Source organism: Muntiacus reevesi, chromosome 8, assembly GCF_963930625.1.
Source record: "Muntiacus reevesi chromosome 8, mMunRee1.1, whole genome shotgun sequence".
NCBI lineage: Eukaryota > Metazoa > Chordata > Mammalia > Artiodactyla > Cervidae > Muntiacus > Muntiacus reevesi.
Window position 1 is genome coordinate 71,777,502 of NC_089256.1, and position 144,179 is coordinate 71,921,680.

The following is a 144,179-nucleotide window of genomic DNA, read 5'->3' on the forward strand; positions in this document are numbered from 1 at the left end:
TCTTGATAGCAGTTTGAGTTTCAGATATGTTTGTTAAACTCAATATATACTTTAGATTTGTTCATTTGTACTGATGTCTGTAGTTCATTTAAAAAAAAATTTTGCTTATTTATTTGACTGCAGCATGTTTTAGTTGTGGCACATGGGATCTTTATTGTAGCTTGGGCTCTCAAGTGACTGTGAGGGCCCAGTTGCCCAAAGGCAGGTGGGATCCTAGTTCCCTGACCAGGGATCAAACCCATGTCCTCTGCATTGGAAGATGGATTCTTAACGTCTGCACCACCAGAGTACCAGAGTACTCTGCACTCTGCACTACCAGGGTAGTCCTGTAATTTACGTTAAAATATGTAAACAAAAAAACAGATGAACTAATGTGTATACACAGATATATATAGATATATGATAAAACCAGAAATAGTAAAACATTAATGGTATCATCTAGATGGTCTGAAAATAGGTGTTCACTGTAAAATTATTTTCACTTTGTGGTATGAAAATTTTCACAATAAAATTTTAAGGAAAAGATTCAATAAAAATATTTAAAATAAGGGGATTTCAATGAAATATGAATGCAGATTAGATATTTGATAATGTTAGGGAATTATTTTTGTGTGTGTGATAATGGTATTATGGTTAGTCTTTAAAAATATCTTATCTTTTAAAGAGGCATTCCAAAATAAGAAAATCAGATTTTTTAGATCCTTGCAAGTTTTTCTTTGTTTGTTCCCCAAATTTATACTGTTTTATCCATGTAAATTGCCCTTATGAATTTACCAGTTCTCTTTTTTCCTATGGTTGTGATATATAAGTTCTGGAGCAGAAACAGAACAAAAGAATGACTCAGTGCAGGAATTCACAATTTATGGGATATGAACTCAAAGGCTCTGGGACTCAAGAAGTTTTAAACAGACAATGACTGAGCTACTTAAATTCTAGCAAGCATTGGGGATTAAGTAGTGTGTAAGATGCTAAAGACCAGAGAGCCACTCACAGGAAAAGAAATTCCATATTTTGGACAACAAAGGTGAATCACAGGAGACCTAAAATTCAGACATTTAGGTAATTCCGGAAGTTCTTAACCTTTGCCCTAGAGTGAAGAAACTAATTCATGAAGTAGTCTGTGAGTTTTTTTTCAAGATTTGTATAAAATGATGTCAGTGCTTAGAGTAATAACACATAGAAAGCGATCAATGTTAAACATTGCTATTACTGTGTTTTTGACAATTTTTTAGGTACTTATTATACACTGGACACTGTGCCAGGCACTGAGGATAAAACTGTCAAACAACTTGGTGGTGTGGCCTTTGCCACCATTGAGCTCAGAGTTTAGTGAGCTCTGTTTTGACAACCTCCATTTCATCACAGTGCTTTCCTTTTCTTACAGCCGGAGCTCACGAGGCAAAATTGCATGCTCACCATCCATAATAGGTAATTTTACATTAATATGTATAAAATAAAAAATGTTTTCCTAATGCATACTAGCATGAAAGTTGTGATGCTTGATATAGTCACAGACGTTAAAAAAAAACCCAAAAACTAATGCTTTGTCTCTCATTATTTTATCTAATCTTTCACACACAATTGAACTTATTTTATAGAGGCTATTTAAATATTAGGCTATTTTCTCCTTCATTAAGCATAATTTCCTTTAATTTTTTATTAACATTTTGCAGACTTCTCTTTTTGAAGATTTAAATGGAGCTATTATGTATAATATCATAGACTTAAAATGTTTATCAATATTTTCAAATTACATTGTTTCATTTTCCTAATTAGAATCTTTTCTTTGTTTTCTTTTTTTGCATGAATGTGACTGACCACAGAATTGGTATGTATTAAATCACTGCTCTTGGGAACACCAACGTGAAATTAAAAGCCAATATTTTATCATATAGTAAATATTTTTAGACAGCACTCTTATACTGTTTGATTTTTTTTAATTGTAAACCTGGATTACTTTTATAATTTAAAACTTGGGAAAACAAAACAGTCCTAATTGTGCCATTTTCCTTACCAAACCTTTGACTTCCTGCTCCCAAAAGTACCAATCTTGGCACTTTCCCATGAATATCCAAGGTCTTTTACCAACTCTCTCCCAAGTAACAAGTACAAATATCTTCTCATGCTTTAAAAATAAGGAACATAAGTTAAAAGACCCATTTCCTGGAGACTCTTGGAATACCTTAAGGTAGAAACCACATTTTACATATTTATGAATTTAAGTTTTAATAATATTTAATTAGATATTAACTCATTTATCCATAAACTTTACAAGTAATAATATAAATCTCAAAACAGAAATAGATGAATTTTCAGTCTATTGGTCTACTACATTATCTTGTTAGAACTGTAATGAATATATTTACTATCTTACTATCTTAGTTTTCTAAAGAAAAACCAAATATATGTTTGATTATCATAAGATTATTATAAGGAAAAGAATTTCTAGTAAAGCAGACTTTGTAACTGTCTTAAGCAAGGTCTGACTTGATTTCCAGACTGTACTTTAGAATTCCTCATGACAGAAAAAAGTTTTCTTATTGTGGCACAGTTCCTTTTCTTGAACCAGGAGAAGTTGATTTAAGCATAGGCTTTGTTTCCTAGACCATAGGAATAAAGGACTAGGTTCTAGTTTATCATCTTTGACTTACATCACATTACTTACATCACATTTACCTCTGCCTGTTTCATTTGGTGGTCCTTTTCGGTATCTCCTCTCAAAATATGGACACACTCTGTCAGGAACCAGTAATCCCACAGTGGTCTTCCTTTTCCGTAGGTCCTAAATATTAATAGCTCAGGCTGCGTCAGAGTACACTGGGCTCCACTATATTTGCAAAGGATGTGAATCCGCTTCACAATCCTGGGTTCAAAAAAAAGTCATTTTCTTCGTTGCTCTTAATTAGGGATGCCTGCCTAAGCTTTCTACTCAACAGAATTGGTGGGAAGTTTAGCTGATTATATAGGAGAATTCATGTAAGGCAGACAGGCTCCACCTCTCTCTAGGATCATAAACAATCTGGGTCATCATATACAACATCAGAAAATTTGGGGGAAAGGATTTGGGTCTTCAGTCCAAATCCTTTGATCACCTCTGAGATGTTAATTATTGATGCCTGCATAAATTTACAGGCAGTCACCTCTACTCTTCACGTTGTTGTTTAATTGCTAAAACATCCCACTCTTTGCAACGCAATGGATTTTAGCCTGCCAGGCTCCCCTGTTCATAGGATTTTCCAGGCAAGAATACTGGAGTGGGTTGCCATTTCCTCCTTTAGGGGATCTTCCCCACCCAGGGATATATCCTGCATCTCTTGAGTCTCCTGCATTGGCAGGTGGATTCTTTACCACTGAGCCACCAGGGAAGTACAGCTACTCTTTTAATACCATGCTTGAAAAAGAGTATCATCTAGTCCCCAAATCAAGACACAGTTTCAATCCCCAATCCTCTCCAAGCTGCTCCTATTCAGCAGTCGAGCCATTTTTTCAGTCTCCTGGGGAGCTGCATGGGTCTGAGATCTTCCTCACTCTCAGGACTGCCTCCATCATATTTAGGGAAAAATGCCCCCAAAGCTAGACTTGAATCCATCTTCAACTCAGGGAACTGATCTCTATCTTCTCCTTCTTCCTTCCAATCTTCTGAAACACAAAATGGCCTTCTTCTTTAAGGGCAATGGTGGGAGTGCTGATGAAATCTTCAACATCATGGAGCTTTTTACAGAAAGGAACTCTCACTCCTATAGGTACTTTGTTCAATGCTAACTTACTGCACTAATTATTTAAACATGAATTATTATGAGATACTAAATCAAAACAAATTAAATTTAAACATTGATTATTTATTTAAACATTGAAGCATATAATTGAACTTTCATATTTATTAGTTAAAAATCATGTCTGGTATATCAGTTCAGTTCAGTTCAGATGCTCAGTCGTGTTCGACTCTTTGCGACCCCATGAACCACAGCACGCCAGTTCTCCCTGTCCATCACCAACTGCTGGAGTCTACCCAAACCCATGTCCATTGAGTCAGTAATGCCATCCAACCATCTCATTCTCTGTCATCCCCTTCTCCTCCTGCCCTCAATCTTTCCCAGCATCAGGGTCTTTTCAAATGAGTCAGTTCTTCACATCAGGTGGCCAAAGTACTGGAGTTTCAGCTTCAACATCAGTCCTTCCAATGAACACCCAGGATTGATCTCCTTTAGGATGGACTGGTTGAATCTCCTTGCAGTCCAAGTGACTCTCAAGAGTCTTCTTCAACACCACAGTTCAAAATCATCAGTTCTTCAGCACTGAGTGTTCTTTATAGTCCAACTCTCACATCCATACTTGACTGCTGGAAAAACCATAACCTTGACTAGATGGACTTTTGTTGACAAAGTAATGTGTCTGCTTTTTGATATACTATCTAGGTTGGTCATAGCTTTTCTTCCAAGGAGCAAGTGTCTTATAATTTCATGGCTGCAATCACGATCTGCAGTGATTTTGGAGCCCCCCCAAAATAAAGGCAGCCACTGTTTTCCCCACTATTTGCCATGAAGTGATGGGACTGGATGCCATGATCTTAGTTTTCTGAATGTTGAACTTTAAGCCAACTTTTTCACTCTCCTCTTTCACTTTCATCAAGAGGCTCTTTAGTTCTTCTTTACTTCCTGCCATAAGGGTGGTGTCATCTGCATATCTGAGGTTATTGATATTTCTCCCCACAATCTTGATTCCAGCTTGCCCTTCATCCAGCCCAGCGTTTCTCAAGATGTACTCTGCATATAAGTTAAATAAGCAGGGTGACAATATACAGCCTTGACGTACTGCTTTTGTTGTTCCATGTCCAATTCTAACTGTTGCTTCCTGACCTGCATACAGGTTTCTCGTCTGGTATTCCCATCTCTTTCAGAATTTTCCACAGTTTATTGTGATCCACACAGTCAAAGGCTTTAACATAGTCTATAAAGCAGAAATGGATGTTTTTCTGGAACTCTCTTGCTTTTTCGATGATCCAGGTGATGTTGGCTATTTGATCTCTGGTTCCTCTGCCTTTTCTAAAACCAGCTTGAACATCTGGAAGTTCACGGTTCACATATTGCTGAAGCCTGGCTTGGAGAATTTTAAGCATTACTTTACTAGCGTGTGGGATAAGTGCAATTGTTCAGTAGTTTGAGCATTCTTTGGGATTCCCTTTCTTTGGGATTGGAATGAAAACTGACCTTTTCCAGTCCTGTGGCCACTGCTGAGTTTTCCAAATTTGCTGACATATTGAGTGCAGCACTTTCACAGCATCATCTTTTAGGATTTGAAATAGCTCAACTGGAATTTCGTCACCTCCACTAGCTTTGTTTGTAGTGATGCTTCCTAAGGCCCACTTGACCTCACATTCCAGATATCAGACCTTTTTAAATATTATATATACATTTATCATACTAAAAAACAGATTATATTGATTATGAAACTTATTACTACTTTTATATTTCAAGCAACCAAAAAGTACTAATACTCTGGATTTAGATTTATGTTTTTCATTATTTCTATATGATTCTTACTATTTCTCATTACTCTTAAGAGGTTACCTTCCTAGAACTGCAGAAATATTAATTACCTTGAGGATTGTAGTGCCAAATTAAAGAGCAAAAAACATCAATGCAGAGTAGCCAAGGTTATAGTTTCTCAACGGTCAGTATATTCAGCCTAGTTTCAAATCTCAGTTGCTGATCTCCAGGTTGTACTTCCTTTTCAAAATTATGTTTGTAGCAAAGTCTCTAATGGAAAATTTAGGATATGCTATTTTGGGCAGAAACAAAGTCAGAGTTGATAAGAACTGAAGGGGATAAATGTTGTACTATTAAAGCTAGCGAACGCCTTAACATCAGTCTCTGCTCACTTCATTTTTCAAATGAAGAAAAAGAGAAAAGATGCTTGTGGAAGAAGACAATTAAGACAGCCAGGAATCATGATTCTGTGGTCTCCAACAGGATGATGGCAGTAAAAGAGAAGGCAGATGTCAGAGGTAAGGTAAACAAAGCTGAAGACTTAACTGCTAACTGATTAAGTTGAAATGCAAGTTTTTGTAATTGGTATCTTGCTATGGGGAGTTGATTTTATTACAAAGGTGTAGTATATTCACAACAAAGGCCTTGTTTCTCAAAGCAATAAAATCAGTAGAGCCACTGAATGGAGTGATTGCTGTGGAACAGGGCTTTCTTATATCCCCAACAGGATTGGTTATTAAATTGTTTTTTGCCTCATACTATGCAATAATTTTAGGGGCTTCAAAACAGTGCTACCTAAAGCATGATCTGTATATTAGAACCAGTCAATAAACTGTTATCAATTCACAGTGAGATAAATACAGAAATTGTATTTTACAGAAAGTATAAACTTTAACACCAGTTTAGCATTGCTGTGACGTTCAAGAGCATGAGCAGAGTCACCTAACAAAATATTGGTCTGAGAGGATTGGGAAAGACCCTGGTCCTTCACAGACAGTTTGAAAAACTCTGTTTTCAAAGACATGAGAAGATATTCAAGTACATGAAATTACAAACGCAGGTGACAAAAATTTAATATTGTACAAGACTATTTTTATAAATATATTCATTTATCCATAGTAAAGATAGAAATATATTAACTAAAAGAGATTAAATAATGTACATAAAATAGTTAGAACATGGCCTGGTACATAAAAATACTCCACAGCTGTTTCTGATGCCGCTGCTGATGCTGCTGGGACCTCTCTGCAGTTGCCAGTCCTGTTCCTGCTGTTCTATAACCACAGGGATTTTAATTCTATCCCGTAGCTCTGCTGCCGCCACCATGTGATTAGGGTTCCCTCACCGCTCGTGCAGACTCTACCCCAGGGTCTCTGCCTCATCACTATGCTGCTCTAAACATGTTCACCATTAATCACAGATTCTTCCCTTGGCAGCTCAGTCTCTTGACTCCTTTTCTTAGTCTCAACTTTTCTTAGTTTCAACAGGAATTAACAGGATGTTAAGCCTAACAAGAATCTAAAACTACCTTAGGCTGTTTAAAAATCAAAATGCATAGTGTTGCTTGTGAAAGTCAACTTACATCTTTCTTGCAGTTCTTGATTTAAAAAAGAACACAAGTTTATTTAGAGGGGTATAGCTGAAAGAACATAAGAGATCACCTAATGAAGGTTAAGGAGTAAAACTTGGTAAATATGTATCAAAGTCTATAATACAGTTCTGCTATTGCCTAACCATGTAACTTTGAGCAATTTACTTAACCTCTCTTATCTTCTTTCTTAGCCTGAGGTAGTAACTTTGCTTATCACCCCTTCAGCAGTGACTAGCAAAGTATGTGCTCAAAAAAATAATAGCTATTGTTATTAACACAACCCTCCATTTACAGAGGGGGAAAACTAGATCAAAGAAGCCTGAGATCACATGATTGGTTAATAATTAACTAGAACTAGATGTCAATGTTCTTCCTCATACCCTCACTGCCTTTTATAACTCTATTCTGAAATTCTGTAAATTCTCAGAGATCCCTCAGTATTGTGTTTATTTGTGTCTTGGAAAAAATGGACAAATATATATGTATATCAGGTTCAGCATATGTTTTTATTATGTGCATTCATTAATTGAATTCTGGAAATGCGGTGGTATAGACCTGTAGATGGGCTTCCCTGGTGGCTCAGCAGTAAAGAATCTGCCTGCAATGCAGGAGTCACAGGAGACACAAATTCGATCTCTGGGTGGGGAAGATCCTCTAGAGGGGGACATGACAACTCACTCCAGTATTTTTGCCTGGAAAAACCCATGGACAGAGGAGCCTGGTGGGCTACAGTCCATAGGGTTGCAAAGAGTCGGACAGGACTGAAGCGACTTAGCATACACATAGCACAGACCTGTATATGGATAGAAAGGAGGAAAAGGAATAAATGCAACTAAGTTGTATTTCCTCTATTTCCTATGTATGTGCTACCACTGGCTAGTGTCTGCCTTCAGGAATTCTCACATATTAATGAGCTATGTTCAGAAAATAATAAAAATCATCATCATTGTGAATTTATGCTATAAATGGTTATATATGGGCTTCCTTTCTCTTCTAAACAATGGAACCAACTCAGCCTAGCTAGTTTTAACAGAGAAGGGCCAGTCATTCTCAGAGGTTAAAGCTTCTTGGTGCATACGTGCTAAGTCCCTTCAGTTGTGTTTACTCTTGGTGACCCCAGGGACTGTAGCCCACCAGGCTCCTCTAGCCATGAAATTTTCCAGGCAAGAATACTGGAGTGGGTTGCCATTTCCTCCTCCAGGGGATCTTCCCAACCCAGGGATTGAACCCGCAGCTCCCGCACCTCCCGCATTGCAGGTGGATTCTTTACTACTGAATCACCAGGGAAGCCCAAAGCTTCTTGGAGCTGTAACCAAAGCCATGAGACTGTCCACAGTGCCTCTGGGAACAATGAGCACAGATACTATCACCAACCTTCACCTCTGACACCACTGAGTGCTCTGTGCCTCAGCCAGACTCTTCATAATGTTCTTATGAGTCAAAGGCATTCCATGAGTTCCACTGACGGCAGAACCTAGGACATATGCTGGTTGTCTGAGATGATAGAGAGATTGGAGAGGTAACAAGCATAGTTTCTAGCTTGCAGACCTGGGATTCACAGTGTGGGAAATTGTGAACATTTAGAATGTTCAAAAGATTCCAAGAGGCCACAGACTTACAAGGTGCCCACTATGGTTCTCATGCAAGTTTTCTTTGGAATAATGTCCCATTCACATGCCCCCAAACATATTCAATATAAGGTATATGAAGGGTCAGATGATTCCCTCTTTAACATGGAATAAAATGAGTATTTTCAAGGAGATAAGTAATTAAAATTTTTTCTTTTTGTTCTCTTTCCCTCCAACACTTCCTCTTTATCCCTTACTTTCCATCCTACTCTTCCTCCTTTTCCCTCATCCTTTTTTTTTTGTATCTGTGATTTCTCTACAGGGGTTTCCTAGGTGACTCAGTGGTAAAGAATCTGCCTGCCAATGCAGGAGATACAGGAGATGTGGGTTCAATCTCTGGGTCAGGAAGATCCCCTGGAATAAGAAGTGGCAACGTGCTCCAGTATTCTTGCCTGGAAAATTCCATGGACAGAGGAGCCTGGTGGACTATAGTCTATGGGGTTGCAAAGAATTGGACATGACTGAGCAACTGAGCGTGCATGCACACATACATGATTTCTCTAAATATTTTTCAATAATCTGTATAAGTGATAACCGCATTAAATTTTAAGAGAGTATTGAGTGAATTATCAAGCTTTTTCATACTGTTAATGTTTTAGGTATTCATATCTTAGACATTTCATAAAATCTCTCTTCTGAGATCCACATCTATATGTTGAACAACCTACCAGAATCTCACTTTGGAAGTCTCACAATTACTCAATCTTTAGTAATCCCCAAACTGAACTCAATATTACACAGACCTCCTTCTGCTATATGTTCTGAGTGAATGTGCCATCTACCCAACTGCCCATGACTTAACACTCTGGAGTCATCTTTCACTCCTCCCTTTTGCAAAGTTGGAAAAGTCCAGCAGTCCCGTGTATTATGCCCCTCTAAAATCCATCCAGTTATTCCCACCCCTCCTGCTACTATCTTATTCAGGTCTCAGCTCTTTTCACACAGACCTTGGAAGTAATACTTCCAGGCTAACATCCTGACTTTCATCTTACCCTAACCACTACAGGCATATGTTATCAGAATGATCTTTTTTTTTTTTTAATGTTGATCTGATAATGTTAACTACCTTCCTTTCAGTTCAGTTCAGTCGCTCAGCCGTGTCCAACTCTTTGTGACCCCATGGACTGCAGAACACCAGGCTTCCCTGTCCACCATCACCAACTCCCAGAGTTTACTCAAACTCATGTCCATTGAGTTGGTGATGCCATCCAACCATCTCATCCTTTGTCGTCCCCTTCTCCTCCTGCCCTCAATCTTTCCCAGCATCAGAGTCTTTTGCAAGGAGTCAGTTCTTCGTATCAGTTGGCCAAAGTATTGGAGCTTCAGCTTCAGTATCAGTCCTTCCAGTGAATATCAGGACTGATTTCCTTTAGAATGGACTGGTTGGATCTCCTTGCAATCAAAGGGACTCTCAAGAGTCTTCTCCAACACCACAGTTCAAAAGCATCAATTCTTTGGTGCTCAACTTTCTTTATAGTCCAACTCTCACACCCATACATGATTACTGGAAAAATCATAACTTTGACTTAGACGAACCTTTGTTGGGAAAGGAATGTCTCTGCTTTTTTTTTTTTTTTTTTTTTAATATTATTTTATTAGTTGGAGGCCAATCACTTTACAACATTTCAGTGGGTTTTGTCATACATTGACATGAATCAGCCATATAGTTACACGTATTCCCCATCCCGATCCCCCCTCCCACCTCCCTCCCCACCCGACTCCTCAGGGTCCTCCCAGTGCACCAGGCCCGAGCACTTGACTCATGTAGCTTTTTAATATGCTCTCTAGGTTGGTCATAACTTTTCTTCCAAGGAACAAGCGTCTTCTAATTTCATGGCTGCTGTCAACATCTACAGTGATTTTGGAGCCCCCCAAAATAAAGTCTGTCACTGTTTCCATTGTTTCCCCATCTATTTGCCATGAAGTGACGGGACCAGATGCCATTATCTTAGTTTTCTGAATGCTGAGTTTTAAGACAGCTTTTTTCACTCTCCTTCTTCACTTTCGCCAAGAGGCTCTTTAGTTCTTCTTCACTTTCTGCCATAAGGGTGGTGTCATATCTGGTGGTGCATATGTGAGGTTACTGATATTTCTCCCAGCAATCTTGATTCCAGCTTGTGCTTCTTCCAGCCCTGCGTTTCTCATGAGGTACTCTGCATATAAGTTAAATAAGCAAGGTGACAGTATACAGGCTTGACATACTCCTTTCCTGATTTGGAACCAGTCTGTTGTTCCATGTCCAGTTCTAACTGCTGCTTCCTGACCTGCATACAGATTTCTCAGGAGGCAGGTCAGGTGGTCTGGTATGCCCATCTCTTTCAGAATTTTCCACAGTTTATTGTGATCCACACAGTCAAAGGCTTTGGCATAGTCAATAAAGCAACAGTAGATGTTTTTCTGGAATTTCCTTGCTTTTTCAATGATCCAACAGATGGTGGCAATTTGATTTCTGGTTCCTCTGCCTTTTCTAAAACCAGCTTAAACATCTGGAAGTTCACAGTTCATGTATTGTTGAAGCCTGGCTTGGAGAATTTTGAGCATTACTTTGCTAGCATGTGAGATGAGTGCAATTGTGTGGTAGTTTGAGCATTCTTTGGCATTGCCTTTCTTTGGGATTGGAATGAAAACTGACCTTTTCCAGTCCTGTGGCCACTGCTGATTTTTCCAAATTTGCTGGCATATTGAGTGTAGACTTACATTAGCCTACCTTCCACTAGGCTATTTCAAACAACTTCCTTAGCCTTCAGGTTAGTATAAAGCCTAAGCTACACCTTGACAATCAAAGTCCTTTATGATGTATTTACTGTTCCTTTTTCTTGCCATGGGGTAGGACTTGCCCTGAGTTGTATATTGGAGCCTAGGGGTCCGACTGGGGAAGGATAGTCTACCAGGGCCAGGATAGGAAGGCATATATGCACATTTTGGACCAAGGATACCTTTGAAGCACGTCAAGTTACATTTCCCAGATTTATGAAGGTCTGCATTTAGAAAGTGAGCAATGAATATTTGTTTAGTATTTGAGACCATACAAGATTGAGCAGTTTTACTCATAAGATTAAGTCTAATCAGCAGGGATTATGGTTAGTCTTAAGAGAGATAAGAGTTTTCTTATTAGATTGATTAATCCTGAAAGGAAGTTGTCAAATCTCTAGAAGTATTTAAAATCAAAATCTTATTTTGAGTAATTAGACATTAGTCTAATACCAGGAGGCATGCATTGTAGGAAATAATTTTTTAACAAAGTGTTTTATTAATGAAGTAATGGATTTAATATATACAAAAATATTATATCATAAGAAACCATGGTCCACTAAAGAGATAAGAATACAAGCTTAATGTTTTATGGAGAACACCCCCCCTCCCCTGCCAAGTCCTACTGGAGCAAGTCTGTATTCATGTACTAACCTCATTTGGAAATAATACAAAGTTCATTTTTGAGGTGGTTTGTGGGTGTGAGTTCAAAGCCAAATGGCCCTCTGCAGCAACCCTTCCCTCCAATCTCTGGTTATGACTTCTATTTTAAAAGAATACTCTTTGTTCAAAAAATCAGTACAAATTAACCATGCTAAAATAAATAAAGAGCAACAGTTTCAGGCAATGCCTCTTTGGAGGGGCTTAACTTGCTGCAGAAAGCGGAGGCAAAGTGATAGCTCCTTCCTCTGCCCCTGAGTGCTGGGCTGCAAAAAGGGCCAGGATCAGGCAAGAGAAACAAAGATTTCAGAGCCAAGCTCCAGCAGAAACTTACTTAAGAGTTTGTGGCAGTACTCAATATGGGTGTCTACAGGGCATTTGCTGTTCACTGGGGTAGGGTTATATTACCTTAGCACTGAGGTCACTGTCAAAAAACAGCTTTGCCCACAGTGCCAATCAAATGGTCATTCTTACTGACCTAAAACAAATAGATTCCCAGTTATGTCTCCAGCTGGGCTTCCCTTGTGGCTCAACTGGTAAAGAATCCACCTGCAATGTGGGAGACCTGTGTTTGATCCCTTGGTTGGGAAGATCCCCTGGAGAAGGGAAAGGCTACCCACTCCAGTATTCTGGCCTGTAGAATTCCATGGGTGGTATAGTCAGTCCATGGGGTTGCAAAGATTCAGACACGACTGAGAGACTTTCACTTCACCTCTTTCTCCAGCAGAAAAGAAGTCAGTCTATTTAGAATCGGCAGAGAATTGCACTTTGGTTTCTACAAGCACAATGAGACACAAGCAAGTCCTTGCAGGGCAAGGGAAGAATTCTTTGACAAAAGCGTGAAGAAAGTTGGGAGGGCTATAGTAAACAAAGAGTTTATAGCTTTTCATTGGCTGAATCCTTGACAGGAAAGTATTCTTCCTTCTGTCATTTCTTCTAACATTGCAGGGTGTGAGAGCAACTCACAACTGGCTTCCCAACTCAATTTTTTAAGGTTTCTATTTATTAATTTTTTTAGTTGTAATATTTGTTATCATTGGGTCAGTATCTTCTAATTTATATCACTCTTTACAATTACAACATACCTTTTTTTTTTTTTTTTCCCATACCACATGGCATGTGGGATCTTAGTTCCCCAACAAAATATCAAACTTGCACCCCCTCCATTGGCAGCACAGAGTCTTATAACCACTGGATCACCAGGGAAGTCCCTACAGGATACTTTCATTTGCATTCTCTCAGATTGTTCTCTCAACCATGCTGTGATGTGGGCATTATTATACTCCCCTGTGTTGAATGAGGAGACTGAGGCTTACAGAGATTATCTCACAGCCAAGTTATTGACATAGCTGTGAATTGAATTAAGAGTCCATGTTCTTTTTTTTTTTTTTTTTTTGGCTGTGCCACACGACTTGTGAGATGTTAGTTCCCCAATAAGGGATTGAGTTTCCACCTTCTGCAATGAAAGTGCCAAGTCTGAACCACTGGAAGAGTCCAGGTTCTTAACTGCTCCACTGCAACCACCTCAGTGAGAGCCTCCCCGTTGCCAAAGCTGGTGCCAACTAGACCCTATTTGTTGAAATAGTCTGGTTTAGTGACTCAGCAGTCAGTGTGAAACAAACATGACTGTGCAGTCGGACCAGGTTCAAATCCCAGCTCAGTCATGTATTAGCTGAGTGACCCTGGGCAAGTGACCACTTCATTCTCAGCCCGATTCCTATTGTGAAACTGAGGCCGCTGAAAGCATACCTCAGGGAACTGTCATGGGTGATGGATGGGAGTGTGGGCAGGGAAGGATGGGCAGAATCTGCTACTATTTCTGACTTTATTGTGTCTGTGGCTATGTTGTATGTTGAGTGTCACAGATATGATCTGGTCCCTGACATCGAAGAGCAGAGGGCCATATTAAGGTGGAAATGAGTCAGAGAATTCAGAATAGGAATTAATTCTATCAAAGAAGGCTTCGCATGGAAGAGAGTATGTAAATAAGGCTTTGAGAGAGATGAGATCACTGAGTGGGTGCCCTCACATCTGCACAGAATATCTGGTTGACAAGGAATTTCATATGTGTTATCTTATTCTCCACAATAATGCTGGGCTAAGATGGGACTTTAGCAGTTTACACCTTTGCAACTGGGGAACCTGAAACAGACCATATTCAGTCAAGGTCACAAGTCAGCAGGGAGCTTCCTGTCTTCTGACTCTAGGCTAGTGCCCAGTACCTCCATTCCTTTCGGAATAAAATGATGCCAGAGTATCTGATTGTCTTGGGACAGCTTGACAGAGCTTGTATGCCCCCTCTGGTCTCTGGTTGAAGAGACAAGAGTCATTCACATCTTCCTGGACTCCCACAGGGGACAGGCCCCACTTACTTCAGAAGGGGAAGATTTGTGCAGATTCTCCTTCCATTTCCCACAGTCCACTGCTGCAGTGTAAGTGAAAGGAGTGGTAATAGAGGTAGGTGCTTGTAATGCCCACCTCTCTCCCCTCCATGAGGCCCAGGCTAAACAAGCTCAGGGGCCCAGCATCCCTGCAGGAAGGAGAGGCACATTTGGTCTCTAACCCCAAAGAGGCGGAGTTTGGACTCCTTCCTATCCCCGCTAATGATAAATGTGTCTAGTTAAAAATCTGCTACCCTGACTTGTCAGCTGTGGAACAGGCCTGGGCTGGGTGGACTTAGAAAGTCATACATGGACTTGGAAAGAATGGAAAGAATAACATTTTAAAACAACAAAAGTAAAAGTTAGCGTAAAAGATAATTTAAAAACTAGAGAGATGCAGTTATTAAGTAGGTGATCAAAGAATTTCTAAAATTAATGAGACCTTCATTTACTAGAAATAAGCCAATTATACAATAAAAAGCTCATTATATGTATGTTTTTCAGAATAGCTAGGGAAGGAAGTCTCTTCTTCTTTACTAGGAGTAGAAAGAACACAACTTCCTTTGTTGGATGCTGAGATCTTTACTACCGATTATAGACTTGATCTTGCAATTCTATGTTCATTAAAGCTCTATAAAGTAACATGTAATGAGTTAGTTATGAGTATTGTAAAAGCTGAATGATTCATTTTTACCTAAGGAAAGGAAAAATAACTTTAGGCCAATAAGTCTAGAAGAGCTTTATTATGGTTCATGTTTTTTTCCAATGATAAAGTTTCTTGCCAAATAAACATTTCTGTAATTTATGATCACCTATTGAACTGACACTGTATTTTAATGATTCTTTAATTTTTCCCACATAGATTACTTTTTCTGTGTGATAATTATTGTATTTTTCTTTAAAAAGTACATTTTAGAACCGTAAAGTACCTTTTGACATATAATTAGCCTGTATTTGCATACTCATATGACTTGTAGCTCTAGGAGCTAGAAGAAATCTTAGAAATACTAGATCCAGACTATTATTGTATGGATAAAGAAGCTGACTCAAGAATGATAAGTCATTTTCTCTAGTTCATATAGATAACCTGTGATAGAGTCAAGTCACTAACTTCCAGCCAGTGTTCTATTAGGATAGGCTATTTGAGCAAATAAATTATGAAGGATTGTTTTATAAGTATAATTTTAAAATCGGATAAACACAGGTAAATAGATGCAACTTTGAATGAAAGTCCACGCATATGTGGTATAAGATGGCACATGTTTTTTTAGAATGTTTAGTGACTTTTTGTTTCTAAGTTATTTTTAACACATTATAGAGTCATGAATGAAGAAAATAAAAAATTTCAAAGTTAAAAGGAAAGTAAAATTATTCAAAGTTCTGTTATACAAACACAAATATATTTGAGGTATGGGTATATTTCTCTCCAGTTATTGTATTTGTGTTGTTTTAAACATAATTGTTGCCATAATATTAATATGTATTCATTCACTTACAACTAAGGAGTTTTTTTGTGTGTGTGGTAGTACCCTGTTTTTATTTATTTTTATTTATTTATTTATTTTTGGTTGTATTGGGTCTTTGTTGCTGCTTGCAAGCTTTCTCTAGTTGTCCAGAGTGGGGGGTACTATCTGGTTATCACATGCAGGCTTCTCACTGTGGTAACTTCTCTTGTTATGGCTTGTGGACTCTAGAGCACAGGCTTGGGAGCTGTGGCCCACAGGTTTAGTTACTCCATGGCATGTGGGATCTTCTTGGACCTGGGGTCAAACCCATGTCCCCTGCATTTGCAGGCAGATTCTTAACCACTGGACTACCTGGTAACTCCTGGTACCCTATTTTTAAAATTATTTTAAGAACAAGGTATTCTGTTTGCATTTAAATATAATATTTACTTATTTTAATATGTAGATGAAACTTATTTATATACAAATATATTTCTATAAGAAACCATTTACATTGTTTCCAAGGTGTTTAAAAAAAATTAAATAACTAATCTTTACCAAAGAATGTTTTCTACATAAAGATTCATATTGTAGTATCATTTATAAAATAAAATTGGATACTGTTTATTTGTCTACCTTTCTTAACATTTGTATGATCTATTCTAACTTTATAATTTTTTGGAGGAAAAATAGGACCCTGATAATTATTTTACATTCCCTGACTCTTGGAAGGTTAAACATTTTTTTATATGTCTCTTATGTTTCTTTACTAGCTGTGTTTTTCTACTACATGAATATAAACATTGTTCAAATGTATTTATCTTTATCAGTGGAGTTTTATATTGATAAAAATTTTAAAATAACAGAAATTTTAAGTGTTTAAACAAATGCATCAGAAGTCTACCATATTTTTCCTATGTGTAACAAATTATTATTGAGTTACAAACTATAGAAGAAAAAAATCCTAAAACAGAATTGACATGATAAAATGCTGCAATAGTTGAATCACTTATCAGGAGTCTTGAAATTGTAACTTGCTGAATTAATTGTAAAACTCCCCTTTTAATGACACACATGCACAAGCAAAAATTAAAATCTGACACTTTTAAACAACCTTTCCCCTTACCTTTTAATTCTTGGTTTCAGGAGTTGTTTGTTTGTTTAAGGACAGAGGCAGTGATGTTAATATGATAGTGCCATAGACATCCCTCAGTTTTGTCTTCCCCCCCCACTTAAACAACAAAAAAGTCAGCATACATCCATGGATAGAAGTGCCTTTTAGGGAGCTGTGGATTCTAGCATCATATATCAAGGGACCCAGGAGGAGTCTTATCCTAAGTCAGGTAACAGGCAGACAAACCTTGATTCTAACTGTGGTCCTTGCAGTGACCCATAAACCATTTTCAGCCTTTCTCGATCAAGGTCTGGTAGCCCTTAGAGAACACTGACTTAGACAATCACTCACAAAACAAAGAGCCTTTGTGGAAGTCCATGTTTGTAGAGGAGAAATGCCCATACTCCATTGGAGCCAAAAAAATAAATAAATAAAAGATGCATTGAAGAGAGCATTTTGTAAAGACTACAGGAAATGATTGCTGCTTCAGATGTGAAGACAGCAACACAAAAACTCAAAAGAACATGATGAATCAAGGACACATGACACTACCAATGATCTTCTGGTACTGAACACAAAGACATGGAGATCTCTGGCTTAACGGATAAAGAATACAAAATAACTGTTTTAAGGAAACTCAATGAGCTACAAGAAAACACAGAGGCAATTCAGCAAAATCCGGAAACATGAACAAAATGAATTTAACAAAGAGACAGAAATTGTAAGAAAGAACCAACAGAAGTTCTAGAGATGAAGAATAAAATGGATGAAATTAAATGTGCAATAGAGAACATAAGAGCAGGCTTGGCCAAACAGAAAAATCAATGATATTGAAGACAAGAACTCTGAAATCATCCAGTCAGGAGAGATAAAAAAGAAAGGAAAAGAAGAAAGAAAGCCTATGTGAGTTATAGGATACTATCAAAAGGATCAATTTGTGATCAGGAGAAGAAGAGAAGGTGAAAGGGGTAGAAAACTTATTTAGAGAAGTAATGGCTGAGAACTTCCCACATTTGAGGAGAGAATTGGGCATCCAACCACTTCCCTGGTAGCCCAGTGGTGAGCCTGGTAGGCTACAGTCATGGGATCGCCAGAAGTAGGGTACAACCAAGTATGCACACATGGAAGCATGACTAAGGATGCACGCATGGAAACAATGTTATGGGGCTTCCTTGCTGTCTCAGATGGTTAAAAAAAAAAACTGCCTGCAATGCAGGAGACCGGGGTTTGATCTCTGGGTCAGGAGAATCCCCTGGAGAAGGCAATGGCTACCCACTCCAGTATTCTTGCCTGAAGAATTCCTTAGGCAGAGGAGCCTGGCAGGCTACAGTCCATCAGGTCACAAAGAGTCAGACATGACTGAGAGACTAACACTCACTTTTTTCTTGGATATCCAAGTTCATGAAGCTCACAGGTCACTACACAAAGTCAAAGAAACCCTCTCCAAATATCGTATGCTGTCCCTTATATGTGGGATCTATCTAAAGGGAAATGAAACAAATGAACTTACAAAACAGAGAGAGACTCACAGACTTAGAGAAGGAACTTATGGTTGCCAGGGGGAAGGCTGGGGGAAGGGATAGTTAGGGACTTTTGAGTTGGACATGTACACACTGCTATATTTAAAATGGGTAACTAACAAGGACCTCTTGTATAGCATGTGGAACTCTGCTCAATGTTATGTGGCAGCCTGGGTGGGAGGGGAGAATGGATACATGTATATGAATGTATATACATATACATACATGTATATGTATGGCTGAATTCCTTCACTGTTCACTTAAAATATCACAACATTGTTAACTGGCTATACCCCAATACAAAATAAAAGGTTGAAAAAAAAAAAAAGAAACCCTCTCCAAGACACATTAGAATAAAAATGTCAAAAATCAAACACAAAGAAAATCTTAAAAGCAGAGAGGAAAAAGGAGAACTCTCAAAAGGCTATTAGAAGACTTTTCAGCAGAAAACTTACTAGCCAGAAGAGAGTAAAATGCTATATTCAAAGTGCAGAAAGAAAAAAAAAAACCTGCAGCCAAGAGTACCTTACCTGGCAAAGTTGTCCTTAAGAAAGGAAGGAGAGATGAATACTTTCCTAGACAAACAAGGGAATTTATCACTACTAGACCTTACTTACAAGAAATGCTGAAAGGAGGTCTTCATGCTGAAAGGATGATAATTAGTAACATGAAAACATATGATCATATATTTACAACACATTGTTAAAGTAAATATGTAGTCAAATTCAGAATACTCTAATAATGTAACATGGTAGAGTGTTAAATACTTCACTCTATATAAAGTGTAAAAGACAATTCTTAAATAAATACACAATATTAAAAAAGATAAACTGTAACATCAAAAACATAAAAGGAGAGTAAAGAATAGAGTTTTGTATGCAATCAAAGTTAAGCTGTTACCAGCATAAGATAGACTGTAACATTTATATTTTATGTAAGCTTCATGGTAACCATTCAGCAGAAACCTAAAGTGGATTCACAAAAGATAAGAAGAAGACAATCAAAGCATACCAATACAGAAAACCATTCATTTACAAAGGAAGGCAGCAAGAGCAGAAGAAAGGAACATAGCAACTACAAAACAACCAGGAAACAATTGATAAGATGACATACATAAGTTCTTACCTATTAATGATCTCTTCTTCACACTGTCAGCCTTTCAGATCTAAATATTATTATTATTATTATGTTTATTTTTTGCTGTGCTGTGCTATATGCTGGATCTTAGTTCCCTGGCTAGGGATCAACCCTCTGCCGGACTGCCAGGGAAGTCCCTCAGATCTAAATATTAGACTTTACCAGCTATAAACATCTACTGAACTTCAGCTATGTGCTTAGAACTGAGAAGAGACCTGGATATAGGGCTTAGAGCAAGCACTGGAGTAGCTAATAACTTTAATTTGTGGTTCAAATTTTTAAACAGAATACTTCTTTGTAATATGCTAGTGACCTAACAAAAGTAAATGCCAATGGAACTAATCAATGGTTTATTTTTCTAAGATGAGTATTTAAAAACTAAGAAGCAGTAGGGAAACCTAACTGAATACATAACTCACTTGATTTATTTTTAACATATTTAGTTGCTAAAATTAAAATGTCATCTTGACTATTTTACCCAAGAACTTAGCCCAGTAGACATTTTTGCAAGTGAAGAAAAGAATGAAAGTGTTAGTCACTCAGTTGTGTCCAACTCTTTCAGACTCCATTGACTATCGCCTGCCAGACTCCTCTGTCCATGTGATTTTCTGGGCAAGAATACTGGAGTAGGTTGCCAGTTCCATCTCCATATTCTTTATTTATTTAAATTTATTTATGGCTGAACTGGATCTTCCTTGTATCACATGGGTTTTCTCTAGTTGCAGTGAGCAGGCTTCTCCTTGCTGTGGCTTCTCTTGTTGTGGAGCACAGGCTCTAGGCCAGCAGGCTCAGTATTTGTAGCACGTGGGCTTAGCTGCCCTACGGCATGTAAGATCTTAGTTCCTGGACCAGAGATTGAACCCATGTCCTCTGCATTGGCAGGCTTATTCTTAACCACTGGACCACCAGGAAGTCCCTAAATCACTTATTCTTGAGAAGTATACACTGATTATCCTGTCATTGATTTACATAAATGCAACTAAATCAGTGAAATGAATTCTGATTGTAAATCGCTGACTCTGGTTCTACCAGTAGTTCAGTTAAGAACAGGTTTGTTAAAAAAAAAAAAAAAGAACAGATTTGTTTACATCATTCACAAATCAACAGAAATTGGTGCTGGAAAGTGTCATGCTCTTCCACCAAACCTTTGACACAATATGCTTGCATATGCCTTCTGCCCTTATCTGTATACTTCTATGCAGACATTGTTTCTGCACCTCTACTATAAAACTTAGCAAGTTTTCTTCCATTCATGTTCCTGTTTATTATTATTTTAACTTTACTTATTTAATTTTTGGCTGTGATGGGTCTTCATTGCTGCTCACAGGCTTTCTTTAGCTGCAGTGCTCAGGCTTCTCATGGTGATGTCTCCTCCTGTTGTAGACCATGGGCTCCAGAGCATGCAAGCTCAGTAGTTGCAGCAAGGGCTCAGCTGTCCTGCAACATGTGGGATCCTCCCGGACCAGGGTTCGCATCTGTGTCCCCTGCATTGGCAGGCAGATTCTTAACCACTGAACCACTAGGGAAGTCCCTTTTCCTGTGTATTATTTATTTCCTTTTCTACTAGACTGAGAACTCTTTCGGTGCAGGGATATTGTCCCCTTCCCAAGCATAATAGTGTGCAACACTTTATAGGTCAGTGGTAAATGTTTGCCGATTTTAGAAAATAAATGACATCTACGTCCAAAGATAAGTTTCAGTTCAGTTCAGTCACTCAGTCCTGTCTGACTCCGTGACCCCATGGACCTCTGCATGCCAGGCCTCTCTGTCCATCATCAACCCCCGGAGTTTACCCAAACTCATGTCCATTGAGTTGGTGATGCCATCCAACCATCTCATCCTCTGACTCCCCTTTTCCTCCTGCCTTCAACCTTTCCCAACATCAGGGTCTTTTCAAATGAGTCAGCTCTTCACCTCAGGTGGCCAAAGTATTGGAGTTTCAGCTTCAACATCAGTCCTTCAGAACTAATCTCCTTTAGGATGGACTGGTTGGATTTCCTTGAAGTCCAAGGGACTCTCAAGAGTCTTCTCCAACACCACAGGTCAAAAGCATCAATTATTCGGCCCTCAGTTTTCTTTAGAGTCCAACTCTCACATCTATACACGACTACTGGAAAAACCATAGCTTTGACTAGACAGACCTTTGTTGGCAAAGGAATGTCTCTGCTTTTTAATATGCTCTCTAGGTTGGTCATAACTTTCCTTGCAAGGTGTAAGCGTCTTTTAATTTCATGGCTGCAGTCACCATCTGCAGTGATTTTGGAGCCCCCCCAAAATAAAGTCTGCCACTGCTTCCACTGTTTCCCCATCTATTTGCTATGAAGTGATGGGACCGGATGCCATGATCTTAGTTTTCTGAATGTTGAGTTTTAAGACAACTTCTTCACTCTCCTCTTTCACTTTTATCAAGAGGCTCTTTAGTTCTTCTTCACTTTCTGCCATAAGGGTGGTGTCACCTGCATATCTGAGGTTATTGATATTTCTCCCAGCAATCTTGATTCCAGCTTGCACTTCTTCCAGCCCAGCATTTCTCATGATGTACTCTGCATATAAGTTAAATAAGCAGGGTGACAATATACAGCCTTGACGTACTCCTTTTCCTATTTGGAACCAGTCTGTTGTTCCATGTCCAGTTCTAACTGTTGCTTCCTGACCTGCATACAGATTTCTCAGGAGGCAGGTCAGGTGGTCTGGTATTCCATCTCTTTCAGAATTTTCCACAGTTTGTTGTGATCCACACAGTCGAAGGCTTTGGCATAGTCAATAAAGCAGAAATAGATGTTTTTCTGAAACTCTCTTGCATTTTTGATGATCCAGGTGATGTTGGCAATTTGATCTCTGGTTCCTCTGCCTTTTCTAAAACCAGCTTGAACATCTGGAAGTTCACGGTTCACATATTGCTGAAGCCTGGCTTGGAGAATTTTGAGCATTACTTTACTAGTGTGTGAGATGAGTGCAACTGTCCTTTATTGAGCCCATCTTTGCATGAAGTGCAAAGGTACCTAACCTTTAAAGGAGTAATAACTTTGCGCTTCCCAGGTGGCACTAGTGGTAAAGAATCTGCCTGCCAATCCAGGAGACAAAAGAGATGTGGGATATATCTCTGGGTGGGGAAGATACCCTGGAGGAGGTAATGGCAACTCATTCCAGTATTCTTGCCTGGAAAATTCCATAGACAGAGGAGCCTGATGGGCTACAGTCCTTGGTGTCTCAAAGAGTCAGACATGACTGAGCATGCACACACACCTTTGGTCAAAGATACCAGCTTGTGTCTTTCTCCTTTGGTAGTACCTGAGCTAATGCTGACCAATGCTGGTTTAAAAAAAAAAAATGGCGTCTCATGTTTTCTACTGACCTGATTTACCTTCAAATTTTAAAATTTCTGTATTTTTTTAGAAGATAGGTGTGTGTCTGTGTGTGCATGCGTGTGCATGGATGCACAGGCGTGTGCACACAATAGGTTCTTTGAGGAGTGCCATGGTCATTTTTCTGCAAAGCAAACAGCCACTGATACCGGCCATGATCCTTCCCACATATACTCTTCTCCAATCAGCCTGAAATCTGAACAGTACAGTTTTGAGTTAGGAAATTTTTATCACCCTTCACAATCTATGAGTATGTCATATCTCTCCCATCTCTAAAATGTTCTAAATTGTTAAATGCTCTAAATGCTCTAAATGTTCTAAATTGCTAAATGCTCTAAATGTTCTAACGTGTTCTAAATCTGCCCCTTCCCTCTGTCCCACCACGGTGGCCCCTCCAAGTCACCATCCTCTCTGATCTGGATAACTATTCTCTACACCGCAGCTGGAGTGGTTCTTCTCAAACACAGATCAGATTCTGTTGCCCCCTGCTGCAAGGTCTCCAGTGGCTCTCCATGGCGCCTCATTATCATGCCTACACAGTCCTAGATAACCCACCCTTCTGCACCCATGCTACCACTCGACAGCATGCTCCACCACACCCCTTGCAAAGAAAGCTGTCTCACCAGCTGTCTGTTCCTTGACCTGGAGACATTTCAAGGCCACTGCACTTGTTCCCTACCCTCTAGATTCCTGCATGGCTAACTCTTTAGACACTCAGGTCTCAGTTCAAATGACATCTCCTTAAAGAGGACTTCCCTGATGGCTCAGCAGTAAAGAATCCTCCTGCAATGCAGGAGACCCAGGAGATGTGGGGCTGGAAGATCCCCTGGAGGAGGGCATGGCAACTCCAGTATTCTTGCCTGGAGAATCCCATGGACAGAGGAGCCTGGTGGGCTACAGTCCAAAGGGTCACAGAGTCAGACATGACTGAAGCAACTTAAAGTACTGAAGCGACTTAAAGAAGTCCTCTTCATTACCCAGTTTAAAGCAGCAACCAGCCACAAGGTGTCACACCACACTGTTCTATTTTCTTCCCAGTCCTAACCTCTTGGCAGCAGAGTTGAGTGGTAAAGCACATGAGCACAAGAGCCAGACTCCATGGGCTCACCTCCCAAGTACACCTCTACTACGTGGGTGACTTGGGGACAAGCACTTCATCCTCCAGTGCCTCTGTTTTCAGAACAATAAAAGTACATACTGCATGAGAACCGTTGTAAAGACTAAATGAGTTAATACATTCAAAATGTTAACCACAGAACCTGGGTTGTAGTTATATTGTTTATCTGCTGTTTGCCTTTCCTTTCTGTACCTTCCTTACTCTCACGCCACAACCACCATCACCACCGAACACGTAAAAATCAGAAAGAGCAGAGAGCTGACTGCCTTGCCCCCGACTCCTTTATTTCCTAGTGTGGACCACTATTTGTTCATTCATATTTGTTGAATGAATGAAGTGTTAGAAACAAATGATGAAGGTGTTTAAATTTATCTCAGATGGGTTTCATTTTTTTAAGGACTCTGAAATCTACAGAAGAAGCACTGAAGATTATTAAGGTAGTGGTTTCTTTTTTTTTTTTTTTCTTAGTTTCTATCTCTTAGTGCACTGCTGAAGAGAAGTTGCATAGCATTGGGAGTCAGGAGAAATAAATATTTTTTTTAAAAGTTTCTGTTTTTATATTCTCAATTCCAACCAACAGTATTTAAAAAATTTATTACCTCATTTATTTTTGGCTGCATTGGGTCTTCGTTGCATGCATAGGCTTTCTGTAGTTGCAATGCTCAGGCTTCTCATTGTGGTGGCTTCTCTTGTTCCAGATTAGCTTCCCTGGTAGCTCAGACAGTAAAGAATCTGCCTTCAATGCTCTTGTTGCAGACCACAGATTTTAGGGCTCTAGTTGCCCCTCAGTATGTGGACTCTTCCTGAGCCAGGGGTCAAATCTATGTCTCTGGCACGAGAATCCTGGCAGGGGGATTCTTAACCACTGAACCACTAGGGAAGTCAAAAAAAAGTAAATACTGGTTCTATCACTTACAAACTAGAAGAGACTTCTTGAGGCTGCTCTGGGTCTCAGAAGGCTCATCTATATATCAAGCTTATTACTACTGGCTGAAGACAGAAGGATGGGTCAGGTGTGAGCAGTTTGTTGTTATTTGTTCAGTCATCAGCTTTAAGATCTATGATTTTATGAATACAATTAAAATTCAGGAGAAAAATATTAAAGTCTATAACGTAAAACTCTGAATTATTTTACAGATTACCTGAAAGCAAATTAATGTCATCATTACTGTTAACATTAATTAAAATGTTAATCAATGCAGTTGTCAACTCTATTGATAGCTCTGGGATTATCTGTAATCACCCACAGAGACTAGCTTCTAACTTTATGTACATACACACGCCCACAAATTAATATATCTCTTTATGTTCAGAGTTATATGTTTAATGAGTAACTACAAAAAGATATAAAATGATCATCTCAAACTTGAATGCTTGAAACATCATTGAAGTATACCCTTCACATAAGTATTTTCCTCCAAACTTTGAATAGGAAGCCAACTTTCTCCCAATAATCTCATTTTCAGCCCCCAGTTTATGATTATTTTATTACTTTGGGTTAGGTTAAATTTAACTTACTATATTAAGTTGCAGAATTATATGTGCCAGATGTTTTAAGGCCTTGATCAATAGGTTTGGAGTTATTCTCTAACCACTTCCTTAAAACAGTTCTTCCAAATTTTTCCTTCTGGATCTCTGGTTGTAAGTCTGTTGAAGTTCTCTCTCTGTCTCTCTCTCATTCTATATCCACTCCCCTCCCCCTATCTTTAATAGGAAATCTGGATTCAAATACTTTTTCTGTTACCACTGACCCACTGAAATAATTTTTTTCACATAGTGTTTCCCGTTTGTTTATATTAGTATAGACTCCTAGATATTTATTTTATTTAATGGTTTATAATCCATTATTATTATTTATTTTGATGCTAAAATTATCCCAGTTTTTGACATTGGAAGACCCTTAAAGCTGCCAACTATCTTCTTTTGACCAAGATCCCATCATTTGTTAGCACTTCCTCATCTTCTAGAACAGGTCCATCCTGTACTTTACCTGCCTCAGCCCTACAGTCTTTTCTCCAAGGAGCCATGGCAGAGTCATGGTTCTTTTTATTGAAGGATGAGATCTGGAAACCAAGATTTGTGTGCTTGATGTATTACACTACCTGCTTATCATTCGCTTGAGCTATAAGAATTTCTTCTCTCACCACATATCAGATAGGCTTTACATTCCATTGCAAATCTGGCTGTAGAAGTCAGTGGATTTTTATTATCATTTTATTATCTTTCTTACATCTGACTCCATTTTGAGTCAGATGTGCTTTAGACAGACAGAAACTTAATGCAGTTAAGTTTCTGTTTGGAAACCTGCAGAAGGGAAGTCCTTGGTCACTGGTGTGCAATACACACCTGTGTCCTCCGGAGTCCGCTGTTCGCCCAGCACAGCTCCACAGCTTTCTCAAACCTGGAGTGTCTGCAACACTTTGCAAGGACACAGTGGAGGAGGCAAGTCAGCGCTCTGACTTCCTCCTGACGCCGCCTCTGATTGGCTCTGGGCATACAAGAAACGGGTGAATGAGCGGCTGGCCCTCGCAGAAACTTGCTTGAGGTCTCTGGGTGGTATTGCCCTTTCCTCCTCGTACGTCCGGCAGGCCAGCCGAGCCGGAGGAGGATGAGGTCGTCCTGTGTCCTGCTTACCGCCCTAGTGGCTCTGGCCGCCTATTACATCTACATCCCTCTGCCCAGCTCCGTCTCCGATCCCTGGAAGCTGATGCTGCTGGACGCCACTTTCCGGAGCGCACAGCAAGTGGTGAGACGCAGCCTAGGGCTGATTCTCTCTCCCTTCTCTTAGGCAATATTTAAAGAGGAAAGAGAATTTCCGGCCTTGTCCCGTGAGATGCATATTTTTGTAGCAATAAGCAATAAGGCTATTGCTTTTTAAAGTCGTTTAGGCTGACATTTTCAGGATGTCGCATTCGCTTCTTGGCTAGCAGTGGCCTGTGTGTAGGTCTTCGTCTGTGTTGATACCGGAGAAGGTGAAGTTCTTGAGCAGAATTTGACGACTGTTTAAATCCTCGTCTTTCCTAAATGTCACCTTCTATCTTGGTTTGCAACGTCAAAAATCAAGCTTCCAGTGTTTTATAACCCACCCCTCCCCCACTTTGTTCTCTTATAGAGAGCGGCAGAGAGCGAGTTAAGTGTTGTAGGAAGGCTCTGGTTTCTGGGAATGCAGCCACCTTAAGAGCAGGCTTGGCATGGTGATCTCGCTCTGTGTCTGACAGTGGAGCCCTCCTTGCCAGGGGCAGCAGCCCGGGCTCCCCCAGTCTTTAGGGAACGGCACAGATCTGCACGTCATGGCCGGCCCTCCTCGGCTCAGCCCAACAAAGGAGGCGGAGAGGCCTGGCTGGCGGCGGGAGGGGCTGTGGAGGTAGTGACAGCAGGTGTTCGCGTGATGCTCTTGTTTTCCGCCTGCTCTGCAGCCTTTCGTTTCTGTCCGTAACTGTGGAAGAGCTAACCTTTGCCTGAGTAAGGATATCCAGGCTTAGCCTGGCAGGGTGACAGTTCTCTTTACTGTACCGTGAGTGTATATTTGTTTTAACCCCGTAGACAGAAGAATGTAACTTTCTGGTTTATTCTATGTGAGAGGCATTATTTTTAGTGCCAGACAATCTAAAATCCAGACTACAATCAACTGTCAAGTCTGAGCCCTATGGTTTTCCCCCCCGAGCATCCTGCTCTATCTAAACTCCTGACCCTCCCCCCAAGCCGAGACTCCTCCCCTCCCCCAACCTTGGGCTTTAACCTCAGGTTATTTTTGTAAACTCCTTTAAAGAGTGACAACTCGGGAGAGAGAAAGAAACAAACAAACAGGATTCTCCTAGACGGTTGATATTCCCTGTGCATTCCAACTGTGTGTAGCATTACCTAGTCTCTGAGGCACTGTCCTATCAAAAATCCCTTAACTAGGGTATTATAGCGCATTTCTAGGAACATTTTGCTTTTCTTGAATCCAGCCACGTTTCCACCCTTAAGTCCCCCATTTTATCTTAGGAAAGGTCTATGAGGCTATAGAGCCTCTTCCTTCCCTCCTGCTTACTATAACATTAACAAGAGGAAAGAATGACCATCCCCTTTTCTAGTATTGGCTCCAATCAAGGCAGTCTTGTGTAGGATGCTCTGCAATCACTCTCTTCCTCCAGAAATTTTGTAGCTGGGGAGTAGCACCCTTTAAAGATTCTGGGATACAATGATATTTACCTGGGTGGCTTAAATGGCCTTCTACAGTAAAAAGAGTAATGCCTAATGATAAGAAAAACAGAAAGAAAGAAAAAATAAGTCAAACTACTGTATTGGCCACAGAGATTGTTCTTGCCTTTCTGATCACCAAGGAAATCTTCCCTATCATAAGTAATTTGGAAAAAAGCCATGATTGGAAAAATGTCTTTCTTCCCCAACGAAGCAACCATTCCAGTAAGGCCTTTGGACCTTACGGTCATCTGTAGAGTGTGCCCTTAGCTGGTGTTTGGGAATGATAATGTTTATAGTGCCAGGTCACAGAGACAGATAAGGTAGCAGAGTATCCTCATTGGACACTGTGGCTGGGTTGGGTTAGCACACAAATGGGTCTCATCATTTGTCTTCAGAACTGTAAAATATCAGAAACATCATTCAGCCCACAAGGAAGCATATTCTACCTAGGAAAGCAATTTACCAGTGCCACTTCAAATTGTCCTGGGGAAAAGGCAATGTGCTTGACGCTTGGTAGTAAACAGAGCATGTTAGTCATGCCTCCCTGAATCCCTCCTCAGCCAGGCCACTTGCTGGCTGTGAGGCTAGCCCATTAACTAACCTTCTCTGATCCTCAGCTTTCCTTGTAAAATAGGGCTGATAGCTATTGATGCTTTGTAAGAGTGTTGTAATGTATTTTAATGGCTGAAATTGGTTGTATTTATTCTTCTAAGTGGACTTCCCTGGTGGCTCAGATGGTAAAAGTGTCTGCCTACAATGCAGGAGACCTGGGTTCAATCCCTGGGTTGGGAAGATCCCCTGGAGAAGGAAATGGCAACCCACTCCAGTCTTCTTCTAAGTATTGTCCCAAAGAGCCACTGTGGGTTGTGGGGAAAATCTGTAGTACTGCTCAACTTTGTTGAAACAATAAAATAAATGTAAACTGGAAGTAGACTACCTCCTTGAAACCTGGAATGCTACCACTAAATTGCCTGGCATAAAGTTTGTTGCCCACATCATTTTAGTTTGAATTGTTTGGCTCCATTACAAAAGCTACTTCAGAGATAAGGCTTGGTCAGCTTCCTAATACAGCAGGCACCTGCCTAACATCAAGAAATGTGAAGGCTTGGGACTTCCCTAGCGGTCCAGTGGTTAAGACTCTGCGCCTTTCACTGAAGGGGGCATGGGTTTGATCCCTGGTTGGGGAACTAAGATGCCATGTGGTGTGGCCAAAAAAAAAGTGAATGCTACTTTTATTCTGCTGTCATTGGCAAATGTTTCACCACTCCCTGTCCCTTCTCATGTCCTTTATCTTCTGCAGATGAGTCAGATTATTGAGATTATGTTCATTGTGCTTTTCTTCCTTGGGGTCCTTCAATATTACCTAAGAAGAAGCTACCTAGGATCTTTCTCAAGTCATCTCAAACACAGATGCTATATTAGAGTCACCTAGGAAGCCTTCAAAAATCCTAATGCCCAATTCACAACGTATACCAGATTTATGCAGAATCTCTGGGAGAGGAGTCCCAGGAAGCAGTATTTTTAACAGTTCCCAAGGTGATTTCAGTGTCCAGCAAAAACTGAGAACCACTACTCTGTAAGTTAAATAATACACTGCTGATGTAGATAATATATTTTTCCTAAACTGTTCAAGTTATATTGCATACATGTTGCTGGAAATGAACCCTTCACATTAGTATGTTTATCAGATTATCAGCTGATACTTTGGCTCTTAAGTCTAAGGTGATAAAATAGCTAGGCATCTTTCAGTGTGATAGCAAAGCCATCATAAGACTTGAACAGTGGAAAGACACAGACAATAATAGTCTGGGAAGGGCAATGGAGAGAGATGTAGATGAAGATTAGGGGAACAAAAGGAAGGAGTTTGGTGGACATTCTGAAGACATTTCAAAATGCTGTGGAAGCAAAAATTTTTTAAAAATGGTAATCTTGGTACAGATAGAGATACTGAGAAGTATACACTGCTGGAAAAAATGTAAATTTCAACAGCTTTTTTAATGGCAGTTTGGCAGTGTCCATGGGAAGCTGCGGAAGTATTTATTCTTTGACCCTACCATCCTTCTGGATGAATTCATGTAATTATGCATATAGTCAAAGCTGTAGCTATAAAAATAGAAACATTTCATAGGTACAAAAATCTTTTTAAACTAATCCAAAATCACTGCCATTTATGAAATATATGAGAGAACATTCAGCAACCTTTCTTTTCTTTTTTTATTTTCTGTGTTATTTTAAAGAATTTCAGAATGATAAGAGACTACGTAAATATGGTAAACCCATATTTTGGAAACTATGCAGTCAAAAAATTAAGTTGTAAAAATAAAGTTTAATGATGTACAAGTGATTTATACTGAGCTTTAAGTGAGAAAATACTACAAAAAACATATATGCCATTATACCATTTGAAATATCTATACATCAAAACAGATAGCTTTATAAATCTATATATAGATGTGTAGAAAAAGCAGGACATAATTTAAAATATAGTGAGTTTTTTTCTGGGCCATAAGGTTATATCTTCAGGTTTCCTGTCTGTATAGTCTAGTTTTTCTGCAATGATCATGAAATAAGAAATTAATTAAAAACATTTTTGTAGTAGGTTTTCCACTTGTAAAGTGGAATTGAAATGCACATACATATCAATGTGATTAGTACTTCAGTAATTTTTCTATGAAGAAAATAATTTTCTTTTCTTTTCTCTTTTGGCTGTTCCATGTGGCTTGTGGGATCTGACCAAAGATGGAACTCCAGCCGTGGCACTGAGGCATTGAAAGCTCTGAGTCCTAACCACTGGGCCACCAGGGAATTCCCTAAAATAGATTTCTTTAAAAAAGGTATCCTGGATCCTTTGACCGCTATCATGATGGCAGGTTTCATGTTCAGTCACTTAGATGTAATACAGATTGAAAGCTTAGTGTGTGTGAGTCTGACCCACAAGAAACTGCAGCTTAGTATGATGAAGACACTGTGCTCATGTATAGCTATTAAAAAGGCAAGAGCTGACAAGTATTACAGAAGGGGTGCAGTTACAGGAGCTCATAGGAGGGCGTGGTTTTGTACAGTTTAGAGGGTATGATAAAGATGTTGACTGAAGGTAATAATGGGCCAGAGCATGACTTCTTACCTCAATCACCTCTTAACTTTCTACTTCTTATCCTATGTATCCTTTCAGTGACATAATGTAAAAGAGAAATTATTGAAGCTGATATTTCTGCTGAATGCTTCCCCTGTTTCTTATAAATGACAGTGATTTTGGACTAGTTGAGCAAGATTTTTCATCCTGTAAAACTTGTTGAAATCGAATGTGACCTCACCTGAATTCTCTGTGCATGATGTGCTTTTGGACTGTGTGGGTATGCTTTGAATGATAGCTCAGCTGGGTGTCATGCAGAACTCCAGCTTGGTAACCTTCTTCATAAGCATTCATGAACTGGAATGTTTACTCCTAAATTTAACTTTAAAACATTAGTATGTAATAAGTTTTGCTTATTGCCATCTAAACTTGCCTTGACACATATTTCTTCAGGTAAATTAGAGATCTCACTCACTAAGCACAGTAATTTTTAGCTGATTTAGTGAAATTTTCTTTAAACACACCTGGCAGCAGAATGACTTTAAGAATAGCTTGAGGATACAATATTTAAATAGTATTAGTTCTGACAAGTGAGCAAAATGAATTGGTCTCGATAGTACCTGCTGGTGGATCCAATCAAATATTAAAGTCAGGTTGATTCAACTACAAGTGTGTAAGGCAATGCCTAATTTGTAGTTCTCCTTTTCATTCCTTATTTTTTTAACTTTTTTATTTTGTATTGAGGTTTAGCCAGTTTCCTTTTTACTTTTCCTGAAACTCTACAAATATGGCTCTGAGCACACAAATGCCAACCTTATTACTTTATTTTAGTGGGATATCCTATTGCTAACATGTGGCTTGAGCTTGATATGAAAATATTTCTGAGGTGTGAAAGTGTAATAATCGTTCTTAAGCATTCTATTAATGCACAATTACTTCTTTTAAATTAGTGAGCATATGTTTACTTTAACTGACAAATGAAACTATACGGTAACTGTCTACCATTTATTTTCTCCTTCGTTTATGTTTATAAAGAATTAAGATGTGTAATTAAATTTCATGGTGATGGGCCTAACTATCTTCCCTGCCTAATCTAAGATGTGTCATAGTATGAAATTTTAACAGTCTTCTACTGTTTCCAAAATAAAATCGATATCCTAGCTTAATATCCTATCCTTAATAAAGTTAAAATTCAGAAGTCATCATTAATTCAATGAACAACAATGCTAGGAGTTGATTAAACAATAAAACACATGTCTAATCTTTACGAGTTTACAGTCCAGTGAAGGGAGATAAATCTACTGACAGTTACAGAATGTGACTTGAATGATAGAAGAAGAATTATGATAGAGACATTTGTGGGTTGCTGCCTTAAAAAGGACATCTAATGTTAACCCGTGGAGAAGGAAATGGCAACCCACTCCAATGCTCTTGCCTGGGAAATCCCATGGACAGAGGAGCCTGGTGGGCTACAGTCCATGGTGTCTAAAAGAGTCAGACATGAGCGAGCAACTAAACAACAACAACAGTGTTGACCTTGGCATCGGGAGCAGGTGTTTCCCTTTCACATTGATATCAGCTCTGAATTATCAAGGCTGAGTGAGCATTTACAGTAAAGAAAGTCGCTCAGCTGTGTCCGACTCTTTGCAACCTCATGAACTGTAGCCTGCCAGGCTCCTCTGATCATGGGATTTTCCAGGCAAGAATACTGGAGTGGGTTGCCATTTCCTTCTCCAGGATATCTTCCTGACCCAGGGATCGAACCTGGGTCTCCCACACTGCAGGCAGACTCTTTACCATCTGAGCCACCAGGGAAGCCCATTTACAGTAAAAATAACTTAATAATCTATTAAGCATATCCTGAGCATTTACTCTGTGCCAGATACTGTGCTGTGTGCTTTACATACAGTTCATTTAGTTTGTGCTATAATTCTATGAGATAGGTGTTCTTATTTTCCAAAGGAGGAAACTGAACTGTAAAGAAAAGTAACTTGCTTTTGTAACAAAGCTTGTAAGCGGTGGAGCCTGTCTTACTGTGAGTTTAAGAGCTCAACTGTTGTGCTAGGTTGCCTTTCCATAAGAGCCAGCTGAGTGAAAGAGGTGAAGATGAGAAGAAGGAGAGGAAGGAGGGGGAAAAGGGCATCCCAGACAAAGGGAATGTTCCAATGGGAGAGGATGGTTCAAGCTAAGGCCCTAAAAGTAGTTCTGAGTGGCTGAAGTATAAAGCTCAGAAGACAGAGAGGTCAGGTAGAAAGGAAGCACAGGCCAGGTAATAGGGTTCTGTGGGCCAGGAAAGAAGCCACTGAAAGGATTTCAGCAGGGAAATCACATGGTCAGATCTGTATTTGAGAACAGTTTTCTCAGTGGCAGCATAGAGAATAGAGTTTAAGAAAATAAATGAGGGCAAAAGACCACTTGAGAAGCAATTATCCAGATGAGAGGGGAGAGCATGAACTAATAAAATGGGACGGGTTTGGAGTGAGGCTGACCAGAGTTGCTGATTGCTAGAGTGAAGGAGAGAAAGGAGTCAAAGATGACTTCTGGGGCAAACTTCTGCAGTAACTGGGTGAATGGTGATGACGAGCCTGATTAGGAAAAGGAGCAGGTCTGAGGGTAAAGGTCATAGAGTTTGGCACCTTGCTTTGAAGTGTCCATTGGACCAGTTTAAGGGTAGCTGTTCATAAATAGTTTGCATGTATAAGACCAGAATTTGGCGGGGGAGAGAGAGCGAGCTGAACTTAAGATACGGGTTTGGCAGAGGTCAATGAATGGCTAGTGGTGGGAGCAGTGGGAATGAATGTGTTTAGAGTGAGAGGAGGATTGAGGGATCCTACCAAGAAAACCCCAGGAGCTCACCAGTGAGAGGAAAGGAGGCCAGCCCTAAGAGAATGAGACCCTGAAGAACATAATTCTTTGGTTATACCTTACATTTTTATAGCACTGCAGGTTTTACAAAGGGTTTCACTTACATGATCTCATTTTATTTTTACAATAAACAACTGGATGACAATACTTATTTGCATTTGTCGAGTGAGGAAACAGGTTCTGAAAGGGTCAATGACACTCCCACGTTCACATGATAATAGTGACAAAATAGGACTGGAATGAAAATTACTAGACTCTTAATTTTGTGTTTTCACTGCTGGGCCAGGTGACCTGAAAACAAAGTCCTGCATGATGGATTCGCCCATTTTTGTCCCTGGTGCTATCTCTCTGACAGGTATTCATAGCTGCAGGCATGTATGTGGGTATACTCATGATAACTTTATCACGGGTACACTGTATCCTGACTTTTTTTGAGCTCCTGCTATTAAATAAATATATGCTGGTGTTTTCCAGTCTTTTTTCCTGTCAGAGATTTGATGACCTTTGTAAAAGACATGCCAGGGGAACATGGAGGAAATACTAGGGGAATCTGTAAGGATTTGAATGACAGAATTCACAGGATGCATGAAGAAAATTATACAAAGGGTTCTCAAAGAGAATGCCAACTCTGATAGATTTTGAATAGTTATAAAAAAATGCTTTTAAGTTTTTACCTCTATAAAACACCTAACTTTCAGTGTCTTATAGCTCATCTGTAACCCATTAGTAGCCTACCTGTTGGCTGCTAATGGTACAACATGCAAACTGTAAGGAAGTTCTCTTTCCTATAGTTTGTATCCTCAGTCACTCAGTCACATCCAACTCTTTGCAACTCCATGGACTGTAGCCTGCCAGACTCCTCTGTCCATTGAATTTTCCAGGCAAGAATAGCGGAGTGGGTTGCCATGCTTTCCTCCAGGGAGATCTTCCCAACTCCAGTGATTGAAGTCACATCTTTTGTGTTTCCTGCATTGGCAGGCAGATTCTTTACCACTGCACCACCTGGGAAGCCCTATAGTTTGTAACTATTTAAATACATGTATATTGCTACTAAACACAGAGAGAGTGTCCCCAAGTTGCATGTACCTAGGGTAGCCTCAAAATTCATTATTCAAACCATGCCATGTCTGAGAGTAATAGGAGTTGCTATTAATAATCCTGACAGGACAACTGTTTTAAACCAGTACTATTCCCAGACGAATTTGGACATTTGCTCTGCCTGCATTTATGTGACATGCATTCATCAGCATAATCAACTTAAAGTTATGGAATGATTGCTGTGCTCCCTGCTCTGCTCCGATTTTACTGTTAATCCTCCAGGGAACCAGCTCCCACCCCTCATGCCAGGTGGAATTCCTGTTCTGTAGGATAGCGGCAGAACGAAAGCACTCAGTTCTTTGGCACTTAGGACCTGGACCAAACTGGTACCACTCCGCTGAATCTAGCCTCTCAGTGTCCCCATGACCATCCTGACACCTCTCCTCCTGCTGTCACCTCTGCCTCACATGCCCTCCCACCCTCGTACGTTAGCCAACATCCCACACATCTTTCAACACCCACTCAAAGATCATGTCTTTTGGAAACTTCCCCTCTTTTCCCAGTCAACCTTCATCTCTCTCCCGTTCATACTCTGCTAGCATGTTGTTTTTCTTTTATGGCCCTTGTATGTTTCCTAATGTTGATATTTCTTTACATACAAACTCCCCACTAAATCGTAAGGTTCCTCACCTATCATAGACATAATTTTTCTCTTACTATTTTAGTATTTTTGTTTCTTGGGTTTCTGAGTGGGAGTGGGCTTGAAGATAATGCATGATAGGGGAAGTAAGAATTCATGGTTCTGCTTTCTTTCAGTTCTCCCTATTATTCCATCTGCCCCAAACATCAGAACTGGTGCTTTCTGGTGCTTCTGACTCTGAACTTATCCCAAAGTGGCTTTTTGTTGTCTTTTGCAGTTTTTTTGTTTTGTTTTTTGCAAGCTTTGCTGTTTTCCGGGTTTCTGATTTCCTCAGAATATTTTTGTAGATTTATGGTTGTTTTTGAATTTGTAATGAATCACGTGTTTCTGGCTAAATGTTAGTTATATTACAGGCCATCTCCTTAAAAGATAACTGGCAAATTCCCACATTCATTTGGTATCATTCTCTTTTTCTCTTTTCCTCCAGAATGGATAATTGATGAATGTCCCATAAGAAATTAATTTGACCGACACTCTTCTGTGCCACCTGTCCTATAATATTGTCTGGGTCACAAATTACCTTTTTCTTGACCATTCTGAAGTCTACTTTCCTAAAACACAAGATGTTTATTTCACTGTCCCTACTTAATGCATCAGTTCTAAAATAGAGTCACTCTATCCCAAGGTTTCAGTCACTTCCATTTCATGGCTGTTGGAGAGAAACAAGTCCAGAGGAGCCATAATCCCTGCCTCCTTAATTTTCTTCACAAGACAAATCAATTTTGCTTTTAAAAGATGATTGACTTTTAATAGAATAAGATTACTGGTAGCTGTCTGCATCATAATGGATACATTTGTTGAACAATAAACACAGTCACCTTGTGAAATAGTAGTTAATGTCCTCAGTTAAGGGAGACAGAAACTCAATGAGGTTGAGTAACTGGTTCACAGACATGGCACTGACTGGGAGGCTGACTCTGAATCTGGTCTGCTGAATCCACAGCTTCCTGCTAGATTGTTCAGTCTCCCTTCTTCCCCTTCTTATTCCACCCACAAATCTTTTGTGTAAATCCACATTGTAAAAGCATCTCGTGGGCAAGGAGCCTGCTATGTACTGTTTACAAATTATAGTCCTAGAGGTTTTAGTATATGTTACACATTGAAAAGTGTTCTATGGTAAGTGAGACTAGGAAATGCTGAGTTAAACAGAGTTAATCAGGATTTCTTTTTTAACTGTGAAACGTTTCAGAATCCCTATCATACTGACATATATTTTGAATTTTAAAGAAAGGATATTTAGTTGAGTCCCATATTTAATTAACTATCAATCCTTATTTGAACCTCATGGTACTGATGGTATATTTACAGAATCTGGGGGTCTATTTTCATAGTGTTCTAGAGCATGGATTTGGGGGTCAGGGAGACTTGTGCTCAAATCTCAACTTGAGCTATACTCGCTGTGTGACTGTGACCTTGTATTTAACCTATGAGTGTTTCCTGATCTGGTAACTGGTCATGATACTCAGCTCATGAAGTTATTTTGAAGGTTGCAAATGATAATGTATACAAAGCTTTATTGTTTGCCATCACCCCACAGTAGTTAATATGTAAAACACTTGGAATAATAACCTGTCACAAAATAAATATGTTTGGTCCTCATCTGACTTTTGGCAGCCGTCTGCAGTATACTCCAACAGTAGTGTGCAGTTTTATTTTTAATTTTCACCTTTATTCTTGTCAATCTGCTTCTGCTCTGAAGATCGTGGGTCTCTATACAACTGTAGATCATTTTTACCTGGCCTGCTGTTGGCTCCTGCTACTGGGCTTAAATCATAGCTTTACCATTTACTAGTCATGAGACTTGGAGAAGGCAATGGCACCCCACTCCAGTACTCTAGCCTGGAAAACCCCATGGACGGAGGAGCCTGGTAGGCTGCAGACCATGGGGTCGCTAAGAGTGGGACACGACTGAGCAACTTCACTTTCACTTTTCACTTTCATGCATTGGAGAAGAAAATGGCCACCCACTCCTGTGTTCTTGCCTGGAGAATCCCAGGGACGGGGGAGCCTCGTGGGCTGCCATCTATGGGGTCACACAGAGTTGGACATGACTGAAGTGACTTAGCAGCAGCAGCAGTCATGAGACTAATTGGGTAAGTTCCTTAAACTCTTAAGTAACTTAAAACTTAAAAGATCTAGTTTCCCTACCTATAAAAGTGGAATAATGACAGTGCTTCCCTCAAGGCTTGTTGTTTTTATTGTTCAGTAGCTAAGTTGTATCCAATTCTTTGCAACCCCATCAACTGCAGCATGCCAGGCTTTCCAGTCCTTCACTCTCTCCCAGAGTTTGCTCAAACTACGTCCATTGAGTTGGTGATGCCATCCGACCATTTCATCCTTTTCTTGTCCTTGTGTCATCAATCTTTCCCAGCATCAGGGTCTTTTCCAAAGAGTCAGCTCTTTTTATCAGGTAGACAAAGTATTAGAGCTTCAGCTTCAGTACCAGTCTTTCCAATGAATATTCAAGGTTGATATCCTTTAGAATTGACTGGTTTGATCTCCTTGCTGTCCAAGAGACTCTCAGAAGCCTTCTCCTCACCACCATTCAAAAACATCAATTCTTCAGTGCTCAGCCTTCTTAATGGTCCAACTCTCACATCCATTCATGACTACTGGAACAGCCATAGCTTTGACTATATGGACTTTGTCAGCAAAGTGATGTCCCTGCTTCTTAATATGTTTTCTAGGTTTGTCATAGCTTTTCTTCTAAGGAGCAAGTGTCTTTTAATTTTGTGGCTGCAGTCACCATCTACAGTGATTTTGGAGCCCAAGTAAATAAAATCTGTCACTGTTTTCATTTTTTCCCCATCTATTTGTCATAAAGTGATGGGACCGGATGCCATGATCTTAGTTTTTTGGATGTAGAGTTTTAAGCTAGGTTTTTCACTCTTCTCTTTCACTGTCATCAAGAGGCTCTTTAGTTCTTCTTTGTTTTCTGCCATTAGAGTGATATCATCTGCATATCTGAGGACGTTGCTATTTCTCCCAGTAATCCTGATTCCAGCTTGTGATTTATCCAGCCCAGCATTTCACATGATGCACTCTGTATATGTTAAATAAGCAGGGTGACAATATACAGCCTTGACATACTCCTTTCCCAATTTTGAACCAGTTCATTGTTCCATGTCTGGTTCTAACTATTGCTTCTTGACCTGCATACAGATTTCTCAAGAGGCAGGTAAGATGGTCTGGTATTCTCATCTCTTTAAGAATTTTCCACAGTTTGTTGTAATCCACACTCTCAAAGGCTTTAGTGTAGTCAATGAAGCAGAAGTAGATGCTTTTTGGAATTCCCCTGCTTTTTCTATGATAAATGTGATTGTGTATGTAAAATTCTTAGCATAGCAATTGGTATATAGTAAGAACTAAAAACCTATTCCTGTAGTTAAAATTTTGGAGTCTATGGGCTTTGTTTGATGATATATCTGCCTGGATATATGAGTCATCATCATAGAGGTAACATATACCATCTAACCATTTCACATATATATTAACTCAATCTTTATAACAACCCTGTGATTAAGTACTATTATTACTATATTAAAAATGTAGAAATTGAGGCACAGAGAAGTTAAGTAACTTGCCCAGATCACACTCCTAGAGCTAGAATGCTAATTCAAGCAGTCTGGCTTTTAAGTTAGTACTCTAAAAGCTGAAGAAATTGCATGTCTTTTAGACCGTTACTGTCTTATGTCAAAGATCTTTATCAGACTTTGCCAAGATAACAGTTCGTTTTAGCATAATATGTGTCACCTGAAAAGAGTTCCTTAGACTTTAAGAATCTGAGGTACAGTTGGTGACATGACATTTTGTTACATAAATGAAAGTGCTTTACTTGAATCCTGCCTTGATGGTGAGTCATCTGCCACTTGTGAAGATAGTAAAGAAGCACTTGCAAGCAGGTTGATACTTTCCTAAACAAAGGGCTTTGAATTTGCTCAAATGATTGCCATCTTTTGGGCTCAGAAATCTGGCCTATAAAGTTGGAAAATATGACTTTGACCTTTAAAGTTACTAAAGGCAGATGTCTTCAGCTTGACCACCATAATAAAAGAAATTCACCGTGGCCTCTACCATTGGTTTAATTGAGCAATCAGTAAATGTCAGGCTCTGGGGTTATAGCAATTCACCAAACAAACAGCACTTGGCCTTCCTGGAGTAAACAACCCTAAGCCAAAAATATGTGGCAAGTAATATAAAGGAATGGAGAAGGAAATGGCAACCCACTCCAATATACTTGCCTGGGAAATCTCATGGACAGATGAACCAGACCATTGAGTTGCAAAAGAGTCAAACATAACTTAGCAACTAAAACAACACCAATATAAAGGAAATAGAGGAAATATGGAAAAACTTGCTGGCAGGTTAATGTAATTGAAATTTCCTAAGGACCTGGAATCCCCTAAGGAAACAGTGTTGAATAAGAGAGTGGTTTTAGAGTTGGCAAGAAGTTGGTGGAGCCAACAAAGGAGACAGAGCAATCATGGAACACAGGAAAACTGGGGAAACAGTGTCAAAATAACCAAAAACCACAAAGGCTCCACCAGGAGGGAGTGGTCAGCTGTGTCAGATTCTTCTGAGAAATGAGAAATCTGAGGATGGAATCGAGCCCTTTCGTTAGGCATCCTGGTGGACCTTTTAGTGGATCAGCCACAAAACATACTTTCAGGCAACAGTGGCTTTTATATTTCAGCGTCTCAACCTTTAGCCTCTTTGCTGGAATGATTTCAAGGATGTCTACCAAAAATAATGTTTTGACTTTGGCAGTGTTGTTACTGAGCTATCACTTATGATGGAAAACAGCCAAAAACTCCTTCATAGCTTGTAATTAAAAGAACCTGACATGGAGTTTACCAATGGATATTACTGAGGTGCTAAACAGGTTCATATATATAAATATATAAAAATTATCAATATATAACTACTAGTAGTACATTAAAGAAGTAAATGTATATTTGAAAATAAAAAATATATTTATAAAACTAAGAAACAAGAGGTAATAAGAAGTCAAGAAGCTCTTCTTCCTCAAGTGACTATCTTTAAATTTGTGTTGGTTGATTCAACTACATGGAAACATGTTTTAAAATCTGGACTCTTATAGACTAAGTAGCTTTTCCTGTCTGCTTTTCAATGAGGGTCACACCAGATGAATATTAAACTTGCTCCCTACAGATTGATGGCTATTAATTCTGTAATTAGCCATGTACCATTTAAATGCATGTGCTGTATGTTCATCAAGGAGAGTGGGCCAGAATTTTACCAGATGCAGTGTGCCAGATTCAGGGCTTAGTGGCCACAGAAGCGCCTATTGACCAAAACCAATACCTTCTGTCTGATTGCCTCACATAGCCAATCCAAATGGCACCATCTTGCAACTTAAATGAAGATATATCTTGGATGAAAAGAACATTGTCATTGGTTATGTCTACAGAAAGAACCTGTTTGGAAATGATTTTCAATTACTCTAAAACAGTAGCATGATTTCCTGGCTCCCTAAAAGCATGTTTTTGGGAAATTCTTAGAATTTGCTTAAGAAGTTGGACTTTCATTTGGTTGTTGTCAGTGGTTAAATGTCTTCTGCCATTATCCCCCTCATCCCCATTTTTTGTTTTTGTTTAATTTTTTTTCCATTTTCAGATTTTGGAGAACCTGAAACAATCCTGGGTAGCATGTTTTAAGTTCTATATACTTGTGATCCTTAAAGTTGTCTCATTAAAGATTGGTTCCTATGGTTTTTAGTGCATGTGGGAGAGCTGGGTTTCCTTAAGGTGTTTTGTAACCACTGAAATGATGCTTAGTGTATAGTGTTATGCTCTGCTACACTTCTTTCTCTGTCTGTTTATGGAGGAAAATGGTGCATTGTGCTTTCTCTAAAGTGCCAGTATGCTTTCAGCAGTTTATTGATCACCCAGGAGGTGTCACACACTCTAGAGACCTTGAGGTGCTCACATTTCTAGTTTGGTAAAACCAAGGAAACACTTCCAACAAGGCCTACTAAGTGCTATGGTTCGTGGTACGTGGTGGGTGCTGTGGGAGCCCGGGGGGAATTCAGGCAGAGGATCCCAGAGGGAGTTCTGGCTCAACTGAGTCTGGAAGGATGAGAAGAGGCATATCACACAGATGTGGGAAGAAGGGCATTCCAGGAAAAGAAAACAGCAGTGCAAATCCCTGAGATGGGACAGCATGGACACATACCCAGGAGTTATTTCTTTTGTATTTCAGAGAGCTATGAAACGTGTAAAGGAGATCTTTGCATAACTAGGACATAGGTGGAAATAGTCTGTCTTGTGTCATTAAGATATATTTCACTGTTTTAATTATGGTAACTTTAAGTAAGCTAACATGATAATGAAAACATACAACCAATATATGATTTTTCAAGAATATGTACTACTTGGTGAAATAAGCTCTAAACTACTTATTAAAAATATTCTGTGTTACAGACTAGTAGAATAACATTTAAATTCTAGTGACCAAATACATAATTTGATTGAAAACAATTTGTCTTTCTACTGTTGTTTGGTTTTAGAAGCTTTTTGCCTTAGACCGACTTAAAGAAATTTTTGTTTTTCTTGTTGTGTTCCTAAAGTGCTGCTTCAGAAAGTGTTTCTTTGCTTAAAGTTTGAAAGAAACACTGCAGTTGTTGGCAGCTGTGGTGCCTTATGAGATGAGAACTTCTTGAATGTTCATCAAACAGGTTAGGGTCTGTGATTAGAAACCTCTTGTTTTAACCACCCAGTCTAGTTTCTGTCTCACCCCTATTTTCCTCTCTCGTTCTACCCTGATTTTTCCCTCCATAGAACATATTGCTATTGGTGATTGTTTCTTTTATTCCTTCTAAGTAATTTCCCTCTCTAAGTAATGGTCTTCCCTGCTAGGTTGGAAGCTCTGTGAAGGGAGGAAGGAGGTCTGTGGGCTTCCCTGCTGTGTACCCAGCTCCTAAAAGTACCTGGCAGAAAATAAACACTCTCATAAATGCTAAGTGAATTGATGATGAGTAATTCAAAGTCCCTGGACAGCTTCCACAATAAAGAGGATTAGTGATAAAAACCAGACAGGAAATTTTCCCTCTACATCCTACTTCTCAAATAAGGCATCATCATCCATAGGACCAACCAGCAAAATGTGCTTACTTTTGCCCAGGATTCCTATTTCCTGTCCATGAAGAGCCCAAGTAGGAAATGATAAGGAGTAAAGTTTCTGAGAAAGAAAGAATTCAAAGCAACAGTGAAAGAAAGTATAGTCAGCAATATAAGCCGTTCATTCAGCAGTTATGTTGTTCAGTTGCACTTAGCAACACCACTTAGGTGTCTGACTTTTTGTGACCCCGAACTGCAGCACACCAGGCTTCCCTGTCCTTCACTATCTCCCGGAGTTTGCTCAAATTTATATCCATTGAATAGGTGATGCTATCTAGCCATCTTACCCTCTATCACCCTCTTTTCCTTTTGCCTTCAGTCTTTCCCAGCACCAGGGTCTTTGCATCAGGTGGTCTAAGAATTGGAGCTTCAGCATGAGTCCTTCCAGTGAATACTCAGGGTTGATTTCCTTTAGGATTGACTGGTTTGACCTCCTTGCAGTCCAGGGGGCTCTCAAGAGTCTTCTGGATGCCATGATCTTCGTTTTTTTAACGTTGAGTTTAAAGTAGTTTTTTCACTCTCCTCTTTCACCCTCATCAAGAGGCTCTTTATTGCTCTTCACTTTCTGCCATTAGAGTAATATCATCAGAAATTATATTGACCACTAATTATGTACCAGGCATAAAAATAGACCAAGGAGGACAAAGATGGAGACCTTGAAACTCATAATAACAATACAGCAGGTGTCAAAAATAGAAACTTGAACCAGGTCCTAGAGAGCATTGAGGCAGGAGCAACTGTCTGAGAAGTGCGTTGGAGAGGGTGTCATAGGGGAGAGGACATTTGAGACGGTCTCTGAAGGAGGAACTGGAATTTGGTAACACAGGAGAAATTCTGTTAGAAGATGGAGCCCTGCAGTTCAACTTTTCTGTACCTTTGAGGAAAGTAAATACTACATGGGCAAGACAGGCAAGCTTTACAGGCACAGGTGGGTACTGGTCAGTGGTGTGTAGGAATATGAGTAGGTAAAAGGTTGTTTGAGCAGTAGATAATGTCAGAGGGTGGAGAATGTAATCTCTGACTATCACAGCCACTGAAATTTTTCTCTCCATAGAAGCATATTTCCTTTAGTAAATTGGAGGGCTGAATTATTTTATATAGCATGAGGTACATAATTATGCTATAAAAATTTAGAAAATAGAAAAATTTACCTACAGTCTCACTGTAACACCATTTGCTTTTTGTCATATTTCAGTCTCTCTTCTAGTGTATATGTTGTCCTTTGTTAGATGCTGTCACGTTATACAGTTTTATGCACAACTTATTTTAGTTGTCATTACATCAGAAGAACATACTGCATTATTACTGCATAGTATTCCTTTCTTTTTGTAATGGATGTATTGATGTCGAAGAGCAGTGCCATTTTTGACATAACTGTTTCTCTATTACCAGGTACTTAGACAGTTTAGTTTCTTGTTATTATAAGTAATGTTACAACGACCATATTTGTGTCTATAATCTTTTTTGCTTCTCGGACTTTTTCCCAAGAGATTTCCCCAAATTAGAACTACTCGATCAAAAAGTGTAAATATTTTTGCAGGTCCTACTGCTTATTTCCCAGTCATTTTCCTATTTATATGATTGATAGCACTGAGAGAGACTGCTAGTTGGGCTGCACTCGGCAGCATGAGCTATTGCAATTGATTTTTTAAAACTTGTTAATTTAATAGCTTACATGGACACTTCGTTTAATTGTAGTTTCTTTGTAAACAATTGACATTAGAATTTTTGTTCATTCTTTCAATGACTGTTTATTGTATATGTACTTTATATTAGCTCTATTCTGGGGAAAAATAGTAAACAAGTATAATTCCTGCTCTCACACTGTATATTGTTACGCTTAAAGAAACTTTCATTAAAAAAAATACTTGAAAAGTAAATTATTTTTGCAAAACTCTTACAGCTGGTAAGTGACTAAGAAGGAATTTAGACTTGTTTTTTTTTATTTCAGTCCCTTGATCTTTGCAATCTGCTATGCTGCCCTTCAAAGGGAAATATAGGAGCTTATTAACAAAGTTCCTGTTCCTCCAAGTATCTTCCTCTAAGCTTTAATCTAATGATGATGCTATTGCTTGTACTCAGAACTTGTCTAAAATATTTTTTTAAAATTTCATTTCAATTCATTTCATGAGGTGCATGTGAATGTCCATCTCACTACTTTATAGTCTCATCTTGTTTATGAATGAAATGTGATCCTCAGCTTCATCACACATCTTGTTATCTAGAGGAACTTTGGCTTTTCCAGAAATAAAATCCAACTTCATGGAAAGAGGATTTGCCCCATTAAGGATATAAAGGAGTGAACCAAAGTCTCTGAAAGTAGTTGTAAAAAGTATTTTTGGTCAGTTAGATCACATATGGTGAACGCCTTACTTCTTTGCAAGAGTTTTGGAAGCTGCTTTGGTTTTCAGTTTTTGTGAGGACTGTCAGTTTCCACTCCTGTTGGAATTATGGGATCTGCATGTTCAGAGCACCTGTGGGTTATCACCAAATGTTTAACACATCTTCAACTTCAATAATCCTATCTGACTGAGTATTCTAAACCTTTTTGATATTTGTTGACAAAGCTTCCTAAATCATTCTAATGAAGATTTCTAGCTAACTTTGGGATGCTTCAGAGGGTCCATAAAATATCCCAAAGAGAGAGATTACACTAATTAGGTTCATTTTGTATACAGAATTGCATGGGGTGTATTGTCAAGTGAGTAATAAGTCTCGGGTTATATTGCATGGTGGACTTCCCTTGTGGTTCAGCTGGTAAAGAATCTGCTTTCAATGTGGGAGACCTGGGTTTGATCCCTGGGTTGGGATGATCCTATGGAAAAGGGAAAGGCTACCCACTCTAGTATTCTGGCCTGGAGAATTCCATGGACTGTATAGTCCATGGGGTTGCAAAGAGTCGGACATGACTGAGCAACTTTCACTTTCACAACTTCAAGGAGAAGGGCCAGTGACCCTTAGCACAGTACTAGGCACCGATCATTGTAACACCCAGTTATAAATAGCTGGATGTCACTTCCTGACATCCTTGGGATGGGAGGACCAAGAAGGAGGTAACATTAAGCACCTTGGACCACCTTTTATACTCATATGTCATGTCATATTAGAGTCTCTTTAACATAGTTTCCTTTTATCCTCTTGAAGTGAAGTGAAGTGAAAGCTCAATTGTGTCCGATTCCTTGCAACCTCATGGAATCTACAGTCCATGGAATTCTCCAGGTCAGAATACTGGAGTGGGTAGCCTTTCCCTTCACCAGGGGATTTCCCCAACCCAGGGATCAAACCCAGGTCTCCTGCATTGCAGGCGGATTCTTGACCAGCTGAGTCATCAGGGAAGCCCAAGATTACTGGAGTGGGTATTCTATCCCTTCTCCAGGGAATCTTCCCGACCCAGGAATCAAACCAGGGCCTCCTGCATTGCAGGTGGATTCTTTACCAACTGAGCTATCTAACCCAATTGATTGTCTCAGAAAAGTTAGTCTTTATCCCCCATTTTTTTTGTGATCCCTCAAGAATGACCATAATTACTGCTAACAAGACTGTAGTCAAGGAGAAGGAAATCTGTATGGTGTTAAGGGAAAAAGAATTTTTTAATTTGAAGTATAGTTGATTTACAGTATTGTGTTAGTTTCAGATGTACAGCAGAGTGATTCAATTATGCATATTTTTTCAGATTATTTTTAATTATAAGTTATTACAAAAAATTAAATATAGTTCCCTGTGTTATATAATAAACTCTTGTTGCTAACCTATTTTTTGTATAGTAGTTTGTGTCTGTTAATCCCATATTCCTATTTTTATCCCTCCCCAACTCCCTTTCCCATTTGGTAACCATAAATTTATTTGCTCTGTCTGTGAGTCTGTTTCTGTTTTGTGTATACATTTACTTGTATTATTTTTTAGATTCAATATAAGTGATATCATATATTTTTCTTTCTCTGTCTGACTTACTTAGTGTGATATTTTCTATGTCCATCCATATTGCCAGAGATGGCAATATTTCTTTCTATTATTGGGTAATATTCCATTGTGTGGAACATCTTCTTTAAGAGAAAATAATTTTTAAAAAGAGACAAGTGCATCAACCTGTACAGTCCTTGGGAGGGTCCATAACTCTCATTCAGATTCTCCATAATCTCCATGTCCATTGTCACTACTTTCTAGTTAAACTACTTTGTGTCACTGCAATTTAAAATGTGAAATGAAACCAAAAAAGTCAAAGATACCTATTTTTATGCCTTAATTTTGTTATTATTGTCCAGGTTTTGGAATAGGACATTGGCAGTTATGCACATTGTCTGTATGAAAAAAAAAAAAAAGTGATCTGACTTTGCAACAGCAAGCTTGAGAGCTACAGATTGACATGCAGATATGTTATTTTTGGCCCATACTGCTTATTAAACATTTAAAACTTCATTGCCAGCATCTAAAATTAAAAACATCTCACACAATAATTTGGACTTCCTACTTTATAGAAAAACCAGATCATCTGATAACACTGGTCCTGAGTTGCCACATCACACAGTCACCTGGGGAGGCCCACAGCTTCTTCCTTATTCAGGGCGTTGTTTTTCCAGTTTGCCACAAACCTCCCCACTCTCTGATGTATTACACCTGTTTTACTTATTTGTGTGCACTATCCAGATCCGTGAAGACATGAGTTCATGACCTATTTTCTACAGTTAACACTCATTTAATGTTTCATGTAGTTAACAAATATTTTTCATTTTGCACAAGTGTTCCAAAAGGTTCCTATGCTTGATGTCTTGGGGAAACAAGACATAATTTACACAGCTAGTAAAATCATACAAGTGCATAAACCTAGAGGTGTCAGGAGGCAATAAGTATACATGGGCAATTCTCAAATGGGCAGTGGAGTTAACAAGGGCTGTAAGCTTAGAGAAGGACTGGATCGACCTTGAGAGGGTAAAGATCAAAGATGTGTCTTGAAGAATGGGTCAGAATAACACTGCAGGTAGGCGAGGGGAAGGGGAAAGGGGAAGAAAAGAATATAAAATATGAATAAAAGCAAGTTGATAAGAATGAACAGTTAGGGGAACCGTAAGTAGGCCTGAGAGTTTGGTTGGATAAAGGAGCTGTTTAGCGGACTTTTGGCTGCCCCTCATTGGCAAATACTGTCTGACATCCATTCTTTAATTCTTTCCATCATTGTCTATTCACTTTACAATTGTTCTGGAAATGCCCATACCAAAAGTAGCAAGCAGCTTGTGCAAACACTTGGCCCATCTCTCTTTATGCAAAGCATGTTTTCCACTTTTTAAAAACTCCTTCTTTGTGTTATGGCTTCTTAGCTCTCCCTCCCTCAAGAAAAAATGGACAGGAGACCTTGATTTTTAGCCTAGTAAGGTCTCTAGAATCAACTAGGAAAACTTGGAGAAAATGAAAAGGAAGTGTGGATAGGAAGGGAGGGTAGTTTGGCAAGCACCAGCAAGTTGTTTTTTTTTTTTTTTTTTGGAAAATTATGATTTTTATTTATTTATTTATTTATTTATTTATTTTTTAATTAGTTGGAGGCTAATTACTTCACAACATTTCAGTGGGTTTTGTCATACATTGACATGAATCAGCCATAGAGTTACACGTATTCCCCATCCCGATCCCCCCTCCCACCTCCCTCTCTACCCGATTCCTCTGGGTCCTCCCAGTGCACCAGGCCTGAGCACTTGTCTCATGCATCCCACCTGGGCTAGTGATCTGTTTCACCATAGATAATATACATGCTGTTCTTTCGAAACATCCCACCCTCACCTTCTCCCACAGAGTTCAAAAGTCTGTTCTGTACTTCTGTGTCTCTTTTTCTGTTTTGCATATAGGGTTATCATTACCATCTTTCTAAATTCCATATGTATGTGTTAGTATGCTGTAATGTTCTTTAACTTCTGGCTTACTTCACTCTATATAATGGGCTCCAGTTTCATCCATCTCATTAGAACTGATTCAAATGAATTCTTTTTAATGGCTGAGTAATATTCCATGGTGTAGATGTACCACAGCTTCCTTATCCATTCATCTGCTGATGGGCATCTAGGTTGCTTCCATGTCCTGGCTATTATAAACAGTGCTGCGATGAACATTGGGGTGCACGTTCTCTTTCAGATCTGGTTTCCTCAGTGTGTATGCCCAGAAGTGGGATTGCTGGGTCATATGGCAGTTCTATTTCCAGTTTTTTAAGAAATCTCCACACTGTTCTCCATAGTGGCTGTACTAGTTTGCATTCCCACCAACAGTGTAAGAGGGTTCCCTTTTCTCCACACCCTCTCCAGCATTTATTGCTTGTAGACTTTTGGATAGCAACCATCCTGACTGGCGTGTAATGGTACCTCATTGTGGTTTTGATTTGCATTTCTCTAATAATGAGTGATGTTGAGCATCTTTTCATGTGTTTGTTAGCCATCTGTATGTCTTCTTTGGAGAAATGTCTGTTTAGTTCTTTGGCCCATTTTTTGATTGGGTCATTTATTTTTCTGGAATTGAGCTTCAGGAGTTGCTTGTATATTTTTGAGATTAATCCTTTGTCTGTTTCTTCATTTGCTATTATTTTCTCCCAATCTGGGGGCTGTCTTTTCACCTTACTTATAGTTTCCTTTGTAGTGCAGAAGCTTTTAAGTTTCATTAGGTCCCATTTGTTTAGTTTTGCTTTTATTTCCAATATTCTGGGAGGTGGGTCATAGAGGATCTTGCTGAGATATATGTCAGACAGTGTTTTGCCTATGTTCTCCTCTAGGAGTTTTATAGCTTCTGGTCTTACATTTAGATCTCTAATCCATTTTGAGTTTATTTTTGTGTATGGTGTTAGAAAGTGTTCTAGTTTCATTCTTTTACAAGTGGTTGACCAGTTTTCCCAGCACCACTTGTTAAAGAGATTGTCTTTTTTCCATTGTATATCCTTGCCTCCTTTGTCAAAGATAAGGTGTCCATAGGTTCGTGGATTTATCTCTGGGCTTTCTATTCTGTTCCATTGATCTATATTTCTGTCTTTGTGCCAGTACCATACTGTCTTGATGACTGTGGCTTTGTAGTAGAGTCTGAAGTCAGGCAGGTTGATTCCTCCAGTTCCATTCTTCTTTCTCAAGATTACTTTGGCTATTTGAGGTTTTTTGTATTTCCATACAAATTGTGAAATTATTTGTTCTAGTTCTGTGAAAAATACCGTTGGTAGCTTGATAGGGATTGCATTGAATCTATAGATTGCTTTGGGTAGTATAATCATTTTGACAATATTGATTCTTCCAATCCATGAACAGGGTATGTTTCTCCATCTGTTTGTGTCCTCTTTGATTTCTTTCATCATTGTTTTATAGTTTTCTATGTATAGGTCTTTTGTTTCTTTAGGTAGATATATTCCTAAGTATTTTATTCTTTTTGTTGCAATGGTGAATGGTATTGTTTCCTTAATTTCTCTTTCTGTTTTTTCATTGTTAGTATATAGGAATGCAAGGGATTTCTGTGTGTTAATTTTATATCCTGCAACTTTACTATATTCATTGATTAGCTCTAGTAATTTTCTGGAAGAGTCTTTAGGGTTTTCTATATAGAGGATCATGTCATCTGCAAACAGCGAGAGTTTCACTTCTTCTTTTCCTATCTGGATTCCTTTTACTTCTTTTTCTGCTCTGATTGCTGTGGCCAAAACTTCCAACACTATGTTGAATAGTAGTTCACCAGCAAGTTTTAGGAGAGACCCAGGTTTACCTAACTTTCACCTAGAGACTAAGGCCCCTATCTCGAGAGTCACTCTCAAATCGCCTCCAGAACATTTTGTTCTGCACTTGTTCCTCTAATTCCCTGTAACCCCTGGGAAGGATCCTTAGGATGGCTTTGCAGGCCCATGTCTCAGTGTTCAGTGTTGCATAACGTCGTATAACAGGAAACCCAGCACAATGCTATGTTGAATGGATGTAGGATAAAAATGAAATAATATGGAACTTTCCTGTTGGTCCAGTGGTTAAGACTCCACAGGCCCAATGCAGAGGGCCTGGGTTAGATATCAGTTCAGTTGTGATTGTAAAACAAAGGGGTTAGACTAGGCAATTCTTCCCAAATCAGTTTTTAAGGAAATTTAATAGATATGAAAAAATGAAGGTGGCACTAGTGGTAATGAATCCGCCTGCCCATGCAGGAGATGCAAGAGATGGGTTCAATCCCTGGATTGGAGAGATGCTTTGGAGTAAGAAATGGCACCCTACTCTGGTATTCTTGCCTGGAGAATTCCATGGACAGAGGATCCTGGCAGGCTATAGTCCATGGGGTTGCAAAAGGTTGGACACGACTGAGCACAGCATGCAACACAGCACAGGAGTGTCATAACAAGCTCACGTTATATTTTAATGAACAGCCTGAGCCTTTCTTAAGTCCACTCATGTTTTTAAATGTTTCAGTTGGGTTTTGTTTTGTTTTGTTTTTTCCTTTGGTTTTCTTTCTCCTCTTCGACCTCTGTCCCTTCTTCTCTGAGTCATCAGACACTTCAGAGTGGAGATCCTGGGCTCATTGTGTTTGTCTTCCTCTTCCTCCTCCCACCTCTTGGTCCCTGAGTCCTCAGCCTCTAAGGTCCAATGCCTGTCCCTCCATTTTGCCTGTGTTCTCGTGGATCTTGACAAGTAAGAGTTTACAGATGTCATTATGCTTGTTGCCAGAGATGGAAATTCTTTCAAATTTAGCTTCTATCTGGTCTTGTTGCTTCTGCAGCTTTTTGAGGGGAACGACTCAGCTTTTCACAGAGTGAGTCAAGCTGTCACTGAAGTCATTTTTAGGCTTTGGTACATTCTCTTCCAGGGCCTGCGGCTCATCTACCAAGTGACCAGCGCACCCTCCTTCTCCATCATGCACTGGGCATCACGGTGCCACCTCCTTCACCATCTGGCTCGGCTCTGAGGGCCCCTTGTTCCCCAAATCTGTGGTGTTAGAGAAGTGGCCAAGGGGAGGGGTGGCTCCTGTGGGGGCCCAGCTGCAGGGAAAGAAACTGGTCCAAGCCCGGGAGGGGCTGGAGGAGTAGAAGAGGGCAAACTTGTGACCGAATCTCCTGCACAAAAGGAGGCAGGGAGATAGAAGTCTCTCCTGTTCAGCAACCTTGAAGCAGCCCTCAGGCCGGCTCCGCATTCATTCATCTCTGCGCACCAGCTTCTCGAATGTGCAAATGTCTTCAAATGGGTTCCTACTCTCAAAGAGTTGATGGGGGAGCAGGATACAAACCAAACCTCACACTGAGAGAGGAGAGGTGCAGAAATGGAGATACATTCAAGTCACATCTTGACACGCAGTGTGAAACACAGAGTGCAAAGAAATCAGTTCTGTGCCAAGGGCGGGAGGGGAGCAGACTTCAGAGAGGAGGTGTCTTGAAGGATAAGGAAGGGTTCAGGGGAAGGGATCATTCAAGCCTGAGGGAGGCCAGTGTGGGCCAGATGTTCCTCTATGGCTTGCCATTTGCAAGCCCTGCCCTTGGCAGCACTGTCCCAGGACTTCCACACATTGCATAGAAAATCAGTCACAACAAAAACTGTCTGATGAGAGATTGTTGCACACTTTGAATATACGTGTGCATGTTAAGACACTTCAGTTATGTCCAACTCTTTGAGACCTTATGGAATGTAGCCCGCCGGGTTCTTCTGTCCATGGGATTCTCCAGGCAAGAATACTGGAGTGGGTTGCCATTTTCTTCTCCAGGGGGTCTTCCCGACCCATGGATCAAACCCACATCTCTGAAGTTCTCCTGCACTGACAGGTGGGTTCTTTACAACTAGCACCACCTGGGAAGCCGTCAAGTACATCGTATAGGCAACTCTAATTGCAGAAGAACTACCTGGAGACATTCCTGGGTCCCACTCCCAGAGGTAGGCCACAAGAATCTGTGCTCAGATGCTGCCAGTCTGGGGAACACCTTTTGTGTAATCTCGGACTAGACCACTTGCCTGATTCTGTAATGAGGATAATAGAGATAAGGGACAAAAGAACTAGTTCTCAATATCCTTCTCTTAAAAACAAGTGTATTTTTAAAAAAATTTTATTAGGGCATAGTTGATTTACAATCTTGTGTTAGTTATAGGTGGAAAGCAAAATGAATCAGTTATATATATACTTTTGTATTATTGTTAAAGCTATTGAAGTATGAGCTGATTAAAATGTAATTTATTCTCAAAGCATTCCAAAGCAGCTGATGGGGAGGACTATCAGCTTTCCAGATGAGAAAAACTTCTTTAAATTATTTTTGTTTACAAAAAAAATGAATTGTCTTTTTGACACGAAAAGTAGAAGGACATACTTTAAAATATAAATTAAATATATTGTAACCTTGCTACCTCTAAGGAGCAAAGTTGCCTTAAGGCATTCTACTGATTATTAAACTTTTTTGTGTATTCCAGCTTTACCCCACTCTATTATAAATAATAGATACCAGTGTATTTATAGTAAATAATGTAAGGGATCTTCTATTAGAATTAGCCATCAAAGAATAAGTTAAAGTTGCTATGTTGTAAAAGAGTTCTCTGCTCTAGACAGACATTCCTTCAAATGCAGTTCACAAAGAACCACATTTCCTTGGGGAAAACATAATTTAAACCAGAGAGAAGTAACACTCCTTTTCAGGGAAATTACAGTGCCATCCAAGATATTAGTAGAACTATAGATCTCTATTAATATCACTGTTGGACTCAAAGATTTAGTTATGTTCATGAACAAGATACGTAAATTAAAAATGCAGTGTGTTAAATGAGACTATATAGCAAACAGAGAATATGTCTTAAAACTTCTACTGTTTTTATATTATAGTTTGAATTTGGATCTTTTTTTTTTTTAAAACAAGTGTATTTTTAAACCAAACAATTTACTAACCTATTGGTGTGCCAAACTCCTTTTGTCTCTTCATTTGGTCTTGATATCTTTTGTTGGGACCAGACTTTCAGTTCCCTAGGATTGAAACAAGGGTGGAGGGTGAAGGCTCAAGCAAGAGAGGAATAGATGTTCTTTAAAAGTATCATAAAGAGAGATTCAAAGTCATATCATAGATATAGACCATTTTCCTTATGATGGGATATGTAACTTGTAAATTCATGTTAGGAAAGACGTACAGTCAGTCCTTAGTTTCTGCTGTTCCTCACGTGGATCAGTTTTCTATGCTTGAAGCTCTGGATGTGGAGGGCCTACTGCACTATGCCACTTTATATAATGGGCTTGAACACCCACAGATTTTGGTATGTGCTGGGGGTGATGGTGCTGGAATTAATCCCCTGTGGGTACTGAGGACCACTGTATAGTTATCTCATCTGTTGTACAGGTATTTTGACTTAGACTTAATAGGTTGTGCATTAACCACATTAGATTGTTGTAGCTATGAATCATGAATAAAAGTTTGTGAGGAGTAAATTGTTTCAATTTCCTGACTCTGTTAAATTGAGAAGCCTCTCCTGGGGTAAAAGTAAAACCTCCATCACTGCGGAACCCAAATTCTTTCACAACAGCCCTGCCTTCTGCTGCCCTTCCTGAGCCTGGCGGTCCAGTCTGTCTCCTAATGCCTCAGGCCAACAAGTGACTGAGTTATATTAACTTGAAACTGCTGGCTGTAGAAATTCCAATTGCAAGTAAAGCTGTTTGTTTTTGCACTGATGCCAGTTTTCTTAGGCACTGTTTACCTAGGCAAACTGGTCCTGCTACCCAGCCCAGCAGATCTGCTGGCAAAGAGAACTTGTAGCTGGTAGGTTGGGATACATTTCATGACCTTCTTGCACTCTCCAGCCTGATTTTAGGCCTTTTTTATTCGTTTAGATGTTCAAAACCTGTGTGATGGAAGAAACTCAGCTTTAAACAGTGGTTTAGTTGTTGATTTTCTTCTGAGCTCTAAGTAATAACATTCAGATGGATAGGGCAGTCACTTGGGCTTTTGGGTTCTAGTACTTTGTCACTTGGAGTTTTATGATCCTGGGCAAGGCATTTAACATCTCTAAGCCTGAAATGAAAAAAAAAGAATATAATATCTACTCTTCCTGTTTCACAAGTTCTTGTGAAATTCAGACCACTGAAAGTTCAAATGATTATAAACTGTTATATTATATAAATAAACTATTATTTTTTTATAATAATAAAAAATTGTTATAAACTATTATATAAAGCAATATACAGAATAATTATTATAAATATTATAATTTATTGTGTATTTTGTATTTTATATAAGAGCTATTAAATTATTATAATCACATTCTCAATATACACAAAGAGATCTTAGCATATAGTTAGCATCTGAACCTGGCTCTTCTGACGTGTAGTAAATATCTATAAGAATCATTTGCCTTTTATCTTTTGGGTTTATATGCCATTTAATAAACAGTTTTTTTTTCAAAGAAATATCAAATTTACTTCTCTGCACTTTACATAAAGCAAAAGATTAACTCAACTCCTGCAGTATCCTGTGTAACACACTTGTGAAGTCAGGCAGAGGGCATGAGTGGGCAAGCTCTGTACTGCATATAGCAGAAGGAAGTTTAGGAGGTTTCGTTTAGAAGTTTAATTCTATTGTGCTGCCTTGAGTCAGCTGCTATTTGGAACACTCACATGAAAACAAATACTACTTGTCCTGGCAATAAGGGAGGCTTTTTGCAGCTTGTGTAACCTCATGAAGGACATTTGTTTATGACCATGGACATGGGACACTGGAAAAAAAATTTGATCTCCAAGTCTCAGATCTTGCCTCAAGTTGCTAAAAGGCTTGAGAAAGAAACGTGCTGGTGAGGAAGGGCTGAGAAAAAAGGGCAGATGGAGGGGCCTCCTCAGCCCATAGGGTTCATGGCTAGAGCTGCTGATCTTGGGAGAGGCACATATCCATCCCAGGCCTCAGTTTTCTTTTGTGTAATATGGGAAACTAAAGGGTCATTCCAGATGTAAAAATCTTCCGGTTTCAGGAAGTAGGTTTGAGACTCAGTTGACTAGTGAGTGACAGTAGAGAATGATGGATGAGGTTTCCAGAGCCAGAGTGGGTTCCAGTCCAGGCCACCACTTCATGCCTATGTGACACTTTTCATGGACCACTCTTGGCCTGAGACTTCACATGAAGAACAGTGATTTGTTGTTGTTGTTGTTTAGTTGCTAAGTCGTGTCTGACTCTTTGTGACTCCATTTGCCTGCCTGCAAATGTCAATATGTATGAGCTATTATCCCCCTCAAATTTAGAGGACTTTTGGAACTAAGCAAGTACTTTGACAATACAGAAACTGTCTTATGTGTGATAGTGAAAAATCAACAAAAAAGTTTAAGGACTAGAAAGAGACCAGCTTCTCCTTTTTATGCTCTCCCAGGTTGAACTGCTGTGAGAGAACAAACTGAAGGCTTTAGGGAGAAGGGGTTACAGTGTCAGATCCCTCTGAGAGTTCTTGCCTTTCTCTCTTCTAGGTTACCTTATCAGTGAGTGGTGGTGAGGTTTTCATCAGGTTTGTTTTGTAGCTTATAAGAGAATCTTAGATGGAGGAATGAACGAATACGAAATTGTAATAGAGCAATTGCATCAGAGAACCCTACTGTTATTAATATATAATTATATTTGTTCTTCACAGGTTGGCTTAATAATTCCCTCCAGTGCTTTGCTAGAACTCTTTTGGTCCATGCATATTCTCAGAGTGTGGCCAGGTTTATATTATAAATGCTGACTAAAGGGAAAAAGGGAGAAAGGACAACAGTAGGAAGGTTCCTTAACCAGATGAAAGTGAAAGTCGCTCAGTCATGTCCAACTCTTTGCGATCCCATAGACTGTACAGTCCATGGAATTCTCTAGGCTAGAATACTGGAGTGGGTAGCCTATGCCGTCTCCAGGGTATCTTCCTGACCCAGGAATCAAACCAGGGCCTCCTGAATTGCAGGTGGATTCTTTACCAACTGAGCTATCGGGGAAGCCCTCCTTAACCAGATGGGGATCTACTAAAGGCCTGAGCGAGAATCCTGCCAATGCTGGGTTTCCAGCAAGAAGGGACAACAAGAGATAATGTGGGTTTACTCCTCATGTGCACTCTTAATACATTTATTTTTTCCTGAGAAACTTGGGCCCAGACAACTTGGGAAGTTTCCCTAGGTGATGTAGCTAAAAAATGATTGAGCCAGGACTTGGCCTTGGGCTCTGTCAAAGTTCTGTGTTCTTGTCTCACTATCATATTTCCTTAAGCCTTTCTGTTCTTGCTCAAGGAATCTCAAGGCAGGATAATGAGAAGTGATTCTTCACAAACTTTTCTTCTGAGGAAACCTTGAGGATGAAGTTTATGTCACTTAACGGGCTCTTCCACCCTAAAGTCCTTCAGTTCAGTTCAGTTCAGTTGCTCAGTCGTGTCCGACTCTTTGCACCCCTATGAATCGCAGCACGCCAGTCCTCCCTATCCATCACAAACTCCCGGAGTTTACTCAAACTCATACCCATCGAGTCGGTAATGCCATCCAGCCATCTCATCCTCTGTCATCCCCTTCTCCTCCTGCCCCCAATCCCTCCCAGCATCAGGGTCTTTTCCAATGAATCAACTCTTCGCATGAGGTGGCCAAAGTATTGGAGTTTCAACTTCAGCATCAGTCCTTCCAATGAACACCCAGGACTGATCTCCTTCAGGATGGACTGGTTGGATCTCCTTGCAGTCCAAAGGACTCTCAAGAGTCTTCTCCAACACCATAGTTCAAAAGCATCAATTCTTCAGTGCTCAGCTTTCTTCACAGTCCAAATCTCACATCCATACATGACCACTGAAAAAACCATAGCCTTGACCAGACGGACCTTTGTTGGCAAAGGAATGTCTCTGCTTTTGAATATGCTATCTAGGTTGGTCATAACTTTCCTTCCAAGGAGTAAGTGTCTTTTAATTTCATGGCTGCAGTCACCGTTTGCAGTGATTTTGGAGCCCCAAAAAATAAAGTCTGACACTGTTTCCACCGTCTCCCCATCTATTTCCCATGAAGTGATGGGACCAGATGCCATGATCTTATTTTTCTGAATATTAAGCTTTAAGCCAACTATTTTACTCTCCTCTTTCACTTTCATCAAGAGGCTTTTTAGTTCCTCTTCACTTTCTGCCATAAGGGTGGTGTCATCTGCATATCTGAGGTTATTGATACTTCTCCCAGCAATCTTGATTCCAGCTTGTGCTTCATCCAGCCCAGCATTTCTCATGAGGTACTCTGCATACAAGTTAAATAAGCAGGGTGACAATATACAGCCTTGACATACTCCTTTTCCTATTTGGAAGCAGTCTGTTGTCCCATGTCCAGTTCTAACTGTTGCTTCCTGACCTGCATACAGGTTTCTCAAGAGGTAGGTCAGGTGGTCTGGCACTTCCATCTCCTTCAGAATTTTCCACAGTTTATTGTGATCCACACAGTCGAAGGCTTTGGCTTAGTCAATAAAGCAGAAATAGATGTTTTTCTGGAACTCTCTTGCTTTTTCAATGATCCAGCAGATATTGGCAACTTGATCTCTGGTTCCTCTGCCTTTTCTAAAATCAGCTTGAAGATCTGGAAGTTCACAGTTCACGTATTGCTGAAGCCTGGCTTGGAGAATTTTGAGCATTACTTTACTAGTGTGTGAGATGAGTGCAATTGTGCGGTAGTTTGAGCATTCTTTGGGATAGCCTTTCTTAGGGATTGGAATGAAAACTGACCTTTTCCAGTCCTCTGGCCACTGCTGAGTTTTCCAAATTTGCTGGCATATTGAGTGCAGCACCTTCACAGCATCATCTTTCCGGATTTGAAATAGGTCAACTGGAATTCCATCACCTCCACTAGCTTTGTTTGTAGTGATGCTTTCTAAGGTCCACTTGACTTCACATTCCAGGATGTCTGGCTCTAGGTGAGTGATCACTCCATTGTGATTATCTGGGTCATGAAGATCTTTTTTGTACAGTTCTTTTGTGTATTCTTGCCACCTCATCTTAATATCTTCTGCTTCTGTTAGGTCCACACCATTTCTGTCCTTTATTAAGCCCATTTTTGCATGAAATGTTCCGTTGGTATCTCTAATTTTCTTGAAGAGATCTCTAATCTTTCCCATTCTGTTGTTTTCCTCTATTTCTTTGCACTGATCGCTGAGGAAGGTTTTCTTATCTCTCCTGGCTATTCTTTGGAACTCTGCATTCAAATGGGAATATCTTTCCTTTTTTCCTTTGCTTTTCACTTCTCTTCATTTCACAGCTATTTGTAAGGCCTCCTCAGACAACCATTTTGCCTTTTTGCATTTCTTTTCCACGGGGATGGTCTTGATCCCTGTCTCCTGTACAATGTCACGAACCTCCATCCATAGATCATCAGGCTCTCTGTCTATCTGATCTAGTCCCTTAAATCTATTTCTCACTTCCACTGTATAGCCATAAGTGATTTGATTTAGGTCATACCTGAATGGTCTAGTGGTTATCCCTACTTTCTTCAGTTTAAGTCTGAATTTAGCAATAAGGAGTTCATGATCTGAGCCACAGTCAGCTCCCGGTCTTGTTTTTGCTGACTGTATAGAGCTTCTTCATCTTTGGCTGCAAAGAATATAATCAATCTGATTTCAGTGTTGTCCAACTGCATATAGCTCTCAGTTTAGGAATGTGAAGCTGGTGATTAGAGCTTTCCAGGTGGTGCTAGTTTAAGGAATCTGCCTGCCAATGCCAGAGACATACAAGACTTGAATTGGATCCTTGGGTTGGGAAGATCCCCTGGAGGAGGGCATGGCAACCCTGTCCAGTGTTCTTGCCTGGAGAATCCCATGGACAGAGGAGCCTGGCAGGCTACAATCCATGGAGTCCCAAAGAGGTGGACACAACTGAAGCAACTTAGCACACTCCCAGCTGGTGATTCAGCCTGGCTTCAAGTTAATGTGAGATTTACTTTGTGAATTACCAGAGCTGACCTAAGGTAGTGAGAGTTCACTCTAGGACAAACTGACATGCTGTGAAGGCCTGATGTAAGCAAATAAAAAGAGATAACATTATAAGCACTTATATACTAAGTTCTATGCCAGATATCTTATGATCACTCCAATTTTACAGGTGAAGAAACTGAAACAAAGAGAATTTTGTGACTTGCCCAGCTAGCAAGTATTAGAGCCAGGATGGAACCTTGACTGACTGACTTTACCATCCACACTCCCAAACACTATGCTATGCTCTGGACGACTGGGGATGAGAAAGGGTCAGGCAGGGGCAATGAAGTGCTCTCTGGGGCTGAGGGTGGGGTAGAAACACTGATTTGGAACTTTTACTGATTTCCATAATATAAATACCCCCACCGCGGCTGCTTTCAAGCTACTGAATGGATGTCAAGTGATTTGTACATTTACACTGGTTTTTGTGACATGGCAAGAGCTGGCTCCAGCAGAAAACGAAAGGGTATTGCCAAAGATAATAGCTAGGTACAGAAAAAAATTAATTTATGCAAGTTATGACTAAAAAGTACAAAGGGTGGTGCAGTAAGAAATGAAGATGGAATGAAGAGAGGGACAAGATTGGAATGTCAAGTTCATTTTTTTTTTTTTTTTTTTTTCCAGTAAGAAACTAGAAGTCAGTGGAAGTTTTTAAGCAGCCAGATGTTGTGATCAGCCTTTTTGGATAAGAACTCTGGTTATAGAGAAAGAAAGTGCTTCTAGAATTCAAGTTAGTTGGTATATAATGGAAACAATGAGCATCTAATCAAGGAAGCAGTGGGAGTCGGGGTGAAGGCTGGGGGTAGAACTAGACTCAGTAAATGCTGGCAGGTGGAATTGACATGAATTGATTCATTGGATATCATATGGGAGAAGGAAGGAGCTGAAGAAAATACCAAGATTTCTAGCTTGGAAGCTAGATTTATGGTCAGATCATTAACAGAGAATTTAATGGAGTAAGTTGTTGAGTCAGGACTGGGGAAAAAAGTATAGGACATATTCATTTTGAAGAGTTTATAGGCTATAATCCTGGAGATGGTTGGAAATGTAGACCCGGAGCTTAAGAAAGATAGACCATGGATAGGAGATGTGCAAGTCATCAGCACATGGATAGAGATCATAGCCATTTAATTTATTAAGCTGCTAGTAAGCACTTCCTATTTTTCAGGCATTTTGGCATGGTAGTGCACTGCCTTGCTCAGGGAAAGCAGGAATTATGTAGATGAATAAAATAAAAAATGTGACCTTGGGGGAAACCATCATTTACAGGGCCAGTGGACAGGAAAGGAAGGAAAAAATCAATAAAATACCCAAAAGAGAAAAAGGAGGAATTTATTAATGTGGCAAGAGACTAGTGAAACACAGAAGGAAGAAAGCTTCAGTAAGAACAAGTTGTTAAATACCTGCAGAAGCCAAATATGTCATTGGTGTGGGCAGTAGGGTCATGATATCATTGGTGAACCTACTGGGTTCTATCCCTGGTTCAGGAAAATCCCCTGAAGGAGGAAATGACAACCCACTCTAGTACTTTTGCCTGGACAATCCCAAAGACAGAGGAGCCTGGCAGGCTATAGTCCCTGGGGTTCCAAAGAGTCAGACACAACTGAACAACTGTGCATGCATGCACCATATGGCCTAGAGCCTCCCAGCAGAGCCCGTCCTTTCCTCAGAATTGGACTGGATTAGAGATCTCCAACACTCAGCAAATAAAAGGATGTTTTTGTCCTTGTAATCTAGGCAGCAGTAGAAAAGAGGACTTCAATATCTTTTCCTTATTGGAGGAGGAGGATGCTGAACATTTGTAAAGCAAAGTAAAGGTGGTGGGCAGAAGGTGCAAGTGTGGAACACGTCCACAACCACAAACATCTTTGTGCGTTTCCCCACCCTTCTCTCCTTGTCTAGCCTACTGATCACTCATTAAACTCTGTTTATGGGGAAACAGTGGAAACAGTGTCAGACTTTATTTTGGGGGGCTCCAAAATCACTGCAGATGGTGACTGCAGCCATGAAATTAAAAGACACTTACTCCTTGGAAGGAAAGTTATGACCAACCTAGATAGCATATTCAAAAGCAGAGACATTCCTTTGCCAACAAAGGTCCGTCTGGTCAAGGCTATGGTTTTTTCAGTGGTCATGTATGGATGTGAGATTTGGACTGTGAAGAAAGCTGAGCACTGAAGAATTGATGCTTTTGAACTGTGGTGTTGGAGAAGACTCTTGAGAATCCCTTGGACTGCAAGGAGATCCAACCAGTCCATCCTGAAGGAGATCAGTCCTGGGTGTTCATTGGAAGGACTGATGCTGAAGTTGAAACTCCAATACTTTGGCCACCTCATGCGAAGAGTTGACTCATTGGAAAAGACCCTGATGCTGGGAGGGATTGGGGGCAGGAGGAGAAGGGGATGACAGAGGATGAGATGGCTGGATGGCATTACCGACTCGATGGGTATGAGTTTGAGTAAACTCCGGGAGTTTGTGATGGACAGGGAGGCCTGACGTACTGCAATTCATGGGGTCACAAAGAGTCGGGGTCACAAAGAGTCGGGGTCACAAAGAGTCGGACACGACTGAGCGGCTGAACTGAACTGAACTGAATCAGCTGATACTGCCTCGAGGCAACCAGATGAGACGGATTCTCTTTTCTCTCAGGCTAGTTATGCATACCTTTGTCCTTTAAGTTATGCATCTCTACTTTTTATGTTTCTGCATCATATCATAAGCTGATAATGGTGCTGTAATTCTTAATATCACTTATCCTGGACTGACACTTTTGCTGCTTGGTGTGAACAACCATGGTCATGGGAATTCTCTGCGGGTTGGAACAGAGGCATGAAATGATCTTGAAATACCCAGGGCTGGCACAATCATCAAATCTCTTAAGGGAGCGGTAGCCAGAGGGCAGAACTGGCAGTGATGAGACTATTGAAATAATTGGATTATGCCTCCACAGTGTGCCCAAAACTTCTCCTGACTAGGAGAAAGAATATTTTCCTCTCTGGTCTATTTCCTTGTCACTGTGTTTTGTTTCTTTGCTAGATCTCTTGAGTCTCAGTTGTTAACAGATATCTCTGAGATCTTCCTCCAGGCCTTGCCTCCTTGAATCTCTGACCCTGTCTTTTATACCTGCCTACCTAGATGTTCCATTGGCTATAAATGGAATAATTTTAAAATGGAATTTTCTTACCTTTCCTGATTGTTCTTCTGTCTGTATTCTGTGTTTCTCATACCCTAAGTGAAGACTTCCAGGATCTTTCAGTCCTCTGCCTGTGTCCTACCAGCCTGCCTTCTGATACCATATCTTACTCTGTGTGCAGTTACCAAGGTGAATCAACTCTGCCTCAGTGATGCCTCTTGAATATATTCCCTCCTCTATATTCTCCTGTGGCAGACCTTCATTTTCGTCCTGTCGACAGTTGCCAAATGCTTACGGCTGTTGTCCTCTAGTCTCTTCTCTCACCGATCTACTGTGTACACATCAGCTGCATCATTATGCCCAAAATATAGTCTCATTAAAAAGAGTGTCCAAAATCTTTGCTGTTTAACCATTAACAACTCAGAGCATTTCATCTGCCACCATCTTTCCAGCTGCACCTTTAGTCCGACTGCTTCATTTTCTACATCAGAAGTTGCAGCTGGTCGTTTAGTCCAGATTTGGCCTGCAGGCAAGTTTTGTTTGGTCTGCAACTTAAGAAAAAATCTATCTGAATCAATGATTTAAAATCAGAGGAAAAAATAAAAAATAAAATCAGGGGATTTCCCTTACAAGCTAAAATCAGAGAAAGTTTAGTTAACTGTGAAAGCTTAAAGACAGATGGAAATTTGCAACAGTCAGTCAAGATTTGAATTCTTAACTGCTTGAGTTTCGAGTCCATCTTTTGCCTATCTCTGTATTGCTGTCACATGTAGCAGAATCTTTACATATACTCTGTGCATGCCTACTCAGTCCTCAGTAGTGTCCAACTCTTTGTGACCTCATGGACTGTAGCCCATCAATCTCCTCTGTCCTTGGAATTTTCCAGGCAAGAATACTGGAGTAGGTTGCCATTATCTACTCCAGGGAAACTTTCTGACCCAGAAAAGCGGACTGGCAAGCAGATTCTTTATCACTGCACCACCTGGGAAGTCCTTATACATACTAGTCAGGGCCTCATTAGTACTTGAATTATTGTTACCTGACTTTTGGTAGTTTCTTGACACAAACATTGAAGTTATTTGTAGAAAAAAAAGTACTGCATTAGTGAGTCACAGGTGATCTGTACAGGGTTCAAAAGTGCAGGTCATGTAATTTGCACACCAATAGAAATAAATAAATATGCATTTTAAAGTATATTCAAACTTTACAATGTTTAAAAATGTGACCAGACTGTGGCTGATTCTTGTTGATGTGTGACAGAAAACCACAAAATTCTGTAAAGCAATTATCCTTCAATCAAAAAATTTTAAAAAAAAATGTGACCAGGACTTCCCTGGTGGTCCAGTGGTTAAGAATCCACCTTCAGTGCAGGGGACATGGGTTCTATCCTTGATGGGGTAACTGAGCTCCCACATACCGTGAGACACTAAACCCATGCCCTACAACTATTGAGCCCATGCGCCACAAGTAGAGAGAAGCCCAGGTGCCCCAGTGAAGAACCCATGTACCACGACTGAAGATCCCCAAGTGCTGCGTCTAAGACCTGAAGCAGTAAAAAATAAATAAATTTTCCTTTAAATGTGACTTTATGGTCATACAGATAAGTTTGTTCTATGAAACTGTTGTCTTATAACAGGCAGGAAAAAGGCAGAATCTGGAGAGGAGAATTAGAAAACTGCTTGACAGGGTGAAATGGCCATCACTGGAAAAGTTGGAGAACCACTTGTGTGGAATACAAACTCTTGAATGTGAGAAATGAAGCAGGTAGTGAGTTATAATAGATGCTCTAAGTATCTAATGTGGTTGATTTGTGTTGAAATTTGATCACACACCGAGTTATTGATGTGTGGGGAGTGTACTAGGACTTTTCCCCACTTCTTCCTCCCACTTTGACATGAGCATACAAATGAACTTTTTAGAGATAACAATTTTACATCTTTTTAACCTGTAATAATTTCAGAACTTGGTAATCATTGTGGTCCTAATAACAAATTATGTAATGGGTTAAAAACAATCATCTCAGTTTCCCTGGAAACATGGGGCTGTCTATCCCTGGGCTCACGTTTCCTCATGCAGGATCTTCCAGATCAGCAATGTGACAATAACAGTAGAAGGCTTAGTATATGCCAGGTACTATTCTAGTACCTGTTTTTACTTTTTTAAGCGTCACAGCAGTCTTTTCAACCAATTAGTATTATTATTTCTGTTTTATATATGAGAAATTGAAGCACAGAGAGGATTAGTAACTTGCCTGAGATCCCACTGCTGGTAGGTGGGGTAGCTGGGATTTTAACCCAGGCATCGCTGTGGAGTCTCTGCTACTGACTTTGGTGTTTGACCTGACTCTTGTTGTTGTTGTTCAGTCTCTAAGTCATGTCTGACTCTTTGCAACCCCATGGACTACAGCATGGCAGGCTTCCCTGTCCTTTACTGTCTCCTGAAGTTTGCTCAAATTCATGTCCATTGAGTGATGCCATCCAACTATTTCACCCTCTGCTGCCCTCTTCTTTTGCCTTCAGTCTTTCCCAGTATCAGGGTCTTTTCCAGTGAGTTGACTTTTTGCATTACATGGCCAAAGTATTGGAGTTTCAGCATCAGTCCTTCCAATGAATATTCAGGGTTGATTTCCTTTAGGATTGACTGGTTGGATTTCCTTGCAGTCCAAGAATCTCAGCAGTCTTCTCCAACACCACAATTCAAAATCATCAGTTTTTCAGCACTCAGCCTTCTTTATGGTCCAGCTTTCACATCCATACTTGACTACTTGAAAAGCCATAGCTTTGCCTATATCGACCTTTGTCAGCAAAGTAATGTCCTTGCTTTTTAATATACTGTCTTGGTTTGTCATAGTTTTTCATCCAAGGAGCAAACATTTTTTAATTTCATGGCTGAAGTCACTGTCAGCAGTGATTTTGAACCCCAAGAAAATAAAACCTAACACTGACATTCCTCTTACATTGAGCCTTCTATTGCCATGCTCTGCATGCCTCCACTTCCCTTGTTTACATTTTCTTCCCATAGGCATTTGTCTAACACTTTGGCATCTTGGTTTCCTATCCTTTTCCTTGCTCTTCACACTTCATCTTCTGTGTGTGTGCACTCAATCATGTCTGACTCTTTGCACCTATGGACTGGGTCCTGCCAGGCTCCTCTCTCCATGGGATTGTCTCAGGCAAGAATGCTTTAGTGGGTTGCGATTTCATTCTCCAGGGGATCTCCCCAACCCAAGGATTAAACCCAAATCTCCTGCATTGGCAGCTGGATTCTTTACCACTGAGCCACCTGGGAAGCCCCTTCATCTTCTATGAAGGCACAGTTCAAAATAAATGCCTTACTGAATTTCATCTCGCTAAGAAGGGGTGCAGGTAATTCCTTCCTTCTCTGGGCTTGGGCAACCCTTTATCTAGGTTTCTCTACTAAACTTGTATTACTTAACTAACTAACATCAGCTATTCATTTACAGTTCTCGGTTCTCTTCTGTTTCTCTAAGCTCCAGAAGATTGTCTTTTTCTCCCCCTTAAGTTTCCCTATCCATTGAATGTATTTTCTTATTCGTATAATGAATGAATTAGCAGAGAACAAGCCCATTCATAAACACAAAAACGAACAGAGTATAATTTAAGCAGAATATAGTTTTTGCTTGACTTCCTTTGATTTTTGCTTGTCCTCTAGCCTTTGGTCATCAGACCCAGGTAGGGAACCTGTGGCCAACATATTTTGCATATCTGATTCTAGTAAGGTGTAATGGGTATCTCCACCTCCTCAGCCAGAATTCCTCTCTAGATTCAGGAATAGTTATGGGGCAAGTTTTAAGACCTCTAGCATTGCCTTAGGGTACTTAAGCTAGCCGAGACTGGGTCAATTCACAACCCATGAAGCATCTTAACACTTGGAATGCTTCTTTGTGCTACTGGAGTTTTCCGGCTACTTCTAAAACGGTTTCAGGAAACAACAACTTGAAAATATCTCTTGGGTAGATCTGAATCTCATTTCATGAACTCAAGAATGCAAGAAGTATAACTTGATCTATATTTCAAGCCTTCATTCTTTCAGTTCAGTTCAGTTCAGTTGCTCAGTCATGTTCATTCTTTAGGTAGAACTTAATTCCAATGAATTTAGGTATTCCACCATCACTGTTTTCTTTCAGGTTTTGGGGTGTTTTATATATTGAGGCATAATACTTTGGATGGTGGGGGAAGGCATCTGGGTACACATCCTCAGCCCACATTCCTGTTCCACCTGGTCCTTGGTGTTTGGTTCCTACAAGTTGCCCTAGGATATCCTTTGTTCTTATTTATGAAAGCCTTTCAGATTTATTAGTGCTGTCTTCTATTCCTGTTGGACCCTTGAGAATGTGTCATGGGCCAAGGATAATGGAGAAGTTGTCTCAGACACATCTGCAAGACATTCATGCAGCCTTGCTATTTTTGTGCCTTTTGGGCACATGGAATTGTTCTGCTGCTCCTGCACCAGGTGGAGCCCAAGAAGCTCTCTGAGGTCATTTGAGGCACCACCTTCTTAGACATATCCTGAAGTCAGTCTTCCCGAGAGTCTTGCCTTTTTCCAGGGTTCTGTCTTGGGCATGAGACACATATCTATTGCTCTCAGATTCCATAGACATATCTGAGGGTTGCTGTGTCCCAAGATTCTTTTTTCGTTGAATCTCAGATATCAATCCTTACATTCCTCATTTCATCTCCAATACTTTTTCCTTCCATCTCCCACCACCTAGCTTGGAGATTCACTTTCTATTCAGGCGACTTCTTATTCATCATGTAATCTTCTAAATCAATGTCTGTTTTTTGTTGTAATTTTCCAAAGGATGTAGGCTTTTGAAAATTAAAAGCAGGAAACCACTCCTGTTTGTTTGCTATTTGTTCTCATATTCCTTCCTTGAGCTAACAACTACAGAAAGGCGTGGCTACTGATTTTATTTGCTGGACAGTTGCCACACGGTATCACATACACAGGTGAATGTCATCCTATCCTGGATAGTTTTCAGAGCAGCTTCCTGGATGCACACTGTTCTCAACAAGCATCTCTAGGGTAATTCTGTGTGTCCTGCAGCCCTCTCACAGTTCCCGGAATCCAGCTTCTATACTGGTTAGTCTCTAAGCTTCTTTTCTCTCTTCCTCAGAAGGAGGAAAATAATAGAACTGTAGCCAGAATGCAACAACCTCTCCTCACACTATAGGCACTCAGGCAGTAATAACTATTATTAATAATAGTAATAATAAATTGGTTAATGACAGATTGCTATTTGATTTTCTCTATTTTCAAATTTTGAAACAAACTCACTCTTATCTGTAGGATGATTATTTTTCATTCTCACATTTATCAATGAATTCCAAATATTAGCACAATTTTAACACCCATCTAGCCTTTCTTACATGCATCTACTTACCTTTTTCTCCTTCACAAACAAACTGTCCCTTGAAATGAGCATTTTTGTCCCTTGTCAATGTTGTAAAACAATGCAGATAGTTGTTCAGAAATCACATTAATGTCAGTAATCATAAGCTAATACAGCAGAAGTGCTTTAGGAAAGGTATGGGCAGATTGAGATAAATCTGGCATGCAATTACATAAGGGGAACCTGGAGTGGATTCTATGTAAAATGAATAATCTACTGTAATCTTACTGTTTTGTAAAGACAGTTCACTTGTTTTACAGCTTTTCTTTAGTTGAAGAAATTCATATAATTTGTTTTAAATATTTAATAAAGTCTTCTTTTAGCAAAAGCAAAAAATGTAGTCCATAAAGTAACTGGTCAAGCCTGTCGTTTCTTTGTTCATATTTTATTATTTCATGCCTATTGAGCTACTTTGGCTGTGAGAAATAGAATTGATCTTATGTGTTTTCTGTTAATTCACAAGGGTTTATTGTGTGAAGTCTAGAAGTTTTAGTGAATACAGAGATTCTCAACTAGGCCCCAGTGCATCTCCATATTCCTCCATTAGACTGATGTGTTACCACAAAACTCAAATGATGATTACCTCTTCCTAATTTGCCAAACACTTTAAACCTTTAATCTTATGATTAGACTCCTCTGTATATGTGTGTGTGTGTGCACAAACACATTTGTTTGTTTCATATCAAGAACAGTAAAAGTTGTTTTAACTTTTTCAATAAATTGGTCGATTGATACATACTGAAATTGAGTTATTTTATTAATACTCATTTACTTTGTGTTGCATATATTGGCAGCCACTAGATAGTAATGAAATTGCTGGAAAAACTGTTCATGGTTAGATAAATTGCTTCTGGTTCTTGCTTTTCATGAACACTGGCTAATTGTTCTGTAATGCAGTCTTTCCAGCTCTTTTCATGGCAGGGTATATGTATACAGTAATAATATTTTATATGAGACAGTGGGGTAAATGGCTCAGGAACTTGGCTGCCCAGAGACAGAGAGGATCAGTGTCATAGCACATCTGTATCCTCTTCAAGGCATAACAGTGTGCTCCATGTGTGTTCTGGGAAGCTGTATTATGGTGGATTGCAGATTACATAGAGCTCTTATTTCTACTAGTGACATTGTCTTCTTGATCTTATGATTGCATTAAATATTTCACTAATCATCAGTGTTCTGTTTCATATTCTACAGAAGCACACTGTTACTCTTCATCTGCTCCCCTTCAAGTTTGAGAGCCACTAGGAGATATAGTATCTGAGTTCATGCTCCTGTGCCAGGAAGGTTTCTAATCACTCTGTGACACTTCTCAGCCTCTCTAGCTTGACTAGTCACTGGCTTCCAGATGGTTTCCAATTTTCTGACTTTGTAACATGGCCTGTAGGTGTTGCAGGGAGGTTAGTTTTATAAGAGTACTCAATAGGAAGAGCTTGTATGAGGAGCAGAAAGAGGGAGTGCACTCTTCAGGGTCTTTGCTCAGTGGTTAGCCTGGGTCTCCTCTCCAACCAGATAACTTCCTGTGAACTCTTAATGCAGAACTCGATGGTCTCAGAGCTTAAAGGGGAAGAGACAACAGGCTGCATGTTCTTTGCACATTTCTGCAAAGTTTCTGGTTATGTCTGAGCTGCTCTGCTTCCAAACTCCAGTGCCACAGCCGACTCTGCTTCTTCTCCCTCACACACTCATTCCTTTCTCCTGCTCTCAAAACAACCACACTTAAATATATAAGCTTAAAAATTTTTTAAAATACTTATCAGTAAATATAAAACTTCCTCTCTTTTATGTGTATTCAAATAAAGTATTCTTCCTTCACTCCTCGTATGTTATTGGAAATGTGATGTGCTAATTTAGGGTGAGGAAAGGGACTAAAAACTGGAATTCACAGTTCCCAGGTTTGAGTTGCAGAACTTCCAGTTAACCAGGAAGATGGGCACATTCAGCTAATTTCTAAGCCTGCTTGATAAAACAAGACTAGTGACACATTTCCCTCTCAGAGATTATCTGAAGATCAAAGAAGATCTCATATAAGAAAATACTCTGGAAGCTCAAGGAATGAAAGATAGATACATTGTGTTATTTTATTGAAAGTGGCCAGTGAGTCCTCAAGGGTAGTGGCAATTGCATGTAAGAATTCAAATGCTGAGGGTTGGTGAGTGTGGCTCAGGTAACGAAAAAGCTGACGCACCCTCTCTCTCATTCCCCCCTCATCCTCCAGAGCAACTTGATACACTACCTGGGCCTCAGCCATCATCTGCTCGCGCTGAACTTCATCATCATTTCTTTTGGCAAGAAAAGCGCATGGTCGTCTGCTCGGGTGAAGGTGACTGACACTGACTTTGACGGTGTGGAAGTCAGAGTGTTTGAAGGCCCTCCAAAGCCAGAAGAGCCTCTGAAACGCAGTGTTGTTTATATCCATGGAGGAGGCTGGGCCTTGGCAAGCGCAAGTATGTCCTCACCTTTAGACTGTTTGGGGTTGTGGCTGGCCCTGGCAGATACATGACTGGGTTGACTTTCTTATTGGGTAAGGAGAAGGGACCACTGGACTTGGTCCCCCTGGCAGTCCCAGTTATCACTCCCATCCCAGCAAAGTTATTCATAGCATCCCCTCCTCCCCACTTTCCATTCTTGAAAGGATCCTGGTTTGGATGATTAATTATATAGCTACCCTGAACCAAGAGTTTTGCCTGTTTGTTTGTTAATTCAGGCAGACTGTTTTGAAAATATTTCCTGTAATCTAAATCATACACTAACTTATTGTGAAGTACTGAAGTTGCTTTCTATACCCAAACAAGGTAAAGTTGGGCCAGAATATGAGGCAGGTATCTATAGCTCTAGACTAACTTGTGTTTTGAAGACATCTTTCTATGAAATAAAACAAGGATTTCTGTGTATACATGTTAACTCATCAACATTTTATCTGCTTATGAAACCAAAGATGAAAATATTAAATGTATGCCCCAGTTAAAAGGAAATGACCTTGAAAAGTTCAAGAACATTCTCTTTATCATTGGCTAACTTTCATGAGCAGAATACACATTAAAAATGGCAGGTAGCCAAGTGGAGCAGCCAGTGAAAAGCATACTAAGGAGGAGAGATAAGGGCCTTACCTCTGCTCATAATTATTATGGAGCTACTTTCTTATCTTCAGCCCAGAGATTATTTTCATCCATTAAGTTTAAAGGCTATGGTGGGACTTCCTTGGTGGTCCAGTAGCTAAGACTCCACACTGCCAATACAGGGCGCCTAGCTTCAAGGAACTAGATCCCACATGCTGCAACTTGCCACAGTTAAAATCCAGTGCAGCCAAATAAATAAATGTTGTTGTTTTTAGTCACTCAGTCATGTCCAACTCTTTGCAGCCCCATGAACTGTGGCCCACCAGGCTTCTGTGTCAGTGGAATTCCAGGCCAGAATACTGGAGTGGGTTGCCATACCCTTCTCCAGGGGATCTTTCCAACCCAGGGAGTAAGCCTGGGTCGCCTCCTTTGCAGGCAGATTCTTTACTGGCTGAGTCACTTAGGAAGCGAAGTAAATAAATAACAGTAAAGTTTTTTTTAAAAAAGGCAAAGGCAACTTGTTCTGGTTTGTCTTTTAAAAAAAAAATGTGGCAAAGGCCAAAAAGTGTAACTTTCTCTAGTAATCTCATTTCATTTAACTCCATATTCATCATTTGTTCTTTTATTCATTGATTTGTTCACATTTCCAACAGATGATTACTGAATATGTAGCTCTGCCCAGGGCCGAGAGGTTTCCTGGAGTATAGGACTTTGGGTACAAAACCTCAAATAGTTGTGTGCAAACCTGGACCTTTGGTTACTCTATTGTGTGCTGGATGATGGGGAAACAAAAATGAGTAAAACAGAGTCTCTGCCCTAGAAAAGATTGCATCTGTAGCCTTGGACACTTGCCAGGAGAGACAGTACACCAGAGGCCAGGATGTGGAAGTGCCAGGAATGGTATGGATTATGAGTCAGCCTAGCCTTTTCCACACAGTTTTGACTCATCAGTCCCACCAGAGAGGAAAGGCTCAGTCTGGAGGAGATATGCAACTGTTTATGTAGTTATTGAACTTCTGGTTCTAATACTGCCTTGGAAAGTGTATAAATAAGGTATTTTTTGGCTTTCTTTTGAGACAATCTAGCACTTAATGTAAGACTATTAATAGATCCAAAGAACAGCTAAGGGATTAAAGTTTTACATATTAAAATATATAAAAACTTTTGGATTCTCTTTCTAAGAAATGCTAAGACTTCCTAAAACTCTATTTGTTATATGTTGGTTTAAACAGAATACCATAGTCTTCAAATTGGTGACTTTTCTGAATCACAGGAAATGAGGGTATTAAAAGAAAATTTTTTGGTTCTAAGGAGGAACTGCTTATTTACTATGATTTTTGGAAAGGCATACCTCTTTGAAGAATTACAAAATCAGAATGAATCTAATGTACTTTATATAGACGATTATGAAAGAAATTTTTAATTAAAAACACATTTGAAGGTAATCTAGTATGGATTTCCTGTTATTTTATAGCAATTGCATTTTATCAGAAACCAGGTTAATTCTTTTGTATTTGTACTTGTAACTCTGTTAATGAGATGTATGTTCATATTTAGTTTTTATTGTTCTTACTATAACTGAAGTCTGAGTCTAAAACAGTCCACAGTTAGCAGAATTTAACAATGGACAGTATCAAATAGACTTCTTTATAGTGAGTGATTGCTCTCTTGTCTCTTTTAGAAATCAGGTATTATGATGAACTGTGTACAGCCATGGCTGAGGAATTGAATGCTGTCATTGTCTCCATTGAGTAAGTAATTAATAATTGTCATACGAGAAAATTTAAGAAAGGATCCTAAGTAACTATCTAGTTACTTTATTTTACAAGTGATAAAATCTAAACTTAAAGTCCAGAGAGGTGCACTGATCTTCCCAAGGTCACAAAAAATGATCTCTGATGTAACGTAAAATTTCTTGAACTAGCTTTATAATGCCTCAAATTATCTATTTTTTACTTTAGTTTTAGAAACTTCTGGAAAAGGAATTTACTGAGATTTTGAGAGAAATATGCAATCAGTTATCTATAGTATATAGTTTGATTACTGCCTTTTATATCTAAAAACCAATAAACACTTTAAGAGAATCTCTTCTACATCCAAGAGTTGGAAAAGGTATTCTCCTGGAGTTAGGTTCTACAACTCAGACCTTGTAAACAGTGATGTGTTCACTATTCTTAGTATAGCCTATTATTATCATTATTAGTATTAATATCAGTGTTTTGAGTTGCTTCTACCAGTTCTGTATTAGCTGTTTTTCTGGGAAACTAAGAAGAATGTGCCCAAAGAAAGACAATGCCAAAGAATGCTCAAACTATTGCACAATTGCACTCATCTCACACTCTAGCAAAGAGTAATGCTGAAAATTCTCCAAGCCAAGCTTCAAAAGTACATGAACCATGAACTTCCAGATGTTCAAGCTGGATTTAGAAAAGGCAGAGGAACCAGAGATCAAATTGCCAACATCCACTGGATCATTGAAAAAGCAGGAGAGTTGCAGAAAAATATCTACTTCTGCTTTATTTACTATGCCAAAGCCTTTGACTGTGTGGATCACAATAAACTGTGGAAAATTCTGAAAGAGATGGGAATACCAGACCATCTGACCTGCCTCCTGAGAAATCTGTATGCAGGTCAGGAAGCAGCAGTTAGAACTGGACATGGAACAATAGATTGGTTCCAAATCGGGAAAGGAATACATCAAGGCTGTATATTGTCACCCTGCTTATTTAACTTATATGCAGAATGCATCATGAGAAATGCTGGACTGAAGCACAAGCTGGAATCAAGATTGCTGGGAGAAATATCAATAACGTCAGATATGCAGATAACACCACCCTTATGGGAGAAAGCAAAGAAGAACTAAAGAGCATCTTGATGAAAGTGGAAAAGGAGAGTGAAAAAGTTGGCTTAAAGCTCAACATTCAGAAAACTAAGATCATGGCATCTGGTCCCATCACTTCATGGCAAATAGATGGGGAAAGAAAGAAAACAGTGACAGACTTTATTTTGGGGGGCTCCAAAATCACTGCAGATGGTGATTGCAGCCATGAAATTAAAAGACACTTGTCCCTTGGAAGAAAAACTATGATCAACCTAGATAACATATTAAAAAGCAGAGACATCCCTTTGCCATAAAGGTCAGTCTAGTCAAAGCTATGGTTTTTCCAGTAGTCATGTATGGATGTGAGAGTTGGACTGTAAAGATAGTGGAGTGCTGAAGAATTGGTGTTTTTGAATTGTGGTGTTGGAAAACTCTTAAGAGTCCCTTGGACTGCAAGGAGATCCAACCAGTCCATCCTAACAGCAATCAGTCCTGAATATTCATTGGAAGGACTGATGCTGAAGCTGAAACTCCAATAATTTGGCCACCTGATGGGAAGAACTTATTCATTGGAAAAGACCCTGATGCTGGGAAAGATTGAAGGCAGGAGGAGAAGGGGATGACAGAGGATGAGATGGTTGGATAGCATCACTGACTCAATGGACATGAGTTTGAGTATTCTCCAGGAGATGGTGATGGACAGGGAAGCCTAGTGTGCTGCATTTCATGGTGTCACAAAGAGTTGGACACGATTGAGTGACTGAACTGAACTGAACTGAAGAATGTGAAAAATAGTTTTAACAACATCAGTGATTGTAGTAACACAAAAATCATGGTGTTCCATGGCAGACATGTGCAGGTGCTATGTATACACTGTTTCTCCTCCTTCAGATCTTTGTCCAAATATTATCCTTTCAACAAGGCCTTCGTTTACACCCCTAAAATTTCAGTCCACTTTCCTTCTATTTTTCTCCAAAATTATCAATTAAAATTCTCCACATTTTCAAAACTATCTCCAATTATCAGTGGACTGACAGACCATATATATAACTTATTATGTGCTTATTGTATCAGGTAGAAATAAAAGATGTAAATTTTGTGAAGGCAGAGATTTTAGGGATGGTTGTCTGCTTTGCTCATAGCTGATCATTAGTGTCTGGAATTGTCCCTGGAAGATAGAGGACATTTGTGATATTGCGACTTTTAGAAATATATGTTTCGTCATACAGATGACCAAATATATATTTTTCATGTGTACTTGGTCTTCATCCAAAGTTCCTGGTTCACAGCTCCCCAGATCCTTGAAATTTCCTGTATTCAGAGTATTAAAGATGTCTTTGTTTTGTGAATGAGATGATCTTTGGAAGCAGCTAAGGATGGGGATACTGATTGCCAGGAGAACCAACCATGTGATTAGAGGGCTGGAACTTTCCTACACTCTGGTCTCTGAGGAGGGGAGAGGGGCTGGAGGCTGAATCAATTGCCAGTGGCCAGTGATTTAATCAGTCATACCTATGTAATGAATCTTCCATGAAAACCCAAAGGACAGGGTTCAGAAAGCTTCCACTTAGTGAACACATGTAGGTGGGAGAGTGGTACACCTTTGAGAGGACATGGAAACTCTGAACCCTTCCCATGTACCTTGCCCTTCATATCTCTTCCATCTGATTTTATAATAAATTAGTAACCTCGAGAGCAAAACCTTTCTCTGAGTTCTGTGAGCCACTCTAGCAAATTAATTGAGCCTGAGGAGGAAGTCGTAGAACCCTCTGATTTATAGCCAGGTGGTCAGAAGTACTTGGACTTGGGGTTGGCAGCCTGTGTTGGAGGGGATTGTTGGAACCTCCGGTCTATAACTTGCTAAGAAGCATACGTGATTACTTGGGCTTGTGTCTGATGTCTGAAGCAGGGGGGAATCCTACAGTTTTATAGGTGGTGGTTTAGTCACTGAGTTGTGTCCAACTCTTCTAGGCAATAATACTGGAGTGGGTTGCCATTTCCTTCTCCAGGGGATCTTCCCAACCTGACCCAGGCATTGAACCCAGGTCTCCTGCATTTCAGGTGGTCTCCTGCATTGCAGGCAGATTCTTTACTGACTGAACCACAGAGAACAAATGTTGATCCCTTAATCTGTGGAATCTGATGCTATTTCCATAGATACTCTCAGAATTGAGTTGAACTGTTAGATACCCAACTGATGTCTGCTGCATTGCTTGATGGAGGTATGGGACAAGCCCCTCCCCTACCCCAGCCCCCACCCCGCCAAGAAAAAACAAACACATGTTGAAGATTAGTCACATAACACCAGAAGAGCATTTAATACCTCTTTATGGAATGAATGAGTAAAGAGTTTTGCTTAGCTCTCGTAGGAGTCATCCAAAATAAGTATTTTGATAATTTTCCTCATAGATGAGGAATTTGAGGTCCATAAAGTTAAGTAACCTGCGTGAAGTCACATAGGTGGAGGGAAGAATAGAATAAATCAGGTGGAATCACACCTCAGGTTCTTATGCTTCTTTGAGCTAGAATCAAACTAACATTGAAGTGCTTCTGGTTCAAGATGGTGGAGTAGAAGGGTGTGTGCTCTCTCCTCATGTGAGAGCACCAAAATCACAAATAACTGTTGAACAACCACAGACAGGAGGGCGCTGGAACCCACCAAAAAGAGATACCCCACATCCAAAGACAAAGAAGAAGCCACAGTTGAGATAGTAGGAGGGGTACAATCAGGATAAGATCAAATCCCATAACTGCCAGGTGTGTGACCTACAAACTGGAGAACAAAAAGTTCTCCCACTGTTGTGAAGATTCTGAGCCCCATATCAGGCTTCCCAGCCTGGGGATCTGACAAAGGGACTGGGAATCCCCAGGGAATCTGACCCTGAGGGTCAGTGGATTTGATTACAGGACTTTCACAGAACTTGGGAAAACAAAGGCTCCAGTCTTGGAAAGGGTACAAAAAAAATCTTGTGTGCACCAAGACCCAGAGGAAAGAAGCAATGACCCCACAGGAAACTGAATCAAAACACCTAGTGTTGGAGGGTCTCCTGTGGAGGCTGGATCAGCAGGGGCTTACCACAGGGATGGGGCACTGGCAGCGGCAGTCCTGGAAGGTCCCCCTTGGCATAGACCCTCTTGGAGGTCACTATTAACCCTACCATAGAGCCTGTAGACTCCAGGACTGGGTTGCCTCAGGCACAACTACCAGGGAGGGAGTACAGTCCCACCCATCAGCATATAGTTGGACTAAAGCTTTACTGATCAAGGCCCTGCCCACCAGAGCAAGACCTAGCTTTTCCCACCCTGTCCCTTCCATCAAGAAGCTTACAGAAATCTCTTAGCCTCATCCACCAGAGGGCAGATAGAAGAAGCAAGAACTACAATCCCATAGCAGCTAGAAAGAAAACTACATTACAGAAAGTTAATCAGGATGAAAAAGCAGAGTTATATCCCAGATGAAAGGACAATAATATAAAACCCCAGAAAAACAACTAAATGAAGTGGAAATAAGCTTCAGAATAATGATAGTAAAGATGATCCAGGATCTCAGAAACAGAATGGAGAAGATGCAAGAAATGTTTACCAAAGACCTAGGAGAACTAAAGAACAAATAGAGATGAAAAATAGCCTAAAAGGAATCAATAGCAGAATAACTAAGGCAGAAGAATGGATAAGTGACTTGGAGAACAGAATGGTGGAAATCACTGCTGCAGAACAGAATATAGAAAAAATAATGGAAAAAAAAATGAAGACAGCCTACGAGACCTCTGGGACAACATTAAACACACCAACATTTGCATTATAGGGGTCCCAGAAAGAGAAGACAGAGAGAAAGGATCTGAGAAAATATTTGAAGAGGTAATAGCTGAAAACTTCCCTAACATGGGAAAGAAATAGTCAAACAAGTCCAGGAAGCACAGTGTCCCCGGTAGGATAAACCCAAGCAGGAACATCCCAGTACACGTAGTAATCAAACTGACAAAAGTTAAAGATAAAATTCTAAAAGCATCAAGGGAAAAATGACAAATATCATACAAGGGAACTCCCATCAGGTTATCAGCTGATTGCTCAATAGAAGCTCTACAAGCCAGAAGGGAATGACACAATATATTTAAAGTGATGAAGGGGAAGAACCTACAAGCAAGAATACTCTGCCCATCAGGAAGACTGTCATTCAGATTTGGTGGAGAAATCAAAAGCTTTCCAGACAAGCAAAAATTAAGAGAATTCAACACCACCAAACCAGCTTTACGACAAATGTTAAAGGAACTTCTCTAGGCAGGAAACACAAGAGAAGGAAAAGACGTACAGAAAACAAACCCAAAGCTATTAATAAAATGATAATAGGATTGTACATATTGATAATTACCTTAAATGTAAATGGATTAAATGCACCAACCAAAAGACATAGCTGGATGGGCGGATAAAAACGTGCATGTATGCACTTCCACTTACCACATCACTCTGCTTGACCCCTCAATTGTATGTAATTATTTTATATTGTTAAGTTAATCATATTCCCACTATGGCTTACAATTATAATTATCTCTTATTTTTTGTCTGGCTATTGACTGTGAAAACTGATAAACTTCTTTTATTATTGTGATTATGTAACTATTACCCACTTAATGCCATTGTATCATGATTGATCAACCAAAAAATAATAGAATTCTGTATCATCAAAACTACCATTTAATAGAAAAACTTGTAATCACTTTTTAAAATCCAGATGCATATCAGAATTACCTTGGAATTTTTTGAAAAATGCAAATGCCCAGGTATTGTTTTTTCTCTCCAAAGCTCCAGATATGTTTCTAATGAACAGTCATGTTTAAAAACAACTGAACTGTTTGATGATTTTATACTTTCATCTAGTTTGTTTCACTTTTTATATTTTAAATTCAGTGCTCCCATTTCATATAGTTCATGTTTTCCAATTTTTCCAGCTCTTTTCTTTTTTTTTTTTGATGTTCTTTCTCATGCCTTTATCAAGAGTAGTAGAAAAACTTTTGTATACATATATATGGGGATTCCTTGGTAGCTCAGTGGTAAAAAAAAAAAAATCCGCCTGCAATGCAGGAGATGCAAGAGACGTGGGTTCAATCCCTGGGTTGAAAAGATTCCCTGGAGAAGGTAATGGCTACCCAGTATTCTTGCCTGGAGAATTCCATGAACAGAGGAGCTTGATGGCTCTTTGGGGTCTCAAAGAGTCAGACATGACTGAGTGACTTTTAGTTAGTTAGTGTGTGACTATCCTGTCACATTGATCCAAGTGCAGCAGGAAGTATTAGTTATGTACAAACTCTGCCTTGTTCTGCCAGAAGACAACCAAGGGCCAGACAATTGTCCAGAACCACATTAGCCAAGGAAACAAGAGAGGCCCCAAGCCCCATTAAGACTTTACATAGGAGGCAACCTACTACATCGTTTTACTTCTCTATTGATGGTACCTGTCTTTTTTTTTTTTTTTTTTTTTTTGGTGCAAATCTTTCTTCTTGGTTTATCGCATTACTTTTTTTTTTTTTTTTATTAGCTGGAGGCTAATTACTTCACAGGTACCTGTCTTTTGAATAAGTGTCTCAGGTCTTTCACTGGCTCACAGGTGTATTGTTCTTCTCCTGTGACCTGCGGGGTTTCTGCAAAACAGTCAGACCCAACTGAACGATTAAGCACACAAACACATAAACAATTTTTATATATATTTTAGAAAACTTATGAATTTTTGCCTAACTAAAAAATTTATGACATTTGATTCTACTTGTTTGACTTAGTATGAATAGAATGCTACATTTCTTATTTTTAAAAAGTAGATATGCAACAAGCAACAGAGGTTTACTGTACAGCACGGGGAACTATAGTCAATACCTTGTAATAACCTATAATGGAAAATAATCTCAAAAAATAATTGAAAGCTAACACTGAAGGGAGCTAATGATGCCAAGTGACGGGTTTATGGCAACAATTGCCACTTTCCATGCCCTGACCTTGCTTACCTTCCCTCTGCCTCTCTCTGCCAGCTGAGCTCCCCTTCACAGCTTACCTCTTTTTTTGCCCCTACTCTGGATCGGGAACCTAAGGGAATCCTTGCCTCTCCAGTCCCTTGGAAGGGCTAGTGTCCAGAGTCATTGAAGCAGCTCTGACCCTGTGAACAAGAGTCTTAGAACCAGAGTGGTGCTGTGGCAGCCTCCTCAGCAAATTTGACACTAGACAGCCCTGGACAACTCCCAGACCATCCTAGATAAATCATCAGGGCCTCCCAAATCACTCGAGGGCCCCTGGTGCAATTTTATATTGCAAGAAGTGTCAAGCATATCATATGGCCTGGGCTGCTGGTCAAAGGAAGACTGCAACTGTTTAGGCAGATGAAACCCCGTTATAGATCAAGGCCCTGAAGCTCAGGGCCAGTGAACTGACTTCAGGGCCTCTTCAGTGGTTTCCTGTGTAGCTCCAGCTCCTCAAAGGCCTGAGGAAAGGACAGAAGGTGGTCTTGTTTTACTTGGCACTATGAGAATTCTCCACATGAGCCTAATCTTCCAAGTGTTCTTTTAAGCCTAGGTGTATCACAAGACAAAGAAGGATAGATAGGATGTTTTTAAGATTTTTTTTTAAAAAGTTAAATATAGAACAATAGAATGGGTCTGACTTGTTCAGCTGGGTCTGACTCTTTTACAGAAACCCTGCAGGTCACAGCAGAAGAACAATATACCTGTGAGCCAGTGAAAGACCTGAGACACTTATTCAAAAGACTAGAGATCTCGTCTTGAAAATTAGAGTTACCAAGGGAACATTTCATGCAAAGATGGGCACAATAAAGGACAGAAATAGTATGGACCTAACAGAAGCAGAAGATATTAAGAAGAGGTGGCAAGAATACACAGAAGAACTATACAAAAAAGATCTTCACGACCCAGATAAACACGATGGTATAATCACTCACCTAGAGCCAGACATCCTGGAATGGGAAGTCAAGTGGGCCTTAGGAAGCATCACTATGAACAAAGCTAGTGGAGGTGATGGAATTCCAGTTGAGCTATTTCAAATCCTAAAAGATGAGGCTGTGAAAGTGCTGCTTTCAATATGCCAGCAAATTTGGAAAACTCAGCAGTGGCCACAGGACTGGAAAAGATCAGTTTTCATTCCAATCCCAAAGAAAGGCAATCCCAAAGAATACTCAAACTACCGCACAATTGCACTCATCTCACACGCTAGCAAAGTAATGCTCAAAATTCTCCAAGCCAAGTTTCAGCAATACGTGAACCATGAACTTCCAGATGTTCAAGTTGGATTTAGAAAGGGTAGAGGAACCAGAGAACAAATTGCCAACATCCGCTGGATCATCAAAAAAAGCAAGAGAGTTCCAGAAAAACATCTATTTCTGCTTTATTGACTATGCCAAAGCCTTTGATTGTATGGATCACAACAAACTGCAGAAAATTTTGAAAGAGGTGGGAATACCAGGCCACCTGACCTGCCTCCTGAGAAATCTGTATGCAGGTCAGGAGGCAACAGTTAGAACTGGACATGGAACAGACTGGTTCCAAGTAGGAAAAGGAGTACGTCAAGGTTGTATATTGTCACCATGCTTATTTAACTTATATGCGGAGTACATCATGAGAAATGCTGGGCTGAAAGAAGCACAAGCTGGAATCAAGACTGCTGGGAGAAGTATCAATAACCTCAGATATGCAGATGGCACCACCCTTATAGCAGAAAGTGAAGAACTAAAGAGCATCTTGATGAAAGTGAAAGAGGAGAGTGAAGAAGTTGTCTTAAAACTCAACATTCAGAAAACTAAGATTATGGCATCCAGTCCCATCACTTCATGGCAAATAGATGGAGAAACAGTGGAAACAGTGACAGACTTTATTTTTGGGGTTTCCAAAATCACTGCAGATGGTGACTGCAGCCATGAAATTAAAAGACGCTTACTCCTTGGAAGAAAAGTTATGACCAACCTAGACAGCATATTAAAGAGCAGAGACATTACTTTGCCAACAAAGATCCATCTAGTCAAGGTTATGGTTTTTCCAGTAGTCATGTATGGATGTGAGAGTTGGACTGTGAAGAAAGCTGAATACCAAAGAATTGATGCTTTTGGACTGTAGTGTTGGAGAAGACTCTTGAGAGTCCCTTGGACTGCAAGGAGATACAACTAGTCCATCCTAAAGGAAATCAGTCTTGAATATTCATTGGGTGGACTGATGTTGCTATTGGCCACCTGATGCAAAGAGCTGTCTCATTTGAAAAGACTCTGATGCTGGGAAAGATTGAAGTCAGAAGGAGAAAGGGGTGACAGAGGATGAGATGGTTGGATGGCATCACTGACTCAAGGGGCGTGAGTTTGAATAAACTCCAGGAGTTGGTGATGGACAGGGAGGCTTGTCCTGCTGCATTTAATGGGGTCACAAAGAGTCAGACATGACTGAGTGACTGAACTGAACTGAACTGAATGAATGAATACACTTTGAGATGGTTAGTGATTTCAGAGAGTTGTTACAAGAATCACTTTGGACATCTGAGATGAAAGGACCTTGGATGCTCTAAGGCACTAGGCAAGTCTGGAGGCTCAATGCCCTAGCCCATGGACAGAAAGGTCCAACTGTATTCATCAACATGTTTGGAAGTCACAGAACTTTTCTTTGCAGCAATAATGAGCTAAGGTGATTAGGATCCATCCAGGCCAGCCAAACTCTAAAGAGTCACATAACCTTTATGCTCTAGTTGAGGTATGGCCAACGTCATATGACTGTGATGTTTCTCTTGGAAAGTATGTTCAGAGGTCTGACATGGGACCATATTTCTCCTCACTGTTCACCTCTTTCTTCCTTCCTTTATTCCATAAATATCTATTGACTTCCTGTAATGTGCCAGCTATTGTGTTAAATTCTAATGCATAACAGTGTGACTAAACATAATTTCTGCCCTCATAGAGTTTACAATCTAGATGGGAAAGCAAATCTTGAACAAATAATGTTAAACATGATAAGTGATTTGAAGTAGAAAGGGAAGTAGTGATGGAGGCATCTAATAGGTAAGGTGTTATCTAGTTCGAAGATTTGAATTGTACTCCTAAGGATGAGCAGAACCTAGTTAAAGGAGTGAATTGGTCATGGAAGTACAAAATGGGGAAATGAGAGGGACTGGGAGGAAAGGAGGAGGATGAGAACATTAAGGAAATGAAATATGAGAGATGACTAATGGAGGGACTCATGCTTCTGGAGATAAGAAATATGGGTGTATACCTGGGGGCCTTCAGAAGGATGGTGGACTCTGGGTTCTCCTGGAATTCTTTCTCCTAGCAGGGAGGCTGTCTGGACACAACTGCTCCTTATCCTTGAGGCTAACAGAAGTGGGTAGTGCTGTCATGGCTTTGTTTCAGTGTGGGGATGGCCTTCTGGAAGGTTCTATATAATCTGAGGAAGCTGATAGGCAAGGGTTGAGGATGAAATCACTTCACATGAAGCACAACCATGAGCTGGAACTCCTGAGTTAACGTCATTGGTATTGGCTCAAGATTCTGGGGACAGATCTAACAACTAAGGTAGATAAAGATCTCAAGGCATAAAAATAGGCCATGACTTCTATTCAGTAGCTTCAACAACACTATGCTATTTTTACACATAATTGCACAATAAGTATTTTTGAAGTAAATGAAAGAGTTCATCTTATAATACCAAAAATACATGGATGTATCCTCACGTACATAACCTGGGAGGGTAGTTTATGTTTATAAGCTTATTTTCATAAACTTTAGTGCAGTTTAACTGTAACATGATAACTTTTTACCTGTAGTTTATATAATGAAACACAATAGTAAAACCATAAAACATGAGGGAAAAGGAATATTTAATTTTTTTGAAAGATAAGATGCTAATGTATAACATGGTGAATATAGTCAGTAATGTTGTATTAACTATGTATGGTGATAAATGGTAACTAGACTTATTGTAGTCATATGTCATAATATATATAAATGTCAAATCAGTATGTTATACATACAATATAATATTAAGTGGTCATCGTACTTCCATTACAAAAAGATAAAATGGGAGATAATAACAAAGTATTATTAAGCTGGATATTATTAAATTCTAGCTTTTTTGGTTGTGAAAAGTGGTTTCAAGTTGTGTTTTGCTTAAGTCTTTGCTACACTCAAACTTTCTATTTTGTGTTGATGGAGACCTTTTCCCATCCACCAAATATCAGGTAGCAGTATGCACAGAGAACTTAAAACTTGCCAGAGTTGTAAAGAAGAACATTGCTCAGAAGACAGGAAGGAAGCTGGAGTGTGTATCTTGGTCTGCTGCTAACAGAGTTATAAGCAATGGGACTCTTATGACTGTCTTCCTCATCCATAAGATTAGATGAGTGCAAGCTGACAAAATCACAAACCTTCTAGGAGGCACAGTGAGACGTACATGTTGATAGTTGTTCAAACAAGATACTCTGAAAGACACGACGTGACAGTCACCTCACTGTGACTTGCCCTTCGCTCCTTTTCCTGCTCTTCCTCCCTGTCCTGAGTGGAGAAATCCTCACGTATCACCCCGACCCAGGCAGCCCCGGGAGGTGGGCAGACTGAATTCTTCAGGGTTCCCTCCGAGAAAGGGGAGATTTGGCCCAAGCTTTCCTTTCACTCAGTCCAGGCCACTGTATTAGCAAACCTAAAGGCCAGTGTTACAAACAGTTTAATGCTACAGAAAGATAATATTGTGACTTCTTTTTAAAAAATAGGTTGTTTTAGGTCCTTAACAATCATTAACTAATGAATGTCTCCTTATTAGACATATTAAGGTAAAGTCTTCTTGACTCTGTTTTTGACTAAAAAAAAATCCACTGGTTTCTCTCTTGTGGTTTAGGACTTTTAGAATTTGTGGGGAGGAGGGTGAAGCTATACAGAAAGCCTGTGCTGTCAACAAGCAGTGAGGTAGGGAAGCTTAGTTCCATCCACACCTGAGCCCAGAGCTCAGTTTAGCTTCTGAAATCACAGAGAAAGTAGGTCAGAGGGACTTTGTACCAAGCCTACTTGGGCTCCAGTGGCCCCTGAGGGACTGCTTGGCTCTTTAGCGCCCCTTGAAGTTAAAAGCAAGGTTTGTATCTGAATGAGGGAAGGGAGGCCTGGAGAGCTCCCAGCTGTGTCCATAGAGACGTCTCAGGAAGCCTTAACTTGTAAACAGCATCAGGAATCACATTGTTTGAGTGGATCCTAATTCTAGAATCAGTCACTCCTAGGATTTTGGTGATACATCCTGACATCTGTCAGTTCTTTTGAATGTACTTATTGTCCAATCAACCAAGTTTTTGTTAAGCTCGGCTCTCCCTTGCTGAATGACTGATAGTCAAAGCTATCTCTGAAGGCAATTTTGAGAGAAGAAACAGAAAGGAAAACCCTTCTTCAACCTTTATGCGCAAACATTATTGCACAAATGAAAAGAGAAACAATTATCTATTCACAGTGTTTCATAATTTTATTATAAATTTTATTATATATTCTTCTAATGGAAAGGAAGCTTCACCAATTAGAAGAATAAGCAGATTCTTTCTCTGGAGTTGTCTTCCTCAAACAGCACAGTAAGAGTGTAATTGTTGATTTGTTTCAGATAACCCCTGCTGAACATACAGGTTCTTTAAGACTGAGCAAAATATTAACATTTTTTATGTTCTCAAGATGAATCTATTGAGCTCTTCTTGGGAGACAGTAAAAAGGGGGGGGGGAGTGGGGGCACGGGGCAAAAAAGGAATGTGATTTTGTCTCCCTCTTGAATCAAGTAGGAGTAGAATTTCATTCCAGAATATCGTGTACCTTTCACCCGCCTGGCACTACATGAATAGAACTGTGTCCTTGCCCACTGCAGAAGGCTGTCCTAGTGTTTCCAGGCCAGGTTATTTTGAGGAAGAATGTACTTTATAACACTCTTAGAACACTAGTGTCACTCAGGGTTTCCATTTCCAGAGTCATCCCCCGTCAACTCTGGACTCATGTATCTACCTTTGACTTAAGGAGGAGTTTGTCAGTCTTTCTGAGCATTGCTCCATCTCTCTGCTCACTAATAAAGTAGGTAATGGATTAACAGATTGCGGAATGGCATAGCTTATACCTGGACCACTTTAGTACATAATTATGACTTTCTGTTTATTCCTAGAAGCTGGCATGTCTGTTATGACTTAATGAGACTTTGAGGGCTCCAAAAAGGGAGAGCTGCATTTGGCCGGGCTCTTAGAAGTTTTCATGGAGGAAGCTGCATTTGAGATGAGACTTAAAGCATGGGAACATTTGATACGGAATTGCTGGGTGAAGGGCTAATGAGATGGAGAGAGGAATTAATGCTTTGGGAACAGGAACAGGAAGATGTGTTCAGAGGATACTGATGGTACGGCTGGATTCAGTGATATTTCGGAACCCTGGCATCACTTGGAGGACTTTTTCTTCAAATACAGATATGCTGGGCCCCACCTCAGATCAAATAAATGGGAATGTTTTGTAGAGGAGCTGAAACCTCAGTGTTTTGTTTTTTATAAATCTCCCAAGATTATCCTAAGGTACATACAGAGCTGAGAAACTCTGAGCTATGCAGGGCCTACAGACAGCCCTTGGAGACGTGCCTGAAGAGTAGGTGATTAAGGAACAATTTCTTTTTTTTAATGTCTTTTAAGGTATATGGCTTAATATTTTCCCTACTAAAATAATGCTGCTCTAATGACAGATTTTACATATAAAAGGCATAAACTAAATATATAAAAGGTATAAACAAAATTAAAATTTTGTTTGGGATGAATACAAATATCCTTATTAAATTATTAAATTTATTTAAAGATTTATCATGTACAGATAATTAAAGATGTTCCATGTGCCGGACGCTGTCTCAGGTGATTTGTTTTGAGAATATTGCAAAAACATTGAAATCATGAAAGAAGTTCTAGGATGTGAGAAATCTACAGTTTTGAGAATTTACTGCTTTGACGAGGTAGTAAGAAGACACCTGTACATTTGAAGTCTGCGGGTTTTGAAGAATGAGAATATTTTAAAAGGATGAGGCATGTGGGGTATAAATTTGGATTGTAGCTTTGCCACTTATTAGGTGTTGTAGGCTGGTTATGCATCCCCTTTGAGCTGTATGATCACACTCTTAAACCCACAGATTTACTCTGAGATTTGAGTGAAACCTCTGTAGAGCACCTGGTGAGGTGCCTCACCTAGCAGGAAAAAGTTAATTTTTATAGAGTGTACATATTCATTAAATTGAGTAAACCTCATTCTCAAGTTTACACCAAACTTTATTCTTTTGGTAGGAGGCACGTGTTTTATTAGATAGGCAGAAGCTAAGCACTGCAGAGTCATCTATCCTTCACTGAGTTAGGCAAATTGAGACTGTATTTACCACAAATTCATCAGGTGCTTTAACTCAATACAGCTGGGGAGGGAAAAGGCAGAATCGTCTTTGAGTACTTTGCAGGGACACAGCCTTGAACAAAAGCAGCAGGAACATGTATCTATACATGCTTTCTTTGACTATACCATTCATAAATTTCCTCCTGACTCTCAGTTTTCTGTGTCTGTAATGCTATTACAGAACTATTGTGATGCTTCTCAGGTCAATTCTGAGCTCCTTTGAAGGTTCATCTTACACTACGTGACCTCAGAAATATCTAGTTTGACTGCATTCTTCTGTCTGTGAAAATAGTATCCTTTCTTAGTGACTAAAACTAGAGAATGTTTCCAGAATGAACAAAGATAAGGGGAGGAGCAGTTTAGGAGACTGACCTTCAGGGGAACCAGGAGGACTAGGTTGTTTCCTCTGTTACTTGAGCCAGTTATTAATCAACTCTAGAGGAGGAAATGGCAACCCCCTCAAGTATTGCCTAGAGAATCTCATGTACAGAGGAGCCTGGCAGTCTACAGTCTGTGGAGTCGCAAAGAGTTAGACACGACTGAAGCAACTTAGCACCATTAATCAACTCATAAGATTTGAGGCAGTAGACTGTTTTTTAGATTATCAGTTCCTGTTGGTTCAAAAGTCACAAAGATCTTTTGTGAAACAACATCTGAACATTGGATTCACATGTATGTTCAGAACAGCGCACAACATGTTCTCACCCCCTGGGCCACCCGGAAGACAGCCTCTCATGCTGTCTGGCATCTTTCTGAGACAAAACAGCCTTTATTTTCACACCTTGAGTCATAAAGTGCATTTATTCTTATTTCATTCAAAGAATTAAGAATTCAGCTTGGTAATAATGAAATTAAAAATTTGAAACCTCATCCCAGAACTGATGGTAAATAGAATCATATGAGATGACTCCACCTGTTGGCCAAAGTGGTGTACTCCTACTCCTATCACCCATTATTAATAAATGAACCAAAGATGTGGGAGCTTCACTAAGGCACTGTGACAATCAACTGGAGGAAAATAATTTCAGAGGATTACTTGATCATCACAGATGGAAAAGCAGAAAAGAAACTAGATAACTTATTTTATCTGTTACAGGGCAACCACTAAGGGAATTTCTTATTGCATTTTATGTTTTTAAAAATGTAGTAATTCCTGAAAGACCAAGATATACATTCACTGTTTATCAGAGGATTTCACAAATACTTGTTGATCTGATTGTGTCTGCACAGAATGTCAAGATTTTTTTGGTGGCTGCACTGTGTAGCTTTTGGGATCTTAGTTTCCTGACCAAGGATTGAACCTGTGCCCTCTGAAATGAAAGTAGTCTAACCAACAGACTACCAGGGAACTCCCAGAATGTCAAGATATTTAATTAACTATATATCTGGAATTTAGATGGGGGAAATGAATAGCCTATGTAGAGTAGTATAGAAAAAACTAATTTCTGAGAATAAATATGCTAATTATAAATTTGAAATCAAAGGACTTGAGTATTAACTATTATTAGATTTTAATTAAGTAATTGGTTTCTATCCTACCTTATTTTGATTGGTGTTTGATTTATTTTGCAAGTTAAATAGCTTTCTATGCCTCAGTTTCTTCATTTGCAAAATGAAGATATGTTAATACTCAAAAAAGGTTTACTAGATGGATGATTGTGTGCTCAGCACATTGATAAATATACACTGGAAACATACAGATCCTGATATCAGAGAACACACTCTTAAGAGGAAATACAGAAATAAGTCATGCTAATATGAGGCAATATAAACAGCAATATACCACAGCACAGAGAATTATCAAGAAATGGTTGCCAGCTCAGCCCCAGAAGCAAGTGGAGTTAAACTCAAGGAAGGCTTCTTGGAGGAGGCAAACTCTCAAGTAAAACTTAAAGGATGAGTGAGAAATAGTAAACAAGGAAAGGAGGGTGGAGACCTTGGGATGCTCCAAACTGAGACTACTAATGGATTCATAAGATGACATTACAAGAGGGGCATTTGACAAAACCAAGGCTCTTGGGGCTCTCAGGGAATATCAGTCTTAACTAAGTGTACAGAGTAGAATCCCAAAGAGACTCTAATCTTGAAAAGTAAGGTGGTAGAAGAAGCCTCAGAAGTGTCCCAGAGGGCCTGCCATGGGCCTTCTGGAAACTTGGTTCTCCTTTTACTGGTTGACAGCTGAAATCTTAGTTTCAGCCTTCCAAGGAGCAAACCACATTGCTTGGGCTTAATGTCAGGAAGGCCTGACCTCTTTACTGGAGTACGATTTTATTTATCAAGTAAGTCATGAAAAATATCATGTGGGCTCAATAAACATGAGACCAATGAAGTGGTAAGTGCTGCTAAGTCACCTTCTAACCCAGAAGTGTTGTGAATGGAATAGTGATTTCCAGAAATAGTATTCCAGAATCTGCTGTGGTTCTCTCTATATTTTAATAATCAACATCTGCCTTTTACTTCAAAGTTTTGTTATCTTCCTTGGTGATAGCTGTAGATTTTTGTTTTGCTTGTTTGGTTTGGTGACTGATAGAAAAAATTACTATTACAAAATCATTGCATTTTTGGTAAACTATTTTGTATTGGGGTTTAGCTGATTAACAATGTTGTGATGTATTCAGGTGAACAGCGAAAGAACTCAGCCATACATATATGACAAAATCATTACATTTTTTTAAACTACGCGTTTGAATTGTATGAAAATGGTTTATTTATATATTTATTATAATTCCTTACCTGTTTGTTCATGGCTTCAAAAGAACCAGTTTCCCTTTAACCTTTAAAAGACCTGTAAAGACTTTGTGTTTTCTTCGCAGATACAGGCTAGTTCCAAAGGTTTATTTTCCTGAGCAAATTCATGATGTGGTACGTGCCACGAAGTACTTCCTGCAGCCAGAAGTCTTACACAAGTATTCAGTTGACCCAGGCAGAGTCGGCATTTCTGGTGACAGTGCTGGTGGGAATTTGGCAGCTGCCCTGGGCCAACAGGTAACAGAAATCCCTGAGGTGCTGGTGAAAGGAGGGTGCATGTTAATGTTCGGCAGACAGCACGTGTCCACTGGGCATGGCGAAGGCCTCGCGGGGTAGGCTGGTTACTCGGGGGCCAAGTTACTGAGATGACTGCACTGGAAAGTTCTCAGAGATCTTTCTGAAGTAGGAAAATGGGTCATTGAAAGAAGTGTCGTCTTTGAGTCCTTGGAAAGGCCCTGATTACAATTAATGAGAGAGGAGAGCTAGCATTTTAGCATCTGACCCTTGCCCCTCAGGGATATGCATGGAAATGAAGTATTCTCTGCTCCTTTTCCATATTGGACTTGAAAAACAGTATTTTGCTTATGTTTCAATTGCTAAGATTGTTTCCTTAAACTTAGAGCCAAATTTAAAAATTTTAAAGTGTTTGTTAATATAAAAGAAAAAGTTAGATGTTAACTTTTAAGTTAAGTGGTTCAGCCACTTTGAATGTTAAAATATATGTTAATCTGAGTTTTACTTCAGGGACTTCCCTGGTGGCTCAGATAGTAAAGTGTCTACCTACAATGCGGGAGACCTGGGTTCAATCCCTGAGTTGGGAAGATCTCCTGGAAAAGGAAATGACAACCCACTCCAGTATTCTTGCCTGGAAAATCCCATGGACGGGGGAGCCTGGTAGGCTACAGTCCATAGGGTTGCAGAGTCGGACACGACTGAGCGACTTCACTCACTCACTGAGTTTTACTTGGTTAAATTTTGTCTAGCTCTAATGGCATCCCAAATTTCGGGCAGCTGTGTAAATTCAAAGATAAGTACAGTTTTTCCCCTCTTATGGGTTAAATAATTTAAGAATAGCATTTCTATCGTCTTACCTCCAAATTTCTTTTGGCATTCTCCAATAGCATCTGCCTTTTCATTTGTGGTATGTCCTGATTTCTTCTCTTTTGCTGTAATTAAAGAACTTAGTTCTCTGCTTGGCACTGGTTGGTTTGCTATCCACATGTCCTGGTGCACTGGGGAGAGAATCATGGGCTTTAAAACCAGACAGAACTGGGTGGAATCCAAGCCCCCTTAGGGGAGCTGTGCGGCTTTGGGCAAGTCTCAGGAAAATGAGGATCGTGCCATCTGAATGAAGGGCTGTTGCCAGGACTTAGTGAGATGATGTATGTACAGTTCTTGGCATGTATTAAAAACTGCTTTTACAGAGCAATTACAGCTTCCCTCAGGATAGGGTTCTAAAGTCTGTTGCGAAACAAAATTGTTTGGCTGATGTTATCTTGAAGATTGTTTAGTAGCCTGTGAAACACAGTGACCTAGTTAGCTGCCTTTTAGATGTTATGTAAAAAATATATCATTTTAGACACTAGAATTACAAAATGAGGCAATATATTTGCATTTCGGGGAGACGTGGGGGGATGGAGTTCTGCAGTGGTAGGATTCAGTCACATTTCCATCTCAGTTGCACTCTCAGACACACACTCATGAAGTACAATGGAAGGTGCACTGCCAGCATGATTGAAATTCCCTCCCTCTCACCAACTGTGAGGACTCTAGGCTCATCAGAGGAGAGACCCTGAGGTCCTATTAAAAGACTTTGGAGTCCCATCATCTGTTCATTTAGCTTTTCATACCCACGTCCTCTGGAAGAGTCAGACTAGTTTTTTCTCCCCAGTAAGGCCCTGCCTTTTGGGGCCTTTCTTGGGAATACAAAACTCTCCATCCATAACACCAAGCATGATGAGTATCATGCCAAAGGATAGATACAAAGAGTGTTGATGGGTGTTTAAAGACCTAAGAGATCACGTACTTTCAAAGTGTTCACTCAAAACTATGAGTTGCAAACATCACACCTTTCTTAGTAAATATCCAACAGCTTGGACGGTGGTGCTGATGGTGGTGGCCATTCAAAGTGAAATGAAATAACGTGTTTGCTTTTTCTTCTCCAGTTTAATCAAGACACCAACCTAAAAAACAAGCTCAAAGTGCAAGCTTTAATTTATCCAGTTCTTCAAGCTTTAGATTTTAATACACCCTCTTATCAGCAAAATATGAACACCCCCATTCTGCCCCGGTATGTCATGGTGAAGTACTGGGTTGACTACTTCAATGGCAACTATGACTTTGTCCAGGCAATGATAGTCAACAATCACACGTCACTGGATGTGGATGAGGCTTCTTCCCTCAGGGCCCGTCTAAACTGGACATCCCTTTTGCCCACTTCCATCACAAAGAACTATAAGCCTGTCATGCAGACCACTGGCAACTCCAGGATTGTCCAGGAGATCCCTCAGCTGCTGGATGCCCGCTCGGCCCCACTCATCGCAGACCAGGAGGTCCTGCAGCACCTCCCAAAGACCTATATTCTGACCTGTGAGCACGATGTCCTGAGAGACGACGGAATCATGTATGCAAAGCGTTTGGAGAGTGCGGGTGTGGAGGTGACCCTAGATCACTTTGAGGATGGCTTCCACGGGTGCATGATTTTCACCAGCTGGCCAACCAACTTCTCAGTGGGAATTCGGACTAGGAATAGTTATATCAAGTGGCTGGATCAAAACCTGTGAAGGAGTGAGATTTCTGAAAAGCTCGAGCCCCTCCTGACCTCCTGCACCTGCTTTGGAAAGACATTGACTCTTTAGTCGACTAATTTCCTTTCATTACTTATGAATTATGGAATCTCTATTCCCTGCAGACTTCATGTTAATTTAATTTTAAGAAATGCTTTTGAGTAACTTAAGTGCAAAAACATCTGAATCTGATTCTCTAAGTGGGCCAGTCTCTCTGTTCATGTTTTAATCAAATTACTACTAATGCCCACAGCTATAGACAGCAGGGTTAGGAGCTGGAATTAGGCTTGGGTATTGCCTCCATCAGGTTCTTTTTAGAAGAAATTCTACCCACTGAGGATGACTTTAATGAGTAAAGAAAATGTGGGCCCTTCTTCAGCTTCCTAGAGTTTACTTTGAATTCAGAGCAGTGTTAAATATGGGTACTTCAAGGTCAATGCTGGGTACCAAATGCCCTCTGTTCTTTTTGGATGGGTGGCTTTGTTTCCTATGGGAATTTTGGCAAAGCTGTTCTAGCAAGGACAAGTTTCTCAAATGACTTTCTTCCTTTACAGTGTTAATTTATATGATAGCTATCTATAAGTCCAGTTGGATTATGATAATACTTGAAAGTTACTTTCTACCAGTATTATTAGAAAATATGAGGTTGCACGCACTGGATATCTGCACACCATTGTTTTTTGCCATCTCCCTGGGGGAGATCTTCTGGAAGCAAATGTATTTAGATTTAGAATAAATGTTCCTTTACAAAACAAGTAAAATAGACAAGTGAACCAACCCAATGTTTTCATAATGGCTACATCTGCTACATCTGACATAAGTTACTAAGAATAGTGTGTATATATTTGGCATAGTCAGAGAAGAAGATACATTTAATATTAAAATTAGGAAAAATGACTTTAGAGGGTCTAGTTTATTCTGGAAAACTCAACCTTTTCACTTGGGTAGCTTTAAAATGGGACTATTTTGGTATATATAATGTATCATTTATTTTTTTAAGTTATTTAATGTTAATATATATAGCTAGACAAGATTTTTCAGGATAAAGTCAGTAAAGAATATTAAAGATAATGATGTTTTTAAAAAAAATAACTACCTTAAGGTTTAAAAAAGTGACTTTAAAATTACGTCCACAAATAATTTTATGGAAAGAGGTAAAATAGCTATAATATTATTGTATATTGAATTAAGGCCTAAATATTTTGATGTTTATATGCATAACAAAATAATTAGACACTATGATTACACCTAGTAAAGTCACCTAAGTTCATAGTTCAGTAACTTAGATGAGATATACACTGGTCATTTCTGCTCTCTGTGGTTGGAGGAGCTACTTCATAGTCTTGTGGTGATACCCTTCATTATCACCTTCCAGCTAGGTATGAAGTTACAACAGACCAAGTTTCATTTCATGTGAAGCCTTCACTGCCAGTGGGGCATCTTTGGCACAGAAAGAAGCTCCGATTCTGATTCGACTCAACTTTGTTTTTGTTCCTTCCTGCCACTCTTCCTACTGCTCCAATCTGTGCTTCTTTCAGGCACTGCAGAAAGCAGACGTACAGCCAAGCCTTGATACAGTAAATTCACCAGTGGAAAGAAAGTAGAACCTTTTTACTCATTTGGAAGATAGGTATTTCCTACTAATGAGGATGAAATAACAAATGAGAATCTGCATATTTATTGTTCATTTATTATTTAAGTTACAAGCATTTTATGTATGGAAGTAAATGCGACAGTGAGTATATGTGTGGGTGCCTATGTGTGTATAAAAATAATCATACAGATTAACCTGCTAATGGACTCAGGAAAGTCACTTACCGTCTCTGGGCCCTTTATGCCTGTCCTCTAAAATCAGAGAATTGAACTTTATAAGGTATCTTCCAATTATACATTCCAACCATTTTGTCAGACTGGCAAATTGTATTGGCTTCTTCTTCAACAGTGTTTTGTTTTGTAGGTCATTATTCCATATACACAGACATATGCAGGATCAATTTTTTTTTCCATAAAAAACTTGGACTTTAATTCTTATTCTATGATAGCTAACCTCCTCATTTAATACTATTCTTTTTTACATCATTTGAAGGAACCAATGTTTGGATCTTATTTTGAGGTTATCCATCTCTAGGGAAACAAAGAAAATATAATACATGCACAAAATTCCTTAAAATGGCATTTCCCCCCAAAGTTGTGAGCCAAATTTTGTAGTAACTATAGACAATAAATCTAACCCTTCTAGATCTCCGAAGGACTCTCTCAGATGAAAAGAGAGAGTGAAAGAAAAAGGGGGTCAAGCACTGTTTCTGATGAAGCATATCGAGTTTCACTAAAGCTTATATTAGGAATTCCATGGTGGTCCCATGGTTAAAATTTGGCCTTTTCACTGCCATGCCTGGGTTTGATCTCTGGTTGGGGAACTAAGATCCTGCAAGCCATGTGGCGAGGTCAAAAATAAATAAAGCCTTTATGTATGTGATAATGTATCCCACCTTGCTTGAGGGTCTTCCTTGAAGTTTTCCTTGGAATAATAATTAGGAATCATGATACACAAGAACCACTAGATGCAAGAGAGGCTTATTGTTGTTTAGTCGCTAAGTCATGTCTTGTTGTGACCCCATGGACTGTAGTCCACCAGGCTCCTCTGTCCATGGGATTTCCCAGTCAACAATACTGGAGTGGGTAACCGTTTCCTCCAGGGGATCTTCCTGACCCAGGGATTGAACCCACGTCTCCTGCACTGACAGGGGGATTCTTTACCACTAAGCCACCAGGGAAGCTCACAAGAGAGGCTAAACCAACCAAAATCTGAGTGCTGAGAATTCCTTTGGAAAACACACAGAGTTTATGTTGAAGCTTTTTCGGTTTGAAATGAGTTTATTTTAGGTTTTGTTCTTATAAAAAAAAGTTTATGCTCCGCAAATTGATTTTTTTAAGTGTTATGGCTTTGTTTTCCCATTTTAAGAAAAGAAGTGGACAGTCTTTTTATAATGTTGTTTGTGAAATGTGGACATAAATATATGATGAAAAAATCTTAAAGTGCTACAAAATATAGTGAAGTATAAGTTAATCTTTTATCATTGATTTGTGAAGAAGTTAAAGACTTATATAATTATATTTGGGAATATAATATTTTGTGCATGATCTTTTAAACTTTGACTTTTTGCTTATTTCTCACTGCAAAGGGGAAGCAGATTTTATGAAGGATTTTGGTAGCCAATCTATTTTGTAAGACGAAAATCCACTGTGGAGGTAGGAAGGTATAAATCTGTTTTGATTCATGTTTGTAAATAAACTGTCTCTGTCTGGGAATGTGCCTCTTTCACGTCCCCTCATTCATTTTCTGTTTCCCATCTCCCTTTCTCTCCATATCCCAGGTCCCTAGCCACAGTGCTGCGCAAATCTTTGCCCCCTGGACTCCTCCAGCTCCCTTTCAAATACTGAGAAGGGCTCAGTGGCCTCCTTCATGGCATTCATTTCATGTCTGGATACAGTATGTGCTGCTAATACTGGAAACCTGCCTTGAATTGGCTAGAATATTCATAAAAACTAGGCAGACCCTGCAACCATTTCAGGACTTTCAATACACATTAGGGGTGTATCACAGTGCATATGAATTTGTATTTGAACAAGTTCAACCGAAGAAGTATTGATACCACAGAAGGCAAGTTTTCACACTAACCCTGACATTACAAGCAAAGCTAATAATTTCACGACTGAGTTTGTTATGCTCAGTTTAATTCAATATCATAGAAATTAACAAAAAATTTTTTCAAAATAAGTTGTTTGATTTGGTTCTAAATGGTCACATACTTGTGGGTAAATTAAATTTTCCTGTTCAATTAGAGTTATTTTCATCTTCTCCACCAAAACCTCTGGGAGGTGGCTATATTTTGCTGGCAGGATCCACAAATGGTTCCAACAGTTCTCCTTTGGGGCATTTAAAATGCACTGTATGTGTTTTAGTATTGTTTTTTCTTGTGGTCTTTCTTTTTTAATCCCCCATTTAAAAAAATCTCATATTTTCCAACAGATCCCCTATTTAAATATCTAGAAGATACTGATATTAGCCCAATATTCCCATGATTTCAGAGGTTGGAAATGTAAATATGATTTATAGTAGGCATACATGTCTTGCTCAGCCCTGTCGCTCAGCACCAGCATTTTGTCATTAGAGAGACAAGCTGGTGACATTTTGTATCTTGTTTGGAATGTTCCTCCCAGATTTTTCAGATTGAAAGCTCCATCTTCTCACATAGACTTTCTACCCAGACTAGCTATTTGTTACTGTTTTTCTTTCATAAGAGTAGAGTTTTCCAGCTGCTACTTGACATGCAGTGGTTTAATATATGGACTGTGGAGGCAAATATGAGAATCCAGATGGCTCCCGTTAGGTCAGACATTAAAAAGTTTTGTAAACACATAAAACAATGCCACACTTCTCACTCATTTGTATTTAGAAAATTTAGTAACTTTTTCCCCCCATAATATATAGCTTAAGGTAACATGTAATAACTAAGTACATTATTAACTATTGAGTTAGCCAGAAATTTTGTTTAAGATATTATGGAAAAACAAATTAATTTTTAGCTAATCCAATATGTTTAAAGCTTCTCAGTTTTAATTTTTAATACAATAGATATCAATAAAGTTCATATGAACAGCTATTTGGGGTCCTCAGTATTTTTTATAAATATAAGAAAATTATGAGACCAAAAGAGCTGAGAAGTGCTGTCATATAGCATCATCTCTTGGCAAGCCCTGTATATGGTGCTAGGCTGCAGTCAGCCAACACCAACGTGCAGTTCTGCACGCACACCATGTTTCTCTTACCTGGTACTCTTCTCTTCACTTGCCCTTGCCCGTCCTTGTCTTCCTTTGCCAGTCTGCTCCAGGAAGCCTGTCCTAACTCCCCTCTCCTTGGGATTTTTAGAGGTCTCTCCTCTGCCCCATAGTGCACTCAACACATAGCAGATGCTTGCCAGTTAGTGGGTCTGACTCCCTCACAAGACTGTAGGATTCTTGATGCAGGGTCAAGTCAGCATCCATTTTATAACTTCAGTGCCTGACACAGTGCCTCTCATGGAATAATCACTCAATAAATCTTTGCTGAGCAAATGTTTTTATGCTGTCACAATTAAAACATAGTGTTGTTTTCAATGACCTAAAATTATGCCCGGTGTCCTTATATATATTTGCTTATTTATACTCTTAAGACAAAAATTTGTTTTGGTTTTCGGCGTCTCCACCCCCGCACCATCTCCCCCCCCCCCCCCCCCCCACAATGTTTTTCTTTCTACTAATTCATTAAAGACATCTGGTCAACAAATGAAATCCTGGTGCCTACAGAATATTTTTAAAATTCAAAGCAACAGCCAGCAGAGGGCGCTCTTGAAAGTAGATGGCCATCCACACAGCACCTTGTTTCACCTGGAATTTAAAAAGAAACTTCCTGACAGCTGATAAAAGGTAATGACTACCCACTCCAGTATTCTTGTCTGGAAAATTCCATGGACAGAGGAGCCTGGCGGGCTACAGTCCAAGGGGTTGCAAAGAGACATGACTAAGCAACTAACACTTTCTTCACTATGAAAGGTAAGGGGCTTCCCCAGTGGCTTAGCGGGCAAAGAATCCGGCTACAATGCAGGAGACACAGAAAATGCAGGTCTGATTCCTGGGTCTGGAAGATTCCCCTGGAGAAGGAAATGGCTACCCACTTCAGTATTCTTGCCTGAAAAAGCCCATGGGCAGAGGAGCCTGGCGGGCTACAGTCCAAAGTGTCGCGAAGAGTCGAATAAGCACATATAATAGGTAAATAAAAGGGCATGCTGTATTTAATGACAGAATAAGTTAAACTGAGCGTTTTTAAAATAGAGACTTTAAAATCTTCATAAGTACCTAGAGGGGCTTCCCAGGTGGCTCAGTGGTTAAAAAAAAAAAAAAAAAATCCACCTGCCTGGCGGGCTACAGTCCACGGGGTCACAAAGAGTCGGACACTACTGAGCACCCCACATGCACCTTGAGTAAATGACTGCATTTTCAAAGCAAAGCAAAACTAAAAAGCACTCACACTGATTTTTTGTTAAAGCATGTCTCTGCCCACTGAAGTGTTTTGTCTTTTAAAAAAAAAAAAAAAAAACATGTTTTTACTCAAGGTAGATATTTGCCATCCATTTGGGAAAAGGCTGACAGAAAAACAGTGTTCTTCATTTTTGTACCATTTAGTAGAGCAGGAAGTATAGGACCTTCATCTTTTGTTGTGCTTGCTGGTCAAACCCAGCAGTCAGCGCTGGATGAATCCTTAGTTGGGAAGAAACTGCCTTTGAAAACAATAGTTAAGGCAGAGCTACATAGCCTTTAAAAGTTAAAGCACATTTTCAATTCAAACAACATTCAGCAGTGACATTTTCATATTGAGGACATTATTTTAAACCTCAGTGTATCCATATGTTCACTCAATGAAAGTAATAATGCTTACCCTACTGCCTGCCTCAAAGGACTATTTAAAGCTAAAGAAGAACTTCTTTTTTTTTAAGTTATGAGTTTGTTGACCTGAAATAAGTAGGCAACCAAATATTTCTCCAGCAAAAAATGAGTTTATTTGGGATCAACAGGAATTGCAATTCATGGTCTGCAGCCAAGATGATCCACATGCAAGTCCCAACATGGCAGGGAAAGGAGAAAGCTTTTACAGAGAGGAAAAGGAAATTGGGAGGACTATGCAGTAAATACCCTGGAGAAGGGAAAGGCTATCCACTCCAGTATTCTGGTCTGAAGAATTCCATGGACTGTATGGTCCATGGGGTCACAAAGAGTCAGACACAAGTGAGCAACTTTGACTTTCATACAGTAGACAAAGAGCTGGTGGCTTTTCGTTGTCTGAATTGTTGTGGGGAACAAAAGGGTCTGTTTTCTTGTTGTGCTGTGCTTGGTTGTGTTCAACATTTTGTAACCCACCAGGCTCTTCGTTGAGCTCTTTCAAATCCTAAAAGATGATGCAGGGAAAATGCTGCACTCAAAATGGGCCAGCAAATTTGGAAAACTCAGCAGTGGCCAGAGGACTGGAAAAGGTCAGTTTTCATTCCAATCCCAAGAAAGGCAACACCAAAGAATGCTCAAACTACCACCCAATTGCACTCATCTCACACACTAGTAAAGTAATGCTCAAAATTCTCCAAGCCAGGCTTCAACAGTACATGAACTGTGAACTGCCAGATGTTCAAGCTGGATTTAGAAAAGGCAGAGGAACCAGAGATCACATTGCCAACATCTGCTGAATCATCAAAAAAGCAAGAGAGTTCCAGAAAAATATCTACTTCTGCTTTATTGACTATACCAAAGCCTTTGACTGTGTGGATAACAACAAACTGGGGAAAATTCTTTTTTTTTTTTTTTTTTTCATTTATTTTTATTATTTGGAGGCTAAGGAAAATTCTTAAAGAAATGAGAATACCAGACCACCTGATCTGCCTCTTGAGAAATCTGTATGCAAGTCAAGAAGCAACAGTTAGAACTGGACATGGAACAACAGACTGGTTCCAAATTGGAAAAGGAGTACATCAAGGCTATATATTGTCACTCTGCTTATTTAACTTATATGCAGAGTGCATCATGAGAAACTCTGGGCTGGAGGAAGCACAAGCTGGAATCAAGATTGCTGGGAGAAATATCAATAACCTCAGATATGCAGATGACACCACCCTTATGGCAGAAAGTGAAGAAGAACTAAAGAGTCTCTTGATGAAAGTGAAAGAGGAGAGTGAAAAAGTTGGCTTAAAGCTCAACATTCAGAAAACTAAGATCATGGCATCCGATCCCATCACTTCATGGGAAATAGATGGGGAAACAGTGGAAACAATGACAGATTTTATTTTGGGGGGCTCCAAAATCACTGCAGATGGTGATTGCAGCCATGAAATTAAAAGACGCTTACTCCTTGGAAGAAATGTTATGACCAACCTAGATAGCATATTCAAAAGCAGAGACATTACTTTGCCAACAAAGGTCTGTCTAGTCAAAGTTATGGTTTTTCCAGTAGTCATGTATGGATGTGAGGGCTGGATTATCAGCAAAGCTGAGGACCAAAGTAGTGATACTTTTGAACTGTGGTGTTGGAGAAGACTCTTGAGAGTCCCTGGGACTGCAAGATCCAACCAGTCCATCCTAAAGGAAATCAGTCTTGAGTGTTCATTGGAAGGACTGATGCTGAAACTGAAACTCCAATACTTTGGCCACTTGATGCGAAGAACTGACTCATTTGAAAAGACCTTGATGCTGGGAAAGATTGAGGGCAGGAGGAGAAGGGGACGACAGAGGATGAGATGGTTGGATGGCATCACTGAGTCAATGGACATAAGTTTGAGTAACTCCGGGAGTTGGTGATGGACAGGAAGGCCTGGTGTGCTGCAGCCCATGGGTTCACAAAGAGTTGGACATGACTGAACGACTGAACTGAACTGAACTGAGGTTCTTCTGTCCGTGGGATTCTTTGGGCAAGAATGCTGGACTGGGTTGCCATTTCCTCCTTCAGGGGGTCTTCCCAACCCAGAGATTGAACCTGCATCTTCTGTGTCTCCTGCATTGGCAGGTGAGTTCTTTACCTGCTGAGCTGCCTGAGAAGCTTCTGTTTTCTTGTTGGGCTCTATTGTTGCTACAGGGCAAAGAGCACCCTTGCTCTGGTCTCCCAACTCTATTTGATTAAGGTTTTTGGTTTTTCACTTTTTGCAAGTTAAATTTTCGATATTATTAAGTGCATCTCTCTAGCTATATTGCTAATAAGATTATTGGCTTTCTGTTATTTTACTGATGCCAAGATGAATAAAAGCAGGGGGCATCATGGGTAACTGCATAGAAAAATGATTAAACATTATACAAGACACCTAACTGATTACTTCCAGGGAGTAGTAACAACTTTGCTTCCCTCTGAAATTTTTGAATTTCTTATAATGACTATATGTTATTTAATATTTAAAAAGTGTAAAGGAAAAGGCAATCTACTCATAAATAAAATCTATACAGTATAGGGTATGCAAAATGACTCCACATATCTATTTTTATTTCCTTTTAGTGGTGATTTAGTCCATCTCTTTGCAAGTCATCTCTTGTAAGAAACATGCTCATTCAGGTTAGCTTAAGTAAGAGGGGAGGTTTATTGTAAGGATACAACCAGAAATCTTCTGTACATCCAAGATAAAAAATGAAAGAAAGCCTGGTCTCAGGGAGTTTGGTACTGAAAATTCAAGAAGCCAGTCTTCTTCTGTCTCCTAGTGTATCTAACTCGTGCTTCTTCCTTGCTGTCTTTCCAAATACCTAACTTCTCTCAGCAGACAGGCTTTCTTGGCTTGCTTTATGAATCCATCTCAAGTTTGTATGATCAAAAGTGACCATCAACTCTGAATAGGGTTAAAGCACCCACTACTGACTTTCTAAAATGTTTATGCTTCTTAAGCCAGCCCGGTCAAGCATTAATCTGCATGCAAATCACCTGGGGATCTTGTTACAATGCAGATCCTAATTCAGACTCCAAAGATAATCCCCAAATGCTGCTGGTGGGCAGACCACACTTTGAGTAGCAAGGCCTACTGAAGGTAGCAAGTGCATGTTTCTGTGAGAAAGATCTTATTGGTGGCTAGCCAGCCAATGATATGCGTTGAATGTAATCATTTGGCCTGGGGTAACTACAAGACATGGCCACTTAGCATGAGCACTGGATGGAAGTAGAGTCTCTGAGGAAGTGTGCAGATATCTCACAACAGACTCACTCTTATCTACATCTGAAGTTGCCACAGATGTGACCCAGCTATATACAATAAGAAAACCCTCTCTCCCTGTTCCCAGTGAGCAACCATCTAACTAAAATCAGGTCCAAAAGTAACTCTGATTTCCTCAGAGATCACAGTCTCCAGATGACGAACATTTTCCCTTCAGGTTTGCTGATCTCAATTCCAGTTGTGGTTTCTCACCGTTTTGAACTGATGGATGATTGTGCATGCGTGCTAAGTTGCTTCAGTTGTGTCAGACTCTTCGTGACCCCATGGACTGTAGCCCGCCAGGCTCCTCTGTCCATGGGATTATCCAGGCAAGAATACTGTAGTGGATTGCCATGCCCTCCTCCAGGGGATCTTCCCGACCCAGGGATGGAACCTGTGCCTCTTATGTCTCCTGCATTGGCAGGTAGGTTCTTTACCACTAGCGCCACCTGGGAAGCCCCAGTGTTGTGATCAGTGGTTCCCAAACTTGAGATTCTGATTCAGTGAATCCAGTGTGGGGCCTAGACATAGGGATTTTAAACAAGCTTCATGGGTCATTCTGATGCATCATTGCACCCCAGTCTGAGGCCACTGAGCTGAAAAAAAAAGTCCTTTCTAGTGGAGTGGAGGGTGAAGAAGTGGAGAATGGTGTTCCTAGCGTTAAAATGCATATGTAAGAATATGCCCCTTTAGTGGTTTTCAAACTTTAGCATGTATTAGAATCCTTTGGAAGCCTTGTTAAAACATAGACTGCTGCAGATTGTTGGCTCCCAAATCTTTGATTCACTAGGTCTGGGACTAAGACCAGTAATTTATATTTTTACAAGGTCCTGGGTGATGCTGTTGCCGCTGATGCCACACACACTGGGAGGATCCCTGTATTATTATATGACACCACTACTGATGATCACTTACCTCACAAACAGGATTGGTGGAGTGTGTAAACATTTATGGAATAACTTAGAGCTATTAAAAAGGGCTTACCAGGTGTCCCAGGGGTAAAGAATTGGCCTGCCAAGCAAGAGACACAAGAGATGTGAGTTTGATCCCTGGGTCAGGATGATCCCCTGGAGCAGGAAATGGCAATCCACTCCAATATTCTTGCCTCGAAAAACCCATAGACAGAGGAGGCTGGTGGGCTACAGTCCATGGGGTTGTAAAAGAGGCAGACATGACAGACTAAACAACACAACAACCACATCTTATTTAATCCTCATTCAACTTGGGAAGTCATTTTAATTGTACTAATTTTGCAGGTAAATATCTGAGACTCTGAAAAGATATGTACTGACTAATGAATGGAGGATGGAACTGAAACCCAAGTCATAAGACAGACATCTCTGTGCTGGGCATTGTTATGTACTTATCTCTGTTTAAAAGCCAAATGCCCCAGAAGGGTAAAGTATCAAGTTACTAATTCCAAAATACATCAGCATAAGTGCAACGAGAATTCAGAACACCTTGAGAGAATATAGAAAAGAAAGGAAAGTACGTAATGAAAGTTGGCCTGGAAAAGAGAAAAATATTGTAAAAATAGAAGATGAAGGCCACCAACAAGCAGTAATCACTGCTTTATAACTTTACTTGGCCCTGTCCCTGTTGCCTACACAAGCTTCATTATTGCTGCCTCCAAGATTCACTTCCAGGATTGAAACTATAGCCTCATCAATTATAATTAAGCTGAATTAGTTGTCTAGTTTTGTTGAAAAGGAGTAAGACACTAGGTTAAAATGATAAATAGTGTTCTGTCTGTCCTTGTGGTCAGCATTTGTTCTTTTCCCTGGGACTATAATGAATCTGTGCCCCCAAAAGAGCATAAAGTTCTATGTAGGCATTCAAGCTACTCTAATTTATCATCCATCTACAAACTATTTTCTGTTTTGCCTAAAGTACCAGTTCAATTTCATTTCAGTCGCTCAGTCGTGTCCAACTCTTTGCAACCACATGAACCACAGCATGCCAGGCCTCCCTGTCCATCACCAACTCCCGGAGTTTACCCAAACTCATGTCTGTTGAGTCAGTGATGCCATCCAACCATCTCATCCTCCGTCGTCCCCTTCTCCTCCTGACCTCAATCTTTCCCAGCATCATGGTCAGTCTTCAAATGAGTCAGCTCTTCACATCAGGTGGCCGAAGTATTGGAGTTTCAGTTTCAACATCAGTCCTTCCAATGAACACCCAGGATTGATCTCCTTTAGGATGGACTGGTTGGATGTCCTTACAGTCCAAGGGACTCTCAAGAGTCTTCTCCAACAACACAGTTCTAAAGCATCAATTCTTCGGTGCTCAGCTTTCTTTATAGTCTAACTCTCACATCCATACCTGACTACTAGAAAAACCATAGCCTTGACTAGACAGATCTTTGTTGACAAAGTAATATCTCTGCTTTTTAATATGCTGTCTAGGTTGATCATAACTTTCCTTCCAAGGAGTAAGTGTCTTTTAATTTCATAGCTGCAAGTCACCATCTGCAGTGACTTTGGGGCCCAAAAAAATAAAGTCAGCCACCGTTTCCACTGTTTCCCCATCTATTTCCCATGAAGTGATGGGACCAGATGCCATGATCTTAGTTTTCTGAATGTTGAGTTTTAAGACAACTTCTTCACTCTCCTCTTTCACTTTCATCAAGAGACTCTTTAGTTCTTCTTCACTTTCTGCCGTAAGTGTGGTGTCATCTGCATATCTGAGGTTATTGATATTTCTCCCAGCAATCTTAATTCCAGCTTGTCCTTCATCCAGTCCATCATTTCTCATGATGTACTGTGCATAGAAGTTAAATAAGCAGGGTGACAATACACAGCCTTGACATACTCCTTTTCCTATTTGGAACCAGTTCTAACTGTTGCTTCCTGACCTGCATGCAGGTTTCTCAAGAGGCAGGTCAGGTGGTCTGTTATTCCCATTTCTTTCAGAATTTTCCACAGTTTATTGTGATCTACACAGTCAAAGCCTTTGGCATAGTCAATAAAGCAGAAATAGATGTTTTTCTGGAACTCTCTTGCTTTTTCGATGATCCAGTGGATGTTGGCAGTTTGATCTCTGGTTCCTCTGCCTTTTCTAAAACCAGCTTGAACATCTGGAAGTTCACAGTTCACATATTGTTGAAGCCTGGCTTGGAGAATTTTGAGCTAAAGTACCAAGTGCCCAATAATTACTTTTTGGAACAATGCTATATAAATCCTGAGAGAAACACTAATAATAATAGATATGATGTATTGAATGCTTACATATGTGATAAGCATATTACAATATTTTCCCCTAACAGTGTACAGTGTCTTGCCTATGTAATAAGTAAGTAGTCCCAACCCATCATGATTTTTTTTTTTTCAGTTTCCAAATTGGCATGACCTAAAAGGGAAAGAGTTCTGTAAACAAAGGGGAACACTTTGTTGTCCATCGATGGAGATGTGTCCTATTTCCTCTTTGGCTTACCTTGCCAAATCTGGTATATCAGACACCCATGAAGATTCAGGATGTATCAAATCAAAGCACATGATGGAGGAACATGGAGCATAGTAAGTATTAATATCATGATCTGGTTTGATTTTTAAGACTTTACCAAAAGTTTTGGATACACTTTGATGATTTTAAAAGAACACTGGACATACCTTAAAAAATACTACATTCAAGCTACTCTAATTTATCTTCCATGCACAAACTATTTTCTGTTTTATCTAAAATACCAAGTACCCAGAGATTACTTTTTAGAACAATGCTATATAAATCCAGAAATGGCAACCCACTCCAATATTCTTGCCTGGAGAATCCCATGGACAGAGGAGCCTGGTAGACCCCAGTCCATGGGGTAGCAAAGAGTTGACATGACTGAGTGACTTCACTATCACTATCACTGTGTAAATCCCGAGGGAAACACTAATAATAATAGATATGATGTATTGAATGCTTATATATGTGATAAGCATATTGCAATAATTTTCCCTAACAGTCTGCAGTATCTTATGCTTTGGAGATGAGGGAATTGAGAGGTTAACTAGCTTATCCAAGATCACATAGCTGGAAAGTGGCTGAGATAAGGGATTTGAATCCAGATCAATTTAACTCAAAAGTCTGTGCTCTGTGCTCTTTCATCACATCACTCCAACCCAAAGGAGGTAAGTTTCTGATCCAGACTTTGAAGTCCTAAAAGCTGCATTGATTGTTTTGGGCAGTGAAAAGATATCCTATTAAAAAACTAGTGATGGTTAATTCTGTGTGTCAAGTTGACCGGACCAGGGAGTCCAGATATTTGGTCCAACAGTATTCTAAATGTTTGTAAGGGTGTTTTGGGATGAGATTAATATCTGACTTGGTAGATTGAGTAAAGTAGATTGCCCTCCCTAATGTGGATGAAAGTGAACGTTGCTTAGTCGTGTTTGACTCTTTGCAATCCCATGGACTATACAGTCCATGGAATTCTCCAGGCCAGAATACTGGAGTGGATAGCCTTTCCCTTCTCCAGGGGATCTTCCCAATCCAGGGATAGAACCCAGGTCTCCCTCATTGCAGGTGGATTCTTTACCTGCTGATCCACCAGGGAAGCCCCCAATGTGGGTGGCCTCATCCAAACAACTAAGACTTAACTAGAGCAAAAAGGCTGACTGCCTGTGAATAGAAAGGAATTTCCTTCTGCCTGACTGTATTTGAGCTGGGACATTGGTCTTCTCTGCTTTTGAACTTGGACTTGGACTGGAACTTACTCCATTTTCTTTCCTGGTTCTCAGGTCTTTGAAATTGAACTAGAATTATAGCGCCAACTCTCTTGTTTGTAGATTGCAGACTAGAGATCACAGGAGGCTCGGCATCTGTCATGAGCCCATTCCTTATTATAAATATCTGAAAATATATGTATATACATATAAACATATGTGTATATACCTATATTACCCTCACATATTATAAATATCTGAATATGTACATGTATATACAGATATTTATTCAGTTACCCTTGAACAACTTGAATTATGCAGATCCACTTATAAATATGTGGATTTTTTCCAATAAATATAGCGCCTGTATTTTCATTTTATAGATCTTTATATTAACAAAGCATGGGGAAAAGTTTGTGTTCCATTAAAGATCACAATATGCAGAATCAGCAGAACTAGGGTTTTAGTCCTGATTTTATTTGAACTGTTTCAGCTTCCTGTCCTTGGGTGAGTCATTAATCAATTCTTTGTTTTTGAGGTAGAGATAGCAGTACACAGATCTTGACTATAAGGGATCAGAGGGTGGGGGCTGGCACTCCTTATTCTCCCACTTGTTCAAGGGTCAACTACATATATTTGTTTGTGTGTGTGTATGTATGTTTGAATATATATCTCCTATTTCTTATTGGTTTTATTTCTTGGGAGGACTCAGACTAATACATAACTCTTCTCAGCAAGTGTTCTAAGATCAGCCAATCTGTTATTTATTTCATCTGGTCTTCAGCTGTTGTTTATGTTTCATCTGGTTCACCTCCAAGCCTCTGATGCACTTATCTCTGATAACATTCTGGAAATTCCCATCGTACTTCCCTGATGGCAAAATTCACATCCACTTACCTTTGATGTTACTGAGAATTTCAGAAGATAAAAATGACTTATCATCCAAAAAGAACTAAGGCCTTTTGTCTTTTAAACTTTTAAATGTAGAATTTATTTTTTAAAAGCTCAAGTTCTTTGGTTCAAAGTAGAAAGCTATTTTATGTTGTAATTTGCATACTTAGTTCAACACTCTTAATAGATAAAATATATTGTATAAATTATCTCAAGTCATACGAAACTCATCTTTAGGTCAGAAAAGGGGACATTAAAAAATTGAAGTGCATAAAAATCAAAATGGATAATTCACCCAATTTCTAAGACTACATTTTACCTTAGATAGTATAATCAACTATGCCACACCTAAGAGAGTTTTCCTACCAGTCTCCTTAACTATATGGAGAAGTCTGTGAAACAAACCAGTTGAATAGGATGTTACTGTGGGCAGGAACATCATGACCCACCTGGGGAAAGGTTGTCTGCCTGCTTGCCACCTACAAGCCAGCCACTGGCTTGACTCTCTGACCCATTTTGACATTCAGGGGATTTTCTGTGACTGCCTTATCTCTGTGGCCTGTAGGAATAATTATGCCCGCAAAAAGGAGCAAATTAGTTTCCAGTATATTAATGAGATCAGACCCAAGGACAACTGAGCAAGAATCCTGTTTTTCAAATCTCAAAAAATTTTTCATGAGTGAAATGCAAGTAGAATCTGCAAGTCACAGGCTACATTCAAGTATCCCAACCAAGGAAGGTATTACTGTGTGTTATGATGTATGCCCTCAAGCTCGTTTCATAAATATATATTAAAAATGTATATCTGTTTAGCTGTTACATCATTAACTCATTCATTTATTCAATACACACCCATTAGGCATCTTTCATTTTTAACCATTATGCTGGGTACTATAAGAGATTTTAAGATAAATAATAGAAGCATAGGGGGAAGATGATTGCCCCAAATAATTGAAATGCAAAACAGCTTTATAAGTACAAGTAAGAGGGAGAACAAACAGTTATCAGGATTCAAAACAGGCTAAAATTTAAACAGAGTACTACATGAAGTAAATTAGGAAATACTTTACGAAGGATGAAGAATATGATTTTAGTGTTGAAGGTTGGCAGGAAAATGGCCCTATGAGTACATGTGTGTAAGTGGAAAAGTTCACTGACCAGCACAGTTTGATTGATGAAAAGAGCATGGGTAATTGAAACAGGGTGACGGACCCAACTCATATCAATGGAGAAACCAGAGAAGCATATAGAAATTAAAGATTAAACTTAACCAGAAGTTGCCCTGTGCATACCATGGCCAGTGTGACATGGTGGAGCAGGTACTGCCAGGTCTGTGAGTCAGAAAACCTTAGCTCTACTCTGGTCTCTCCTTGTCTTCCAGGGGCTTGTTTTACCAATCTGGGTCTCAGTGTTGATATGTCTGACATAGGAGTACTACTCTACCTACTTCAGAGTCTTTATGAGGATTAGACAATGCAGATGATTACTGATGTCCTGTGTAGATTAGAAGATCAGTTGGTTAGCACCATGCTATTCATTTTTTGAGAGTTTAGAACACTAATTCATTTTTAATGCAAAACCATCCCTCCTTAAACAATGTGACTCCTCGAGGTAGAACAAAACCAATTTAATTGTATATCATAGTAATGATGATAAAATTTACTTTGATTTATTTATAACCCTCTTGATATGGATACTATTTTCATCCCTTGTTGTTCTTGCTGTTCAGTTACTCAGTCTGACTCTTTGTGACCCTGTGGACTGCAGCACACCAGCCTTCCCTGTCCTTCACTATCTGAGTTTACTCAAACGCATGTCCGCTGGGGCTTCCCCGTGGCTCAGTTGGTAAAGAATCTGCCTGCCAATACAGGAGGCACAAGAGATGTGGATTTGATCCCTGGGTTGGGAGGTTTCCCTGGAAAAGGAAATGGCAACCCACTCCAATATTCTTGCCTGGAAAATTCCATGAACAGAGTAGCCTGGCTGGCTACAGTCCATTGAGTCAGTGATGCCATCTGACCATCTCATCCTCTGTCATCCCCTTCTCTTCTTGCCCTCAATCTTTCCCAGCATCAGGGTCTTTTCCAATGAGTCAGCTCTTCGCATCAGATGGCCAAAGTATTGGAGTTTCAGCTTCAGCACTGGTCCTTCCAATGAATATTGAGGGTTAATTTCCTTTAAGATTGACTGGATTGATCTCCTTGCTGTCCAAGGGACTCTCAAGAGTCTTCTCCAGCACTGTAGTTCGAAAGCATCAGTCCTTCAGCGCTCAGTTTCTTTATAGTCCAACTCTCATATCCATTCATGGCTATTGGAAAAACCATAGCTTTGACTATACAGACTTTCGTTAGCAAAGTGATGTATCTGCTTTTTAATATTCTGTCTAGGTTTGTCATAGATTTTCTTCCAAGGAACAAGCGTCTTTTAATTTCATGGCCTCCGTCACTGTCTGTCGTGAATTTGGAGCCCAAGAAAATGAAATTTGTCACTGTTTCCACTTTTTCCCCATCTGTTTGCCATGAGGTGATGGAACCAGATCTTAGTTTTTTTAATATTGAGTTTAAGCCAGCTTTTTCCCTCTCTTTTACCTTCATCAAGAGGCTCTTTAGTTTCTCTTCTCTTTCTGCCATTAGGGTGCTGTCATCTGCATATATGAGGTTGTTGATATTTCTCCCAGTAATCTTAATTCTAGTTTGTGCTTCATCCAATCTGGCATTTTGCCTGATGTACTCTGCATATAAGTTAAATAAGCAGGGTGACAATATAAAGTCTTATATTCCTTTCCCAATTTTGAACGAGTGAGTTGTTCCATGTCCAGTTCTAACTGTTGCTTCTTGTCCTGCATACAGGTTTCTCAAAAGGCAGGTCAGGTGGTCTGGTATTCCCATCTCTTTAAGAATTTTCTATAGTTTGTTGTGATCCATACAGTCAAAGTCTTTAGTGTAGTCAATGAAGCAGAAGCAGATATTTTCCTAAAACTCTCTTGCTTTTTCTTTGTTGGCAATGTTGGCAATTTGATCTCTGGCTCCTCTGCCTTTTCTAAATCCAGCTTGAAAACCTGGAAGTTCTTGGCTCATGTACTGTTGAAAACTCGCTTGGAGAATTTTGAGCATTACTTTGCTAGCGTGTGAAATGAGTGCAATTGGGCGGTAGTTATAGCATTCTTTGGCATTGCCTTTCTTTAGGATTGGAAGAAAAACACCTTTTCCAGTCTTGTGGCCACTACTGAGTTTTCCCAATTTCCTGGAATGTTGAGTGCAGCACTTTAATAGAACCATCTTTTAGGATTTGAAATAGCTCATCACCTCCACTAGCTTTGTTCGTAATAATGCTTCCTAAGGCCACTTGACTTTGCACTCCAGGATGTCTGGCTCTAGCTGAGTGACCACACCATTTTAGTTATCCAGGTCATTAAGACCTTTTTTGTACAGTTCTTCTGTGTATTCTTGCCACCTCTTCTTAATCACTTCTGCTTCTGTTAGGTCCTCGATGTTTTTGTCCTTTATTGTGCCCATCTTTGCATGAAGTGTTCCCTTGGTATCTCCAATTTTCTTGAAGAGATCTCTAGTTTTTCCCATTCTATTATCATCCCTTATTCAGAGGAAACTGAAAATTAAAGGGGATAAATCACTTGCCTACTAGAAATGGACTATAAAAAGGCATAGTTGAGTTTATAAACTCAATCAATCAGTCATGAGTCCATAGCAGGCTACACTGCTTTCATGTAAAGCAAGAAAGACATGAGCTTGCATACGATTTTAAAGAAAAATCATATTCCTTTAGTGACTGTTGTCCAAAAAATTATTAGCCCAAAGTGACCTAATAGTCAGTCCTCTCCTTTATTAAAAACAAGAACACAAAAGGAACCATCTTTAATGTTAATATTATAACTCACGGAATTTAAATTAAATGAGATACTACTTTAGTTAACATTTTAGCAGATACTTTAAGTTATTTGCATATAGCTTTTCCAATTATAAATTGAGATGCTCATCATAGAAAATTGAGAGAATATTGAAAAGTATGAAGAGGACCATGAAAATAGCATACAATCCCTGTATTAACTTTTTTTTTTTTGGCTGCGTGATACAGCTTGTGAGATTTTAGTACCCTGACCAGGGATTGAAGTTGTACTCTCCCCACCAAAAGCGTTGGAAAATCCTAACCATTGGACAGCCAGGGAATTAGTTCCCTAACATTTTGTTAAATGTCATTTCAGTTTTTTTAATTTAAGGATAATATTTTTAGGTTTTCTGTCCCTAATGAAGTATAGTGATTTTGTTAATTGAAAATGTTTGCATCTGAAAGTATAGGTTTCTCAGCAACACAATTTTCACTGACCACTAGCTTTTTCCTTTAATATATATAATTATATGTATATATAAAATATAACATGTATAATAACATATATGTTAGATGCATGCATGCTAAATCACTTCATTTGTGTCCTACTCTTTGCGATACTATGGACTGTAACCTGCCAGGTTCCTCTGTCCATTGGATTCTCCAGGCAAGAATACTGGAGAGGGATGCTGCTGTATGTCTAACTTACATACAAAGTATACACATCTTGAGAGTTCAACTCATTTAATTTTTACATACACCCATGTAACCACCACCATGTCAAAGTATAAAACATTCCAGGAGGCTCACTGTGTCACCTCCCTGTAAATACTGCCCCCCAACCCAGGGTAACTATTGTTCTCATCTCTCAAACAACCTTCCAAGCTTGGCCTAAATGACTATCCTTGATCAACCAATCAAAATTTTTATAGTCTGTCTCTTGTCGATTGTGGGATATATCCCACAGTGCAAAGAATGTAGGTGACAAAATGAAATTGCAATTCTTGCAAAATGTGCAGAATTCTATGACTTGATAAAAGTGATGTTAGAGAACTGTTTCAATCTCATGTATATTTATGTATCAAAAGACTCGATAGGGCTTCTCTGGTGGCTCAGTGGTAAAGAATCCACCCGCCAATGCAGGAGACGTGGGTTTGATCCCTGGTCCGGGAAGATTCCACATGCCACTGAACAGCTAAGCCTGTGAACCACAGCTATTGAGCCTGTGCTCTAGAGCCCAGGAGCCCCAACTACTGAGTCCATGGGCTGCAATTAATGAAGCCCACACCCTAGAGCCCATGCTCCGCAACAAGAGAAGCCACCTCAATGAGAAGCCTGCACCGCAGCTAAAGAGTAGCCCCTGCTCAATTCAGCTAGAGAAAAGCCCTTGCAGCTACAGAGACCCTGCAAGCCAAAAATAAATAAATATATTTTCTAAAAAAGACTAGGTAAAAACTGGGGCTTTCCCAGTGGCTCAGATGGTAAAGAATCTGCCTGAAATGCAGGAGACCTGGGTTTAATCCCTGGATTGGGCAGATCCCCTGAAGAAGGGACTGGCAACCCACTCCAGTATTCTTGCCTGGCAATCCCATGGACAGAGGAGCCTGGTGGGCTATAGTCAAACACGACTTTGCCAGTGTGTACTGATAGGTAAAAACTGAAGAATAAAATAAGAGAAAATGGGTAAGGATGATGACACAATAAATGATTCCAAAAGGTACTGGCTTAAATACCAAAGAATTTTAAAAATCTCTTTGGAAGATTGATTAAAACCATTGGTTTTTTAAATTCTTGGTTTTTATAAACAGTGCTGCAATGAACGTTGGGGTGCACGTGTCTCTTTCAGATCTGGTTTCCTCAGTGTGTATGCCCAGGAGTGGTATTGCTGGGTCATATGGCAGTTCTATTTCTAGTTTTTTAAGAAATCTCCACACTGTTTTCCATAGTGACTGTACTAGTTTGCATTCCCACCAACAGTGTAAGAGGGTTCCCTTTTCTCCACACCCTCTCCAGCATTTATTGCTTGTAGACTTTTGAATAGCAGTTTATAATAGCCAGGACATGGAAGCAACCTAGATGCCCATCAGCAGAGGAATGGATAAGGAAGCTGTGGTACATATACACCATGGAATATTACTCAGCCATTAAAAAGAATTCATTTGAATCAGTTCTAATGAGATGGATGAAACTGGAGCCCATTATACAGAGTGAAGTAAGCCAGAAAGATAAAGAACATTACAGCATACTAACACACATATATGGAATTTAGAAAGATGGTAACGATAACCCTATATACAAAACAGAAAAAGAGACACAGAAGTTCAAAACAGAACTCTGTGGGAGAAGGTGAGGGTGGGATGTTTCGAAAGAACAGCATGTATATTATCTATGGTGAAACAGATCACCAGACCAGGTGGGATGCATGAGTCAAGTGCTCGGGCCTGGTGGGCTGGGAGGACCCAGGGGAATCGGGTGGAGCGGGAGGTGGGAGTGGGGACCGGGATAGGGAATACGTGTAACTCTATGGCTGATTCATATCAATGTATGACAAAACCCACTGAAAAAAAATAAAAATAAAAAAGTAAAAAAAACAATAATAATTAAAAAAATCTTGATTTTTAAATTATTTTGGAAAAATGATCCCCTTTGATAGTGTTACACAGGGTAACATGAACTAAGGGATATTGCATTGTGCCAGTCTACAATTTTGTCCAAGAAAATGTGTCCTCTCTCTATGCCACATCAGGCCCCTAACATTCTTTGGGCTAAGAGTTAGCACATCGTTGCAAATAATCATATCCTCTGTTGACTTTAAGATAATTATTTTTATTATATACTTTGAAATTTGCTCCTTATTTTAAGAGGATTAATTCAGTTTGATCCTTTGCTGCTACCTTTTATCCTTAGATGAGGACTGTTTCTTGCAACTCTGGTCTCTGTGAAGAAGTTTAGAGGAGATATAATTTATTTATCGATTCTGCACTGTCCTCACTTTGTCGATAACAGAGTAGATGCACAGAGCACATAAGTGATCTGGGAGGGCCCCAGTGACAGTGCTTGTATCTATGTGTGTCTGACTCTAGAATCTATTCTCTTTAAATCAGAATTTTCCCCAGGACCTCAAAAGTGGAGGCAGCCAGAAACCTAGGGTGTTTCTTTTTCCTTTCTAGTCCTCAGTCCTTTGAGTAAGAAAGTGTATCTGTATTCTTATTGTTATCACAGATACTAATGCTTCAATGACTGCAAGGGCAAAATACCTCCACACACATCTCTTTACTACCTTCAGGGATGAAGGAGTCTTTGGGGCCTAGAAAAGAGAACAAGAGTCTCAAAGGCCCCTTGCTGAATCATCTAACTTCGGAGAAAACAAAACAGAATTTTAGTTCCACCCTGATGCTCCGGGCCGGTTGCATCTATCTGGGACTTATTAACCCCTGTCCAGAAACTTTGCACCCCCTACACCTGCCCAGAAGACTTCTCACCCACTGCCCAACTACAAATGTCATCTCAACAAAAGAATACTCAAAATATCTCGCCTGATTAACGTTTCCCTTATCGCTTCCACAAATCTCCCTATATGTATGAAGCCTCCCTGATCCCTCTCGTTGCTCAGCCTGGTTGTCAGGCCGACTGCCGCCCCTCCTTGCCTGAATAAAGGTAACCTACTTTTGTTGAGGTCGTCTTTCCTTTTCTGCCTTGCCGGAACTATACCCTACAAGGGACGTGGAGGAGAAACAGGTGAGGAGGACTCTCAGACTCAGCAAACTGAATGACTCACCCGAGGAACCCCAACTCACAAGCAGCAGTGCTATAACTGGAGCGAACCCCTTTAGACTTAGGAAAGGGCAGTATCCTTTTCTCTTTACAGCTGTCTCCAAGGATGAAAAGAGGTGGGGGAAGTTAGAAGTTTATTGATCATGTTAGCATCTAAGTAATGTCTCCACTGAATACACGGCCTTCTATTGTGACATTTTTTTTGAAGTCTCCCTCCTAGAGGGGTGCACACTATCCCTGCAAGAGGGAGATATCAAGGTCACATTTCCGCTTTGCCCCTACCCCCCAGGCTCAAGAAGCTTCTAGCATTTGAATTCTGTATCAGAAAGAAAACCAGCAAAAGGACCTCTCTAAGTTCCTGTCCCACCCAGTGTACTATCCTGGGGAGTCGACAGAGGGCATAGATGAGTTGTTTTATTTCAAATAGCTTTGTCAGTTTCACTTTCTATTTCTTAACCTAAGTTCTTAATTTCCACTCTTGTCAGGGGAAGGCTGAAGACCACAGAAGCATACACCAGGATTTATAAACCCTGTTTAGCCCTTATTTCTCATAGAGCTCTAGGCTCTACAGACCTGTAAGATTTACTTTAATAAGCCTGATCAGTGCACACTTCCTCCCCCTCTGAATATATCTCATAGCAACACAAAAAAGCAACAGGGTCAGATCTGGTGCCCTCAAATTGCAGGGCGGGGAAAAATCACAAACCAACAGTTTCGCACTGCAGGCTGTGAGAGGAAGCAGCAACTTGAAATAAAAACAAACTACCTGAAAATTCTAAATACACATTCTGAGCTCACCTACTTCTAAAGCTAGTGTTTAAAAGTTATCAGTCCTTTTCCCTTCTCTGTCATGTTTATCAGGATTTCCTCTCCATCCTGGGAAAGACTTTTTTTTCTTTTTTAGATTGTTAGAGCTTCTGTTCAGTTTTTTTTTTTTTAAGTTGAAAGGAAACGTGCAGTCTCATAAAATCTTGGACTCAATTCAAAACTTATTGTCACGCGAGTGTTTGTTCCTCGGTTCTTGGTCTCGTCACAACAAAAATTTGGAGTGACGGACGTTAATGCCCCTTGGCGGGTCACAGCTCTCGGAGGACAGATCGTGTTATAGCCCTCAGGTCTCGAACAGACTGTGTTATAGCTCTTAAATAAACCAGTGTTATAGCTCAGTGTTACAGCTCTATTTTTTTAGATAATAGCAGGAAAATCCATCTTTGAGGCATGAGGGCGCGTTGATCTAAAGACGTGAAGAGATGATCGCCCCATCACGCGGGGGAGAGGGAGGGAGCAAAAAATGGGGAGAAGAGGGCTTTGACTCCTCTTTTTATACGTTTCTCTGTCCCTGGGCCCGCCTTATGTAAATTGGGCTTAGGCGGGAGCGTTGTTTGTTTTACCTGAGGTTCTCACTCTATTCCTCGGACCTTCCTTTGTTCTATTTTCCCGGGCTTTCCCTTCCAGGTCTTTTAGCCACCGTCATTTTGGACTCTTTTTCCCTATTCTAACTACCTAACAGTTATCTAAGAGCTCCACCGTGTCCTTGGCAAATTCCAGATTAACTTTCCATCAGTAGCCCACTAGCTCCTCTGTCCATGGACTCCTCCAGGCAAGAACATTGGAGTGTGGGTAGCTATTTCCGTTTCCAGGGAATCTTCCCAACCCAGAGATCAAACCAGGGTCTTCTGCACTGCAGGTAGATTACCATCTGAGTCACCAGGGAAGCAGTTAATCAGTTAAGCAGAGTGTTAACCACTGAGGGAGCAGTTTCTAGATGACTGTACCAGCTCAGGTGAATTCATGGCCCACGTGTTCTCTTTACCTGAGGAATAAAGTGTAAAGGGAAAATACTGTTCTCATCTAAGAGAACCATAAGATAGACAAGCTATTCCTACAGCTCTCAGGATACATACATGTAAACTATATATATATATATTCATTTACTATATACATGAATATATACCCTATGCAGTATCTATCTGTATCTTGATAACTAATTGTTAAAGTAATAATATTTATTTATCTCTGGAGAACTCAAAGTATAATTACTGCTCTTATTTTCCTGTCTGCATTGTCTTTGGGAGGGAGGGAAGGCAGGACCAAGGGAGGGAAGAAGGGAGGAGAAATCAAAACTGAGATTTCTTAGAGGTCACTCAGGGAATTTGGCCTGTTAGACTGACACTTGGGGGGAAACTTCCAACACAGAGACTCATAGGCCTTGATTGCCTTAAGTGACTTAGTGTGGATTTGTCTGGGTTGAATTCTAGAATTTTCAGAATTTTAAGGAGAAACAATAAGTTATTTCTTGGTCCTTGCTGTGTTTATAACAAAATCAGCATGCCAGTCACATCCTCAGGGACGTGGGGAGAGAGTTTTCTCAGGACTCTGAAATTCTGCTTCTACCTCAGTGCACCTCAGCATACACTCATTATATAGCTCAGAACTGTGTCCCCATGGGACCTAGATTTGCTGGGCAGAAAAGGGAACCCAACAACCTAACTCTGGCCTCTGGACCTCTGCCCAGCTTTCTACCAGGCATCTTCACCTAGGAAAGGCAAAAGTTTTAAGGAAAGTTATTCGGCAGAGATTCCAGTGCTAAAGAAAATCCACTGGGATATTTTGGACTGAAGCCTACACTCCTTCATACCATGTGTGGCAGGAAGTTCATGAGTGGCTGAGAAGCCTTACCAAAGGTGAACGAGAGAGAGGCAGCTGGACCTAGGAAAGGAACTGATTAATTCTTCCCTCATTCTACCCCAGCAAGTGCAAAACAAAAAGAAACAAGCAAACAAAACCAAATCCTTTTAACTGAATGCTTTGCCTGTCAAGATTTAGCTTATCCCGGGGCTTCCGTGGTGGTCTAGTGGTTAAGAATCTGCCTGCCAATGCGGGGGACACGGGTTTGTTGCCTGGTCAGGGCAGATCCCACATGCTGCAGAGCAACGAAGGTTGTGTCACAGCTGCTGAGCCTGGGTGCTGCAACTGCTGAAGCTCACACGCCTGGAGCCCGTGCTCCGCAGCAAGAGAAGCCCCCACAATGAGACGTCTGCACACCGCAACTAGAGAGCAGCCCCTGCTCACTGCAGCTAGAGGAGAGCCCAAGCAACATCAAAGACCCAGCACAGCCAACATATAAATAAAATTGTTTTAAAAAAAGAAAGAAAAGAGGAAACGACTTAAAAGAGATTTACCTTATCCTGCTTCACGAAAGAAAAAAAAAAAAGTCACAATAATAAGGAATTGACTGCGCAGAAGCGGATGTTCTTAAACCCCAAGGGTCTTTCCAAAGAATTATCATTATTTCAAAGAAAAAAAAAATGCATTGGAGAAAATAAATATCCATACTTATATATTTAATCTGTAAAGATGAGGAATGTTTTCCTCTTTTCTTTAGAAAAAGGCCCTACTGATTCTTTATAGTGTTTTCATCTTATAGTAAACACATTAAAGAGATATATTCCTTATGTTCAGACCTTTTCCTGTGTTTTCTCTTTTCTCTCTTCTCTCTTTTTCTGTTCTCCTTTTCTGATCTCTAGTCTCTCTGATTTTCTTTGGTTTTTGAAGTTAGAATCAAGAAAAGAAAAGAAGGAAAAAAATTAGGTGTAAGATTTACAAATGTATTTTTACCAGAGTAAACAAATAAGGAAAGAGATGAACCTAAGTGTACCTAGGTTAGCTGGCAAAATTGACCTTAAGTATTCTCAGTTTAGTCTGAGAAGGATCAGTGTACTATAGATCCAGATCCCAGAAGTAAATAAACGCCTGTAACACTATCTCATGAATTCACTCACACTTCTTTTGAGTTTAAATAAAATAAGGTGCTTTCATGAGATGGCTTTTCCTTGCGCATGTCTGGGTGTTTGGGTGGAAGAGTGACTGTAGGGATCTGTTTGAATGTGTGCTTATTTCTTCAGTTCTGATTGCCCAGAATTAGCCCATTTAGAAGTAAGTTTCTTTTTATTTAGCTTTTCACTTTTACTTTCTTTTACCTCAGATGACCTAAAGAGGCCTTTGGTTTCTTGGGAAATAAATTTGCAGTTTCTCTTCTGTTAGCCTTCGTTGATTCACATCTATTCAGGAAAAGGAAATGGCAGCCCACTCCAGTATTCTTGCCTGGAGAATCCTGTGGATGGAGGAGCCTAGTGGGCTGCTGTCCATAGGGTCACACAGAGTGTGCATGCATGCATTGGAGAAGGAAATGGCAACCCACTCCCGTATTCTTGCCTGGAGAATCCCAGGGATGGGGGAGGCTGGTGGGCTGCCGTCTATGGGGTCGCTCGGAGTCGGACACGACTGAAGTGACTTAGCAGCAGCAGCAGTTCCACAGATCTTGATGACTTATGGTTCTTGAGTCAAAAGCTAAATCTGGGGGGTTCTGTCATATAGCAACAGGTTCTAGAGCTCCATCCATTCTGTAAGTTTTCAGCATTAAACTTGGCAGTGGAAAACTATAGCCTGGGTTGGAGAAGACTGGTTCATCTCTTTCCCTTACACCATGCTATGCATCATGGAATGGTTTCTACAGCGGGGGTAATTGTCACCTCTGTCAATAAAAAGAGCTCAAAAAGTTGTGTTAGTGGCTGAGGAACTAACAGCTACTATATCCAACCCCTTTCCCTTTTCTTTGCTTCTTCTGACTTTAGTTTAGTACAAAGAATCCAGCTTTTTAACTCTGCAAAGCTCAAGTCTGTCTGTCATTCAACCATATTGGATTTATAGTCATAGCAAAATGATTCTTAGATAAGCTGTATTTCCTCCTTCTCTGCCTTTTAGACAGGCCACACTTGGTAGAAGCTTCTCACTCATATGATTTTACTTAAGTTTCCAGGTCGTAGTCAACATACCCTAACATCCTGATATTGTCCCATCAAGCCACCCCGCCCCAAAATCAAGGCTTAGTACCAGGTTGTGTGCTATGATTTTATTTAAAAAAAAAAAAAAAAGTTAGGGAGAAAATATTTGCAAAAGGTGTATCTGGTAAAAGACTGTTATCCAAACTTTGCAAAGAATTCTTAAAACTCAACATAAGAAAACAAACAACTTGTTTGGGAAATGGGCAAAAGATTTGAACAGAAAACTCACCAAAGATACACAGATAGCAAATAAGCATATGAAAAGATGTTTAACATCACATGTCATTAGGAAGTTGAAATTTTAAAATAATAAAGAGATACCACCACACACTTCAAATGGCAAAATTCAAAATACTGAAAGCACCACATGTTGCGGAGGATGTGTAGCAAGAGGAACTCTCGTTCATTGCTGGAGGGAATGCAAAATGGTACAGACACTTTGGAAGTCAGCTTGGCAATTCCTTACAAAGCTAAACGTACTCTTACTCTATGATACAGCAGTCCCACTTCTTGTTTATTTACCCAAGTGAATTGAAAATGTATGTCCACAAAAATCCTTTACATGAATGTTCATAGCAACTTTATTCATAATTACCAAAAGTTGAAAGCCACCACGATGTCCTTCAGTAGGTGAATGAATAAATAAACTGGTACATTCAGACAATGGAATATTATTCAGCTCTAAAAGGAATTAAATATCGAACCATGAAAAGACATAGAGGAAACTTAAATGCATAATACTAAGTGAAAGAAGCCAATTTGAAAAGGCTACATACTGTATGATTCCAAATATCATGACATTCTGGAAGAAGAAAAGCTGTGGAGACAGTAAAAATTTCATTCAGTGGTTGCCAGGAGTTAGAGAGGAGGGAGGGATGAAGAGAAAGAGCACAGAGGATTTTTAGGGCCGTGAAAGTACTTTGGTGCTATAATGGTGGGCACACACCATTACACATTTGTCAAAACCCACATGATGCCCAACACCAAGAGTTATGTATACCCTAATGTAAACTATGGACTTTGAGTGATAAGGATGTGTCAGTGTAGGTTAATCAGTTGTAGCAAGTATACTACTTTGGTGTGGGATATTGATAGCGGTGGAATTTGTGCATGTATGGGAGTAGAAGGTATATGGGAATTTTCTCCACTTTCTTTTTTTTTTTTTTTTTTTGGTCTTCCCACGTGGCATATGGATCTTAGTTCCCCAATCAGGGTTCAAACCTGTGTCCCCTACATTGGAAGTGCAGAGTTTTAACCATTGGACCACCAGGGAAATCCTTCACTCCATTTTCTGCTAGATTTTGTTCTTAATCTATAAATGCTTAAAATAAAGCATTTTTTTTAAAAAGGTGACCATTTAAAAATGCCAGATGCCTTGCTATCGCCTATCAAGAATTGTGCTAAGTCACTTCAGGCCTGACTCTTTGCAATCCTATGGACTATAGCCCATTAGGCTCATCTGTCCCTGGGATTCTCCAGGCAAGAATACTGGAGTGAGTTGCTGAGGCCTTCTCCAGGGGATCTTCCAGACTCAGGGATTAAACCAGGGTCTCTTAGGTCTCCTGCATTGGCAAGCGGGTTCCTTACCACTAGCACCACCTGGGCCACTTGATATCAAGAATCATCTCTTCTCAGTACTTTTGTGAATATGAAACCCAGTCAAAATATCAATCTTGTATAACCCAGGAGAGTTTGAATTAATGAGGTATGTAGACCTATAAGTGTGAAAATTTTTGCCCCACTTGAGAAGAAATAGTTTCATTTTAGTCAAAGTAAAATTAATTATATGACTGACTCATCAACAGTTAAGTTCCTTATCAACCAACGTTACATAACTGGCTTTTTTTTTTTCCGATTTATTTGTATACAGTTTGATTCCCAAGATGAAGCAAGCTTCCTTCTTAAGTTTAATTTGAATTCTGTTTCAGGAACAAACATAAGCTCTTGCTTTTTATATTTTCTTTTGAGGTACTGCTTTTGTTTCTGTTTCACTATGAGAAGTAACCCAAAGAGGAACAAAGGTATTAGATGTTTGTATTTCTATACTTGAGTGAATTCTTAAAAATTCCTTCATGTAAGTAGAGTATGTAGTTATAATGTAACTTTCATGTATTTGCAATAATAAACATTTATAAGGATTCATCCATCATAAAAATACAAAGTAAGCTTTCATTGTTCTATGTGAATGATTATCCTACATGATGACCAATATACCAAACCGAAATTGTCTATATCTTTCTTATAGTCATTGTTTCTTTTTATTCATTTTGTCAGGAAAGACCTCACTAAACTCATATCCACAATTAGGAGAAAGAAAAACTGAGGATACACCTAAACAATGGTCAAAACAGAAACAGGAAAGCAGCCAAAATTTAAAATAAGCACATATAAACTAACAAAGAAAGGAAACAGGTTATTTACTGTGTACTTTTTTACACATGCTATTTATATAGTACCTGTATGTGGAATATTACTTCTGTACACACACACACAGACACATACATATACACACATTTTTAAAGAGGTTAAATAATTTTCCCCAGTTCAACCAGCTTATCAGTGGTATTTTGTTTTATTCCAAAAAATATCACTTCATCACTCAACCTCAGGAGGAACATCTCACAGGCAAAACTAATCTAACTTATTTAAAATTCTTTGGAATATCTTTTGTGCATTCTAATATTTTCTGCCACATTATAAGGTGGTTTCTCTAGTAAAATAGATGGGGGCAGGCAGAAAAACCACTGTTGGCTAACCTGCTTCTTGAACAGCAAGATTGAGAGGCCTTGCTCAATAGTTAGAGAGGCGGACACCTGAGAGCCTTTAAGGATCTCTCAAAGAATGGGGGAAGGGACTTCCCTGGAGGTCCAGGGGCTAAGACTCACGTTCCCAATGCAGGGGGCCCAGCTTTGATCCTGGTCAGGAAACTGGATCCCACATGCCACAACTAAAGGACTCATGGGCTACAACTAAGACGTGGTGCAGCCAAATAAATAAATATTTTTTAATTAAAAAAAAAGAATATTCCATTTAAAAAAATGGGGAAGCAGCTCAGAAAACTGTAAAGGCCTTGTAAATACCATTATCCATGTATAATTTGCTCTTGCCCAAGCACCCTCTAAGCAACAAGTAGTGAAGTTCCATATATTCCAGTGGGGTGGGGAGAGGGCACTATCTTTGTGGCCTCTGTCTTTAAGAGGAGAGTTAAAAGCAACTACCATTTGCAATGCTTTGGTGGAGCCAGGGCCACAGGAACAGGCCATAGTAACAAGGAGTAGCCAGTGAACCAGGAAACAAAGAGGGACTATTTAAAACCAAGATGTGGCCTTATTGACGCTAATAGGAGGCATGTGGACACCATGCTTTGCTGCTGTGATAATAACAATAATAGTAATATTAGTAATACTTTATCATAAGTGTTTTAGATATAGTCTTATCCTCAAAACAGCACTGCAAGGTTAATACCAGCATTTTGCCATGAGCTACAGTGAAGTTCAGAAATGCAAATCCACCCAGCTGGAGCTGGACTCCTCTCAGGCCCTGGGCTTCTGGATTTCTCCAAGTCCCTGCTTGTTACACGGTCATACCACGCAGAACACATGTGCTGTGTGTGCCGTTTCACTTTGCACATGCCAGGGCACTCTACGTTTTAACTCCCTTCTTCCTGCCTGTGAATTGCCTGCTGGAAAGAAGGTTCTTGGGTCTGATTGCCAGCTGTCTTTATTAGTATCCTATTGCTGCCACACATTTCATGTCTTTAAACAACACAAATTTATTATCTTGCATTTCTGGAGGTCAGAAGTTCAAAATCAATCTCATTGACCTAAAATCAAGATAGTAGCAGGACCAGTTCCTCCTTGAGACTGTAGAAGGGAATATATGTTACTTTTTCTAGCAGCCAGAGGCTATCTGCCTTTTTTGACTTGTGGTTTCTCATCACATTTCCTTTTCCTCCCTCTGTCATCACATCTTCATAATTCTCACCCTTTTTTGCCTCTCTTGTTAAACCCTGTGATTGCATTGGCCCACCGGGGTAATCCACGGGCATTTCCTTAACTCAAGATCCTTAATTCAATCCCATTGCAAAGTCCCTCGTACCATTTAAAGTAAGATGTTCACAGTTTCTGAGGATTAGGGTGTGAACATCTTTGAGGAGCCATTATTCAGGTTACTACACCACCTGGGTGACCACTAGATGATCAGGCTATGCTGCAGGATAGAGTATAACATGAGTGGGGCCAAGGCTAAAGGGCAGTCATGTCACCCAGAGAAGAAACCAGTGCGTGATCTGAGGTCACTGAGAACAGACAACGCACACACCAAGCTCCAGTGACACAGCATTTATTCCTAGCAAGAGGAGAGTAAGTATGCATAAGATCCAGCTCCTTGCAATGTGTCAGGCCCCAGGGCCAGCTGATCCACTTAGCAACCAATTCAGGGTTGCGTGTTTGCACGCCCTCTCTTTTGTGCTGCAGTAGAAGGATCCAGACTCTAACCCCACACAGGTGGGCTGACTTACAGAAAGCTGGGAGAGTGCTGCGGGCACAGACACAGGCACTTAAGAAAAACGAAGGAGCACCTGGAGAGTCTGAAACAGGGAACTCTACTCCCATGCAAGTTGATAAACCCAGCTTGGGAAAGCCCTTCCAGACGTGGCTGAAAGACCACATGTGCGAGGCTGCCTTTCCCAGTACATTTTTTGATCCTCTTCACCAGGAGCTGGTTTGGGAGCTGCAACCAGGAAGGATAGGAAAAGGGAAATTGCCAAGATGGTGGAGTAGGAAGACTCTGAGCTCACCTCCCACGGGCACACCAAAATTACAACTATTTATAGAGCAACTGTGGATGAGAACAACCTGAAGACTAACCGAAAAGATCTACAACTAAAGATATAAAGGAGGAGCCACAATAAGAGGCTGGGAGCAGCAAAGGCATGGGGCTGTCAAGACCCAAATCTCCAGGTAGGCAACCCACAAACAGGAAGATAATCACAATTGGAAAGATTCTCTTGAAGGGGTGAAGGGCCCAAGTCCCACAGTGGGTTCCTTAGCCCCGTCCTGCACTGAGAAGATGAACCCCCGAGAATACCTGGCTTTGAAGGCCAGCAGGGCTGACTTTCAGGAAGGCCAGAGTGCTATAAAAAACAGAGACTCTGCTCTAAAAGTGAGCTCACACGCTCCAAGATCCAGGGCAGAAGCAGTCCTTTAAAGGGAGCCTGGGTCAGACCCACCCACTGATCTTGGAGAGTCGCTGGAAGCAACAAAAACTCCTGGCGACATAGATGATGGCAACAGCCTTTTGCAGAGTTCATTCTACCATGAGGGCAGAGGTGCTGACTGGCACTATTTTAGAGTCCTTCCTCTAAATTTTTTAGCAGCTGGGACCCAGCCTGGGTCTGCACCAGTCCTGGGAACCCCCCAGGCAAGCAGCCAGCAGGCTGCAGTTGCCGTAGGCCCCTGTCAGTCCCCTAGTTATGCCAGGACCCCACCTTGCCCACCACCGGGCCAACACTAGCCGCATATCAGCCTCACAGGTAGACAATAGCCCCACAAGCCCCCTGGGGTCCTGCCTACCTGGGGGTGCCAGTCATAGAGCACACACTTTGGATTTATTTATTACACAAATTTTCCAACAGATAGAAGTGTCATGAGATGGAGAAGGAAATGGCAACCCACTCCATTATTCTTGCCTGGAGAATCCCATGGACGGAGGAGCCTGGTGGGCTACAGTCCACGGGGTCGCAAAGAGTTGGACATGACTAAATGACTTAACTACTAACTACTAACTCATGGAAAAGATTAGTGCTCTTATAAAAGGGACTCCAGGGACTTACCTCTTGGTTCAGGGGCTAAGACTCTGCACTCCCAGTATTCTTGTCTGGAAAATCCCATGGACAGAGGAATCTGGCGGACTGTACAGTCCATGGGGTCACAAAGTGTCGAGACATGACTTAGCAACTGAGCATGAGAGAGATTCTTTGCAATTATATTGCCATCTATGTTTATTTTTTTGTCTTATTGTCACTCTGAAATGAACGGCCAAACATTGGTTTCTCAGGCACCCATGATTTGATTCCTATTGTAAGTGTTTAAATCTGATAGCTTTGATTTTTATGTTCTCAATATTGAATCCTAAATGTATAATGAAATAAAAATTACAAAATTCCAAGAAAAAAAAAAAAAGAAGTGTCATGAGAAAAGATTTTTTGTATGAATCTGCACAATGATAAAGTGCTGACAAGCATGGCCCTACTCTGCCCCGAGAAGGAGCAAAAGCAACTCTGGGGGTGGAGGGAGGGAAAAGAAGCCTTATCACACAGAAAGCTAGTTCCCATAAAGAGTTCCTTAACCACCAGCTCAAGGAACTTGGCTTCAGTTCAGTTCAGTCGCTCAGTCATGTCCAACTGTTTGCGACTCCATGGACCACAGCACGCCAGGCCTCCCTGTCTATCACCGACTCCTGGAGTTCACCCAAGTCCATGTCCATTGAGTCAGTGATGCCATCCAAACATCTCATCCTCTGTTGTCCTCTTCTCCTCCTGCCTTCAATCTTTCCCAGCATCAGGGTCTTTTCAAATCAGTCACCTCTTTGTATCAGGTGGCCAGTGTATTTGGAATTTCAGCTTCAGCATCAGTCCTTCCAATGAACACTCAGGACTAATCTCCTTTAGGATGGACTGGTTGGATGTCCTTGCAGTCCAAGGGATTCTCAAGAGTCTTCTCTAAAACTACAGTTCAAAAGCATCAATTATTCAGCTCTCAGCTTTCTTTATAGTCCAACTCTCACATCCATACATGACTACTGGAAAAACCAAAGCTTTGACTAGATGGACCTTTATTGGCAAAGTAATGTCTCTGCTTTTTAATATGCTGTCTAGATTGGTCATAACTTTTCTTCCAAGGAGTAAGCATCTTTTAATTTCATGGCTGCAGTCACCATCTGCAGTGATTTTGGAGACCCCAAAAATGAAATCTGTCACTGTTTCCCCATCTATTTGCCATGAAGTGATGTGACTGGATGCCATGATCTTAGTTTTCTGAATGTTGAGTTTTAGGACAACTTTTTCACTCTCCTCTTTTGCTATCATCAAGAGGCTCTTTAGTTCTTCTTTGCTTTCTGCCATAAGGGTGGTGTCATATGCATATTTGAGGTTATTGATATTTCTCCCAGCAATCTTGATTACAGCTTGCACTTCTTCCAGCCCAGCATTTCTCATTATGTATTCTGCATATACATTAAATAAGTTGGGTGACAATATACAGCCTTGACGTACTCCTTTTCCTATTTGGAACCAGTCTATTGTTCCATGTCCAGTTCTAACTGTTGCTTCCTGACCTGCATACAGGTTTCTCAAGAGGCAGGTCAGGTGGTCTGGTATTCCCACCTCTTTCAGAATTTTCCACAACTTATTGTGGTCCACACAGTCAAAGGCTTTGACATAGTCAACAAAGCAGAAGTAGATATTTCTCTGGAACTCTCTTGCTTTTTCGATGACCCAGCGGATGTTGGCAATTTGATCTCTAGTTCCTCTGCTTTTCTAAAGCCACCTTGAATGTTAAAAGAGCAGTTACCATTTGAAGATACCAAGTAGACTAGCAAGTCACTCCCTTATTCTGAAATTTTGGCTTGATGGTTTAATTTTCACAATGTTTTATAATTTGTTTCAGTCTTGGGAGACTTGGAGCAATCCCTATCAAGATCTAGCTGAAGAAATTGCTGGATGAGAAACAGTGACAAGGTAAAATCTTGTTTCTGTTTTTTGCTTCCTTTCCACTCTCCAGGGCTGCCTTCAGTTCAGTTCAGTTCAGTTGCTCAATCGAGTCTGACTCTGCAATCCCATGGACTGCAGCACGCCGGCTTTCCTGTCCATCACCAACCCCTGGAGCTTGCTCAAACTCATGTCTATTGAGTCGGTGATGCCATTCAACCATCTCATCCTCTGGGCTGCCTTAACTGGGCTCTAATCCTGCACCATGGCTTCCCTGGTGGCACATTGGTAAAGAATACGCCTGCAATGCAGGAGATGCGGGTTTGATCCCTGGGTTGGGAAGATCCCCTGGAGAAGGAAATGGCAACTTGCTCCAATATTCTTGCCTGGAGAATTCCATGGACAGAGGAGCCTGGTGGGTTAGAGTCCATGGGGTTGCAAAGAGTCAGACACGACTGTGTGATTAAACAACAACAGCCACAGTCCCGCACCACATTCATGTCGAAAAGCTCTGTCCTCTAAAGGAAGGGAAAAATGGCTTCTCCCTCTTCCCGCACCCACATAACCTCTGTGTTACTCCACCTCATGTATATTCTGTGAAATCTGTGAAAAGAATGCTATCTGGTTTGCATCCCTGGAGCTAAACTACTTACTATGGACATACCCCAGTGCACAAATTACACAGGGATCTATACTCAATATCTTGTAATAACCTGTAATGGAAAAAAAGCTAAAAATGAGTATATGTGTCACTTTGCTGTCTACTTGAAACTAGCACAACATTGTAAATCAACTATACTGCAATAAAAATTTTAAAAGGGAATCCTACCTATGCTCATCCATGCTGAATGATAATGGTCACCAATATGTGAACTATTTTAAAATTTGAAATAGATAAACAGAAATCTCAGAAATCTTCAATAGATCTTGAAACATCTAAGGAAGATCATGGAAAATGCTTTTCTTGCCTAGATGGATTGATAGAGTGTGTGTGTGTGTAGTTGGGGGAGATGAAGCTTATTACCTAAGACCTCACTGAGAACTTCAAAGAAAAAATTCTAAGTGAACACCTCAAGTACCTTTAAAATTCTTCTGGAAAATGGCCCCCAAGACTATCCTGTGGTCTCCATCCTACCCTACACTTGACTAAAGCATAAATCAGGTCAGTTAGGCTTCTCTCCTCTGCTCCCCAAATCCCCTAGACCCTCCCTGTTCTGAACCCTTGGGAGCCTCTCAGTTAACTATCCCCTGAGACTCCAGGATCCCATACATCAGGTTGCTTCATAATAAGTTTGAGCCTTCAAGGCATTATCTCTAAAATCTCAAAACATTTTGGAAGAACCACTCTGGAAATAATGGACTCAATACCTGGAAGATTTGATCTTCATAGTTGGAAACTAGAAATAGTCAACAATGAAGTAGCTCCATCCTCAGGCTAAGCCTAGGATAGAGGAGAGAGCAACCACTTTATCAAAGAATCTGAATCTAACAAGTTGCAATGATTCTGAGACTTGAGTAAAGGTAACTGGGAGCAACTTGGCCTTTACATGTGAAGTAATTTTTGTTTTTACAGAGTTAATTCCACAGGAACTTAGATATAATAACATATTAATACTTCATAATTATGGTTTGCCCTGCTGGGACTTATGCATTTGAATCTTAAACATACAATTCATTTAGTTACTGGTGATGGACCAAATGGTGGCTTGAATGAAATTTATACATAGAACTTTGCAGATTCAGTAGCTGACTTTTCCCCTCCTGTCTCTGAAGGGACTTTTGTTCTCTGAAATAAAGCTAAAAATCTTCTAAAACCTGAGAATGTCACCATAGGAACATGAACAACCTCAAATTGAAAAGGAACAATCACACATTAGGTAAGTGTTTTATAACATGTTAAGAAATGAGTGATTGTGAATGATTATAGGCCAAAATAAGCTGACAATGTATTCATAGTGAGATATATAGCAACAAGTGAAAGAAAATTGTGAACTTCATCCTATCATCTCTTTTAAAAATATATATATTATTTATTCTCGGCCATGCTGGGTTTTTGTTGTTGCACTCAGGCTTTCTCTAGTTGTGAAGAGCCGGGGTACCCTTTGTTGCAGTTCATGGGCTTCTCTTCAGGGTTGTTTCTTTTTGCGGAGCACGGGATCTAGGGCACTTGGGCTTCAGTAGTTGTGGCACACAAGCTTAGTTGCCCTGTGGGGTATGGGACATGTGGAATTTTCCTGGACCATAGGCTGGACCTGTGTCCCCTGCATTGGCAGGCGGATTCTTTACGGTGTAACCAGGCAAGTCCCTATCGTCTTACTGTTTGTATTAATGGTATTATTGTTTTGGAGTCATTTCTTTTTATAGTTAGGTAAAAACTATTAACAATCATATTTATTTTGTTAAAAATCAAGATTTTGTTTTCAGCATAAAAGAAATGGAAACAATGATAGAAAATAATTTAAGAAATAACAAATAGTGTTAGAACTGAATTTGAAAAATCAATATAAACACATGCCTTAAGAGGAAGCAAAATGTATCTTTTCTAGGATAATCCACTAAAATTGTTTTCTAAAACTGGCATCCCAGATGGACTACAACTATTATGTATATTTAGTATACATGTTATAGTTTATAATACCATCTTTCCACCAAAACAAACCAGGGCATCTTGGAAAAATAACCAATTCCATGCCTGAGTGTAGAAAGGTGTGAGAGGCAGAAGACAGGGAAACTTCCCGAGACCAACCTGCATAAGTGCTTTAAAAAAAATTTTTTTTTCCATTTTGACAGAATTTCTGTCTTACAGAGAAGTTGCAAGATTATTACAAAGAATTCCTGAAAGCTCTTCATCCCATTTTCCCAAATGTTAACAGATTAGTGCATTTTGCTTCACTTTTCTCTCTCAATATCTATTCTGAAATATTTGAAAACAAATTTGAGGCATGATACCTATTACCATTAAATACCTTTGTCCCTTTACTGATGATGTTGACTTTGGCCAGTTATTTAAAGTGGTGTGGTAAAAGTTCTTTTCTGTATGTTTCTTCTTTATATTTTAGTTTGCTTTGTTGGGGATTATAAAGGAGATAACTAAGTTATATCTTTTAGTAACTAAAAGTAAAAAAATTCAGAAAGTTTTCTAGCAGAGATTATATTTGAGAAATTGTTATATAAACTGGGAAAGCACTTAAATAAATGTTTTCTTTGGTTGGTCATTTTCTTTGGTTTGATGTTACATAATTCAGAAATGAAAGAGAATTAGAACATTGATAAATAGTTAAACTTCAATTGTTTAACAATTTGATAAAGGCCCAATTAGTAGGAAAGAATTCTCATAGGAGGCTTTCAAGTCAGTGTCTATTCCTGGAACTTTCCCCACTTCAGGGAACCCATGAGCAGGATAGCAAACCCACCCAATGATACCACTTCATTCCCATCTGCCATGTCACACTCTCCCCCTTTCCCCCCTCCCCTCACCTCTCTCTCTCCCTCCCTCCCTCCCTCCCTTTGGCTCTACTTTCTGTTTCCTGACTCATTCCTTTTTTTTTTTTTTTAAACAATCTAGCAGCAACTTTAAAAAAGTATATGTAAATGTATATGTAAATGTTTTTCTTCTTATATGTAAATGCAGGTGGTTTTTCTTCTTTAGCAACACAAGACTGTTATTATTAGGATTCCTGATTAGTTTATACTGACTTGCTTTTCATCACCAAGGCTAGCCTGTAATCAAAGTGTAAAATGGGTGGTTTTGTTTCATTTCCTCCCTTTCAAAAATATGTTGCCTGTTTGACTCTGATAATTATTCACCGGTATTATTCAGGTATTCAGATTGTGTAGATTTTTTTAGTCAATGACAAAAGCACTTAGACAAACTCATTCCAGGTCCAGGAAGCCTATAGAGTTTTAAATAAGGTGAACACTATGAATCCAAAGAGATCATACTGAGACACATTATAATTAAATTATTAAAGGTTAAAGACAAGGAGAGAATCTTAAAAGCATCAAGAGAAAGACAACCTGTATGTATAAGGGAATCTCCATATAACTATCAGCAAACTTTTTAGCGAAAATTTTCAGGCTAGAAGAGAGTGTCAAGATATATTCAGAGTTTTTGAAATAAAAGAAACTGCCAACAAAAAATACTATATTCAGCAAAACTGTTTTTCAAAAATGAATAAGAGATAGACTTCTCCAGATTAACAAAAGCTGAGGAAGTTCATCACTATTAAACCCACCTTACTGAAAATACTAAAATACAAAAATACTTCAATTTGAAATAAAAAGATGTTAAACAACATCAACATGGTAGCATAAGAAAGAATGCAAAAGTTGTTGATAAAGATAAATATATGGATAAATACAGAATATTATTGTAATGATGGTAGATATTAAGAATAACTATAACTTTAAAGGTGTCAATGAGCACACGTACAAATAGATATAAATTGTGGCAGTAATAACCAAATGCATGTGGCACAGGATGTGGTTCTGGTGGGTCAGATGGTCAAGTGTCTGCCTGCAATGTGGGAGACCCAGGTTCAATCCCTAGGTTGGAAGGATCTCCTGGAGAAGAAAATGGCAACCCACTCCAGTACTCTTGCCTCCTGGAAAATCCCATAGATGGAGGAGCCTGATAGGCTACAGTCCATGGGATTGCAAAGAATCGGAGAGAACTGAGCGACTTCACTTTCACTTTCACTGTGGTACGGAGAGAAGTAAATGTGTAGAGTTTTTATATGTGATTGAAAGTAAGTTCTCATCAACTTAAACTTTATAATATGGTAAGCTTTATGGTAACCATAAATAAAATACCTATAGAAACTACACAAAAGAAAAGGAGAAAGAAGTCAAAACATATCAATTTAGGAAATAAATGAAATATGAGAAAAGCAAGGGAAAAAAGATAAAGAACTACAAAGCAAACAAAACAACAAAATGGCAATAATAAATCCTTTAACAATAATTACATTAAATGTACGTGAATTAAACTCCCCAATCAAAAGACACAGAATGGCTGAATAGATATAAGAACAAGGTACAACAAAGTTGATAAACTATCAACAAGGAACTCACTTTGGGTCTAAAGACACACATAGACTGAAAGTGAAGATATGGAAAAAGATATTCCATGCAAATTATAACCAGAAAACAGCATGAGTGGCTATACTTTTGTCAGACAAGATAGGCATTAAGTCAAAAACTGTCACCAAAAAAAACCTGTCACAAGAGACCAAGAAAGATGTTATATAACGATAAAAGATCAGTTCAACAGGAAGATACAATCTCCTTTCAATATCAGAGCCCTAAGTATATGAAGCAAACATTGACAGAACTAGAGAAGAAATAGACAGCAATACTCTAATATTATAGTATATAGAGATCCAATACCTCACTTTTAATAAAGGATAGAGTAGCCAGACAGAAAAATCAACAAAGAAACAATGGACTTCAAGAACACTATAGACCAAATAGACCTCACAAATAGACCTCACCCACAGCAGCAGCGTATACATTCTTCTCAAACATTCACAGAACGTTTTCGAGGATAGATCACATATTAATCACAAAGCAAGCAGACAACTTATCTGATTCCACAGGTTCATAGTTGGAAAGGAATTTTGATTCATGATGAATCGTACCTCAAGTCTCACCCATACTTGATTTAGATATTTAGATGAGATTTGGGATTTAGAGTTGATGTTCAGAGTCAAGACTTTGGGGCTGTTGGAATTGGAGGGTGAACGTATTTTGCATGTGGAAGGACATGAATTGGGGGAAGCAGAATATTATGGGCTGGATTGTGTGCCCCCAAAATTCATATGTTGAAGCCCTAACCCTTAGTGCTTCAGAATGTGTATGTGGAGATAGGACTTTTAAAGATTAAGTTAAAAAGAGGCATCACGCTATGCCCTAATCCAGTCTGACTGGTATCTCTATAAGAAGAAAAAATTTAGACACACAGACACCAGATATGTGTATGCACAGAGGAAAGATCTTGTGGGGACATAGCAAAAAGGCAGTCATCTGCAAGCCCAGGAGAGAAGTTTCAGAAAAAATCAAACCTGCCGACATCTCAATCTTTGAGTTCTAGTCTCCAGAACTGTGAGAAGATTAATTTCTGTTGTTTAAGCCACCCAATCCATGATGTTTTGTTATGTTAGCCCTAGCGGACTAATACAGGCGTCTACTGTGGACCTCTGTTTCAGCATGTGACCTTATCAGGACCCTCCTGCTCTCCAGGCTGTGTTTTCCACATCTGAAAATGACAGTCTGGATTCGATGGAATACGAAGCCATCACCTTCCCTGGTGGCCCAGACAGTAAAGACTCTGCCTGCAATGCAAGAGACCCAGGTCTCTCTGGATAACCATGATGGTGTAGTCACTCAACCTAGAGCCAGACATCCTGGAGCGTGAAATCAAGTGGGCATTAGGAAGTGTTACTACAAACAAAGCCAGTGGAGGTGATGGAATTCCAGCTGAGCTGTTTCAAATCCTGAAAGATGATGCTGCTTAAGTGCTGCGTTCAACATAGCAGAAAATGTGGAAAACTCAACAGTGGCCACAGGATTGGAAAAGATCAGTTTTCATCATGCTTATCCAGGTCATTAAGACCTTTTTTGTATAGTTCTGTATATTCTTGACACCTCTTTTAATCTCTTTTGCTCTGTTAGGTCCTTGCCACTTCTGTCCTTTATTGTGCCCTTCCTTGAATGAAATGCTCCCTTGATAACTCCAATTTTCTTTATGAGATCTCTAGCCTTTCCCATTCTATTTTTCCCTCTGCTTCTTTGCACTGTTCATTTAAGAAGGCCTTCTTACCTCTCCTTGCTATTATCTGGAACTCTGCATTCAGTTGGGTATATTGTCTCCCTTTATCCCTTGTGTTTTGCTTCTCTTCTTTTCTCAGCTATATGTAAAGTCTCCTCAGACAACCATTTTGCCTACTTGCATTTGTATTTTTCTTCTGGATAGTTTTGGTCACTGCCTCCTGTACAGGGTTATGAACTTCTGTCCATAGTTCTTCAGGCACTCTATCAGATCTAATCCCTTGAATCTATTCATCACTTCCACTGTATAATCATAAGGGATTTGATTTAGGTCATACCTGGATGGCCTACTGATTTTTCCTACTTTTTTCAGTGTAAGCCTGAATTTTGCATAAGGAGGTCATGATTTGAGCTACAGTCATTTCCAGGTCTTTTTTCGTTGCTGACTGTATGGAGCTTCTCCATCTTCGGTCACAAAGAATACAATCAATCTGATTTTGGTATTGACAGTTTGGTGATGTCCATGTGTAGAGTTGTCTCTTGTGTTGTTGGAAGAGGATGTTAGCTATGACCAGAGTGTTCTCTTGGCAAAACTCAGTTAGCCTTTGCCCTGCTTCATTTTGTACTCCAAGGCCAAACTTGCTTGTTACTCCAGATATAACTTGACTTCTTACTTTTGCTTTCCAATCCCCTCTGATGAAAAGGACATCTTTATTTGATGTTAGTTCTAGAAGGTCTTGTAGGTCTTCACAGAACCTTTCAACCTCATCTTCTTTGGCATTAATGCTCGGGGCATAGACTTGGATTACTGTGATGTTGAATGGCTTTGTCTTGGAAATGAACTGAGTTCATTCTATTGATTTTGAGATTGCACCCAAGTACTACATTTCAGACTTTTTTGTTGACTATAAGGGCTACTTCATTTATTCTAAGGGATTCTTGCCCACGGTGGTAGATACAATGGTCATCTGAGTTAAATTCACCCATCCTGGTCCATTGTAGTTCACTGATTCCTAAGATGTTGATGTTCACTCTTGCCATCTCCTGCTTGACCATGTCCTATTTACCTTGATTCACCTAGCTAACATTCCATGTTCCTACGCAATATTGTTCTTTACAGCATCAGACTTTACTTTCACCCCCAGGCACAACCACGGCTGAGCATCATTTCTGCTTTGGCCCAGTCACTTCATTCTTTCTGGAGCACTTCATAATTGCCCTTCATTCTTCCCCAGTAGCATACTGGGCACCTTCTGACCTGGGGAGCTCATCTTCCAGTATCATATCTTTTTGCCTTATCATACTGTTCATGGGGTTCTCATGGCAAGAATACTGGAGTGGGTTGCCATTCCCTCTACCAATGAACCACATTTTGTCATAACTCTCCACTATGACCTGTCCATCTTGGGTGACCCTGAACGACATGGCTCATAACTTTCCTGAGTTATGTAAGCCCCTTTGCCATGACAAGGCATTGATCCATGAAGGGCATCTCCTTCCTAGCAGGATGTTGTTTTCTTTTTTTTAATTGGAAGACAATTGCTTTACAATGTTTTGTTGGTTTCTACTGTATATCACCATGAATCAGATGTAAGTATACACATATCCCCTCCCTGTTGAGCCTCCCTCCCACCCCACCCCCACTCCACCTCTGTAGGTTATCACAGAGCCGTGAACTGAGTTCCCTGTGTTATACGGCAGCTTCCTACTAGGTATCTGTTTTACACATGGTATTGTATATATATATATCAATGCTACCCGCTGGATTCGTCCCACCCTTTCCTTCCCCCACTGTGTCCATAAGCCCATTCTCTACATTTAGCAAGCTGCTTTTCATACTCTCAGAGGCTTGGATATGGAGAGTTCTGCAAGTCAACAGCAGCCTCCTTATTTCATAAACAAGAAGAAATGTTACTCAGGACCAGGCAAGATCAATTCAGCCTTTTGGAAGCTCTGGTTTGAGAATTCATTCACTCCACTGGGAAAGCACAGTTTTCATTTTTTACTTAAGGATGTTGGTGCACTGAAGGAGGGGAATTTGGTAACATGTAAAAAAAAGATGATTCCGTCAAAGAAAACTGATCCCTACATAAATGTGTCTTGATATTCAGTATACCAAGGCACAGTTAGAAATGACATTTTCCAGAGCCAGCATTGAGGTTGCCAGAGTAAGAGCAGTTTTTTAATGCTACTGAAACACCAATACTTGGCCACCTCATGCGAAGAGTTGACTCGTTGGAAAAGACCCTGATGCTGGGAGGGATTGGGGGCAGGAGGAGAAGGGGACGACAGAGGATGAGATGGCTGGATGGCATCACCGACTCGATGAACTTGAGTTTGAGTAAACTCCGGGAGTTGGTGATGGACAGGGAGGCCTGGTGTGTTGTAATTCATGGGGTTGCAAACAGGCGGACAAGGACTGAGCGACTGAACTGAACTGAAGAGGAAAACAGTATTGGAAACATGTACAATTTGTTATGTTCTGAACACTAGCATAGAGATGTTTTTCTTTTTCTGAAAAGGAGAATTTAATGGAAAATAAATCTTTCTATCCTAGACCACAATTCCCCACAAAGTTTCTCATTTCAAGGAGAACTGCAAACGTATAGAAGCGTGGGGTGGGATGCTGCACTGTATGACATGTCAGTGAGGGCTCAGCAGGGTTCCTTGAGTTTGGCCCGAGGTGCTGGAGAAAACCTCACCACCCTGTCAGGGTTGTTGCAGGCCCATGCAGTCAGCAGCTATCTCCTTTCCCCCTGGCCCTTACATCTGTTATATATTATTTCTGTTTCATGCGGGGTCAAGCTGGTCTCACAGTTTAATGCCTGTCAACCCTTTAAAGTTGCTAAAGAGAATTCCCTTGCACAAAAGTATGTCGACTTGCAGAAAATGTCAAAGGGGAAATGAACAAGATGAGTTTGCATTGCACAACTCCTCTCACTCCTCATCTCATTTTTTTAAAAAATCTCTATTACATATTTCTTTCTCCAATGTTCCTTCTTTAACTGTTTTAGCCGCCAAAAACTTGACCCATGGACTTTCTGCTCCCGGGCCCAGGTTTACTGGCCACTCTTTCTGTTTCTCCCAAATCCCTTCTCACCATTGTCCCACCTCCGTTCTATTAATATTTTGTGGAAGAATTCAGTTCTGTCTTTACTCCTACACCCAAAGTTGCATAATCCAAACTGTCATGAGATTCGGGAAAAGTCCTCTGTTACATAAAGGGTAGAAGCACCCTGTGTTATTTACTCCCTAGCCCCTGGTAGGCCCTCGAGAGACTAGGGTTTGTAGGCTCCTAAGGCATCACCTTCCTAGGGTCACCACTGAATGCCCAAGGCTACAGATGTCCTTTCACTCAGAGTAGCTGGGGACATCGTCCAGCTCTCCGAATCTCTGATAGTTGTTCAGCTCACAGCTCCCTGGTGCCTTTTCTTTCCTCAGTAGTAGTTCTCCTTTCTCTAGCTCATGAAACTGCATCCAGGCAATGAGCCGGCTGGGACACAGAGCCCAAGGGACCACTGTGTGGGTTTTTCCATGTAGCTCCCTCCTCCCTGGTGGTACTGAGCCCAGGGAGGGGGCCATGCTGTACTTGGGTTTCCCCCGTTTGTGCCCGTCCCAAAAGTGCCTCCAGGCACAGAGCTGGGTGATCCCTGAGTTCACCTTGCTCGTTTCCTTCTTTCAGGGATCTCTACAACTCCCTGCTGTTCAACGTCTGAAAATAGTCATTCAAGCATGCATCCAGTTGTTTAATGGTAGAAAGATGGTTCGAGGGCAAGTTACCCCATTGTGGTTGGAATAGAAGGTTTTATTAATTTAAATATACATTCTGTCTGAATTGAGCATATACTCCTGAGATTTATAGTAACCTTTAAAAACCTACAAGTGCTTCTGCTGTCTCTCTCTTAGATCTAAAAAGGAACCTGGTTAAGTAGCCTAATTAATTTGTAGAAATAAATTTCTCTTCGGTGCAACAAGTGGTAGTCAAGGTGTTCAGGCTCTCTGGGGATTTTGTACCTGCATTTCTGTGCCAGCCTGAACAAGGTCAAAGTATTAAATGAGACCAGTAGCCCACACCCTTTGTAATGACCCCTTAGATTTAGGATCCCAATGAACTCCTTGCCCAGTAGATTTCCCTGAGTATTACTGTTCACTGAATCTCACTAGGAAGTGAGGCTGAATTCTGCCACTAGAATTTATTGAGTTTACCTGAAATAAACTGTTTATGAAAGATGCGGGTTGAGCCCATTTTTGATAGAACAGAGTTTGGACTTCATCAAGCTAACAAGCGCAGCTTCGATGACCACTGCTGGTAAGTGTTTGTTTGTGTAGCAGAATGCTAACTGACCCTTGACGTCATTGTTACCTGGAAGGCAGGTTATGAGAGGAGGAGAGTTCCAGCCCTGAACTCCTAAATATTAGAGGTTCCCCAGAAGAATCTGATTTCTGTAATCAGCCAAACATGCTTAAGTCAGTTCACAACACTCATTAGTGCATAGAACAGTTAGAAGTTTTCACTTTTGCTTAGATCTCCTGGGCTCCATGAACCATAGATGCATTAACATGGCAGCAGCACTGTTTTCTTCTGACAATTCTATCATGGATGGAGTCGAGAGGATATGTGGGGGTTGTGGATATCTCTGACTAATTTCCAGGCAGGTGCTCTGGACAAGTCCTCTACCGACTTATTTTCTCTAGCCATTGTCTTCTGCCTGAGGTAATACAATCAGAGGAACTAACAGATAATCATCCATAGACTCAGGGGAAGTCACACTTTTATCTTCACTTTATTTGGAATTCTTGCTTCAGATATCACCCTTCACTTACTCATTTGTACTCTCCAATCCATAACACCTGTGTTTGGTTTTTTTTTTTAAGGAATGCCTGACTCTTTCAGCTTTTTCAGTAGATAATAGTAGACACTGAAAAAGGTTGCAGTAAGTGAGGGCCATTAACTCCATGCAACTTTGCTGCCAGGTTATAATGAAAGCCAAGTATCAGATTGTAACAAATTCACATATCCTAAAAACCTTCATTTCACCAGTGAAAATTCATTTGTTAGGCTGGTTAATCAGCCATTGTTTTCATCAAAAAATTTATAGTTTTTACTATGCCCAAATTGTTTTTTTCGGCTATGCCATGCAGCATGGGGGATCTTAGTTTTCTGATCCCACGCCTGCTGCAATGGAAGTGCGAAGTCTTAACCACTGGCCCTCCCGGTAAATGCCAAGAGAAGCATTTGAAATAATCACTTCTGGGATTCAAAATGTTGGCTGATCAGCAATGTTGGCTGTGGCCCATTCTTTTAGGGCCACAGATTGAGTCCATGCTGAAGTTAAAGTACAGATATCATTACATATTTTCAGACCCAAATTACAAGTATTTCTATTGTAAAAAGCTGTGCTAAATAAAACTCAACAGGTTTGAAGCCTCTTAAAACCTTTACAATGCTATCTATACACAGTGTAAATTTCCAAAAGGATAACGGGGAAGGTGGTGGTGGATCCAATATGCAGTGTTTCCTAAGCTTAGCAAACCATGGAAATCTTTTTGATAGTGTGTCTTGTGAAGTTAGTGTTCCTTAGAAACCATGAGAGTTGGGCCACAAAGTTGAGCGCTGAAGAATTGATGATTTTGAATTGTGATGTTGGAGAAGACTCTTGAGAGTCCCTTGGACTCCAAAGAGACCCAACCAGTCAATCCTAAAGGAAATCAGTCCTGAATATTCATTGGAAAAACTGATGCTGAAGTTCCAATACTTTGGCCACCTGATGCAAAAAACTGACTCCTTGGGAAAGACCCTGATGCTGGGAAAGATTGAAGGCAGGAGGAGGAGAAGAAGACAGAGGATGAGATGGTTGGATGGCATCACCAACTCGATGGACATGAGTTTGAGTAAACTCTGGGAGTTGGTGAAGGATAAGGAAGCCTGGTGTGCTGGAGTCCATGGGGTTGCAAAGAGTTGGATACAACTGAGCAACTGAACTGAACTGAGAAACCATTTGGGAAAATGCCAGTCCAGCTGAATTATGTAAATAGATGTCAGGAGAAAAAAAACCCTAAAGACTGGCAGACTGGATATAGTGCCATAGGAGATAGGACATAATAACCTAACTAAGAGTGGGAAAGTGAGACATCTTAAAAAATTCAATTAGAAACTTAAAAGAGAGAAATGAAATAACTTGGCCTATTAGCATAACTCTGTGACTATAGAGACAGACCAAGTCTTTAGAGTTATGCAAACTGACATACGATAAGAATTTATAAGTGTTAAGATCCATCTAATCAGGGATAACATAAAAACAATTCAGTATAGAATTCAGAAGTTAACAGATGAGATGAATTCAGTCAAGTGGTGAAGCCTGCTGAAGCAAGCTATGTGTGTGTGTGTGAGAGAGAGAGAGGGAGAGAGAGTGTGTTTAAGATGAGATGTGAAGCAGATTTAAATTTGCTCCCCTTCACAACAAACTCCTCAATAGAACTGTCTCTTCTTACCGTCTATTTATTTTCCTCCCATCCACTGTTGCACTGATATCAATTTTGTCAAGGTCATCAACTACCTAACTGCCAACTCAGTGGGTGATTGTCAGTCATTCTGAGTCCATTCAGTATATCATTTGTTTTCAGAAGTTCATCTACTTCATTTAACTTTTTACATCTATTGGCATAAAATATTTCACAGTGGCCTTTTATTGTCTTTTAAACCTCTACAACAATCCCAAATTAGTTGTTGGTTTCCACCTAGGTCTAGCTTCTGTTCCTGTGTGCTAAGCTGCGTCAGTCATGTCTAACTCTTTGCAACCTCATGAACTATAACCCTCCAGGATCTTCTGTCCATAGGATGCTCCAGGCAAGAATACTGGCGTGGGTTGCCATTTCCTCCTCCAGAGGTCTAGCTTCTAGACCCCTTAAAATATGCATATTAACATTCACCATGGTACCTTTCCTTTAATTCTTTGCATCATTTTCAGCAGTATTACTTACAAAACTTTAGTGAACCATTAATGGTTTTAAGTATTTTACCAAATGAATTGCAGAAAAAGAAGTTACAGTGAAGTAAATTACATGTGTTACAGAAATCAGAACTCAGAATAGCATGCCAAAGTGCTCAGTGGTTGATAGTCTTTGCATTTTCAATTAAAGCTCAATGGCCAAAGTATACAAAACATCTGTAATCCCTGTTTTTGTTTCCTGAAAATATACATAGCACTCAAAAGAACATACAAATGTTAATATACAAATAAATATGCTACATTTGCAAGAATATACACACATATTTAAATAACTTATTTCTGAGATAAATAGTATTATAACCAATCAGTGCTACTTCAGCATATAATGAGGTGTGCTTATATATAAGAAAGGGCAAGAGTATCTGAAAGACAAAATAAAAAAAACCCTGAGACCTCATAGGTGCAGAATTCTTATGATAGTGCCCAGACACTGAGTTCCCTTCATGGATCACAGCCTTGTTGTGGAGAAGGGGGGTTTGCACAACTCAATGAAGCTGTGAGCAGTGCTGTTCAGAGCCACCCAAGAAGGACGAGACATAGTGAAGAGTTCTGATAAAATGTAGTCCACTGGAGGAAGAAATGGCAAATCACTGCAGTGTCCTTGCTGTGAGAACCCCATGAAGAGTGCACAGGACCAGGAAGCCTGGTGTACTGCAGTTCATGGGTCATCAAGAGCCGGACATGACTTAGCAACTGAGACAACAGAAGACAGTCGGGCCTGGTTACTTTAGGTGACTAGTTTTGCCCCTTGAATTTTCAGTCCATCCAATTCAACTAACAATCCATACATATTTAGTATAAGGCACTGGCATTTGTAGTATACATTGCAGGCTTTGATGACAATCATTTCTTCAGCATTAAAGGCAATAGTATCTGCTCCCCGGGTATAGGATACTAACATAACCCAATCTCGACTTACTGAGTTACCCCTCCTAGGTTTTGCATGGAGTTAATGCAGCCATGGTGAAAGCTGGGAATAATGATAAGACTCTTCTGTGCTGGGCCCCAAGCAAGTGTGTGGCCAGAGCCAGCTTGTCATTAGACATAATGAGCACCATAACTCATAATGAGCGCTTTTTACGGGCCCATTGAAATGGTTTGACTTCTTTCAAAATCAGGAAAAAAACATCTAACCTAAAAACATTTTAGGTTAAATTAAAAAGTTTAATATGTAATATTGATATGTTCTTCTTTATACCAACATAGTCATAAAATGTAACAATATTTTTATGAAGGAAGGGCCCATCAAGCCAAAGTGCCTTGAGCCCAGAAGAGTCATTGTGTAGTTCTGGCTGTGGCCTGTGGGGAAGGTAATTCTTTGACCTGCAAACTTTTGTAGTAGAAGAAACAGGGAAACCTACAGAGAGATGGCCTTTGGAGGTTTTCCTACAGCAAAAGGAAGAAGTAATGCTTTAACAATATTCCCATATATTGGCTCTTTCTGCCCCAAATCACAGGGTTAATCATGTTGCCAAAATATGGACTATGCAGAGCAGTTTCCTACTTAGAGATGTGGCATGACTCAATGAGGGATAAA

General features: G+C 39.9%; 1 protein-coding gene across 1 annotated transcript; it reads left to right on the plus strand.

Moving 5' to 3' along the window:
* The first annotated feature begins 26,680 nt into the window (after positions 1-26,680).
* On the plus strand, positions 26,681-96,721 carry NCEH1 (neutral cholesterol ester hydrolase 1). Its single transcript, XM_065942917.1, has 5 exons — positions 26,681-26,941; positions 70,827-71,055; positions 73,349-73,418; positions 90,692-90,863; positions 92,792-96,721. The coding sequence occupies exons 1-5, from the start codon at positions 26,804-26,806 to the stop codon at positions 93,407-93,409; spliced, it is 1,227 nt and encodes a 408-aa protein (XP_065798989.1). The 5' UTR covers positions 26,681-26,803; the 3' UTR covers positions 93,410-96,721.
* Positions 96,722-144,179: the final 47,458 nt, after the last annotated feature.

Bases quoted from the DNA above. Each gene is read 5' to 3' on its own strand.
- NCEH1 (XM_065942917.1), top strand. From the start codon at position 26,804: ATGAGGTCGTCCTGTGTCCTGCTTACCGCCCTAGTGGCTCTGGCCGCC. The intron at 26,942-70,826 runs GTGAGACGCAGC...CTCATCCTCCAG, and splicing joins TCCGGAGCGCACAGCAAGTG to AGCAACTTGATACACTACCT. The intron at 90,864-92,791 runs GTAACAGAAATC...TTTCTTCTCCAG, and splicing joins CAGCTGCCCTGGGCCAACAG to TTTAATCAAGACACCAACCT.